The sequence below is a fragment of the Trichomycterus rosablanca genome, chromosome 17, assembly GCF_030014385.1.
Source record: "Trichomycterus rosablanca isolate fTriRos1 chromosome 17, fTriRos1.hap1, whole genome shotgun sequence".
In the NCBI taxonomy this organism is placed as follows: Eukaryota; Metazoa; Chordata; class Actinopteri; order Siluriformes; family Trichomycteridae; genus Trichomycterus; species Trichomycterus rosablanca.
The window spans coordinates 17,797,125-17,929,958 of record NC_086004.1 but is presented as its reverse complement, the minus strand read 5'-3'; the positions used below and the strand labels follow the sequence as shown (position 1 = coordinate 17,929,958).

At 40.5% G+C, this 132,834-nt stretch overlaps 1 protein-coding gene across 1 annotated transcript; it reads right to left on the bottom strand.

Moving 5' to 3' along the window:
- Positions 1–11,597: 11,597 nt before the first annotated feature.
- lmo1 (LIM domain only 1) lies at positions 11,598–78,734 on the bottom strand. The gene is made up of 4 exons (XM_063012640.1): positions 78,194–78,734; positions 34,417–34,630; positions 19,123–19,248; positions 11,598–12,170 (listed from the first exon to the last, which is right to left on the bottom strand). The coding sequence occupies exons 1-4, from the start codon at positions 78,213–78,215 to the stop codon at positions 12,065–12,067; spliced, it is 468 nt and encodes a 155-aa protein (XP_062868710.1). The 5' UTR covers positions 78,216–78,734; the 3' UTR covers positions 11,598–12,064.
- Between the last annotated feature and the right edge of the window lie 54,100 nt (positions 78,735–132,834).

Below are 132,834 nucleotides of genomic sequence, written 5' to 3'. Positions count from 1 at the left end.
AGTTGGGACGGGGGCAATTTGGATCTAGTAATGAGGTGAAAAAACTAAATTATGTGATTCCAAACAGGTGATGTCAACAGGTGATTGTAATCATGGTTTGGTACAAAAAGAGGCATCCAGGAAAGTCGAAGAGGCATCCAGGAGTCGTTGATGAGCAAAGATGATCAGAGGATCTCCAGTTTGTCAACAAATGTGTGAGAAAATGATTGAAATGTTTAAAAACAATGTATCTCAAAGAACGATTGGAAGGGATTTGCATATTTCTCCCTCTACAGTGCATAATATCATTAAAAAATTTAAGGAATCTGGAGGAATTTCAGTGTGTAAAGGCCAAAGGCGCAAGCTTAAGCTGAACACCCGTGATCTTTGATCCCTCAGACGACACTGCATCAAGAACCGCCACTCAACAATAGCTGATATAACCACATGGGTGAGGGATTACTTTGGCAAACCTTTGTCAAGCACTACAATACAGAGTTACATGCACAAATGCCACTTAAAACTTTACTGTGCAAAAAAGAAGCCTTATGTTAACCATGTCCAGAGGCGCTGTCGACTTCTCTGGGCTCGGAGGCATCTAGGATGGACCATCACACAGTGGAAACGTGTATTGTGGTCAAATGAATCAGCATTCCAAAGGACCAAAGATGAAAAGGACCATCCAGACTATTATCAGCAACAAGTCCAAAAGCCAGGGTCTGTCATGGTATGGGGCTGTGTCAGCGCCCTTGGCAAAGGTCATTTACACTTCTGTGATGGCAGCAACTACCTTCAAGACGTCAACAAGACAATGTAAAACCACATGCTGCACACATTACAAAGGCATGGCTGCGGAAGAAGAGGGTACGGGTACTGGACTGGCCTGCCTGCAGTCCTGACCTGTCCACAATAGAGAATGTGTGGAGAATTTTGAAACGAAAAATGTGACAATGACGACCCCGTACTGTTGCACATCTTAAGACGTGTTTGCAGGAAGAATGGGACAAAATAAAACCTAAAACACTAAATCACTTGGTATCCTCGGTGCCAAAACATCTTTTCAGTGTGGTGAAAAGGAATGGCAACATTACAAAGTAGTAAATGCTTTACTGTCCCAACTTTTTTTGGAATGTGTTGCAGGCCTGAAATGCAGGAATGGATGTTTATTAATTAATGAAATGAAGTTGATCAGACAAAACATGAAATATCTCAGGTTCATCCTGTCTGCAATCAAATAAAAGTCAAAGTAAATTTGAGAAACTTTTTATTTTATTTTATTTGCATTTTCATGCCGTCCCAACTTTTTCTGATTTGGGGTGGTATTTTGTAAAGGAAACAAGCTTACATCAAATTCCCAGAAACCATTAGTGACTGTGAAAGCTGAAAAGCTGACATGGCTTATCTATGTACTAAACAAGACAGCTTAATGTTAGAATTTGTATAATTTATTTTTGATTTCAAATCCACTTTATCCTGGTCAGGGTCAAGGGGGGGCCGGTTCCACAGGGAAAACTAGGAGCAAGTCAGGATTGCTGCAGGTGTGGTTCCACAAAGAAAAATGGGCGCAAGTCAGGAACACAGTGGACAGGGCCCCAATTAATTGCAGATACCATTTTCTCCCTTTTTGATGTTTAATTTTAACCTTAATCAAAGCTCCTGACCCATTTTTGAATGTTGTGTTTCTCTGTGCTAGCATTTAATAAATCAGCATAATTATAAGATGCACATGAGGTTCATCAGCATGTATTGCCACTTTAATCATATTTATTGTATCTCTTTTGTGTTGTATATAAAGTGTAATAAACCAGTAATCATATGGCAAAAGGCTTTTTCCTGCACCAGTATGACTGTGCCCGTTTGCACATAATGTCAATAAAGATGATGATTTGACACATTCACTTTACATTTTCGGCATTTAGCAGATGCTCTTATACAGAGCGACCTACAGAAGTTATGTTATAGTAAACCTTACTCTAGTTTAAGTAGACAACAGTTAAGAAATACAAATTACTGAAACCCTGTTAGAACCAAAGGGTTTTTTTTTTCCAGGAAATAAAAATGATCATTAGTAAATACATGTCAGCTTAAGTGCTTAGTAATGAGGCGGGTTTTTAATCGTCTTTTGAAGACAGTGAGAGACTCAGATGTTCGGACAGACAAGGGAAGCTCGTTCCACCACTTGGGTGCAAGTACAGAGAAGAGCCTTGATGCTCGTCTTCCTTGAGTCCTGGGTGGAGGATCAAGGTGAGCAAGGCTAATGGCTCGGAGGTTGTGTGGTACAGAGCGGGGTGTGATGAGTTCTCTAAGGTAGCTTGGGGCCGGTCCATTTTTGACTTTGTAGGCGAGCATCAGTATTTTAAACTGAATGCGTGCAGCTACAGGAAGCCAGTGAAGAGAACGCAGCAGTGGGGTGATGTGGCAGCGTTTAGGTTGGTTAAAAACCAGGCGAGCAGCTGCATTTTGAATGAGCTGCAAGGGTTTAATAGTGGACATGGGAGCACCTGCCTGGAGGGAGTTGCAGTAGTCCAACTGTGAGATTACAAGTGACTGGACAAGAATCTGAGCGGCTTCCATGGAGAGAAATAGATGAATCTTCTTGATGTTGCAGAGGAGGAACTGGCAAGATCTTGTCATGTTGGCCACTTTTAAGATGATTGCTTATCCAGAGCGATCTACAGAAGTTCTTCCATAGTAAACATTACCTTACTCTAGTTTAAGTAGACAACAGTTCAAGAACACAAATCTGCTGAAACCCTGTTAGAACCAAAAAAGATCATTATTAAGTACGTCAGCTTAAGTGTTTAGTAAAAAGGTGGGTTTTTAATCGTGTTTTGAAGACAGTGAGAGACTCGGGTGTTCGGACAGACAAGGGAAGCTCGTTCCACCACTTGGGTGCTAGTACAGAGAAGAGCCTTGATCAGTGGCGGCTCCTGCCAAATCTCTCAGGGGGGGCAATTGTTGCGATGATGGCCAAGGTGACCCGTTCAATGGGTAAATTAAAGCTTAAATAATTAACGTCTTAAGTCATCTGTCAGTTTGCCCTCACAAATAACTTTGAACATGGAGAGAGAGCAGCTTTACCATTAATCGTAAAATTAAGTAAAGCCTTCACACTAACAATTTAATTCAGTCTTCATCAGATAGCATTTTATTTTAGGTGCAGCAGATCCAGAATAAAGATTGGCATCGGGGCTGATGTTCAATGAATAAAGAAGTACAATTAAACAATTGGGGAGATACAATAAGTGCAACCACAATTCACAATTTAAAAATTATATTACTTACTTGTAATTTACTTGATTTCCCCCACTTTGTAGATACTTGCTTGATGTTTAAATTTCGTCTGGGTGGCCCAGTTCTTTAGTTGCTAACTTATCCTGATTACTACAACGACTGAATAGCATTTCCCTTAATGACACGATGGAGTTGCTCCGAACTGAGGTAATTGTTGTCATGTTGACGAGATCGCTAGCTGCTCCAATTATCGCTACACCAGGTAACGTGTGATGCAAGCACGTAAGTGCGAGCCCTCCCGGAACCCATACAGATTGTATTGCAGTGCCTACAGTTAGAAAAAAAAGAGCCTTAACATGAGAGTCTATGAGAGCAATCCGGGGCGATTTTCAATCAGACTGAAATCGCCCAAAAAAGGCGGTACTGTACGGAACACAACTCGACGCTGATTGGACTATGATATTCAGAGGCAAGACAGACTGTCCAGAACAGTCACAGCTAGTTTAACACTGGTTGAATGTGATAGAAAAATTTCTTCCCTTTCGCCCTTTGGTGGTGCGTCGCCCGATCGCTCTAAGGAACGAGCCACCCATGGCCTTGATGCGTGTCTTCCTTGAGTTCTGGGTAGAGGATCAAGTCGAGCGAGACTAGTAGCTCGAAGGCTGCGAGGTACAGAGCGGGGTTTTATCAGGCCTCGAAGGTAACTTGGAGCTGGTCCATTTTTGGCTTTGTAGATGAGCATTATTGTTTTAACCCTCCTGTTATGTTCGTTTCTCGTCAATTTGACCCAGGGCATGTTTAATTATCCAAAAGTGTCAGAAACCAAAAAATCCCAATAATCATTGTTTATATCTCATTATTAACTCATTCTGCTTGGCTTAATAAGTTAAATCAATGAAGTTTCGTACCAAAAAATACTTTTAACTATATATCAATGCAAAACTACATAACTATAACTAGAATGCAGCAGTGGGGTGATGTGGCAGTGTTTAGGTTGGTCAAAAACCAGGTGAGCAGCTGCATTTTCAATGAGCTGCAAGGATTTGATATTGGACAGGGGAGCACCAGCCAGGAGGGAGTTGCAGTAGTCCAACCGTGAGATTACAAGTGACTGGATAAGAATCTGAGCGGCTTCCATTGAGAGAAATGGACGAATCTTCCTGATATTGTAGAGGAGGAACCGGCACGATCTCGACCACTTTTAAGATTAATCCCTTTCCATATTAACACCTTCAGTTTCGGAACAGGGTGTCCAAGAGGCTTGTAGCTGGGTGTCTTTTGGTCGTATAACGTATGTAGTGGAGTGAGTATTAGGCAGGGCTTCAGCTGAGAACATCTGATTGTGTATGCTGCCTGCTGAAGTCTTTTCCTTATTATTTTTCCAGAAAATGAGCAATCAGCAGTCTTGCGTGCAGTCTGATTGTCTCTTTCTGTAAATCAATCCAGGAGATGTAATTAAAATGTACTCTTATGTGGGGTAATTGCTGTCTCGCTAATCCTTTATTTGCACACCTGTCGGTGAGTCAGAATTTTTAATGAATTTCTAATTAATGCACATTGTACACTTGATTTATTTGTTAGAGAACGACGTCGCACGGCCGCTTCCCTTCTGGAAAGCCGTTTGCAGAATGTCACATCTCACCCATGGTGCAGGTACACTCCTGATCGCTTTAGGAAGGAAATTAGAATGAGGTGCATGTGTAGGTCTGTGTGAAACATGCTGAGAAGCGAAAGGCTGGGTTCCATGTGTCGGCCATGTGCGCTTGTAAGGACCTTGATTGTGCAGATGTGGAAGTTTACTGGGATTTGTTGATTGTTCAGCTGCATTTTGCCCACCACATGGGTTAGTCATTTATGTACCCAAAAATATCTGGACACTAAACCATAAGCTTGTTGGATATCTCAGTTCTTTAAGGTCCATTCATTCCATGCTTGTTTTTATTTATTTAATTATTATTATTTTTTTTTTTTAAGAAAGCACGTGCTAGCCCTCACACTGCTGTGTTGGCAACAGTCAAGTGATAAGGGAAAGGTGGATGTCAGACATTGTTACACCATTTATATTATTTATAACCCCAAATCAATTACATTTACTTTGACTTTTATTTGATTGCAGACAGGATATTTCATGTTTTATCTGCTCAACGTTATTTTATTTATTAGTATACCTCCATTCCTGCATTTCAGGCCTGCAACACATTCCAAAAAAAGTTGGGACAGTAAAGCATTTACCTCTTTGTAATTTTGCCATTCCTTTTCACAACACTTAAGAGGTTTTGGCACCGAGGATACCAAGCAATTTAGTGTTTCAGCTTTTATTTTGTCCCATTCTTCCTGCAAACACGTCTTAAGATGTGCAACAGTACGGGGTCGTCGTGTCACATTTTGTGTTTGAAAATTCTCCACACATTCTCTATTGGGGACAGGTCAGGACTGCAGGCAGGCCAGTCCAGTACCCATACCCTCTTCTTCCACAGTCATGCCTTTGTAATGTGTGCAGCATGTGGTTTTGCATTGTCTTGTTGAAAAATGCATGGACGTCCCTGGAAAAGATGATATCGTGAAGGCAGATCTCAATGCACTTTTCTGCATTAATGTTGCCATCACAGAAGTGTGAATGACCTTTGCAAAGGGCACTGACACAGCCCCATACCATGACAGACCCTGGCTTCTTTTCGTCTTTGGTCCAGAGCACACGGCATCCATTTTTTCCAAAAAAGACCTGAAATGCTGATTCATCTGACCACAATACATGTTTCCACTGTGTGATGGTCCATCCTAGATGCTTCCGAGCCCAGAGAAGTCGACGCGGCTTCTGGACATGGTTAACATAAGGCTTCTTTTTTGCACAGTAAAGTTTTAAGTGGCATTTGTGCATGTAACTCTGTATTGTAGAGCTTGACAAAGGTTTGACCAAGTAATCTATTGCCCATGTGGTTATATCAGCTATTGTTGAGTGGCGGTTCTTGATGCAGTGCCGTCTGAGGGATTGAAGATCATGGGCATTCCAGCTTAAGCTTGCACTCTTGGCTTTACGCACTGAAATTCCTCCTGATTCCTTGAATCGTTTAATGATATTATGCACTATAGAGGGAGAAATATGCAAATCCCTTCCAATCTTTCTTTGAGATACATTGTTTTTAACATTTCAATCATTTTCTCACACATTTGTTGACAAACTGGAGATCCTCTGATCATCTTTGCTCATCAAAGACTCCTGGATGCTGCTTTTGTACCAAACCATGATTACAATCACCTGTTGACATCACCTGTTTGGAATCACATCATTATTTATTTTTTTCACTTTATTACTAGCCTGAATGTTTTTTGGAATGTGTTGCAGGTCTGAAATGCAGGAATGGAGGTATATTAATAAATAAAATAACATTGAGCAGACAAAACATGAAATATCTTGGGTTGAAACTGTCTGCAATCAAATAAAAGTCAAAGTAAATGTAAGACTCTCTGTGTTTTTATTTTATTTGCATTTTCCACACTACCCCAACTTTTTCTGATTTGGGGTTGTACATTTTCTGTAAAGGAGTGTGGCTGAAACTGATGAACTTTTTAATTAGGAGGGGTGTCCATATACTTCTGGCCATACAGTGTATATATATATATATATATATATAAAATTATGAAAGCACCCATTGGACCTTCCAATCTAAAACTATGTGCATTTATATAGTGGCCATAACAGCCTCTGCTACTCCACAAAGGCTTTTTGGAACATTTTGAATATTATCAACCAAGTCAAATGATTCTTTCATCTTCTGTTATAACATTTGGACCAGTGTTTTTAAAAAGAATAAATAGAAAATTCAGCATTTGTTCTTTTTTTATTACTCAATATGTCCTTTTAATTTAGAAACAGAAAAGAAAAAAAAAAAAACCAACCATGTTTAAGTAGGAATGTCAAGATTATCAATCATTTAGCTTCAGTAACCACATACAATATACACTATATAAGGAAAAAATACTGTTGGAACACAACCATGAGCTTGCTAAATATCCAGTTTCAAAACCATTGGCATGAATATAGTGTTGGCCCCCACGTTGCAGACGTCACTTTTGTCTGGGAAGGCTCTCCACAACACAATGTGTGCCCATGTGGTAGAAGCATCTGTGAGGTCAGGCATTGATACTGGATCAAAAGGTATGTTCTGATTTTTTCCTAGAATGTTTAGTAGTACTTTATACAAGTCAAGTCAATTTTATTTGTATAGCGCTTTTTACAATGGACGTTGTCTCAAAGCAACTTTACAGACTCAAGGACCAACAGACCAAAAACCCCTGTTGAGCAAGCCGAGGGCAACAATGGCAAAAAAAAAATACAGGAAGAAATCTTGAGAGGAATTAGACTCAGCAGAGACCCCCATCTTCCTACAAGCCACCAAATCTCCTCTACACCAAACTCATTAAACCATGTCTTTCTTTCATTCTTGAAAGGGGACTTCCTTAAACTTATTTTCTGTCAATGAGTGTGGCTGAAACAGATAACCTCTATGATTAGGAGGGGTGTTCACTTACTTCTGGCAATATAGTGTATATCTGAAAGTATGAAACCACCTGTTAGACATTCCAATCCAAAACCATGTGCATTTATACACTGATCAGCCATAACATTAAAACCACCTCGTTTCTACACTGTGTCCATTTTATCAGCTCCACTTACCATGTAGAAGCACTTTGTAGTTCTACAATTACTGACTGTAGTCCATCTGTTACTCTGCATGCTTTGTTAGCCTGCTTTCACCCTGTTCTTCAATGGTCAGGACCTCCACAGGACCACTACAGAGCAGGTATTATTTGGGTGGTGGATCATTCTCAGCACTGCAGTGACACTGACATGGTGGTGGTGTGTTAATGTGTGTTGTGCTAATATGAGTGGATCAGACACAGCAATGCTGATGGAGTTTTTAAACACCTCACTGTCACTGCTGGACTGAGAATAGTCCACCAACCAAAAATATCCAGCAAACAGTGTCCCGTGGGCATTGCCTGTGACCACTGATGAAGGTCTAGAAGATGACCAACTCAAACACCAGCAATAGATGAGCGATCGTCTCTGACTTTACATCTACAAGGTGGACCAACTAGGTAGGAGTGTGTAATAGAGTGGACACAGTATTTGAAAACTCCAGCAGCGCTGCTGTGTCTGATCCACTCATACCAGCACAACACACACTACCACCTAAATAATACCAGTTCTATGGTGGTCCTGGCCATTGAAGAACAGGGTGAAAGCAGGCTAAAAAGGTATGTAGAGAAACAGATGGACTACAGTCAATAATTGTAGAACTACAAAGTGCTTCTAGATGGTAAGTGGAGCTGATAAATGGACAGTGAGTGTAGAAACAAGGAGGTGGTTTTCATGTTATGGCTGATCAGTGTATAGTGGCTATAACAGCCTCAAGAACATTTGTGAAGTAAACCTTACAGTAAAATGATTCTTTTATCTTCTTTTCCCACTTTAAGAACAGACTTTCTGAAAGTAAAAAAGGGAAACTTCAGCTTGAAGTTTGTATTTGTTCTTTTTTGTAATTACTCAATGTCCTTTTAAGTCTGAAACAGCTTTGAAAGCTTTTGGTCAGCTGGCAAAACGTTCCTTATGAATGGCATGAAAGTCTCCATTCAGTGGAACTATGGAGCGGTGTTTAGCGCTATATTGTGTTCCGTTAACTAAGTATTGGACATCTGTAAATGAAATTTCAATACGCTCAAAGACCCCAACTGATTCGCTCCACCATTTCTCCCTGGTAGTGAATGAAGCTAATTGCTTTAAATGGCAGTGCCTCTGCGAAGCAGCTCTCCTGTGGCTCCTGGCAAAGCGAAACAAAAATGACCACCAACGGATGAAAATCAAAGGTAATGTGACAAAAGACTGCGTCACCTCGGCCGCAATCCTTTAATTGCACTTCTGTTCTTAATTCGAACACACAGCTTGAGAGAGACAGGTTGAACTTTTCTTTCAATATTTACTTACAGAAACTTTGAAACGGTGGCATTTATTAAAAAAAACCCACATAAATTTAATCACATTTAATAGAGACGTGTTTTTGTAAGTAAAATCTAAATACAAAACATTTCAGGGTTAAACCACTTTTATGAAGTCATACTGACCTGTTTTTAATACTTCAAGCTATTAACATTCCTATTAACTAAGACGCAGATGGCATTGCGAATTCATCAAGGGTTTAAACAAATTTGAGCACACAGAGTTTCAATTCAAATCAGATTCATAATGCGCAGACATGCTTATTTTTTCTGCCAAATCACGCTCATAATCAGATGGCAATTAGAATGATGCGTGACTCACCAAAAGCAGCAAAAAAGCCCAGACCGCCGTTTTTCTTTCTTTTTTTTTTTGCACGGCACCTGCTACTCTTATTACAACAACAGTTGGAGATTTGAAATCATTACTTCATTCCACATTAAACCCTATTTAATTCATCTTAAATCATGTCTCTAATCAAAATCTGCTTCATTTTGTTTTTAGATCTGTTCTTCTCTCGTTCTCTCACAGCTTTTTGGCATTTTAAGTTCAATGTCCAACCCCAAATCAGAAAAAGTTGGGACAGTATGGAAAATGCAAATAAAATAAAAATGCAGTGTTCTTTACATTTACTTTGACTTTTATTTGATTGCAGACAGTTTAAACTCAAGATATTTCATGTTTTATCTGCTCAACTTCATTTCATTTGTTAATATACCTCCATTCCTGCATTTCAGGCCTGCAACACATTCCAAAAAAAGTTGGGAATGGGGCAATATAGAGCTAGTAATGTTTGTGTTGTTTTATTGGGATTTTAACGTCGTGTTTTACACTTTGGTTACATTCATGACAGGAACGGTAGTTACTCATTACACAAGATTAATCAGTTCACAAGTTTATATCGAACACAGTCATGGACAATTTAGTGTCTCCAATTCACCTCACTTGCATGTCTGGACTGTGGGAGGAAACCGGAGCTCCAGGAGGAAACCCACACAGACACGGGTAGAACATGCAAACTCCACAGAAAGGACCCGGACCGCCCCACCTGGGGATCGAACCCAGGACCTCCTTGCTGTGAGGCGACAGTGCTACCCACTGAGGCACCGTGCCGCCTCGAGCTAGTAATGAGATGAAAAAACTAAATAATGATGTGATTCCACACCGATGATGTCAACAGGTGATTGTAATCATGGTTTGGTACAAAAGCAGCATCCAGGAATCTTTCCTCAAAGAGAGATTAGAAGGGATTTGCATATTTCTCCATTTACAGTGCATAAAATTATTGAACAATTCAAGGAATCAGGAGGAATTTCAGTGCGGAAAGAACAAGGGTGCAAGCTTAAGCTGAACGCCTGTGATCTTCGATCCCTCAGATGACACTGCATCAAGAACCGCCACTCAACAATAGCTGATATAACCACATGGGTGAGGGATTACTTTGGCAAACTTTTGTCAAGCACTACAATACGGAGTTACATGCACAAATGCCACTTAAAACTTTACTGTGCAAAAAAGAAGCCTTATGTTAACCATGTCCAGAAGCGGCGTCGACTTCTCTGGGCTCAGAGGCATCTAGGATGGACCATCATACAGTGGAAATGTTTATTGTGGTCAGATGAATCAGCATTCCAGGTCTTTTTTGGAAAAAAATGTACGCCGTGTGCTTTGGACCAAAGACAAAAAGAACCATCCAGACTGTTATCAGCAACAAGTCCAAAAGCCAGGGTCTGTCATGGTATGGGGCTGTGTCAGTGCCCTTGGCAAAGGTCATTTACACTTCTGTGATGGCAGCATTAATGCAGAAAAGTACATTGAGATCTTAGAGCAACATATGCTGCCTTCAAGATGTCATCTTTTCCAAGGACGTCCATGCATTTTTCAACACGACATGCTGCACACATTACAAAGGCATGGCTGCGGAAGAAGAGGGTACGGGTACTGGACTGGCCTGTCTGCAGTCCTGCGACAGCAATGACCCCGTACTGTTGCACATCTTAAGACGTGTTTGCAGGAAGAATGGAACAAAATAAAAACTGAAACACTAAATCACTTGGTATCCTCTGTGCCAAAACGTCTTAAGTGTGGTGAAAAGGAATGGCAACATTACAAAGTGGTAAATGCTTTACTGTCCCAACTTTTTTAGGAATGTGTTGCAGGCCTGAAATGCAGGAATGGATGTTTATTAATAAATTAAATGAAGTTGAGCAGACAAAACATGAAATACCTCAGGTTCATCCTGTCTGCAATCAAATAAAAGTCAAAGTAGATGTAAGAAACTCTCCCAACTCTTTCTGATTTAGGGTTGTATATTTACAAACAAATACATCGTCCAGCCTCTTGGATAAATTTTGCTCTTAAATGAGAAAACCAAAACAAATCAAGTATGAACATTTAAGAATCTTTTTGCTTTTTAATTCACACTAGTAATAAAATTGCATTACAATTTCATAAAATAAATGTTCCGGTTTATATATACACAGAAAAAAAAAAAACATACTGTACATTACCCTCCATGGTGCAATACCACCCAAATGGGAGGAACGAGGAATAAAAACTGAAACGAACATCACAAAACCATACAGGCAATACAGTGCTCAGCTAAGCGGGCACAACTGTACATTGAAACTTGTAACTGCTCAGTGTTGGGGTGGGAAAGGGAGAAATAAAGGCCAAAAAGTAGTAGTACATTTACAGTCCTACAGGACCATCGGGGCTTTTACTGTAAAAAGTATTGCAGACGAGCAAACGGACGCTCCTCTCTGTGGTCGCAGAAGAACATCCATCACTCGTATGCGTGAGCGTGTAAGTGTGTGTGAGGGGTCGAGGGCCGCTGCTGCCTCCATCTGGCTCGGGCTATTGAACCTGCGTCTCAAAACTCCCGTTGAGCTGGCCCTCCTCATAGTCCATCTGACACAAGATCATGTTGTTCTTTAGGAAAAACTTATCACCCACACAAAACCTGCAAAGCCAGAACAAAACACACAGCAATTAATCCACAGAGCTCTTTAATATGTTTGTGCATTTTTAATTTTCTTAATTTTTTAGGCTTTTAACCTTATAAATCCAAAACCCCACCTGACAAACCATAGACTGTTTGGGCCTTCTAGATATGGTACCGTTTATGTGCAAATTTTGTCATCATTTAGCTTTACTAACAACATACACTATTCATTACATAGAAAAAAAGAATTGGGACATAACCATGAGCTTGCTGAACATTCTACACTGACCAGGCATAACATTATGACCACTGACAGGTGAAGTAAATAACACTGATTATCTCTTCATCACGGCACCTGTTAGTGGGTGGGATATATTAGGCACCAAGTGAACATTTTATCCTCAAAGTTGATGTGTTAGAAGCAGGGGCCAGACTGATGGCTAGACGACTGGGTCAGAGCATCGCCAAAACTGCAGGTCTTGTGGGGTGTTCCCGGTCTGCAGTGGTCAGTATCTATCAAAAGTGGTCCAAGGAAGGAACAGTGGTAAACCGGAGACAGGGTCATGGGCGGCCAAGGCTCATCGATGCACGTGGGAAGCGAAGGCTGGCCCGTGTGTTCCGATCCAACAGACGAGCTACTGTAGCTCAGATTGCTGAAGAAGTTAATGCTGGTTCTGATAGAAAGGTGTTAGAATACACAGTGCATCACAGTTGCGGGGCTGTTTTGGCAGCAAAAGGGGGACCAACACAATATTAGGAAGGTGGTCATAATGTTGTGTGATTGGTGCATTTCAAAACCACTACTCTGCAGATGGCACAGCCTTCTTTAGTGTGGAAAGGCTTTCCACAACATTTAAAAATGTGTCTGTAGGAATTTATGCCCACTGTGGTAAGTGCACTGATGCTGGGCCAAAAGATATGGTCCACAAATGATGTTTGGATTTCTTCCTAAAATGTTCTGCAGCTTTGAGGTTAAGGTTTTATGCAAGCCAGCAACGTTCTTTTACACCAACCTTATTAAACCATGTCTTTATTAACCTCACTCAAACAAGAGCAGGAAGGGGGCAATAATTTAATACACCCGTTAGCAAGGTGTGTGGCTGACAAACATGAACTCAATAATTAGTAGGGGTGTCCACATACTAAAAGTATAAAAGCACCCATTGGAGATCCCAATTCAAAACCATGTACATTTATATGAAGGCTAGCCTCTGCTACTCTGGAAAGCCTATTGGAAATGTTTTGGGAATTATCGACTAGTCAAAAAAAAAAAAAAAAACCACATTAGTGAGGTACTGGACTTGTAATCTAAAGGTCACTGGTTCAAGCCCCACCACTGCTAATTTGTAAGTGTTGGGCCCTTAAACAAGGCCTATAACCCTTAATTGGTTGGATTGTATATAGTCACAATCGTAAGTCACTTTGGATCAAAGCATCTTCTAAGTTTCTTATATTGGCCCTTGTCAAATGTTTTCATTTAAGAGTTGGTTAATTTAGGACAATGGTACCACATTCCACAGATACAGGGTGGCAGGGCATATCCTGCTGAAGGAGGCCACTAATAAAAACTATTGCCATAAGAAAGTGTACTTGGTCTGCAACAATGTTTAGTTAAGTGGTACATTTCAAAGGAACGTCCACATGAATGCCTGGACCCAATGGTGTCCCAGCAGAACCTTGTCCAGAGTATCATACTGCTTCCACTGGCCTTTTTCCTATAGTAGCATTCTGGTACTATCCATTCCCAAGGTAAGAAACACACAAACCGCCATTGCTCCATTTTCAAATTCTGATGCTCGAATTGCCCATTGTGGGCACTTATGGCAGTGGACAGGGGTCAGCACATTTACTCTGACCAGTCTGTAGCTACACAGCCTCATACACAGCAAGCCAGCATTAACTTTTTTCAGTAGTTGTCCTACAGTAGCTCTTTTGTGAGATATCATACAGGCTAGCCTTCTCTCTTCATGCGCATCAATGACCCTTGAGCACCTTCTTTGGACCACTTTTAGGAGGTACTAACCACCGCATGCCAGGAACACTTTACAAGACCCGCTTCGGAGATAATTGGACCCTGTAGTCTAGCTATGACAATGTGGCCCCTGTCAAAGTTGCTTAGATTCTTCAAGAACTGACTGTTCACTTGCTGTGTAATATTAATATGTAATAAAATATCAATGCTTTTTACTTTACCTGTCATTGGTTGTGCCATGTTGTGGCTAACCGGTGTATATATTTATTGCTGTATATCAGGGGTGTCAAACTCACGGCCCGCGGGCCAGATCTGGCCCGCCGCGTCATTTGATCCGGCCCGCGAGAGCTTAAACGACTTTGTGATGGTTCGAGTCGTTACTGAGACGCGCTTATAATTTAATGCGCTCCTGCGCCTTTAAGAGACAACGTGACATCGTAGTCATGGCAACTAACTTTAACCTTCGCTAAGAAGCCATGTGACCTTTACGGCAAAAGAACGCGGGGTAGCGTAGTCAGTAATGTAAACAATAATAAATAAATACAAACAATTATATTGCAATATAATACCCAAGCATTGTCTAAGTAGTGGCGTTTATATTCTCAGTTGTTAGTAAATGTTTAGTGAGTATATCACAGCGCTTTAGTTACAAATTTACCGTAATTAAATACTGTTACGTTACTATAGCTACAGCTGTGTGCTTTTACTGTATTAGGTTCTTTATTGTTTTTATTGTTTGTATTTTTACTTCATTTTGATGCACACAGCTGGGGAGCAAATAAACCGACTGTATTCTGAAGGGAGCTGTCTGTCTGTCTGTCTGTCTAGCTGAGAAAGGGGGATAAACTATTAGTGAGGGCAGAATGATTGACTTAAAAATACACTGTAAAATCCTAAATAAACTGCATCTTTCAAAATGCATGCTGATTTTGTGACCTGCAAAGTGACACATCCCACCAGTAGATGATGTTACAAATATTTACACATGATCCTAAAATGTACAAGAAGATAATTAAGAAAATTAAGCATAAGGAGGAAATTTAATGAAAATGAAAACAAGTTTGTGCTTCAGGAAGAAAAACCGGTGCGTCTCTTGTGTTATGAGGCTGTGTCTGTGGTAAAGTAGGACAATATAAATGCAGAATTCAGCCTCCAAGAAAAACAGCAGACTGCAATCACAGCAGGATACGTTACAATCGGCCCTTTGAGGCCCACCATAATGCTCGGTGATAATGAGTTTGACACCCCTGCTGTATATGAATGGTTCTTTTTAGACCAATAATCAGTAATAATCAAATCAAAACTCTCAGGTGACACTTATTTATTTTCTAGCAAGGACAGAACACAGACAAACATTTATATACAGTTAATTATTGTCCTGATTATCTATTTATTTTTATTGTATTATTATTATTTACATGACTGGTTAAATTTTACATATATTTTAAATTGTAAAGGCATTTGGTGGACTACCAGTGGGAGATGTGTACCATCAGTGGTATTCTATATAGTTTCAGAACTACTGATATAACTACAGTGAATCTACAGTATAAAATATTTATTCACATATTACATGTATATTTTTATTTAATAAATACTCCCAATTATCTCAAAATGGATTGTTTCCAGTGATAAACATCTGACGAATTAATCAAACAAGTACATTTTACAAACATAAATAGTTGAATAAGTAATAAAATTGACAAATAATCAAACAAGTCTTCTTCCTCGGCCTTTGTCCCGTTCGGTTGCGGGGTCGGCTCCCGGCGGATCATGATCCGCATTGATTTGGCACAATTTTTACGCCGGATGCCCTTCCTGACACAACCCTCCCTATTTTATCCGGGCTTGGGACCGGCACTACAATGCACTGGTCTGTGCATCCAGCGGCTAGGTATCTATGGGACAATTCAGTGTTTCCAATTAGCCTGGTGGCATGTTTTTGGACTGTGGGAGGAAACCGGAGCACCCGGAGGAAACCCACGCGGAGAACATGCAAACTCCGCACAGAAAGGACCCGGACCGCCCCACCTGGGGATCGAACCCAGGACCTTCTTGCTGTGAGGCGACAGTGCTACCCACTGAGCCACCATGCCACCCTACAAAATAATCAAACAAGTAAACAGCTATAAGTAATAAAATTGACCAATGGGATTTTAGTGGGAAACATTTACATTAACTGCAATTGGAATATAATTTGAGCAATTGAGCTTTTAGGACCTTGCTCATGTGGTGAGGTTTGAACAGGCAACCTTCCAAATACTAGTCCAGTACCTTAACCACTGAGCTGTCACTGCTCTATAACAACTCACCAAACACATTTTCAATTTTATTCAACACCACTAACCACATTTCATATTTCAAAGCTGTGAACAGTTGGCACAGCATATTATTGTTTGCTTTTGTTGCTGTTGTTTTTACAAGCCTATTCAAAGTCTCCTGTGATGTGGCATGAAGGTGCCACTTCGAATGCACACAGTACCAAAAAGAAACAGCATTTCTAAAAGCCATAGATCTGGCAGCCAATAAAAGTAATGCCACCACAACTGGCAAAAAACCACCTTGCTGGTTTCCTGGGATACCACCCTTTAAAAAACGGTGCTTTCTGCCAACATAATTCTTTTATAGCAATTAAAAAGCTAAATCTTTCTGTGTGTCGATTGCTATTGACATGTTTAAATATGAAAGCATGGGGCAGCTACACAGACAGTGGTGCTGCCTGAGATAAGAGCTGGGCTTGTGGCATCGCTTCTTATCAATCACTACCACACTAATGTGCTTGGTTGGCACAAAAGCCAGGAGTGGGATAGCATGGCAGGCCTGGCATGCCTGCCACCCAGAATATGGGCACTAACGTCAGCAAACTATGGCTTTCTTTATTTTCCCCTTGCTTAAAATGAATTGATGTTTAATTTATTCCAGACACTGTTCGATTCTGCAGTTTTCTTGCACACTGTAAGCACTACTTCACGGCATGGCATGTGCACAATGTACAGCAGGGGCAAAAAGTCTGGGACTATTAAAAAAAAAAGCTTATATTTTTCCTTTTTTTAATTCCTTTTCCTTTGAATTTTTAGAATTTCTTGGTATGTCGTACAACCATATTTACAAACCCCATTTCCAGAAATGGCAGACACAGAGTTTTACATTTACTTTGACCATTATTTCATTACAGACAGGATGAACCTGAGATACTTCATGTTTTGTCTGCTCAACTTCATTTCATTTATTAATAAACATCCATTCCTGCATTTCAGGCCTGCAACACATTCCAAAATAAGTTGGGACAGTAAAGCATTGACCACTTTGTAATGTTGCCATTCTTTTTCACTACACTTAAAAGACGTTTTGGCACCGAGGATACCAAGTGATTTAGTGTTTCAGCTTTTATTTTGTCCCATTCTTCCTGCAAACACGTCTCAAGTACGGGGTCATCACTGTCGCAATTTTCATTTCACAATTCTTCACACATTCTCTATTGGGGACAGGTCAGGACTGCAGGCAGGCCAGTCCAGTACCCGTACCCTCTTCTTTCACAGCCATGCTTTTGTAATGTGTGCAGCATGTGGTTTTGCATTGTCTTGTTGAAAAATGGAAAAGATGACGTCTTGAAGGCAGCACATGTTGCTCTAAGATCTCGATGTACTTTTCTGCATTAATGCTGCATCACAGAAGTGTAAATGACCTTTACCAAGGGCACTCACACAGCCCCATACCATGACAGACCCTGGCTTTTGGACTTGTTGCTGATAACAGTCTGGATGGTTCTTTTCGTCTTTAGTCCAGAGCACACGGTGTCCATTTTTTCCAAAAAAGACCTGGAATGCTGATTCATCTGACCACAATACACGTTTCCACTGTGTGATGGTCCATTCTAGATGCCTCCGAGCCCAGAGAAGTCGACGCGACTTCTGGACATGGTTAACATAAGGCTTCTTTATTGCTCAGTAAAGTTTTAAGTGACATTTGTGTATGTAACTTTGTATTGTAGAGCTTGACAAAGGTTTGCCATAGTAATCCCTCACCCATGTGGTTATATCAGCTATTGTTGAGTGGCGGTTCTTGATGCAGTGCTGTCTAAGGGATCGAAGATCACAGGCGTTCAGCTTAAGCTTGTGCCCTTGGCCTTTATGCACTGAAATTTCACCTTATTCCTTGAATCATTTAATTATATTATGCACTGTAGAGGGATAAATATGCAAATCCCTTCCAATCTTTCTTTGAGGTACATTGTTTTTCAATCATTTTCCCATTCATTTGTTGATAAACTGGAGATCCTCTGATCATCTTTGCTCATCAACGACTCAGCCTTTCCTGGATGCTGCTTTTGTACCAAACCATGATTACAATCACCTGTTTGGAATCACATTATTATTTACTTTTTTCACCTCATTACTAGCCCAACTTTTTTTGGAATGTGTTTCGGAACTGAAATGCAGGAATGTATATTTATTAACAAATGAAATGAAGTTGAGCAGACAAAACATGAAATATCTTGGGTTCAAACTGTCTGCAATTAAATAAAAGTCAAAGTAAATGTAATGTAAATGTAATGTTCATTTTGGCTTGGTTAAAGATGTTTGTCATAGTCTTTGGTATTGCTAGTGATTGTCGTTCCTGTGAGTATTTAGTACATTAAGTCAGTATGTGTTTAATAGAAATAGGTATTCTGCAGGTATCACAGAGTGGGGGATATTAATTACACCAAACAGATGATTTTTACAATATGCAGTGTTACCCTTCCCTAATCTAAACCTAATCACAAACACAGCCAGGGTAAAAAAACAGTTAAAGAGATTAAGCATAAAGCATGGCTAAATAAATACAAACTGCTGTATAAAGACTGAACAAATGATTGGGCATGGTGTACACCGATACATGCGGTGCAAACGCTTTTCTTATTAGTTCTGTTTAAGCTAGTAGCTTCTATTCAGTGTAAGCAGATCTTGTAAGCAAAGTAATATGAAGCACCCAGGAGTCATTTCATTCACGGCTTACCTCTGGTTACAAAGCTGACAGGCAAAACAGTCCAAATGGTAAACATTATCTCTGGCCCTCATCACCATTTCAAACGCGGGGATCAGTTTACTGCAGGCTGCACAGTTCCCTGTCGTACCGAAGAGCCTGAGAAAAGAGAAAGTGTAGAAACATCGAACAGGTTTACACATTTCCATTTCTTTTACGCTGATGCAATACAGCAGTAACTCCAACAATACTGTGAAGAAAACCAAAGAAGGTGGACAAAAGGAGAACCGTCAGGATTCACTGATGTTTTACAAGTAATTTCCCATTTGCAGTTGGTTTGCACCCCCTACCATGTCTATAGCCAAATTCAAATGGGATCAATTCAACAGGAAGACCTGAGAGAATCAGAGCCTGAAAGTTTTCCATTCGACTTGACAAGCAAAGGATCTGATAATTTTTGGACATTCTTGATTTTGTAAGCACATGTACAACATGAAAACCACCTCCTTGTTTCTACACTTACTGTCCATTTTATCAGCTCCACTTACCATATAGGAGCACTGTGTAGTTCTACAATTACTGACTGTAGTCCATCTGTTTCTCTACATACCTTTTTAACCTGCTTTCACCCTGTTCTTCAAATGGTCAGGACCCCCACAGAACAGGTATTACTTAGGTGGTGGATCATTCTCAGCACTGCAGTGACACTGACATGGTGGTGGTGTGTTAGTGTGTGTTGTGCTGGTATGAGTGGATCAGACACAGCAGCGCTGCTGGAGTTCCACCTTGTAGATGTAAAGTCAGAGACGATCGCTCATCTATTGCTGCTGTTCGAGTTGGTCATCTTCTAGACCTTCATCAGTGGTCACAGGATGCTGCCCATGGGGCACTGTTGGCTGGATATTTTTAGTTGGTGGACTATTCTCAGTCCAGCAATGACAGTGAGATGTTTAAAAACTCCATCAGCCCTGCTCTGTCTTATCCACTCACAACCAGCACAACACACACTAACACACCACCATCATGTCAGTGTCACTGCAGTGCTGAGAATGACCCACCATCCAAAAAATACCTGCTCTGAAGTGGTCCTGTGGGGGTCCTGACCACTGAAGAACAGTAATTGTGGAACTACAAAGTGCTCCTATATGGTAAGTGGAGCTGATAAAATGGACAGCGAGTGTAGAAACAAGGAGGTGGTTTTAATGCTATGGCTGATCGGTGTATATCTAATATACCATAGGACAAGGTGGTTCTGACGTAAACCTTTTACCCACCTATGGATGAGGCCTGCAAATTGAAGCCAACAATGCTATTCCTGACAGATATGATGAGAATTTGTCTGCCCTCAATGTCCAGAACTTACTATTAGACTACCACAGACTGGAGTAAAATAAGATGAACTCCAATAAAACTTATTATGATTTTGTTGAAATGTTATTATATGTATGATTGTTATGGTTCCTCTTGTGGTTTGTTAATTTGTAACTGTAAGGGCACTGCCACTGTTGCCCTTGGCTTGCTTAACAGGGGGTTTTTGGTTTTCAATCCTGGATTCTATAAAAAATTGCTTTGAGACCATGTCTATTGTAAAAAGCACTATACAAATACATTTGACTTGACTGATATTTTTGCTTAATGAGGGTCAGAATCGTTATGTTAATTCACGGCTAATGATCTAATTAAAATAATCACATGGTCCTAATCCCTTTCTTCAAAGACTTTATACCTAGAACATTGTAGAAGCAATTAAAACTGGTCTTAGAATAGCTAAAAGCTTGAATTCAAATCCAGTATTAATCCAATCAAAGCAAACAGTTGAAGAATTTTGATTTAAATAATTATTCTTACATAATTCAACATTATTCTATTACTTCAGCTTCTTTGTTCACATGCTCAAAAAAGTTAAGTAAAGCACAGAGTGTAACCTTGAAGTGGTAACTAGATGGTTGTTGGTGCCAAAAAAAACCCCATGCAACTCAAATTTCTCTGCTGTTTATTCAAGCCTATTAGATACCAGGCCGAAACAGTCAAGGTTACACACAGAAGAGAAAGCAGTGGGGCACATCTCTTACTCCAGCTCTCCAGTGCTTCCACTTTTCCAGATTTACATTTTCATTTTCCAATCCCCTGTCTCGGTGTTTAATTTGGAGATTCAAAAGCGCGTATATACTTTTATATTCCGCTGACCCATGATGCAATGCAAAAACAGAGCCGATCAGGCGGGCTGTTCTGACAGAGTGGTAAAACTGCGGAGGGAGAGAAGAACTAAATCTGTTCAAGTTCTTCTATATTAATCTTTCTCTACTGCTCTAACCCCGTGTCAGACAGCATCTATCCAGCAGACCCTGCTTTTAATTAGAGCAACAGGAACACACAGTGAGAGGGGTTAGAAAGAGTGCTGTTAGAAGATATAGGTGATCTGTATGAAGAGGCATTATTAAAGTGGGTTTCATCATTTTAGAAAAACATCTCGATGTTAACCTCTGTGCAGCCTCACCGAGATCTTGTGATTATTGCCGGTTTTTACTTTTGTTTCAAAATGTAAGACACCCTATTTTTTCCTTTTCTTTCGTGCAGCAAAGTGGTGTGAATTTGTGATTGCATTACAATCGACCATACATAACATTATGACCACTGACAGGTGAAGTGAATAACACTGATTATCTCTTCATCACGGCACCTGTTAGTGGATGGGATATATTAGGCAGCAAGTGAACATTTTATCCTCAAAGCTGATGTGTTAGGAGCAGGAAAAATGGGCAAGGCAAGCTTGACGAGGACCAAAATTATGACGGCTAGACGACGGTCAGAGCATCTCCAAAACTGCAGCTCTTGTGGGGTGTTCCCGGTCTGCAGTGGTCAGTATCCATCAAAGGAACAGTGGTAAACCAGTGACAGGGTCATGGGTGGCCATGGCTCATTGGTTCACATGGGGAGCAAAGGCTGGCCCGTGTGGTCCGATCCTTCAGACTTGCTGAAGAAGTTAATGCTGGTTCTGATAGAAAGGTGTCAGAATACACCGTGCATTGCAGTTGCAGGGCTGTTTTGGCAGCAAAAGGGGGGACCAACACAATATTAAAAAAATTGTCATAATGTTATGCCTGGTCGGTGTAATTGTCCCATCATTGATAGGTTGTGAGTTCGACCTTCATGTAGAATGAAATAGAATGCCTTTATGTGTCATATATACACATAATGATGTACACTCACTCACTCACTCTCTTAACTGCTTATCCAGTTAGGGTCGCGGGGGGGTGCTGGAGCCTATCCCAGCTTTTCAATGGGTGCAAGGCACACTAACACCCTGGAGGAAACCCACGCAGACACGGGGAGAACATGCAAACTCCGCACAGAAAGGACCCGGACCGCCCCGGCTGGGGATCAAACCCAGGACCTTCTTGCTGTGAGGAGACAGTGCTATCCACCGAGCCATTGTGCAGCACCCCTGAATCAGAGTGTTAAGGGCCTTGCTCAAGGGCTCAACAGTGGCTGCACGGCAAAGCTGTGATTCAAACTCTAAACCCTTCAGTTGATAGTCCAAAGCTCTACCCACAAGCCCTATGAACTTGCATCTGTTGCAACTGGTGGTAACAGGCGAGCATTGTGTATCTCAAAAAACAAAGCATATTTTATTTGTACTTGTTTTGGATGTAGCCAACCAAACTAGATTCTGATAAGAAAAACTGTGAGGTAATTACTAATTTTAATTATTAATTTTCATCAACCACTTTATCGTGGTCAAAGGCATGGCAGTTGCGGTTTCACTAAGAAATACTGGGCACAAGGCAGGAATACCGTGGCGCCAATCCATCACAGGGCTTCGGCAATTCTCCTATCAGACATAACCAATCCTGTCTGGGATCTAAGTTCGAATCTCAACGGTGCCGTCACCCCGCAGCAAGAAGGTTGTGGGTTAGATTCACAGGTGGGGCGGTCTGGGTCCTTTCTTTGTGGAGTTGGCATGTTCTTCCAGTGTCTGCGTGGGTTTCCTCCGGGAGCTCCGGTTACCTCCCACAATCCAAAGACATTCAGTGAGGTGAACTGGCGATACAAAATTGTCCATGACTGTGTTTGACATTAAAAGACTTGAACTGATGAATCTTGTGTAACCAGTAACTACCTGTCCTGTCATTAATGTAACCAAATTGACTAAATGTGACGTTAAAATCCTAATAAATAAATAAATGAATCCAAAGTGATGGTAACTGAGACCAAATACAACCCAAGCACTATGGCACTGCACAGCCTTTCGAGCACTAGTCCAACTGCCTTAACTGTTAAGCTACCACAATATTGTATAACTGCAGTAATTAAAAATAAACCCAATATACAAGATGCCTAACCAAGTTAGAACAATAGTGTGACTAAAATACACAAAGGAAAAGAGGTGGCCAAAATAATAGAAACAACAATGTAACAAAAAGACACAAAACATCTGCACATCACATCAGAGAATGTGGCTAGAAATGGGATAGAGCAGAGATGAAGTCTGGTTTGTTACAACATGGCATCTGAGACAACAACCATGTTCTTGGAAAAATAAAGAGTATAGAAATGAAACCCAGGCCCATAAATGGCAAGGAGGGACAGTATTCTGTATTCATGCCCAGCAAACAATGTGGGCCAGTTGCACATAGATCCTCATCATGGTAGGAAAAAAATTCAATTATAGCCCTAAATAAAAAAATAATTCTAAAAAGTGCTTACTTTGACTATTTTACTTTATTGCAGACAGTATAAACCCAAGAGATTTCATGTTTTGTCTAGTCAACTTCATTTCATTTGTAAATATACCTCCATTCCTGCATTTCAGGAATGGAACATCTTGGATTTACTGCAGTAAAATAAAAGTAAATGTAAGAAGACTGCATTTCTTTATTTGCATTTCCATACTTTAAACCATACACTAATATTTATTGTATTAGGATTTTAACGTCATGTTTTACACACTTTGGTTACATTCATGACAGAAATGGTAGTTACTCGTTACACAAGATTAATCAGTTCACATCAGTTGTGTATGTATGTGTGTGTGTATATATATATATATATATATATATACACTGTATATACACACACACACACACACACACACACACTGATCAGCCCTAACATTAAAACCACCTCCTTGATTCTACACTCACTGTCCATTTTATCAGCTCCACTTACCATATAGAAGCACTTTGTAGTTCTACAATTACTGACTGTAGTCCATCTGTTTCTCTACATACCTTTTTAGTCTGCTTTCACCCTGTTCTTCAATGATCAGTACCACTACAGAGCAGGTATTATTTAGGTGGTGGATCATTCTCAGCACTGCAGTGACACTGACATGGTGGTGGTGTTAGTGTGAATTGTGCTGGTATGAGTGGATCTGACACAGCAGTGCTGCTGGAGTTTTTAAATACCGTGTCCACTCACTGTCCATTAGACACTCCTACCTAGTTGGTCCACCTTGTAGATATAAAGTCAGAGATGATCGCTCATCTATTGCTGCTTTCTGAGTTGGTCTTTTTCTAGACCTACATCAGCGGTCACTGGACGCTGCCCACAGGGCGCTGATGGCTGGATATATTTTTGGTTAGTGGACTATTCTCAGTCCAGCAGTGAAAGTGAGGTGTTTAAAAACTCCATGAGCATTGCTGTGTCTTATCCACTCATACCAGCACAACACACACTAACAGACCACCACCATGTCAGTGTCACTGCAGTGCTGAGAATGACCCACCACCCAAATAATACCTACTGTGTAGTGGTCCTGGGAGAGTCCTGACCATTAAAGAACAGCATGAAAGAAGACTAACAAAGCATGCAGAGAAACAGAAGGACTACAGTCAGTGATTGTAGAACTACAAAGTGCTTCTATATGGTAAGTAGAGTTGATAAAATGGACAGTGAGTGTAGAAACAAGGAGGTGGTTTTAATGTCACGGCTGATCGGTGTATCTATAGAATGTGACAATTACACGCACAAATAAACACATGAACACTTTTGTATCTCCATTTGACCTGACTGCATGTCTTTGGACTGTGGGAGAAAACCGGAGCTCCTGGAGGAAACCCAAGCAGACACAGGGAGAACATGCAAACTCTATACAGAAAGGACCTGGACCGCTCCACCTGGGAATCAAACCCAGGACCTTCTTGCTTTGAGGTAACAGTGCCGCCCACAACAAGTGATTTCCATGGTATGTATCTAAAACTAATTAAGCCCCAATTTAGTTAGACTGATTACTGCAAACATCATTTTTAAATTTCCCAAATCTTTTTAGAGATCTCAGCCTGTAAATGATATCTTAATTAAGCAATTAATGAGCCGTATTAAGTTTAATTAAGCACATTGTTTGAATGGCCAGATTACAGGTGATTTATTTACATTTATATCTGCACTATTTAAAAGTGAACCGTTTCTAAGAAAATCAAACCCAGGGGAGTTTTGCATTTACCAAATCCTCACAGCAGCATTTAAAAAAATGAATCAGCAAATGAATCAATTATTCCGTTGTTCAGAAAGCTAACGAAGGAGTCAGCCCAATTTGGTCCAATAAATCCGACGTTTCTTAAGGAAAATGAATGTCAAACATAGTGGGGAGAGCCGGGAGCCGAGCTGTGGGAGACCTGAGCGGGCGCTTGTGTGTTTGGCATGGTGGTGAGGTCTGTGTGTGGGCGCTCGTGAAGGTTCATTACGGCACAACGGCGGTCCTCAAGGACGAATGCAGTCAAAGCTGCGCTCATAATTAATGTGTGTGTGTGTGTGTGGCAGCTCTCCAAAATATACAAATACGAAGGAAATGTGTTTGATCCGCACGTGCTTCTTTAATGGACTGCCTCTCTGTACGGCGGGCTAATTTCGCGCGAGCATTCGACTTCATTACATTAAGTGAGAAGACAGATTTGCTCTCTTAGCGCGAGAGCCTCTGTGTGTGTGTGTGTGTGTGTGTGTAAGTGAGGTGTTCTGAATGTAGTTTCCACTGCTGCCTCTCCTTTTTCCAGTGCACAGTGGCAAAGATTTTAATTTGTTCCATAATAGAATTCATCTCCAATATCACCAGCCATTAAGTGGCACACATTTGTCTCATGCTCAGCAGATGAGTGGGCTAGATTTCATTAGACCATCAGGAGCTGCACAGGCGGCCCATTTTGCTCCTTCTTCACCTTTCTCCTCAGTTTCCTCTCTCATCTTTCTGCTTTTTGTTTCTTCAGCCGTGCTGTCAATCCTGTTATCCTCTTTACGCTGGCAATAAAAGAACACCGACGTAATGAGCAGCCCGTGGCCAGCCTAACAAGCTGCGCTAGATTGATTAATTAAGCTGTGATTAGGGTTGGGCGGTATTGCCGATTTTCATACCGTCATAGCGTCTTCAGAAAATACCGCGGTCCACCTCAAACTTTCAAATGTTATATTACAAAAAATTTAACAATCAGAACGTCAAACGTTGGTTATCCGATCTGATCTATAATAAATGTTTCACGCGTAAGTGTAAATGCGTCTCTGGGAGCCGTTATATAATTTTTAATTTCTGTGCAGTTCTTATCGGCTGTAATCCACACATTCAGCTTGGCATCAGTAGAAGGAATCAGTCAGTCATAATAAGAGCTGTTAATTGTCGAAATTTAAATCCGAAAACACTTTTAATATCGTGGAGAGCGAGCGACACACACACACACACACACACACACACACACACACACACACACACACACACACACACACACACAGAGAGAGACAGCCGTAACCGAGCTACAGAGAGAACATGCAGAAAACGAGCACAAATAACTGAGAAATAAACTTGTTTAATTGTGTTAAATCTGATTCTTTCATGGCGCTTATGTTTTCAAGCAGAAACAAACACAGGCAAAACTTAAGGCTATGCAACCACATCATGTCTCTTCCCTGTAGTTTCCTTTTAAAATAAATCTTTTTTTTTCTCATGTAAGTGTTGTTTGAATTAGACCTACCGTACATTTAAGGCAAAGTAGCAAAATGTGCATGATTGTTCATCATTGACATTAATATCGGGGCTGTCTTAATAGTTTACGCAGTAGCGCGTAAGAGCAATTTTTTTGAACGGCTCTTTAAAAGGAACCGAGCCAAAAGATCCGACTCCCTTCAAGGAGCCGTAATTCCCATCACTACAACCAATCAGTGAGCTCCAACCGCCTACCGCTCTCACCCCTCCCTTACTGTGGATGCGCGAATGTCTTAAAGTATCACTTTACAAGGTAGACCTGAAGCAGAAATTTGGCGCTTCACATTTTTTTAAATACCGTCATCATTTTTAAATACGTCAACATTTTTAAATACTGCAGTATACCGTAATACCACCCAACCCTAGCTGTGATCATGTTGATTTTTCAGTGACGGTAGAGACAACTCAGGCTGTAGTCTCAATCTGCAATTCTGCAAAGTTTGTACAAGAAGTTTGCATTGTCAAAATGCTTTACTGCATTGACATCTCAGGACAGAGTTGGGCAATTCAATTTTCCAGGGGCCACATAAGAAACTGGGACTGTTGTAGGGGGCCGGGACCAATAGGGTGAACTTAGTTCTACTCAATATATATATATATATTATTTATGCATTTTCTCCCCTTTTTTTCTCCCTTTTAGCGTGTCCAATTGCCCGATTGAGTCATGCCTCCTCTCCACCAATGCCGATCCCCGCTCTGATTGAGGAGAACAAAGCTAACCCACGCCCCCTCCGACACGTGGGCAGCATACTGTATGCATCTTACATTTACATTTTCGGCATTTAAATTATGACTGAACACAATTTTGAGCAATTGAGGGTTAAGGGCCTTGCTCAGGGGCCCAACAGTGGTGTTGGTGGGGCTTGAACCGGCAACCTCCTGGTTACTAGTCACTCGTCACCTACACTTTGAAGAGTGCAGTGCAGCTCGGCACTGTGTACGGAGAGACACACCCTGAGAGCACTCTTTTCTCATCTCTGCCAGCAGAGGTCGTAATTGCATTAGTTATGAGAGAGAGACCCTATCCGGCTTAGTCCCACTCATATCTGAACAACAGGTCAATCGTTGTTCATGTGGCTGCTCAGCCTAGCCGGCAGGCAGAGCTGGGATTCGATACGATACGATGTATTCGAGATCCCAGCTCTGGTTCCAGCGTGCTTTTTTACCGTTGCGCCACCTGAGCGACTAGTTCTACTCAATATTACGTTCTTCTTCCATTTTCTCCCAATTTAGTGTAGTCGATTTTTTGCAGTCGTGGTGGGTATATTGCTGCTCACGCCTCCTCCGACCCGCGAGCAGCCCTTAACGGAACCTTTTTCCACCCGTGCGCTCTGCACATGCGCCTCTGTCCGCCAATCAGGGTCTTTTCACAGCGTTTGAAGACCCCGCTCACATGCAGGCACTGCCAATTATGCCCTCTAGATGTTTCGAACCAAGGAGTTCAGAATCTCGACGCTGGTGTGCTAGGTGAATATCCCGTTGCGCCACCTGGGCGCTTAACATCATGTTTTAAACGGTAGTTATTCGTTACACAAGATTAATCAGTTTAGTGTCACTGTATCACAGTCATGGACAATTTTGTATTTTCAATTCACCTCACTTGCATGTTTTTGGACTGTGGGAGGAAACCGGAGCTTCCTGAGGAAACCCACGCAGAAAGGATTCGGACTGCCCCATCTGGGAATCAAACCTGGGACCTTCTTGCTGTGAGGCAACAACACGTAAATTGAAACTTATGTAAATTTAACGAAATAGCATCCCATTACAATAAAACCAATCCAGTTATATTACATGTGCAATGTACATTTATTTACGTCTGATTTTTAATGGCCACTGACCTCAAGCAGGCCAGTTTGGGACAGCCAAAGGGCCGGATGTGGCCCGCAGGCCGTACAAAACCCAGATATGTCTTACAATTATAATAACAACAATAATAATAACTATAATAAACAATTCCTATTCACAAATACAGTACCAGTCAAAAGTTTGGACACACCTTCACTTCAGTGGTTTTTCTTGATTATTTTTTATTTTCTACATTGTAGATTAATACTGAAGACATCCAAACTATGAAGGAACACATATGGAATTATGTAGTGAACAAAAAAATGTTAAACAAACCAGAATATGTTTTATATTTTACCAACTCTACCTCTGCACAACACAACTGATGGTCTCAAACACATTAAAAAAGCAAGAAATTCCAGAAATTAACTCTAGACAAGGCACAAACATTAATTGTAAACCATTCCAGGTGGCTACCTCATGAAGCTGATTGAGAAAATGCCAAAGTGTGTGCAAAGCTGTCATCAAAGCAAAAGATGGATTTTTAAAGAATATAAAATATAAAACATATTCTGGTTTGTTTAACACTTTTTTGTTTACTACATAATTCCATATGTGTTCCTTCATAGTTTGGATGTCTTCATTACTAATCTACAATGTTGAGAAAAAAAAAAAAAAAAAAAATCAAGAAAAACCACAGGAATTAGAAAGTGTGTCCAAACTTTTGACTGGTACTGTATGTGCGAATGTGTACTTCATAATAATAATAATAATAATAATAATAATATAAACTATGTTCGGAAGAAAACAACATTCAAACATATCTAAGCATGTCAGGGGAAAAAAGTATAGAAATACACGTAGCTAAAATGCTAAATCATGGCTAAATGTGTCACTGCACTACAATAACCTTTCTAACATGACCCCCACTGTCACAGGGAAACGGCAAATTTTAGTACGACCGTGGTTTTACCCACCACAAGCGAATCATACCAGGCATCACAGGCTTAATCATTCTGCTTTTCACCAGTCATTACTTCATGTGGTCCAGCTGGATGTACTTAGATCTCTGCTCACTGCAACTTAACAACATTAAAAGGGAGTGGAGTGTGATGGATGGTATTAGGGCAGCAGGCCTCTAACCATACCACCCTAGCGCAGGCCCCTCTGTTGAGGCAGTTGGCTCCCCCGGGAGCAGCAGCTTGCAGATAAATGGCTGGATCTTATTGTGAGACCCCGGGGACTAGGACATAACGCCCAGGAAATCATCATGTTTAATTTAGCAAGCAGATGGCTGGGAAGCAGGAGGCAAGAGCGGAGCCTAGGAGCCAGAGGTCTGACAGCTTACTGTCTACGATGAGCTTAAAGTCTGAACACAGACATGGTCAAATTCTCTGTGTTTCACATTTTAAACTGGATTTGAAGGTCATTACATTAATGACAGAAATGCTAGTTGCTCATTACACAAGGTTCATCAGTTCACAAGTTTTTAAACATCAATTAGTGTCTCCTCACTTGCGTGTCTTTGGACTGTGGGAAGAAACCGGAGCACCCGGAGGAAGCCCACGCAGACACGGAGAGAACATGCAAACTTAACAAAGAAAGGACCTGGACCACACCAGTGCTACCCACCGAGTCACTGTATCGCCACACAGGAATTACATAAGAAAAAAATATATAAAAAACCCTTACAGACAGTGACAGTGGAAGCCTAGTGGGTAGAGCTGTCAGTTACCAACTAGAAAGTTGTGTGTTTAAATCCCAGTTCTACCATCCAGTCAGTGTTGGGCCCCTAAGTTATATTATAAATAAATAAATAGATATATACACTGATCAGGCATAACATTATGACCACCTTCCTTATATTGGTCCCCCTATCGTTGTGTATCCTGACACCTTTCAATCAGAACCAGCATTACCTTCTTCAGCAGTTTGAGCTACAGTAGCTCGTCTGTTGGATCGGACAACACGGGCCAGCCTTCGCTCCCCACGTGCAACAACAAGTTTACCGCTGTTCCTTCCTTGGACCACTTTTGATAGATAATGACCCAGTCGTCTAGCCATCACAATTTGGCCCTTGTCAAACTCGCTCAAATCCTTACACTTGCCCGTTTTTTCTGCTTCTAACACACCGACTTTGAGGATAAAATGTTCACTTGCTGCCTAATATATCCCACCCACTAACATGTGCTGTGATGAGACAATCAGTGTTATTTACTTGTTATGCCTGGTGTGTGTGTGTGTGTGTGTGTGTGTGTGTGTGTGTGTATATCAAGCAATGTGCATGGTGGTGCATCGGTCTATTACGTTATTAACTTCAAAATAACTGATCAAATCTACAAATCTACTGATCTAAACACAGTTTGGCAACATAAGCCAGTTGTAGCCTAGCAATTACAGTACTGGACTAGTAATCAAATAGTCACTGGTTCAAGCCTCACCACTGCCAGGTTGTCACTGTTGGGCCCTTGAGCAAGGTCCTGTGCCCTCAGTTGCTAAGATTGTATACTGTCTCAGTTCTAAGTGCCGAAAATGTAAACAAAGTTTATTAATCACCAACAACATGGCCACTAACTGTACCTGAAAATTTGTACAGTTTATTAAGGACCTTACTGTATTAGGGGTTTTTGTTCTCAGAGGACAAAGCCCCTAGGCTTGTATCCAATAGGTTACATCACACTGCACTTAGAATGATGGGAAACCCTTGATTCTCAACCAGTAGGAACACTGCTCTCTGGCTGAGTTTCGAAAGTAGAAATGAGCAAGAGCACACAGATATGAAGCCGGAGGGTCTGTAGTGTATCACGTGAGTTACACTGTTTATTTATTGATTTGATTTTTCTACGCCACCTTATACACTTGTGTTATTTATGGCATGATCGGTGTTTTGTTTAAGTCATTTTTTCTTGTTTCTATTTGTCCATTTATAGTTTTGTTTCTGCTAGGGAGTTAAGGATTTTTCTTGGTTAAGGATTTCTTTAACAGTTCCAGGTATGTGTAGCTGTTGTCTCTCTCTGGTGTAATTGGGGCATTCGATTAAAATATGTTTTATTGTGAGCTGTTTTGGGCATATTTCATGTGTTGGGGGGTTGTCTCCTTTTATTAAGTATTGGTGAGTGATTTTTGGATGACCTATTCTACATCTTGTGTATATAACTTGGTCCACTTGTCTTTCTTGGTGCATTCTTGGCTTACCGCTTATATTTGGATGATCTCATGTGATTTGAGAGTCCCACTCTGTTTGCCTTTTTTACTTAATGTATTTATTTATTGATGGCTTGATATCTGTTGCAGGGATTTTTGTGTTTGTTCTATTTCGCATTATATTTCTGGCTAATTTATCCACCTTTTCATTTCCACTTATTCCACTGTGTCCCGGAACCCAGCACAGTTTTACGTTGTAATTCATTTCAGTTAGTCTATGGATGGTTCTTTGTATACTGTTAATAACCGGATGGTCTGCTTTACATGCTAATTGCTTTAAGGCACGATTTCGAGTCAGTACATTATTTTTTTTTTCTTACGGCGTCTTCTGCAAATTTGAAAGACATTATTATAACGTGGGCTTCCGCAGCGAATACGGAGCTTGGTTAAGGTAATTTTTCTGTTGTTGAATATTGTTTTTTGGTTCCTGCTGCTGTTACTTCCGATGGCGTATTAGGGCCACTTTAAAGAAAAATATTTTTTTTAAGTTTCGATTTTAAGAATAAAGTCGTATAAGTTTCGATTTTGAGATTAAAGTCAAAATATTACGAGATTTAAGTCGAAATAACTTACGAAATCAAAGTCAAAATATTATGCCCATAGCAACCTCCTTGTGTTAAAATGAGGGATGTTCATGATTTGTTATACTTTCATATCGGTTTCACAAATAAAGAAATCCCCAATCTCCTGCACATCAGCTCCAGTTTGTTATTAGCGTAAGGACATTGAAACGGCTTTGCAATAAACTGTTTATTTAAAAAAACGTGCGCCACCGGTGCACTCGGCGTCTGCGTCGTCAGCAGTACTTCAACCGAGCATTATGGACTCGTACGATAAACTAAAGCCGTATGGCCGTAGACCTGTGCTTCTCTGAACATTTCAACTTTATTCTCATAACCATTTAGACTTTAATCTCAAAATAATTTCAACTTTATTCTCATAATACACTGCCTGGCCAAAAAAAAGGTCACACACTAACATTTTGTTGGACCGCCTTTAGCTTTGATTATGACACGCATTCGCTGTGGCATCGTTTCCACAAGCTTCTGCAATGTCACAACATTTATTTCTGTCCAGAGTTGCATTAATTTTTCCCCAAGATCTTGTATTGATGATGGGAGATTTGGACCACTGCGCAAATTCTTCTCCAGCACGTCCCAAAGATTCTCAGTGGGGTTCAGGTCTGGACTCTGTGATGGCCAATCCATGTGTGAAAATGATGTCTCATGCTCCCTGAACCACTCTTTCACAATTTGAGCCCGATGAATCCTGGCATTGTCATCTTGGAATATGCCCGTGCCATCAGGGAAATAAAAAGCCATTGATGGAAAAACCTGGTCGTTCAGTATATTCAGGTCGTCAGCTGACCTCATTCTTTGAGCACATAACGTTGCTGAACCTAGACCTGACCGACTGCAGCAACCCCAGATCATAGCACTGCCCCCACTGACTTGTACTGTAGGCACTAGGCATGATGGGTGCATCACTTCAGCTGCCTCTCTTCTTACCCTGATGCGCCCATCGCTCTGGAACAGGGTAAATCTGGACTCATCAGACCACATGACCACCTTCCATTGCTCCAGAGTCCAATCTTTATGCTCCCTAGCAAATTGAAGCCGTTTTTGCCGGTTAGCCTCACTGACAAGTGGTTTTCCTAAGGCTACACAGCTGTTTAGTCCCAATCCCTTGAGTTCCCTTTGCATTGTGTGTGTGGAAATGCTCTTACTTTCACTATTAAACATATCCCTGAGTTCTACTGGAGTTTTTCTACCATTTGATTTCACCAAACGTTTAAGTGATCGCCGATCACGATCATTCAAGATTTTTTTCTGACCACATTCCTTCCTCGAAGATGATGTTTCCCCACTGTCCTTCCACTTTTTAATAATGCGTTGGACAGTTCTTAACCCGATTTTAGTAGTTTCAGCATTCTCCTTAGATGTTTTCTCTGCTTGATGCATGCTTCTGAAACAGATTAACATCTTTTCTACGACCACAGGATGTGTCTTTCGACATGGTTGTTTTCAAATGAGAGCTACTCACTGCATCAGTTAGGGTTAAATAACTTGTTGCCAGCTGAAACATAATCACCCATGCAGTAATTATCTAATGGGAGGCTCTTACCTATTTGCTTAGTTAAATCCAGGTGGTGACCTTTTTCTTTTGGCAAGGCAGTGTATTTTGACTTTAATCTTGAAATCGAAACTTATACGACTATTCTCAAAATCAAAACTTAAAAATATTTTACAGTGGCCCTAATACTCCCTCGTAGTTACTTGCTCTGTGGTTGTGAGTTACACACATTTAATGTCATGCAGCCCGAGGTTTAACAAGGCCTTTCTGCTGTAATTCTAGCTTATATCTCTTACCTAAGGTAGTCTCTGCGACAGAGGATGAGATTGGCTTTGGTATAGAGGGTGGAGCCCACCTCACCCAGGCGGCAGTCGCAGCACGCGCACTTTAGGCAGTCCTCGTGCCAGTATTTGTCCAGCGCCTTGAGCAGGTAGCGGTCTTTAATCTTGCGGTTGCAGCCAGCGCACCCCTTCTGTTTGCCTTTGGGCTGGACGGAAAGCATCGGCACACCTGAAAACGATAAGGTGAGAGACAGTGTGATTTACTGCCCGAGGATTGCTGCTGACTTAATGTTGCGTTACTTTATTTATTTATTTATTTTTTTTCGTTTTGATAAGGAGGCACAGGTAAGACCAGCACCGTGACTGTTCAATATTCATTAGGGTCACACTGGATTACATTTCACCCTTCACTGTCCCCTCATGCAAAAAGAACAGATGTTACCTTCAACACAAATAACATGCACATTTAAAATGCAGCCATGTGTCAGGACACTTAAGAACAATCTTCTTTTCAATGGCTCACTGATGCGTTTCTGTGGTGTGTCCGGGCTGTTTTAATACGCTGTGCAGTGAGGGAGCTCCAGGCTATGCTAAAAGCACCTCACAGGTTGTATTTGGGATGGATTAACATTAACCTTTTGAAGCGCTGTCGTCCGCAAGGAGCGGTGTCGCGGTGTAAGTGCTTCACTGAACACTTCCACACAGACGTACACTTTCTTTTACACTTTCTCTGTGTAGAAAGTGTAGAAGATGCCATAACACTAAAACCACCTCCTTGTTTCTACACACACTGTCCATTTTATCAGCTCCACTTACCATATAGGAGCACTTTGTAGTTCTACAATTACTGACTGTAGTCCATCTGTTTCTCTACAAACTTTTTTTTAGCCTGTTTCACCCTGTTCATCAATGGTCAGGACCCCACAGGACCACCACAGAGCAGGTATTATTTAGGTGGTGGATCATTCTCAGCACTGCAGTGACGATGACATGGTGGTGTTGTGTTAGTGTGTGTTGTGCTGGTATGAATGGATCAGACACAGCAGCGCTGCTGGAGTTTTTAAATACCGTGTCCACTCACTGTCCACTCAATTAGACACTACTACCTAGTTGGTCCGCCTTGTAGATGTAAAGTCAGAGACGATCGCTCATCTATTGCTGCTGTTTGAGTTGGTCATCTTCTAGACCTTCATCAGTGGTCACAGGACACTGCCCACAGGGCGCTGTTGGCTAGATATTTTTGGTTGGTGGACTATTCTCAGTCCAGCAGTGACAGTGAGGTGTTTAAAAAAATCCATGTGCTGAGAGTGATCCATCACCTAAATAATACCTGCTCTGTGGTGGTCCTGTAGAGTACTGACCATTGAAGAACAGCATGAAAGGGGGATAACAAAGTATGCAGAGAAATAGATGGACTACAGTCAGTAATTGTAGAACTACAAAGTGCTTCTATATGGTAAGTGGAGCTGATAAAAAGACAATGTGTGTAGAAACAAGGAGGTGGTTTTAATGTTATGGCTGATCGGTGTATACAGACACATCCCATCCCACGTCATAGTTGTGACGTCCGTGATTGTTCGCTTTCTCTGCAATTACGTTACACATTGGTCGCCAAAGCCAGGCAAACGGTGTCGCCGCATGAAGTATGTAGCGGCCTTTAAAGTGGATCTGACTGTTATTCCACACAAATGCAGATTCGTCTCATATGCACACTTTGATGACGTATTACTGCACCGCTCAAGCCGAGCGCTGTACAAAGCGACTGTTCATTGTTAATTTGAAATTAAATACATACATTTTTTAAAAACAAACTAAACACGTTGAGTTTAAGGGAAGCGATGAGCTTAAGGGTAAAGATTTCTCAACAAAGGGCGTCGAGTTTGAAAGATTTAGGGTGTGTTCGAAAAGCTAGGGAGCTCTCTACATAGGCAGCATTTTACGTCATCCTGTGCGCGCTCCCGAGAAGGAGGCTGTTCGAAATCCCAGATGCCTTAAAATCCTCACTTCTGAGGCATCTTAATATTTCAATGTTCTTTTGGCTCAAGAACGAGTGCGCATCGGACGCTGCCTTAGTGATCAAGACAATCTCAGCATTCATGGCTGACGGGGCGGAGAAACGAGTTATTTTCAAACGTAAATAAAATATTACTGATTTTTAACTTGTATAAACTTGTACCGAGTGTTTTTATTTGCAAGTTTGGGCTTGTCAGGAAATTTAACCGTTATCGGTACATGAAGGGAGGTGTTATTGACGTTAGCGTGCTGTGCTACCTCAGTTTATTGGTTTTAATGGCGAGATGCTAAATGCTAAACGCGAAATGCTAAACCCGATGGAATCGCTATCTAAGTAGTGCGTTCGAATAACCTGCCTTTTAAGTCACTAACTTATTAGAATCCTCTCTACTAAGTCAGCTGCCTATGTAGACAGTAAGACAGCAAGGCAGCTCCCTAGGTTTTCGAACACACCCTTAGAGTTTAGAGGATGTTTAGTTTCACGGTACCACGGCATATGAAAATTAACTTAAATGTATTTTTTAATGGAGCAAAGTATCACATTGAAATAATTGCAACTTCAGTATATATATTTCAAAACTTCCTATAACACTAAAAAACTAATATATTTCATGTATTTCTTTATACTTTACAATAAAATATCGCAATATGAGTCAAATCTATGCTTTTAATATTTATTTTTCATAAGAAATATATTAATGTGGTTAAAAATACACACTTTAGTCATGTCCCCAGGTTTTCACTCAGTCCTGTTACCCTAACATATTCATTCTTTTGGAAGAATTACATTATGTGTACCTACTGAAGATCATGGGAAGACCAAAAGTAAGTTCTCTCCCCTCCTGTTTGTTTGATAATATTGTAACTGACTTGAAAAGATTCCTTGTAAAAATTAAACAAAGTTGCCTGATATTGACCAAATACACATTCTGCGTAGTTAGGTATGCTTGTTACTAGATTCAGTGTTGAACAAAGATAAAAGCTAAAGTTTAATTTCATTCAGTTACTACACACAGGTAGCATTTATATAGAATGTCCCATATAAAGAACAAAGTCCATTTAATAACTGCACTAAACGTTAGTCTATCCGCTGCCTGACATTTGAGCGGTGGCTAAAAGCTGCCCTTCAGCTGACGCCAGGAGCGCTGGGTACCCAGGCACCCCTCGGCCAGTGCTAACAGGTTGGGGCCGAGTGAGCGCGCAGTGGCTCTTAAGACACTTTCACTCACACTGGGCTATTGATCCATTTAATAGAATGCGCTGGCCACTTACTCTCACGGCTTTCGATATCCAATTTCTCTCAAAAAGCCCCACTCATAGCGCTTACTATCGAAACCGCACCCTGAGCCTGCTGCCCAAAGGCCTTGCCAGACACTGGCTTCCTGTGAACTCTTTGTCATTCCTGGTTTGAATTAAACCAAGAAGTCATTGGTCGATCAATGCTGTCGGTTAGAAACATACATTCATTTCCAACAGCTGATGCTCGAGAGTGAAGCTACAGAGTGAGGTTTAAACACAAGTGGTACAGATTTGTGCCTCACCCTCAGGCTCACCTCACTTGCATGTCTTTGGACTGTGGGAGGAAACCGGAGCTCCCGGAGAAAACCCACACAGACCCGGACCTCCCCACCTGGGGATCGGACTCGGGACCTTCTTGCTGTGAGGCGACAGTGCTGCCCACTGAGCCACAGTGCCACCCTGGTGGCTCCAGTAGGGCTCAACTGGAGGGAGTTAAAGGCCAGATAGGGACACCATTGTGATGCAATGGAGGGTCTGACTGTATAGTTGAGCCACTGGCTCTAGCCAAAGAACACAGAAAGCATAGAGTGTTCCTCCATGCGTGTTAAGGCTCTCTACGAATCTACTACCAACACCGATGTTGTGCGTGTGTGGTTACAAAGGTCTGATCAAATCATAAAGCAAAGGTGGATGCCATCATTCTTAATGGCTAGAATGTCTAGTATTCACATCTCTCAAAAAGCCCCACTCATACCGCTTACTATCGAAACCACACCCTGTGCCTGCTGCCCAAAAGCCTTGCCAGACACTGGCTTCCTGTGAACTCTGTCATCCACCCTCAGGCTGCATTGACATGATGTGCAACAAAACCGCTTTCCACTGACTGTGCCATTGTTTCCTATGGAGTGAAGAGGTGCCACTTCACCTTGTTGCTGTGCTACCTGGAACGTCATGCACCATGAAGATTTCCCACCTTGGTGCTTGGCTTTTTCTGATTAAACTTTGACACTGTCTGACGCTGACCTTTTCAAAGCTTCCTTAATGAGACAAATTGTTTATACGATGAGGTCTGAAGCTAAGCACGTGGCAGAGTGGAACTGATTCTCAGTGTTTTACAAATCCTGACCTGTTGTATTTAACAGAATATTGTACAAAAAAACCTGTAGCTCTTTGATTGTAGCTCTTTAATAGGATTTAATTCTAGGATAGGGATGTAACAATACACTCTACCGACCATACGATACGATTCACGATACTGAGTTCACGATACGATTTTTTACCGATTTTTTTAAACAAAATGAAATTAAAGACAAATGACAGTTTCCTTTTATTATTTCTCTTTAAAAATAAAATAGAATACTGTATGTGTGCTTATCTTTTATTTATCTAAATAAAAAACAAAACCAAAAACAATGCTGCACATTTCCCCTCACATTTCACATTTTGTGTAAAAAACTAATGAAATTTTAAAACAAATCCCACATTATATAATAAATAAATAATACATACAAAGAAAGTAACATCAAATAAATAAACTAAGGTTTTGCCTGTGCTCCTTCCAAGCTTGGTAAAGTGCTGTAAAGTAAAGTGCTGGCATTACTGATGAAATGCAGTATTTAGGCTCCAGTGTGTTAACCAGCAATCGAAATGTTTTATCATGATATCGATATCTTTTGCCATGAAAATACCAATGCACCTCATGTAAACGCGCTTGTCAGCGTGGTTTGCCCTTTTATGAATGATTTTCGCTCACGCAGGGTGACCGGAGCTTCTCACTGTGGTGCCGGTTTATATGTTTATCATGTTCGTTGCGCTATGTGTAGTTCAGTACCCTGTTTTTGTTTTGTCTGTTATCTTTTTTCATTTTCGGTCTTGAGGAAACCACACTTTTGATTTGAAAGAGGAGGGGGCATCCTCAAGTTCCACATCTTCACCTGCGGTCGCCTTTTTTCTAGAACTGTGTGGTCCTAGGGTTGCCAAGTCAGGCATAAATCACCACCGCATCCTTTGAATTTTCACCCATTTTGGATAAAGCTCGATTTGGCAACCAGGCGAGGTGGCTGGCGCAAGTGCCCTTCGCTGTTTAACGTGAATATCGATTCATTTTACTTGAATTATCGATTGAAATCGTGGCAAAAATGCATCGATTTTTAACTGTGTATTGGTGCATCGTTACATCCCTATTCTAGGATGTAACGATGTACCACAATACAGTTATTAACCGATTCAAAAATCGATTTGACATGTAAAATGAATCGATATTCACTTTAAACAGCAGAGGGCACTGGCGCCATACACCTCGCATGGTTGACGTCACTGGCACTATACGCCTGGTTGCCAAATTCGGGGTTTTTCAGCCAAATTGGGCTTAATTCAAAATTGCTTTTTGCATAGTTTGGACCTACCTCAGAAATAAAAGAGCATTTATTATTTAGAGAAATAAAAGATAATCACAAATACAGGATTTTTTTATTTTTTTTTTTATTTTTTTTTTTAAGAGATAGAACTAAAGGAAACTTTGTTATAATGTGTCTTCAATTTCAGTTTTAAAAAAAATCTGAAAGAAATCATGTTTGTATGTTTGTTTATTAGGATTTTAACGTCATGTTTTACACTTTGGTTACATTCATGACAGGAACGGTAGTTACTCATTACACAAGATTCATCAGTTCACACAAGGTTATATCGAACACAGTCATGTACAATTTTGCATCTCTAATTTAATTCACTTACATGTCTTTGGACTGTGGGAGGAAACTGGAGTTCCCCGAGGAAACCCACACAGACACAGGGAGAACATGCACACTGCACACAGAAAGGACCCGGACCGCCCCACCTGGGGATCGGACCCAGGACCTTCTTGCTGTGAGGCGACAGTGCTGCCCACTGAGCCACAGTGCCGCCCTGGTGGCTCCACTAATGCTCAACTGGAAGGAGTTAAAGACCAGATAGGGACACATAGTGTCATAGTAGCAAAGTGTGTTCCTCCATGCATGTTGAAGCTCTGTATGAATCCGCTACTGTCATCTAAAAAGGCAATGATGTTGAGAAAAAGAATGAACATAGTTGCCTTTAAAAGAACCTATCAGCTGTAATCCAATTTTCTAATTCTAGCTGGGAATTCTAGCAAGCACTGGCTATGATTATAATTCTCAATTATTTAGTTGCATTTTGCTTATATCAAAGAATTAGCATTTACAGATGTGATTATTTCTTATATCAACACTAAAGCACAGTTAGAACTTTATTATTGTAGAAGAGATTCTGTGATATTACCATAGAGAAATCTCACTGAATTAAAATGAACTGAATTTTATTGAAGTAAATTTCATTAAGACATAAAAGGGTTGGTTTGGACCAGTGTTGCTCAGCAAAGTGTATTCAACTGAATATAAAATGATTTAACCTCTAAAACTAGATTTAAGGGTTATTAGGGCAGTACTTAGTAGAGATGTCCCGATCCGATCACAAAGATCGGAATCGGGGCCGATCAAGGCATTTTTTAACTGATCGGTATCGGCTTTACTAAGGCAGATCCTTAGCCCGATCCTTCGTTTTACGTCAGCATGTCCCGCTGTGTGGAAATACTTTAAAATTGGAAAGTGAAACAGTCCAACAGTGAAGTGTAATGTCTGCAATGCGAGCGTTTCACGAGGCGGTATGAGCAGAGCTGCGTTCATTACTGTAGAATTTTACTATTTACATGGTGTGTGAGACAAGGATCACTCCGGTTTACAAAACAACGTAGTGATGCACTTGCTTAATAAAGAAATAAATACACGGTATATTCACAAATTGTCGGGAGCAGAACACTTTATTAACTTCTTCTGTTACGGTACCGAATAGCGGACAGCTAGAGTCATCGCGTTAGCCAAGCACGCTATTCCATGCACTATGGAAGCCCCAAAGGGTCAAAACACACTCACTTCGCGTAGAAACGTCCATCAAACCATTGTCACAATACAACCACAGAAAAGTTTGTTACAGTTACAACACGCATACAAGTACGGTGGCTCATAAGAAACAAACCAGATATCATTTAACCAAACGATCTACAATTACTACCAATTTGATACGGCACCTAAAAAATAAACACTCAGCCGAATACAGCGAGTTTATTATTATATGATGAGAAGAGGAACCGGCTGTCCGCTAACATGGCAGAGATGCTGATTTTCCTCAAAAAGAACCTTCACTTCATTTTGAGTGTTCTAGTTTTACTACTACAGTGCTGCACTAAGTTTGTTTACATTAAGCAATAGCTTGGATGCAGGCAGTTTTTTTCCTACAGCACTGCAGAGCTATTCAGTTGTTAAACGTATACATTGGATTAATTTGAATAACTGTAATGTACTTGAAGTGTGCACTGTGTGAACAGTATTATCCAGTTCTTATCTAGACAATATCTAGAAAATACAAGTATCGGTTTGAGACTCGGTATCGGATCGGGATCAAAATTAATGATCGGGAATAAAAAAACGTGATCGGGACATCCCTAGTACTTAGTGTTCCTAGTGTTACAAGATAGACTTACAGAATAACCTACAGAAGACATATGTGTTAAGAGGCAACCATAAGATCAACACCTAACCAATGACTTCATGGTCGGTCTCCATAATGCATGCCACTCTTGACCTAGAGGCACAGAGAGCACATGTTCCATTAAGTACTGATGGAACTGGTGGCTGGGGGTTGGATAACAATGAACATAGATATTTGTCACCTTATCTTCACCTAAATGTAATAATTAGGATGGGGTTCCACATGTTTTTTGGCAATCTGTTTCTATTCTTGTTTCTTGATCATTCAATGATGCTACATCAGAAGCAGTAATGGTGCAAATGGATTCTTAACAGTGTGCTCACACAATCAACAGAAGTGTGCCAGTAAATGTGCATTCCATTACCCAACTGTTTCCGTACTGTTGGCATTTTTTTTTTACTTTTACCAGAAGATGTAATGCAACCCTACATGCAATACTAAGCATCCAAACACACTCAGATTCATTTTTTCTCAGTATCAGTTACTGGATCCAGATTTATTCCAATCCCCCCTGAAGGAAGAAGGAACAATACAGGTAAAGGTAGAGGGAAGGTAACAGGAAAAGGGCTTGTTAGTTAAATTTATGGCTTGGAAGTGAATAAGACATGCTATTCAGCCATCCTGTTCCTTTATCAGACATGGGGAAAGGAGAAGCTAATTGGTCCGGCGCTGCTGATGGGAGCCATCAATTAGTTCTGTGCGTTCCCTCCAGCTCCCCTCAACCCCCCCGAGTGAAAATGGGCCTCTTGAAGCGTCTGCGTTAGGATCACAAGACCTGCTATAAATACTAGCATTCAGCATAAGTGAAGCTAAAAGCGCTTCGTACTGAAGCTAGGTGAGGGCGGTTGCTTTTTACCTGCATTTCATGGCTTGTTAGAGGAGCGCGCTGCAGGTACGCCAACAGTGCTCTCCTGTCAGCCTTCTACAAAACTAAAAACAATCTTAATGAGGGGAGAGAGCACCAGCCTGTGTGGGGAAAAAAAAAAAAAAAGAAGAAGTGCGCGCACGTGTGTGAGCGAGCCAGCCAGAGAATCGGGCTTCTTTCAGTTCCCTCAGGAACGACACAAAATCTTTAATTTGCCTTTTATGACAGCTAATTAGTTATTCTATTCAAAATCTTTGCTTTAAATAAGCGAACTAATTATACACAAAGGTCGACCCCCTCCTCAAATCAGGAGAAGCATGCATAATTGGTTTAGACCCCCACTGCCCACACACACACTCTCCACTCGCTCTTTAATAATGCGTTTGTGTTTTACGAAGTTAGCCGTTGGAGAATTCGGGACTCTTTCACAACCTGTCACCTCCGAGTGCTCCAGCACTTTAATTACCTGGACAACTTCAAGTTTGTGGGAGACGAGAAGAAGTTAGCGAGAGACGTCGACGCGTCTCTCGCTAACCCAGATTCCGGTTTGTTCCATTTCTTTCTAGCGCTCGCTCGTTTCTCTCCCGTCTCTCCAGACTCGCGAGTGGAGCTTTCAGAAGCTGCGAAGTCGACGCGAGGCGAGCTAGATCCTCGCGGAGCTAATCATCTCGCTGCTACCACTCTTTGAAAGCTGACGTTTGTTTTCCGAAGGAACTCTTTTCGAATACAAAAACATATATTTCCAGCATGTTCAAAACCTAAACAAGTGACAAACTGAAATGAAAGTGCAATGTAACGTTTCTCTGATACCAAGCTGCAGACTTTTGTTTTGTTTTTCGGAGCCTATTCCGCTAAAGCGCACCTGTCACACGCGGTACTTTGTAGCACTTGAAAACCCGGCTTTGCCCAACGGTGCCTCGGCTACCCGGTAATCTCCATCTCGCGAGAATAAAAAGCAACATTAGAAAAAGAGACGCTAGGCGAGGAGGCAGCTCCCACTTAATCCGTTCCATTTAACAGATACAAGTGCTGCTGACCTTCCTGTGTCATTCCATGTAGCGAAGAAAAGCACATCCTGCTATCAGCACCGTGATTCATATTCAACCATATAAATGCAATTTTGCAAAACATCTCCAAGATAAAAAGAGGATGAAGAATAAGCTAAAATGCACTACTTGCTGTGCTTTCTGCCATCCTCATTGTATGGCCTTTAAAGACCTTATCTCTTTCAAATAAATGTTATTTTTCTCCCAAATCAGAAACTGTCAGACCATGCACTTTCCATTACAGAAGAAGGATCCGATTTCGGTGTAGGCCCTTACTTCTGAACAATCAAAAAAATCAAATCAGTAACCTTGTAACCTTGTGATATATTTCACGTTTTAAAAAAGAGAGCAGTTCCTAGGCACTCAAGCACAGCAATCTTTTAAATGCATCAGAGCAATTACCACATCTGTATGGCAGACTGATGTACATTCAGGGGGAAAAAATAAGTGCAAGAAAGAGGATGATCTGCTTTTTTGTTGTTGTTCTACCATATATCCACTTTTAAGCTTTATGTTAACACTTTTTTAGAAAATAGTATATCTTCATACTGATCAGCCATAACATTAAAACCACCTCCTTGTTTCCACACTCACTGTCCATTTTATCAGCTCCACTTACCATAAAGGAGCACTTTGTTCTTTCAACCTGTTCTTCAATAGTCAGGACCCCCACAGGACCACCACAGAGCAGGTATTATTTAGGTGGTGGATCATTCTCAGCCCTGCAGTGACACTGACATGGTGGTGGTGTGTTAGTGTGTGTTGTGCTGGTATGAGTGGATCAGACACAGCAGCCGTGCTGGAGTTTTTAAAATAGTGTCCACTCACTGTCCACTCTATTAGACACTCCTACCTAGTTGGTCCACCTTGTAGATGGAAAGTCAGAGACGATCGCTCATCTATTGCTGCTGTTTGAGTTGGTCATCTTCTAGACCTTCATCAGTGGTCACGGGACGCTGCCCATGGGGCGCTGTTGGCTGGTTATTTTTCTCAGTCCTTTCATGACTATTCTCAGTCCAGCAATGAGGTGACAGTGAGGTGTTTAAAAACTCCAGCAGCGCTGCTGTGTCTGATCCACTCATACCAGCACAACACACACTAACACACCACCACCTTGTCAGTGTCACTGCAGTGCTGAGAATGATCCACCACCTAAATAATACCTGCTCTGTAGTGGTCCTGTGGGGGTCCTGACCATTGAAGAACAGCATGAAAGGAGGCTAACAAAGCATGCAGAGAAATTATGGACTACAGTCAGTAATTGTAGAACTACAAAGTGCTTCTATATGGTAAGTGGCTGATAAAATGGACAGTGCGTGTAGAAACAAGGAGGTGGTTGTTTGTTTCACAGTCTGAGCATTGTTATTTAGATAGCTAGTTTAACCATGGTGCATTGAGACATGTATTATTACTGCTTAGTTGTTTGAGAGGAGAAATGACCGTATCGGATTGGTATCGGTATCGGCAGATACTCAATTTGCAGTATCGGTATCAGACATAAAAAAGTGGTATCGAGCCAGCCCTACCCTTAACCCTTATTTGCTTAGATTGTATACTGTAAGTCGCTTTGGGTAAAAGCACCTGCTAAATGCTGAAAATGTAAATGTACAAGGTCTGGTGTGGGCACTTGGCAATCAGTTGAATTGGCCAGGTTAAAAAAAAAATCATTGACTACAATGTCATAGTACTAGGCAAAGTAGGGATCACCAAAATACATAAAACTACTTAAAAACTATTTTAAAGTGGATTAAATTGATACTGACAGTAAAGCAATGCATCCGTTACCTATTAAGACAACAAACTTTACACAAATTTACCAGGCTCTGTACTGTGTGTGTGTGTGTGTGTGTGTGTGTGTATATATATATATATATATATAAAAAATCATAATATTTTAAGTATGTGCCAGTAATTCTAAAGTGTCTGATAGAAAGATCAGTTTGCAGGGAATAGATTGCTACAGGCAAGCGGTACATGTGTTTCAGGGATTATAAGCAGTCATCTGGCACAAAGCTCTTGGCAAGAATCCTCATGTATGACCAGCAATGTTTAAATATAACAGCAATATATGAATTATGCTGAAGTGCCTTTACAAATATCAGTGAAGCAGCAGGTTGTAAAAAAGACCAACCCAAGACTGCATATCAATATCAGCAATTTAAATAAAGATACATTTAAAATTAAAAAATGTAAACATTAAAACACCAAAGTCAAAAATATGAGGATGGCACTGCTAATACTAGGTTTAACTATTTTACATTAACAGCATTCAGCAGATGCTTTTATCCAAAGTGACCTACAATTGTGACCAATCAAGCAGTAACAGGCCATGCTCAAGATAACTGCACCATAACTGCTGAGCTACAATGACCAATAAGCAAACACTGGCTCAATAAATTCAATGTGGCAGTGTTATATAAATGCAGATGATGCTTGACTGGCCTGCCTGCTGTCTAGATCTTTTATTGAAAATGTGTGCTGTATCCTGAAGAGGAGAATCAGACAATCGCAATCCCAGATCGCTGAGCAGCTAATATATACTGTATTACAAGCAAAAATAGGCAAACATCCCACTGGAAAAACTGCAGCAATTAAGATCTTCAATTCCCAAACTATCAAAAGTGTCATTAATAGGAAATATAATCTAACAGTGGTAAACATGCCTCTGTACCAACTTTGTGTACCAGACATCAAATTAAAAATGTGTTTATATTTACATTACAATTCAGTTAGTAAAAAAGTAATTTATTTAAACTTTTGTCAGTTAAGAAGGTTTAAAAGAACTAACAAATGACAAATTCTTGTTGTTTTATTGTATTTTACCAAACGTCCCCGCTTTTCCAGAAAACTGGTTTCTAAATCCAACAGTATTGTATTATCTAGGCTAGGGCAGTTGTAGCCTAGAAGTTAAGATGCTGAAGTTATAACTGCTTAGACAATATACTGTCACAGTACTGTAAGTTATTTTGGATAATTTATTTATTTATTAGGATTTTAACATCATGTTTTACACTTTGGTTACATTCATGACAGGAACGGTAGTTACTCATAACACAAGATTCATCAGTTCACAAGTTCAATGTCAAACAAAGTCATGGACAATTTTGTATCTCCAATTCACCTCACTTGCATGTTTTTTGACTGTGGGACGAAACCGGAGCTCCCAAAGGAACCCAAACAGACACGGGGGGAACATGCAAACTCCACACAGAAAGGACCTAGACCGCCCCATCTGGGGATCAAACACAGGGCCCGCTTTGGATAAAAGTGTCTGCTAAATGCTATAAAGCTAAATGCAAATCTATTATTATTAGTTTATTTATAAGCACAACATGGAACAACTTTTTTTGGAATGTGTTGCAGACCTGAAGTGAAGGAATGGATTTATATTAACAAATGAAATGAAATTGAGCAGGTGCACTGAAAGAAGCCAGTTTTGGAGCAGGAGTTTCTGTCTCGTCAGCAGCCTCTAAGTGCATTGCACTTCTTGGATTACTTTTGACCATGTCATCTTAACACAGGTTGACAGTTTGGGCTGTCTTTATCAACCTTGGCAAAAAGATCAATGTTCCATGTGCTTCTGTCCTATAAATAAATGTTTGAACGGACAATCCTAAAACCTGACGTTGATAAGACTGGTTCAAAAGGACATTCCTAAGTTGTAAAAGTTTATGATCAGCTTGCTGAGCTCTGTATAGAGCTTTGTAAACACAACCATTAAGCTGCTAATGGTTCATTTTGAAACGCTTTTAGAAAGACTTTTTTAGACAGGATTTTAGTGTGTGTCTGTGAAAACTTCTGTCCATTTAGTCAAATTTGTAAAACCAGGCAATGGTGTAAAACAAGAACGGTGCTTTGGGCACCATGGCATACTCATGCTAAAACAGGAAAGAGCCTTACTCAAACTGTTGGATGTTTCAATTTTATAACTGATATTAAACACCTGTTAGCAACTAGTGTGGCTGAAACACTTAAACTCAGTCATTAATAAAGGTGTCCACATACGTTTGGCCATAAAGTTTTCAACAAGTGTATATACATTTTGATTCATCTGTAGTTAAATAATCTGAGATTTTTTTCTGAAATACTCACATACACTGATCAACCATAATGTTAAAACCTCCTCCTTGTTTTTACACTCACTGTCCATTTTATTAGCTCCACTTACCATATTGAAGCACTTTGTTTTACTGACTGTAAAACATGGGCTCAATATCTTGGGTTCAAACTGTTTGTAATCAAATAAAAGTCAAACTAAATGTAAGGAACACTAATTTTTTTCGAACTGTCCCAACTTTTTCTAATATATACAGTGTATCACAAAAGTGAGTACACCCCTCACATTTCTGCAAATATTTCATTATATCTTTTCATGGGACAACACTATAGACATGAAACTTGGATATAACTTAGAGTAGTCAGTGTACAGCTTGTATAGCAGTGTAGATTTACTGTCTTCTGAAAATAACTCAACACACAGCCATTAATGTCTAAATAGCTGGCAACATAAGTGAGTACACCCCACAGTGAACATGTCCAAATTGTGCCCAAATGTGTCGTTGTCCCTCCCTGGTGTCATGTGTCAAGGTCCCAGGTGTAAATGGGGAGCAGGGCTGGTAAATTTGGTGTTTTGGGTACAATTCTCTCATACTGGCCACTGGATATTCAACATGGCACCTCATGGCAAAGAACTCTCTGAGGATGTGAGAAATAGAATTGTTGCTCTCCACAAAGATGGCCTGGGCTATAAGAAGATTGCTAACACCCTGAAACTGAGCTACAGCATGGTGGCCAAGGTCATACAGCGGTTTTCCAGGACAGGTTCCACTCGGAACAGGCTTCGCCAGGGTCGACCAAAGAAGTTGAGTCCACGTGTTCGGCGTCATATCCAGAGGTTGGCTTTAAAAAAATACACGAGTGCTGCCAGCATTGCTGCAGAGGTTGAAGACGTGGGAGGTCAGCCTGTCAGTGCTCAGACCATACGCCGCACACTGCATCAACTCGGTCTGCATGGTCGTCATCCCAGAAGGAAGCTGACGCACAAGAAAGCCCGCAAACAGTTTGCTGAAGACAAGCAGTCCAAGAACATGGATTACTGGAATGTCCTGTGGTCTGACGAGACCAAGATAAACTCGTTTGGCTCAGATGGTGTCCAGCATGTGTGGCGGCGCCCTGGTGAGAAGTACCAAGACAACTGTATCTTGCCTACAGTCAAGCATGGTGGTGGTAGCATCATGGTCTTGGGCTGCATGAGTGTTGCTGGCACTGGGGAGCTGCGGTTCATTGAGGGAAACATGAATTCCAACATGTACTGTGACATTCTGAAACAGAGCATGATCCCCTCCCTTCGAAAACTGGGCCTCATGGCAGTTTTCCAACAGGATAACGACCCCAAACACAACCTCCAAGATGACAACTGCCTTGCTGAGGAAGCTGAAGGTAAAGGTGATGGACTAAACCCAATTGAGCACCTGTGGCGCATCCTCAAGTGGAAGGTGGAGGAGTTCAAGGTGTCTAACATCCACCAGCTCCATGATGTCATCATGGAGGAGTGGAAGAGGATTCCAGTAGCAACCTGTGCAGCTCTGGTGAATTCCATGCCCAGGAGGGTTAAGGCAGTGCTGGATAATAATGGTGGTCACACAAAATATTGACACTTTGGGCACAATTTGGACATGTTCACTGTGGGGTGTACTCACTTATGTTGCAGCTATTTAGACATTAATGGCTGTGTGTTGAGTTATTTTCAGAAGACAGTAAATCTACACTGCTATACAAGATGTACACTGACTACTCTAAGTTATATCCAAGTTTCACGTCTATAGTGTTGTCCCATGAAAAGATATAATGAAATATTTGCAGAAATGTGAGGGGTGTACTCACTTTTGTGATACACTGTATACACACACACACACACACACACACACACACACACACATCAGCCATAACATTAAAACCACCTCCTTGTTTCCACACTCACTGTCCATTTTATCAGCCCCACTTACCATATAGAAGCACTTTGTAGTTCTACAATTACTGACTGTAGTCCATCTGTTTCTCTACATACTTTAACCTTCTTTCACCCTGTTCCCCACAGGACCACCAGAGCAGGTATCATTTAGGGTGGTGGATCATTCTCAGCACTGCACTGACATGGTGGTGGTGTGTTAGTGTGTGTTGTGCTGGTATGAGTGGATCTGACACAGCAGTGCTGCTGGAGTTTTTAAATACCGTGTCCACTCACTGTCCACTCTATTAGACACTCCTACCTAGTTGGTCCACCTTCCACCTTATAGATGTAAAGTCAGAGACGATCGCTCATCTATTGCTGCTGTTTGAGTTGGACATCTTCTAGGCCATCAGCGGTCGCAGGACGCTGCCCACGGGGCGCTGTTGGCTTGACATTTTTTTGGTTGGTGGACTAATTTCAGTCCAGCAGTGACAGTGAGGTGTGTAAAAATTCCCAGTACTGAGAATGATCCACCACCTAAATAATACCTGCTCTGTAGTGGTCCTGTGTGGGCCCTGACCAGAAGAACAAGGTAAAAGCAGGCTGAAAAAGTATGTAGAGAAACAGATAGACTACAGTCAGTAATTGTAGAACTACAAAGTGCTTCTATATGGTAAGTGGCGCTGATAAAATGGACAGTGAGTGTAGAAACAAGGAGTTGGGTTTAATGTTATGGCTGATTGGTGTCTATATATTCTTCAGGTTTACCCTCTGTTTCTTATAAGTCTACATTACTGCATCATTCAACATTAAACAAAGCATAAAGGCTTGATATAACACTGGGATATGTAATTTTCATTAATTATGGGTGGCTGGTCTACTTAACCAATATTTGCATCCCTAGTTTTGACATTAGGCAAGAAAAACTGTATTGCAATATCAAAAATCAACACAAATTTTTTGAATATATTGAGCAGCCCTGGCTGGCATGATCTAAAAAGAATTTACTGCATGATTAAAACATCAACATAGTTTTTAAGAAAGTATTTCCTGCATATAATGATATGACCCTTGAGTAGCAACCCAAGCACTTGAACAAACAATTCATATAATATATTATTATTGGGCCTATTGTACATATTTTAGTCTTTTAAACAAAATTTTACCAGGTTTTACACTGTCACACTCCTAATTATAACACATTAGCACTTGTAAAAAGGGAGCAAAAGAGAAAGCAGCCTGGTCAGGGGGAAGAGGGGCAGGGTGTTCATTAACGTGGTGCAGAATTTTAGCAGGCCTGCTCTCGCTAATAAGCCCCAGTGAAACGGAGCTGCTTCGCTCCCTTGCAGTGACCCTGCCACTGCCCAGAATAAGTGAGGGTTTTGTCTCCTGGAATAATTGCTCTTTTCACATATTACAAGTGTTCTGACCCCTGTGGTCAGCAGTCACTTTTCCTCCCCCCTAGCATAATTACTCGTGATCCGGCCCAAATGACGCAGCCGTGTTAGTCTGCAATAACACTGGCTTGGCTTCGGGAGCTGCGGTGTGGGGAGTCTGGAAACAGGAGGCTGCTTTTCTCCCGGCTCGGCCACTCATTTCCATCGCGTCAGAGATGCATTTCTTACATTTGAAGTCAGCACTAAGAACCTCAGGCGTTTTCTGTCTCCTTTTTTCTCAGTCTAAACGGGGTTTTAAGCACATTGTTAGCTCCTGGTGGTCCGTTTTTTGCTTGCAAAGACTTTGGCTTACAGACACAATCCCAATTACCAAGAAAACTTCATTAGTGTGTGTGTGTGTGTGTGTGTGTGTGTGTGTGTGTGTGTGTGTGTGTGTGTGTGTGTCTGTGTGTGTGTGCATGCTCCTACCCACACCGCCCCCCATCACACACTTTTACAACCTATTATTTGTAATTTATTCATACGGGGTTAATTAAAAGAACTATCACTGGCGTACACAACAGCTTTCTACAGACCAGGAAAAGTTGGGACAGAATGGAAAATGCTAATTAAAAAGACGCAGTGTTTCTTATATTCACTTTGACTTACTTTATTGCAGACCGAATGAACCCAAGATATTTCATGTTTTGTCTGGACAACTTTATTTTATTTGTTAACCCTTTGATGCACAACCTGGGTCAAAAGTGACCCAACTGAGTTTTTATTTTCTATATCTTTGCAATAAATTAATTTTGTTATTCAAGCTTCCATGAATTTTTCAATTAACTGGTTTTTGATCATCACAAATCCTTACTTCAGTTTTATATTTCTTGCTTTTTTAATAAAAATCATTTTTGTATCACTACCCTCCTAATGCACAACATGGGTCAAAAATGACCCTTATGTATTTACTATGGAATTTGACAGAAACTACTGACATTTGTAAGTGTTTGTAGTCAAAAACATATCTACTGATCTTTTGAAAGACAACCAAAGATTAGACACTTGAATCTTGAATATGTCCAATACTATTTGCTTGCTAGCTGTTTACATATTCTAGTATAGATAGCTTTTATTAGCTAAGACAGCAAATACATGAATAACTGACAAATGTGCATATGAAAATATTCTTGAATGGATGAATATGGGTCATTTTTGACCCATGTTGTGCATTAGAAGGGGTTTGCTTAGCTTGTGCATCAAAGGGTTAATTTATTAGTTAATTTATTTTATTTGTTAATTTGTTTATGTTATTTGTTAATATCTCCAAATATACCACAAGCCATAGCCTAGTGGTTAGGGTACTGGACTAGTAATCAGAAGGTTGCTGGTTCAAGGCCCACCACTGCCAGGTTGCTGCTGTTAGGTAATTAGTGGGAGTGTAATTACAATACTTCAATGTTTTATTATAAAAAGATTTATTTGAATATGATGTTAATTTAAATGTTCTTTTAGTAGAGGTTACATTATCATTCAAATCAAATAAATAAATCACTGCAGTTTATAATGTAAACCCTTTTAGGTTTTCAGAGACGGGGGATAATCTGAGCTGCCACTTTGATTTCTGACATTTATTAGCACTGCTGCTTCACTTTCTTCTTCATTTGACAAGCAATCACGCCCCAAACCCTGTCAACGTTAAAAATGCATTCAGGCCAGCAGAAATGTAGGCCTTTAGAAAGTTTGTGTCACTCCTCAGGTTAGAAAAGTGATGTGTGAAATGCCCCTCTTGCTGGCAATTACCGCTTACTTATTATTTCTAAAGGATATGCCAGGAGACAGGTGTGCCATTCAAGGCTGAGCTGCAAGCTCAAAAATTGTGGAAACTCAGGGTTCCAGAACCCCATTTGGTCCCATTTAAAGTTTAATAATAAAAATTCACCACAGGAGCCATTTGTGGAGGGAGGGAGGGAATGAGGGGGCCCTATGTCATTTAAGCAATCATTCAGAAGCCTGTCTCTGTACAGCGCCCAAACTGCTACTCATGCTGGCTTAAATACCTTAAATACTATTTAAAAAGAAAAACACAAACATGAAAGAACAAAGGTCACAGAATTCAAACTTTTTAATTAAATTTTTTTAATTATTAAAACCTCTTTGATGGCTTTGAAATCAAATTAGTCATCAGTGCTAAAGAAAAAAATTTTTTTTCAATTTAATATTAAAACCAGGTGCTATTAAAAATAAATACAAATCATAAAAATCATAAAAATCATAAAAAATAAATGAAAATCAGGTTACCTTTTAAAAGCAGACATTACTAACTAGGGGTGCACCGATCCAATACTCTGTATCGGTCCAATATTCTGTATCGGTCCAATATTGGCCCATATCACTGGATCGGAAATCGGAAGGAAAAAAACGTGTAGTCCGATCCGATACTGTTGCTTAATGTAAATAACACAATGTAAATAAGGCCGTTCAGAAATTAAAACACACTGATCTACTTGAACTTTTAGCAAAGTGTCTATAATTGGAAGATATGGATGTCAATCAAACACAATAGACAATTAGAATTGATGCAGTGTTTGGTTGAGATTTTCCGTTAACGTTCTGTCACGTTTTTAGATTATTAAACCCTGCTGGATATTGACGAGGACATCTGTGGCTACACGGGAAACGGTGTAGTTTGTTTTATTTCATAACACTAATGGATTAATCGTTGAGGATGTAAGAGTTCTCCAAGCCGGGACAAGATAGATACATTTGTTTATTTTTTATTATTTAAGATTTTATTGTTTATAAATAATATTTTTTATTATATATTTTTTTCACTGCCTCTTCAAGGTGTAAACTTGAGAGTTAACAGACCTAGAATTTTATATTGAAATAAAGTTGCCGCTCAGGTGGCGCAGCAGTAAAAACACACGCTGGAACCAAAGCTGGGATCTCGAATACATCGTATCGAATCTCAGCTCTGCCTGCCGGCTAAAACTGAACGGCCACATGAACAACGATTGGCCTGTTGTTCAGATATGGGCGGGACTAAGCCGGATGGGGTCATTCTCCCATGACTGGTGCAATTACGACCTCTGCTGGCTGATTGATGGCGCCTGCACAGAGATGAGAAAAGAGTGCTCTCAGGGTGTGTCTCTCCGTACACAGTGCTGAGCTGCACTGCACTCGTCAAAGTGGAGGACTGTGGAGGAAACTGGAGCACCCGGAGTAAACCCACACAGACACGGGGAAAACATGCAAACTCCACACAGAAAGGACCCAGATCGACCTACCTGGGTATCGAAGTCAGGACCTTCTTGCTGTAAGTCGACAGTCTACCCACTTAGCCACCGTGTCGCCTGAAGCGCATTTTGAAAAATGATGAGGCCAACCTTTTTAAAAAGTAGATTGCAATGACCCGCCGACTGCAAATAGTAGATCTCAAGCTACGAAAGTGTGGGCACCCCTGGTGTAGAATACAGCAGGATTTTATTTGGGACATGCAATTCCAGTCATTTACCAGCAGATGCCACAATACATTTGTATGGCTCATAATTGGTCTGAGGCCATGCAAAAAAATTAAATAAAATAAAATAATAAAATAATAATAACAAATAAATAAATAATAATAATAATTAAATAATAAATAATAATAAAAATATTAAAATAAATAAATACAATTTGTTACAGACAACATGGACATATTTTATATTCCTCTATTTAAAAAAAAAAAAAATAAAAAAAAAGGCATTACAGTTTTTTAAAATGTTAAGGTGCTCATTGTTGTTCTTACCTGAGCCAGTATTGTACAATTCAAGTAATACTAATTTGTGCTTATTAAGCTCTACCTCCTGTCTTTGTTAATTAGCTGCTATCTGTGACAAGAAGGTCCTGGGTTCGATCCCCAGACGGGGTGGTCCCGGTCCTTTCTGTGTGGAGTTTGCATGTTCTCCCCGTGTCCGCGTGGGTTTACTCCGGGTGCTCCGGTTTCCTACCAGTCTAAAAACATGCAGTCAAGTTAATTGGAGACACTGAATTGCCCTATAGGTGAATGGGTGTGTGTGTGTGTGTCTGCCCTGCCATGGACTGGCGCCCCGTCCAGAGTGTTACTGTGTGCCTTGCGCCCATTGAAAAGCTGGGATAGGCTCCAGCACCCCCCTACGACCCCGGTTTCCTCCCACAGTCCAAAGACACGCATGTGAGGTGAATTGGAGACACTAAATTGTCCATGACTGTGTTCGATATAACCTTGGGAACTGATGAATCTTGTGTAATGAGTAACTACCGTTCCTGTCATGAATGTAACCAAAGTGTAAAATATGATGTTAAAATCCTAATAAACAAACAAACAGCTGCTGTGTTCTGTGTGAATCCGTTTCAGTTTCGCTGTTCTCAACTTCGACCCCCATTATTTGTTTCAGAAGAGCATGTGTGCTGTGCAGTGGGGTGTGTGTGTCTATCCCTCTCTCTACAGTGGTGCAAAGATCTCTCCGAGCGAATGGACACACCATCAGAGGTTATTGATGTAGCAGAAGAACTCAAGAGTTAAATGGAATGGCCACTCCATTATCGGCTCCAACAGTGCACGGGAGACCGTTACGTTTTAAGTGTGACAAGAAAGGGGGGGGAAGAGCAGCGGCTCGCGAAAAAGGGGGTTGGATGGAGTGTTATTGCAGCCCGCGCTCGGGTTCCAGTTTCAATTAAAACGAGGCCAAGTGGCCGGTGTGCGTGGATCGCAGCTGCCACTCACTAATGGATCGCGCCGAAAGGGTGCAGAAAACACCCTTCGCCTTTAAGGAAACACACAACCCTGCAGTCACCGCTTTTAATGAGTAATTCAAGATTTGATTTCTTGAAGGTCGACCAGTGATAGATTGGCAAGCTGGTACAGTAGACCCTTGACTTACAACTTTAATTAGTTCTTAAAACAAAATGTTCGTTAGTTAAACCTATTTTACCTGTAAGAAATCATGTAAATAAAATTAATCTGTGCCAGACCTCCCAAACCACCCCTTACCTAACCTTTCTAATGTCTTAAATGGTCTTTTTTGTTATAAATACAATTATATTTTCCCTTAATCTTAGATTATTGAATAGACATTACTGTAATAAACAATAATAAACAACAATACACAGTAGTACTGTACTGTACATAAACACATCACATCAGTGCAGTACGTGTGCTGTACCATACACCATAATATATTTCCTTCTTCTTTTTTTTTTTATAAAATGTATCTACCAGAAACAATAACTCTCATATTTCTCTATTATTTCCTTCTTTATTTCAATAATGTTGTATTTTGTAGGTGTAATTGCACGAAAGAAAGAATACTTTACTTTACGGTTTCCTTCTTCTCTCTCACTCACTGTCCCCTCTGTCTGATACAGTGACAGCTACTGGCAAGAGTAATTATACAACAACGAATAGTAATAGATTTGTTCATTTTCTCACCACTGCGCTTCCTCTGCACCTTCTTTGAGGCCATTTTAATATTGAATTTTACAAAATATAAAGAAAACACATTTTTTTTAAAAACATCCGCTGTCCGAATGTTCGCTCTCTATATATACACTGCCTGGCCAAAAAAAAAGATTTAACTAAGCAAATAGGTAAGAGCCTCCCATTAGATAATTACTGCATGGGTGATTATGTTTCAGCTGGCAACAAGTTATTTAACCCTAACTGATGCAGTGAGTAGCTTCTCATTTGTTAAACAACCATGTCGAAAGACACATCCTGTGGTCGTAGAAAAGATGTTAATCTGTTTCAGAAGCATGCATCAAGCAGAGAAAACATCTAAGGAGAATGCTGAAACTACTAAAATCGAGTTAAGAACTGTCCAACGCATTATTAAAAAGTGGAAGGACAGAGGAGAAACATCATCTTCGAGGAAGGAATGTGGTCGGAAAAAAATCTTGAATGATCGTGATCGGCGATCACTTAAACGTTTGGTGAAATCAAATGGTAGAAAAACTACAGTAGAAGTCAGGGATATGTTTAATAGTGAAAGTAAGAGCATTTCCACACACACAATGTGAAGGGAACTCAAGGGATTGAGACTAAACAGCTGTGTAGCCTTAAAAAAACCACTTGTCAGTGAGGCTAACTGGCAAAAACGGCTTCAATTTGCTAGGGAGCATAAAGATTGGACTCTGGAGCAATGGAAGAAGGTCATGTGGTCTGATGAGTCCTGATTTACCCTGTTCCAGAGCGATGGGCGCATCAGGGTAAGAAGAGAGGCAGCTGAAGTGATGCACCCATCATGCCTAGTGCCTACAGTACAAGTCAGTGGGGGCAGTGCTATGATCTGGGGTTGCTGCAGTTGGTCAGGTCTAGGTTCAGCAACGTTATGTGCTCAAAGAATGAGGTCAGCTGACGACCTGAATATACTGAACCACCAGGTTATTCCATCAATGGATTTTTTCTTCCCTGATGGCACGGGCATATTCCAAGATGACAATGCCAGGATTCATCGAGCTCAAATTGTGAAAGAGTGGTTCAGGGAGCACGAGACATCATTTTCACCCATGGATTGGCCATCACAGAGTCCAGACCTGAACCCCACTGAGAATCTTTGGGATGTGCTGGAGAAGACTTTGCGCAGTGGTCCAAATCTCCCATCATCAATACAAGATCTTGGGGAAAAATTAATGCAACTCTGGACAGAAATAAATGTTGTGACATTGCAGAAGCTTGTGGAAACGATGCCACAGCGAATGCGTGTCGTAATCAAAGCTAAAGGCGGTCCAACCAAATATTAGTGTGTGACCTTTTTTTTGGCCAGGCAGTGTATATATAGAGAGAGACGGTCTGAGTTAACTTGTTCGTGACGTCACGTGTTTCGCGAATTTCGGTTCGTAATCCGAAATTTGTTCGTACGTCAAGTTGAAAAAGATCGTTCGTAACCCGAAATGTCCATATGGTAAATCGTTCGTAACCCAGGGGTCCACTGTATCTCATTAAATGGACTACTAATTTCCAAGCTGTTTTTGCTTGCAAATTTTGTTTTTCTCCTTTTGTTTCCCCTTTTTTCTCTCAGTGTGTGTACCTGTGTGTTCTCCAAAATACAACTGAAAGATTTTAATATTCTTTAGATAAAAATGGTCATACAGGAATTTTTCTCAGCCTCTTTCCACTATGTTCATTACATGGAGGTGAGTTATTAGATGGTTATTGCATACATTTTCAGGTTTATTGAGTTGGGACAAGTTTTTATTAAGCTGTCCAAGTGAGAGAAAAAATACTTACATTGGCATTATGCGGACTAAAGTTGCCTACATAAACACGGCCCATATTAGTTTTTAGTCTCATGTAAGTAATATCACTGACATTATTATATACTGTAGTGTTATGTTTGAATGCAATGCAAAAAAGTACGGTAACACGAGGATATAGGAAAGGTACGGCATGGTGGCTCAGTGGGTAGCACTGTCAAACAAACACAAACACATGCAAGTGAAGTGAATCGTTTGTTTGTTTGTTTATTAGGATTTTAACGTCATGTTTTTACACTTTGGTTACATTCATGACGGGAACGGTAGTTACTCATTACACAAGGTTCATTAGTTCGGCCGCTCAGGTGGCGCAGCGTTAAAAACACACGCTGGAACCAGAGCTGGGATCTTGAATACATCGTATCGAATATCGTCTCTGCTTGCCGGCTAAGGCTGAGCGGCCACATGAACAACGATTGGCCTGTTGTTCAGATATGGGCAAGACTAAGCCGGAGAGGGTCTCTCTCATAACTAATGCAATTACGCCCTCTGCTGGCTGATTGATGGCGCCTGCACAGAGATGAGAAAAGAGTGCTCTCAGGGTGTGTCTCTCCGTACACAGTGCTGAGCTGCACTGCACTCGTCAAAGTGTAGGTGATAAGATGCATACGGCATGCTGCCCACGTGTTTGAGGAGAACGAAGCTAACCCATGCCCCCTCAATCAGAGCAGGGATCAGCATTGGTGGAGAGGAAGCATTATGCAATCGGGCAATAGGATGCGCTAAAAAAAGTGAGAAAAGGGGGAGAAAATGCATAAAAATTTTTAAAAAATAAATAAATATATATATATATATATATACAGTATATATATATATATATATATATATATATATATATATATATATATATATAAAGGTTCATTAGTTATGTCAAACACAGTCGTGGACAATTTAGTGTCTCCAATTCACCTCACTTGCACGTCTTTGGACTGTGGGAGGAAACCGGAGCTCCTAGAGGAAACCCACGCAAACACGGGGAGAACATGCAAACTACACACAGAAAGGACCCGGACCGCCACACCTGGGGATCGAACCCAGGACCTTCCTTGCTGTGAGGTGACAATGTTACCCACTTAGCCCCCGTGCCGCCCTGAAATTATGTGAATTAGACACAAAATTGTCCATGACTGTTTGACATTAATGACTTGAACTGATGAATCTTGTGTAACCAGTAATTGCAAGTCCTGTCATGAATGTAACCAAAGTGTGTAAAACATGACGTTGGCACCCAGGTGGCGCAGTGGGATATTCCACTAGCACACCAGCGCCGAGATTCTGAACTCATCGCTTCGAAACCCGGCGTTGCCATGGGTCGGCTGGGTGCCATCCGGCAGGCATAATTGGCAGTGCCTGCAACAGATACAAATCGGCCAGCGTACGGCTAGGACGGGACGACCGGACTATGTGTGGGTGGGATCTTCATACGCTGTGTAAGGACCCTGATTGGCAGAAGAGACGCCTGTGCAGAATGCAGAAGCGAGAAGAGGTGGGCTGTGCATGTGTCGGAAGAGGCGTGTACAGCGACGTGCTCTCCTTGGATGCAATCGGGTATCCCTCAGCAGCGGAAGACAAATTGCCTGCGCTAAAGACGTTAAAATGCTAATAAATAAACGCACCAGCACAAATACACACATTTACACATACACCCCAAGACAGACTTTCTGAAGGTCTGGCATACATACATAAACACAATTTTTGAAATACAGAGGCGAGGTCATATATTTACAGTGGCGTGTTTTCAGGGTCACTGCATATGAAGGCTACAATCTGCAGGAACATTAAAGCACTTTCAGAAATGTTTGACTAGTTTCCTGCCTCCTGCAATGCTAATTTGAAATCGCATCTTGAGCAGAAAAGCATTACCTGTTTCATAATTCAGTCGCACTACCCTGGCTCCACTAATCCCTAACAGCCCTTCTGGAAAACACAAATCAGCACACAAGAGTACATACACTGGATCAGCCGTAACATTAAAACCACGTCCTTGTTTCTACACTCACGGTCCATTTTATCAGCTCCACTTACCATATAGAAGCACTTTCTGATTGTAGTCCATCTGTTTCTCTCATACATTAACCTCCTTTTACCGTGTTCTTCAATGGTCAGGACCACCACAGAGCAGGTATTATTTGGGTGGTGGATCATTCTCAGCACTGCAGTGACACTGACATGGTGGTGGTGTGTTAGTGTGTGTTGTGCTGGTATGAGTGGATCAGACACAGCAGCGCTGCTGGCGTTTTTAAACACCGTGTCCACTCACTGTCCACTCTATTAGCCACTCCTACCTAGTTGGTTCACCTTGTAGATGTAAAGTCAGAGACGATCGCTCATCTATTACTGCTGTTTGAGTTGGTCATCTTCTAGACCTTCATCAGTGGTCACAGGACGCTGCCCACAGGGCGCTGTTGGCTGGATATTTTTGGTTGGTGGACTATTCAGTCCAGCAGTGACAGTGAGGTGTTTAAAAACTTCATCAGCGTGGCTGTGTCTGATCCACTCATACCAGCACAACACACACTAACACACCACCACCATGTCAGTGTCACTGCAGTGCTGAGAATGATCCACCACCTTAATAATACCAGCTCTGTGGTGACCATTGAAGAACAGGGTGAAAGCAGGCTAAAAAGGTATGTAGAGGAATAGATGGACTACAGTCAGTAATTGTAGAACTAAAGTGCTTCTATATGGTAAGTGGAGCTGATAAAATGGACAGTGAGTGTAGGAACTAGGAGGTGGTTTGGCTGATCGGTGTATATAAACAAACAACCTCAGGTGACATTGAATAATTACTATTTTAGGGGCAGTAGTAGCCTAGTGGTTAAGGAACTGGACTAGTAATCAAAAGGTCACCGGTTCAAGCCCCACCACTGCCAGATTGCCACAGTTGGGCCCTTAAGCAAGGTCCTTAGCCTACAATTGGTTTATGAGCAGTGAGAATATACTGCCACAGTACTGTATGTCTGTGGAACTGGACTAGTAATCGAAAGGTCACCAGTTAAACCCCCACCACTGCCATATTGCCACTGCTGGGCCCTTTAGCAAGGCCCTTAGCCTACAATTGATTAAGGACCTTGACAATATACTGCCACAGTACTGTAAGTCACTTCATAAGCATCTGCTAAATGCCGAAAATGTAAATGTAAAAAATGTAAAATGTAAACAAGTACACATTTGCATACACAGCCTTCAACAGTACAAAGCTATCTTGAGCCAGAAAGCAACACAAGTCAATACGTACCAGGGGAGCATTTCAGGTGAGATTATATACAGTCGTTTAGCTAACCGGCATAATAGCTGATGAGTCTAAGAACATGGAAACTCAAACATAAACAGACACGGCCATGACTATAGTGGTATTCAATTTCCACATTAATGATTTATAAGAGCAATCACTCACTAATAAACACTGAGCAGGAAACAGCCCTTCTTTTATGTATCCAACTACCTTTAAAGGCCACTTTATACCATATTTTCACTGCAACTGGTCAGAGCTCTTTGATATTTATTGGCATGTGTCAAAACAGCAGCTAATGTTTGCTTTTTAAAGGCAACTGTACTGGTAAATGAACTGTGATCATACCCCGAGCTGCACTTTTCAACTTCATTAGAGCCAAAAGCCGGTATCAGTGTAGGTATCATTAGGACGTCTTTTATCAAGTTACAGAATGTGATAAGGTTAATGAGGACTGAGGAAAGTTGTACTTTCATGCTCAGAGGATGCTGTGGACAAGGACAAACCCTGCATGCAAACTGAAAGGCGCGTTTATTTCATTAACATAGCCATCTGTACATCTCTGCTCTGTCATTTAGAAAAACGACAACAAAATAGAACCCCAAATTTGACTTTTTAACCCTCCTGTTATGTTTACGGGTCAAATTGACTCATCTTAATGTTTCAAAATCTTAAAAGATATAGTTAAAAGTATTTTTTGCTATGAAACCTCATTAATTTCACTTAATAAGCCAAGCAGAAGGAGTTAATAATGAGATATAAACAATGATTATTGGGATTTTTTGGTTTCTGACACTTTTGGATAATTAAACATTCCCCGGGTCAAACTGACGAGAAACGAACATCATGTTTTCCACTTTGGTTAAATTAATGACAGGACAGGTAGGGTCCGTATGATAACCTAGCAAGCTCTCAACATAGACAGCATTTTACGTCATCCTATACACACTCTAGAAAAGTAAACTGTCTAAATTCTTAGAGGGCGGCACGGTGGCTCGGTGGGTAGCACTGTCGCCTCACAGCAGGAAGGTCCTGGGTTCGATCCCCAGATGGGGCAGTCTGTGTCCTTTCTGTGTGGAGTTTGCATGTTCTCCCAATATACTGCCACAGTACTGTAAGTCTGTGAAACTGGACTAGTAATCGAAAGGTTACCGGTTCAAGCCCCACCACTGCCAGCTGCCACTGTTGGATCCTTAAGCAAGACCCTTAGCCTAGAATTGGTTAGGAGCATTGACAATATACTGCCACAGTACTGTATGTCTGTGGAAGCATGGTGGCTCAGTGGGTAGCACTGTCGCCTCACAGCAAAAAGGTCCTGGGTGCGATCCCCAGGTGGGGGCGGTCCGGGTCCTTTCTGTGTGGAGTTTGCATTCTCCTCGTGTCTGCGTGGGTTTCCTCCAGGAGCTTCGGTGTGTGTTTGTGTGTGTATGCCCTGCGATGGACTAGCGCCCCACCCAGGGTGTTACTGTGTGCCTTGCGCCCATTGAAAAGCTGGGATAGGCTCCGGCAACCCCCCCCGGGGACCGTTATTGGATAATGCCAAGATCACACTACACGACTTTCCAAGTCGTCGGGTCGCTGTACAGTTCACACTACACGACTGGATCTCTGGTAAACGGGAGTCTTTCAAGTCGGTGTGTATTTCACACTACACGACTGATCGGCAATAGGGGGTTTCACAATACATGATCTATCACCAACTGGAAACGCAGGCGAGCTTCTCTGGTCTCCCAAACTACGTTTAGTCACGAAAACAAATGCGAGAAGTGACGAGAGGTTTAATGAAACCATGTCCAAAAATGCACGTCAACAAGAAGCGAGCGATCGAAGTTTGTGCGGTATTATGCAGCGTAAAATCAAGGAGAAAAAATAAATGAATCTGAGTGGATTTGGCAACACAAACAGCATGGATTGTTCTATAGTGAGTTGGAGGTTAATAAGTATTTTTTGCAATGCAGCATTGGTGTTATGTTTTGTAGAGGACGATAATGTCAGAAATACTGTAAAACTTGTGTGTGTGCTGATGTATTCTGATATAAACTATATTATGCCCCTGTCCCACCTTTTTAAACTCCTCCCCTGCGTTTCCCCTGACCCCGTATCTTGCGTTCTCATTGGCTGTTCGACATAGCACTCATTGCCAGTCGGGCAACTCCGATTCAGATATCTGACATGATAGAAATCTCGCTTTGGTCGGCGAGCGCTCGGGTAGTTCACACATAGCGACTGAGCCGAGTTTCAATCAGGGCAGAAATCGTGTAGGTTAAGACGGTGAGGGAGAGTGAGTAAATTCTTAGATACCTTAAAATGCTGCCTACTAAGGTGCCTTATTTTAAAGCTATAAACTGACTGAATAATGAGGGAGCATCCGATGCTTCGTTAGCGGTGAAGGCAATCCCAGCATTCAGTGTGGCACAATTTTTTTTCCACAAAGAAATACAAATATGGCGGGCGAATGCGGTTCTTTTATGTACATAAATTCTCATTGATTTTTAATTTGTATAAAAGTGCACAAGCGTCATTTATTTGCAAATTCGGGCTTGTCAGTGACAATTTAACCATTTTTGGTACAAGGGGGGCGTTAGCTGGCATACTAGTGGGATGTGCCGCCTCAGCACATTTGAATTAATTGTGTTAGCCTCATAAGCAAAAACTGCAGTGACAAAATTGCAGTAATCGCTGTCTAAGTAATGGGTCTAAATAATCTACTTTATTATAAGTTTGATGTGTTATTAGAATCCAATCTACTTAGGCCAGTAGACAGCAAGGCAGCTCACTAGGTTTTCAGACAGACCCGTAATTACAGGTTACACGACTCATCAGTTCAAGTTCGATGTCAGACACTGTAACAGGCAATTTTGTATTTCCAATTCACCCAACATACATATCTTTGGGAGGAAACCCACAGTCTAGGAATGGTCCACCAATCTAACAATTGGTCAGTCTTAGCTTGTTGTAATGGTACGCTGGTCAAGCCACAGTTGGCCCCTGTGCAAGACCCTCAATAGCTTGGATTGTGTTTGGCCACAATTGCAAGTCGCTTGGGATAAAAGTATCTGCTAAATGGCGTATATGTGAATGGGTCCTACGAGGGTCTCTTTCACTGGGGGCTACACTCAGTATACAGTATGTATAACCATAATCTGTTTGGTAGTTACAGATTTTAAAAGATCAACAAATGTACATACAAGACTGGTGTAACTAAAGTGCTTGGTGCATGTACATATACAGTAGACCCTTGACTTTCGAATTTAATTGGTTCCAAAGGGCTGTTCTTAAGTCAAAATGTTCGTTAGTTAAACCTATTTTTCCCATAAGAAATAATATAAATATAATTAACCCATGCCAGACCTCCCAAACCACCCCCTTACCTAACCTTTCTGTCTTAAATGGTCTTTTTTGTTAGAAATACAAGTATATTTCCCTTAAGTCTTAAATTATAGAAAAGATAATACTGTAGTAAACAATACACAGTAGTACTGTACATAAAACACACACCACATTTCAGTACAGTATGTGTGCTTTACTATACACCATAATACATTTCCTTCTTTTTATATAAAATGTATCTACCAGAAACAACAATAACTCTTATTTCTCTATTATTTCCTTCTTTATTTCAGTAATGTTGTATTTTGTAGGTGTAATTGCACGAAAGAAAGAATACTTTACTCAGCGATTTCCTTCTTCTCTCTCACTCACTGTCCCCTCTGTCTGATACACAGTGACAGCTACTGGCAGGAGTAATGATACAACACAACAAATAGTAACAGATTTGTTCATTTTCTCAGCACTGAGCTTCCTCTGCACCTTCTTTAGGGACATTTTAATACTGAATTTTACAAAATATAAAGAAAACACCGGAAAAACACCATCCGCTGTCCGAATGTTCGCTCACTGTATAAATGTAGAGAGAGACGGTTGGAGTCAACTTGTTTGATTTTGTCCTCTTGTGACTGGGGGGTGGATGGAGGTCTTAAGATCTGCTTCTAACAATATAGACTACAATTCCCATGCTTCCACAGACTGTCATGTGATTATCACATGTCCCCGGTCAGCCAATCCTGATCGCGCTCATCGGTTCCGGAGTTTTGATTCATTTCAGCTGTGTTCGATTCAGTGAATTAATTAAACTGTTCTGTTCGTGTGTCTCGTTTTGCCGATCGTGTTTGCGGTTCTTATTACTGAATCTAACCGTTACCGTTTATGACACTTGTTGTTTTCCGTTTCCTTGATATTCCACGAGCATCTGCTCAGTTTCTGCCTCTTGACATGTTGATATTTTAATTAAAATATAAAGTATGTAAACAATTGTGATTGTCACATTTCTAACATCGGGTGAAAACGTTCATTCGAATGAACCGAATTAATCGTGAAAATCGCCCAGCCCTACCACTTAGCCACTGTGCCACCCATTTGAAAAAGGTACAAACATTCAAGAGCTTGAGAGAAGTGGGAAAAGTGGAAGAAGCAGACAGGTGCAAGGAACTGAGGTCAGAGCTTTGTGCAGGCCACTGGATTTTCTTTAAACCGAGCTTTTCTTCATGTCTTTATAGACTTTGTTTTGTGCACAGGGGCACAGCCATACGGTCATGCTAGAACAGGAAAGAGGCTTCCCTTAACTGTTCCAGCAAAGTTGTATATTTTATACTTGTTGGCAATTGTTGTGGCTGTGTGTGTGTGTGTGTGTATACAGTGAAGCCCGAAATTATTCATACCCCTGGCAAATTTTGACTTAGTTACTTTTATTCAACCAGCAATTTTTTTTTTTGACCAGAAATGACACAGGTGTCTTCCAGAAGATAATAAGACGATGTACAAGAGGCATCATTATGGAAAAAAATATTTCCCAGCTTTTATTTACATTTGAACAAAAAGTGGCATGTCAAATTATTCATACCCTTTGCAAACTGTCACAGTCTATGGGAAAATCCAAAGTTCTATACCATTCCAAATAGTCCAAGCTGTTCTAAAGCATCCTAATTACCCTGATTCATTGGGAACAGCTGTTTTAATCAACTCAACAGGTGAAAAACAGCAACTCTCTGCAGTTGGTTTGTGGACAGTCATGGCTAAGACAAAGGAGCTCACTAAGGACCTGTGGCTGTGCATTGTGGCAGCTCACAAGTCAGGAAAGGGCTATAAGGCCATATCTAAATGTTTTCAAGTTCCAGTGGCTACAGTGCAAAGTATTATTAAAAAATACAAGACATTCCGCACTGTGGAAAATCTCAGAGGACGTGGTCGGAAGCCAAAAGTGACACCTGTGCTGGCCAGGAGGATAGTGAGAGAGGTGAAAAAGAATCCAAGGATCACCACCAAGGCCATCCTGGTGAATCTGGGCTCTGCTGGTGGCAACGTCTCAAGGCAGACAGTCCAACGGACACTGCACACTGCTGGGTTCCACGGACGCAGACCAAGGAGGACGCCACTTCTCCAGAAAAGGCACACAAAAGCTCGCTTGGCCTTTGCAAATGCTCATCTGGACAAAGAAGAAGACTTCTGGTCTTCTGTTTTATGGTCAGATGAAACAAAAATTGAATTGTTTGGCCACAATGATGTATCCTTCATTTGGTGTAAAAAAGGAGAAGCCTTCAACCCTAAGAACACCATCCCCACTGTCAAACATGGTGGTGGGAACCTAATGATTTGGGGGTGTTTTTCAGCCAATGGACCAGGGAACCTAATCACAGTAAACGGCATCATGAAAAAAGAGCAATACATCAAGATTCTCAACAACAACATCAGGCAGTCTGCAGAGAAACTTGGCCTTGGGCACCAGTGGACATTTCAGCACGACAACGACCCAAAACACACAGCAAAAGTGGTGAAGAAATGGTTAGCGGACAAAAACATTAACATTTTGCAGTGGCCCAGCCAGAGTCCTGACTTGAATTCAATTGAGAATCTGTGGAGGGAGCTAAAGATCAGGGTGATGGCAAGGAGACCCTCCAACCTGAAAGAGTTGGAGCTCATCGCTAAAGATGAATGGGCAAAAATACCAGTGGAGACATGCAAAAAGCTGGTCAGCAATTATAGGAAGCGTTTGATTGCTGTAATAGCCAATAAAGGCTTTTCTATTAATTATTGAGAAGGGTATGAATAATTTTGGACATGCCACTTTTTGTTCAAATGTAAATAAAAGCTGAGAAATATTTTTTTCCATAATGATGCCTCTTGTACATCGTCTTATTATCTTCTGGGAGACGCCTGTGTCATTTCCGGTCCAAAAAAAAAATTGCTGGTTGAATAAAAGTAACTTTAAGTCAAAATTTGCCAGGGGTATGAATAATTTCGGGCTTCACTGTATATATATATATATATATATATATATATATATATATATATATATATATATATATTACACTTTAATCCACAACCCCTATATGATATGGCTTTGTTTCATGGTGTAGCATTTATATATATATATACATATATATATATATACACACACACACACACACACACGCTACACTATTATGAAACAAAGCTATGTCATCATGAAAGTGTTGTGGGTTGAAGGCAGCTGGCAGCTGGCTCAAAATACAGAATAAAAAGCTGTATGCAAAGTACAGTGGGAAGGAAAGTGTGTTACTCAATACTATATTATCACTTATAATAGGGCTGGCTCGATACCACTTTATGTCTGATACCGATACCAATACTGCAAATTGAGTATCTGCCGATACCGATACCAATCTGATACCGTCATTTCTCCTCTCAAACAACTAAGCAGTAATAATACATGTCTCAATGCACCATGGTTAAACTAGCTATCTAAATAACAATGCTCAGACTGTGAAACAAGCATTCTAATAGAATAAATACAGAACCTACAACATCACACTTATGCACAACTGCTGTTTTTATTTTCACTTTTACACACAGAAGATTTAGCAGCATTTTTGGCTTGTTTAACAAAAGTGTCTACAATTGGAAGATGTGGATGTCAATCAAACACAATGGACCAATTAGAATTGACGCAGAGTTGAGATTTTTCGTTAAAATTGTCACGTTTTTAGATTATTAAAAACCAAAAAGTACTTATTACAAAACCCTGCTGGATTTTAAAGAGGTCATCTGTGGCTAAACGGGAAACGGTGTAGTTTGTTTTATTTCATAACACTAATGGATTAATGGTTGAGGATGTGAGAGATCTCCAAGCCGGGACAAGATAGGTTCTTTATCTCAGGTGAGCAATTGATCATTTATAAAGTGATTTTTATTGTGTTTAAACAGTGTTTTTAGATGTGGCAGTAGAAGATGATTTTTTAAAATGCTAAAAGTTTAAGTAGATCAGTGTGTTTTAATTTGTGAATGGCTATTGCAGATGAGTTGTAGATCAGTGGCACATGTTAATGATGTCATCAAGCGTGAGTGGCAATAAACGGCGCTCTGTTGGAACGTATCTTCGTGTGTTATTTGTTTTACACACAAACAATGGCCTTATTTACATTAAGTGTAATTTACATTAACCAACAGTATCGGATTACACGTTGTTTTCCTTCCGATATCCGATCCAGTGATTTGAACCAATAACAGACCCAATTTCACAGACCATGTGCCACATTCCACGACAGTCATTAAATTGGACTCATAAATTAAATGATAGAATAAATGAAACCTACAATACACAGCACAGCCTACCGTAGTGGCTGAATGTAAAACTATAAACCTAAAACATCCGGTACGAAGCTCTGTCTCGAATATGGAAATACTTGACCGTGTTATGACCCCCCCCCTTCCTGCATCCACAAAATTGGGTGGGAGTTACTAACTGACTGCAAACTAAATTGCCGTAGGATTGCTAGGACCTCCTCATAGTGCAAATTAACCAGTAAACGTTACACACTTAAACGCTATGCGAATCACTAAACACAAACCTTAAAGTTAGAATTTCACAGCACATTGCATATTACTCAGGAAAAGGCTCATTTCACGGTCCGTGAGGTGATTTTCAAGGCCGTGAGTTAGGAAGGGCCTTAGCTATAATACTTATAATAGGACAGAATTGGGGACTGGTTTGCCTCTTAAAACAGAAGCTTGTAAAAGAACACAGTGATGGACTGGAGGACATAGAAATCACATATTTTAGGGGCAGGTAATAAATATATATACTGAACAAACAAATATAAAAGTGGAAGTGGGAACTGTGATGAAATTGAGCCAAGTGTGATGACCTGCTACACGAGCAGCGGAGTGACACATTCACTCACACACACACAATAGACGGAGTTCACGAGGCGACTCAACCTTGCAGTGAGAAGTGCCAGCGAGAGCCGCCGCAACAAGGCGGCTCAGGGGAATAACATGCGATCTAAAGCACAAAGGAAAGTAAATTAAAAACCAGCTACTGTAAAATCATCAATATGTAGCTGTACACCCCTCATGTAGCACAGCGTATGTACTATTACTTGGAGCAAATCCGCTGGGAAGGGTCATCCTCAGTATTCCCTGCTTTTACAGCTGCATATCTTAAACACATATAATCCAAATGCTACGCTGTGTCTGTTACTTTGTGCCATTTTCTGTTTAACATAGGGCTGGGCGGTATATCGCAAACATCGATATATCCGATATATTTTACACGATGTTGAAAATGACCATATTCGATATATCGAGTATCCCTAGGATATACAGGTTACCATTTAAGAACATTTAAAACTACACAAAAGCACTGTTCAGCACGCTTTCTTTCGCGCATGAGCGGGTGGGCGTGTGCACACACACACATGCAAACTGAATCACTGTCCGAAACGACTCTTTTCAAACGAATTATTCATTGGAATCGAATCAGACTGCTGTGCTCTTATTTATGGTAAAGATTCATTCGTGATGCTCACTCTATATTAACTCCATGAATCGGTTCATTTGTTGAGATTCAGTCGTGGTCCAGGCCTTGATAAACAGCTGTATAAACCAATCAGAGCTTCCGAATTCAGATTTTGGGCGGAATTTCAATCTCTCTCTTTGGCTGTAGATAGTTAACGAATGACCAGTTTCAGCTTTTAACCGGGAAAGCGAGAGCTAAAATGGTTAGGTTGACAAACACAGTTGGATATAGGTTTATATATTCTGGAAATATTCTGGAAACATACAAGATGGCCTCCAAGAAGAAAAACAAGTAGATTATATCACTAACGGAACAACACACGGATATAGATTTGGCCTTAATTTGAAGAAGAGAAGCTCAGGTAAGCAGCGGCAATGATTGTTTGTTTGTTTGTTTGTTGTTTAACGCCATGTTTACACATTGGTCATTCTCATGGCAAGATAGGTACCTAGATTTTGTACAGGTTATTTATTCATGTTCTTTGTCTAGTGTCCTTTCTGTGTTTAGTTCTAGATGTGCTAGAATAGTTCTAGACAATTTTTAAATAATTGAGTCTTTGTTTTGGTTTTGTTAAAAATTTCAACCATTGTATTTGGTATTGCGAGTCTTTGTCGTTCTGTTATATTTTGTGCACTTTGTCAATAAATGTTCAATGGTTATTTGTGAATTACAGTGGTCACATATCGGTGGGCGTTCTCCCTTCACCAGGTGTGTATGTGTTAGGCGAGAGTGCCCAATACGACCAGAGGCAATGACTTTATGCTGCTGTGTGGTTGATCTGGGTTGCGGTGCTGTTTTTTACCGTGCACTTTCAATGATAGCAAATTATTTTTGCAATGATAGCAAAGCATTATCATATATTAAGCTTTTGCTCATTTATTTGAAGTAAAATGGACAGCATAAATGTAATTGTGAAATTCTGCTGGTTTGTTTGATATAATACAATAATACAAATACAGCCTTGATAATACAAAATACTGTAACACTAATTAGTCAGAATCTATCAGAACTACAATGTGTTGTGTTTTTAATATAACTTGTAAACAAAATAAGCTAAAATACTGGCAGTGGCCTGCCATTGTACTTTAAGTTTACAATACAGTAGACCCTTAAGTTACGAACGGTTTACCATACGAACATTTTGGGTTACGAGCGATCTTTTTCAACTTAACGTACAAACAAATTTCGGATTACGGAACGTCACGAACAAGTTGACTCAGAGCGTCTCTCTCTCTCTCTCTATACATTAACATATACACACATTAACATATATATATATATATATATATATATATATATATATATATATATATATATATATGTATGTATATATACATAACATTTGGACAGCGGACGGTGTTTTTTCAGTGTTTTCTTTATATTTTGTAAAATTCAATATTAAAATGTCCCCAAAAAATGTGCAGAGAAAGCGCAGTGTTGAAAAATTAAAAATTCTATTACATTTGTTGTTGTACAGTATAATTACTCCTGCCAGTAGCTGTCACTGTGTATCAGACAGAGGGGGCAGTGAGTGAGAGAGAAGAAGGATTTCGGCTCAGTAAAGTATTCTTTCTTTAGTGCAATTACACCTACAAAATACAACACTATTGAAATAAAGGAAATAATAGAGAAATATGAGAGTTATTGTTGTTTTTGGTAGATAGATTTTATAAAAAAAGAAGGAAATTTATTATGGTGTATGGTACAGCACACGTACTGTACTGAAATGTGATGTGTTTATGTACAGTACAGTACTACTGTGTATTGTTTATTATTGTTTATTACAGTATTATCTATTCTATCATTTAAGATTAAGGGAAAATATAATTGTATTCACAACAAAAAGACCATTTAAGACATTAGAAAGGTTAGGTAAGGGGGGGGGGGTTGGGAGGTCTGGCACAGATTAATTCTATTTACATTTTTTCTTATGGGAAAAATAGGTTTAACTAATGAACATTTTGACTTGAGAACAGCCCTTTGGAACCAATTAAATTCATAAGTCAAGGGTCTAAAATATATCGTATCGTATATCGCCACTTCTCAAAAGCATATGGAGATAGGAGTTTTTTAGTAATATCGCCCAGCCCTAGTTTAACACAGCACCTGTGTGCATCCATCCTAAGGGCCTCAAGGTAAAAGATAACGCTTTGAGACATTTTAAAAAGAGAGCCTGAAAATGACAATTTATCTCACTGGCAGCATGGTCAAGGATGATACAAAAGGTTTCAAAACATTGCTGATGGGGTGTGTGTCCCTGGAACTTTCCCTATTGCATGCTTGATTTTGGGATTGTGAAGCATTGCACGTCATACCCATATGGACAGAAGTGTGTGCTTTGATGTGTAATCCTCTTGGTTTTAATATTTATTTATTTTATTAAGATTTTTTTTTTTTTCGTTATGCATTTTCTCCCCCTTTTTTTCTCCCTTTTTTTTGCACGTCTAATTGCCCGATTGCGTCATGCTTCCTCTCCACCAATGCCGATCCCTGCTCTGATTGAAAAGAACGAAGCTAACCCACGCCCCCTCCGACACGTGGGCAGCATGCAGAATGCATGTTATCACCTACACTTTGACGAGTGCAGTGCAGCTCAGCATTGTGTACGGAGAGGACACACCCTGAGAGCACTCTTTTCTCATCTCTGTGCAGGCGCCATCAATCAGCCAGCAGAGGTCGTAATTGCACCAGTCATGAGAGAGAGAGACCCCATTCGGCGTAGTCCCGCCCATCTGAACAACAGGCCAATCGTTGTTCATGTGGCCGCTCAGCCTTAGCCGACAGGCAGAGCCGAGATTCGATACGATGTATTCGAGATCCCAGCTCGGGTTCCAGCGTGTTTTTTTTTTTATCGCTGCGCCACCTGAGCGGCATTTTATTAGGATTTTAACGTCATGTTTTACACACTTTGGTTACATTCATGACAGGACAGGTAATTACACAAGATTCATCAGTTCAAGTCATTAATGTCAAACAGTCATTAAAGACTCCAATTCACCTCTATTGCCTGTCTTTGGACTGGGGGAGAAAATCGGAGCTCCCGAAAGAAACCCACGCAGACACAGGGAGAACATGCAAACTCCACACAGAAAGGACCCAAAACTTAGGACCTTCTTGCTGTGAGGCGACAGTGCTACCCACTGAGCCACCGTGCCACCCTCTTGATTTTAATGATGAAGATTTGAAACATGGGATTATATAAAGACTCACTTATTAGAACTAATTTCTCTTCAATGCTTTTTTTTTTATTTCCCTCTATTTTACTCTTTCACTTGCAGTAAAATGACGAGCCGATCTACATCTGAAGTCACCGATGTCAGACAGCACAAGTACGACAGAAATCTGGTGTTCTGAGATAAAGACAGAACCGGTCATGATTTGTCCCCTACACACACATGCACACCCGCAGACACGTTATGCACATCGTTGGAACTCTTTTTTTACGATCATGGAATTGTTACACAGGTATTAAACCTTAAATCCAGGTATAATATTGCACAAGCTTAGGGCGAGGAAAAGCACTGATGTAATTTCAATATCTGAAATTGGCAAGTTTAATTTAGAGGAAAAAAAAACAAGCCAATAATCTCAGAAAATAGAAAATACGGGGAAGGAAATTAGATCACTGAGAAGGAAGGGGGGGACTGAAGGAATGTATAAAAGTCTCCGAGTGGAAATTAGAAATCAACTCGAAGAAAGGGAAAATAACAGAAAAGAAATATTACTGACCACTTCCTAAATCAATATAACACTGCTACAAGACAGAATTACCATGGTAACAAGTAAAGAATGAAGCAATTCTTATTATTTCACAAACAAAATTTGCAGCCTGAAGCCCCAGGTTTTATTACAACTTGCCGACAGATCACAGGCCGATGTATTCATCGAAAACATTGCATTCTGATAATATGCTTTGCGACTGGACGGATCTCCCTAGACAGCCAGCACACGGGGTCATAAATTAAAGGTTTTTTTTTTTTTTTTACTTAATGCCAGGTTCTTAGACAGCCCAGTGGTGCGAGTGATCAGTCCGGGAAATGCCTACAATGAGAAGCCAATTATTCTTACAGATGGAGATAATACCTTAAAGGAAAGAAAATGGCTGAATCTGTGTTTCTTCTGAGAATTAAAACAGTCAATTTAAACCTTTTTGTTCATGAAAAATACAATTAACAAGACTGCAAAGTCCAGGGTTTCTCAGCTGTGGTCCCTGTGGCCCATGTCATGCACAGTTTTAGACTATACTTGCTTCATTCACACCTCATCCAGTTTATCGAAAGCTTAACTGACAAATCCACTGTTTCAGATGTTGTTTGTTTGTTTATTTGTTTATTAGGATTTTAACGTCATGTTTTACACTTTGGTTACATTCATGACAGGAACGGTAGTTACTCATTACACAAGATTCATCAGTTCACAAGGTTATATCGAACACAGTCTTGGACAATTTTGTATCTCCAATTCACCTCACTTGCATGTCTGTGGACTGTGGGAGGAAACCGGAGCACCCGGAGGAAACCCACGCGGACACAGAAAGGACCCGGACCGCCCCACCTGGGGATCAAACCCGGGACCTTCTTGCTGTGAGGCGACAGTGCTACCCACTGAGCCACCGTGCCGCCCCTGTTTCAGATGTAACGGGAACTGGAAAAACTTAACACTTTTTAGGATAATGACCTTCCAGGACTGAAGTTGAGCTACACTGGACTGTCCATTTAGTCATCCCAAAAATTGTAAGAAGCCATACAATTTTCTGTACATTCAAAAAGTACACATCGATAGGAATAATCAAGTGTTAAACACTTTTAATGGAATCAGAAGGAGGCATAAAAGGCTCAAAATGTTATCTGATTTAAATAAAGACTGAATAAATAATACTTCTTAATAAGCAAGTAAGCAAGATGATCATGGCCGAGCAAAGTGTAGAAAACCGTATTCAGCGATTCAGCTCTCCTAATAGAGCGCATTACAAATTCATTGACTTCTGTTTGGGGAAGAAAACCCAGTTTGAGCGTTATCATCTAAATCTGATATCCGTGCTGACAATACACAGAGCGTTAGTGCATCGATCTTGCTTGTGTTTGCTTATACGGAAACATAATGCTGTTTATATGAGTAAACACGGGCATCGTGCTGGTGGAAATGCTGATTATTTCATGCTGACATTCATTCACTCTCTTACGCATACACACAAAAAGCAATACAGACTTATTATGCTGGATTATTGTGTTTGGCCGTGAGTGAGCTGATATTTTAGTATCCAGGTAAACTGAACAGCGGAGGGGAGCGTGTGTGTGTGTGCGTCTATGTGTGCACACACACGTGTGTGTGATACCAGCATGAGCTGCACAAAATGCCAGCGCAGTTGGTCGGCCCCAGCAAGCAAAGGGTGAAGCTTTTAGGCAATGAGCAGCAGGTGATCTAAGCTTTTTTTTTTTCCCTGCAAGTCCTAATGCTCCTAAAAGCCACTCTCTGTGCTCCTGTAATTGGGCATCAGTAGTTAATGTAGTATTGACTGCATTACATGCTCCTGTGCATCCTCTCTCGCTAATGCCATTTGCATCACCTTGTACATTTCCCCGTATTGGTTCGTGGACGGCAGTTAAAAGCAATCCTGAGCCATGAATCATATGGGAAACTTTTAGCAAGACAGCCATCCAGACGAGACAATTTACAGTTGAGTTAATCCGGGTACATTAGCACAACATGTATTCACCAAGACAGGCCAATTTATGCCTCGGTGCCATATCCCTTTATTGGTTTTCAGATGGCCGAGTGAAAAGATGCTCAGCTCAAAGAGATATGAAATATCCATTTTCAAACATAAATAATGGGTCTGAAATGAAGGCCATTACTTTGAGAAAAAAAGGGCCTCTAGCTAGAATGAGAATACGGCATAAGATGACAAGAATAGCCCATTTAGGTCAAAGTGGGCTTATTATAGCCGTTTTGAAAATATATTAACTTACTTTTGATTTTCAAGAGGTTTGTAGGTGTATTACATCTTGTCATTGTCTTAACGTTATGCATTATGATGAACAAAACAATTGTCTGTTTTTGTTTTCACTAGTGGTTTACACTTACTGAACAAAAGTTTCATACATTCTTGATCTGAAATATACCTGGAAGAGGACTGCTGTGATTGTGAAGTGTGTATTGATGCTAAAACAGGGGGTGGTAGCAGCCCCGGTTCTGGACTGCTTTGCTTGGGGGGGCAAAGACACAATTTGGGGGGGCAATGCCCCCCTCAGCCCCGGTTCTGGACTGCTTTGCTTGGGGGGGGCAAAGACACAATTTGGGGGGGCAATGCCCCCCTCAGCCCCCCCCTAGCGCCGGCCCTGGGTGGTAGTGGAATGAGCTCTAATATAATTTATATACAAACCTCTAATTTGATGAATGTGTTGTATATGATTAACGGCATCACTGAGTTTGAACTCAAAAATGAACAGACTAATTAATGTGTGATAGAAAGAATGATAGAAAATGTACCTCTCAATATATATTGCTCTCAATATACCTGGTGAACTCAAGTATAGCTTGAGCATTGTAAACATTGCAAGGCATATTGTTAATAAGACAAGAAGTAAAAGAACTTTGACATACTTATATACTTAGTGTTGAATTCTGAGTGCTTTAGAGGAACAGAAGGTAAAAATTGTACACAATAACAGTGATACAAAGTGTGTTATGTCCTTATTTATTATATACAGTACAACATAAAGTCTAAATGATGAATAAATAATACTTCTGAGCATACTCAGAGTCAGAGTCAGAATCAGAATCAGAAAATGAATCTTTAGGACTGATTTGACTCTGAGGACAGTTTAAACATTTACATATGATATTTACATATGAGATTTTCAGTTCCTATCTGAGCCACTTTAAGCAGTTTTAAGACCCAAATAGTAAATCATGCAACTTTTACATTGAATTAATGTAAAATAAGAGTAAAAAGGTTGTTTTTTGACTACTTTGAACTGCAGTGTGGATGAACAACGATGCTTAGGTTGTTGAAACCAGAACGAATTTGATTAGATAATCGTTTAAACAGTTAGAAAACCGATTCCTGTGTTCGTTTTGACTTGTATGTCATTGTTTATTGTTTATTATAGTATATTTTATGCAATTTAGCTCTTGTGTGGCTCTTTTTGGTAAACGAGTTTTCTAAGGACGTTAGAACAGTTGTCAAACTCGACCGCGTGTTCGTTCCCATCTCACAGGTACAGACTTAACGGGCTACCAATGCGATGAAGTAAGTAGTCGAAATGTCAGACTCGAATTAGTACATTAAAATATGTATTACCCCGAGACTCAAACGGTTAAGTAGGTTACGAGCATCGAGGCTTGTCATAGCGGAGTATTACCAAAGTGTCCGTGAAGGAGAAAATGAAATGAAACGTCAAGCGTTACACACTCACCCTCTTCCTTGTCTAACACCATGGTCCTGAGGAATGAGGAGTCCGGCTCCGGGCGATCCTTTCTCGGCTCCAGCAGGCTTCTCTGCTCGCTCGTGTTGCCTCGGAAAAAAAAACGCTTTTCAACAATGAAAAATGTCCTTGCGCGTTTAACGCGGACTTGTCTGCTGTTTGCGGTGCCGTTTCAGTCACGGAAACCCATGTACAATTGGGCGAAAGCGTTAATGTCAATGTGTCAGTGTGTGTCAGATTCGAACGGTTCGGTTAGGTCGCGTCAGGGTGAACGCATATCCGTGCGGTAAACTGTAAGCGCAGTTAGGGAATCAAATCTCAATCAATTCTGAATCAAACTGAGCCGGGCGGCCGCCTCGACGCTAACGTTCCAACCGAACATACCCGAAGCGACAATAAAACCACCGAACTTTAAACCACCGCCCTTTATTAAAGCACCCGGTTCGTCTCGTAAAGATATTTCGGTGTTAAAGTGGCTCCCTCGCGGCTGTGGAAGTGTAGCAGTGTTGAGGAGAAATCCAGTAGCGGAGCTGACAGCTGCTGTAAGCATGCTGTTCCTGCCGCCGCCGCTCGCTCCCAATTTATGCTCTCGGCTCGCTCGCGCTGCCGAATCAAATGCGCGCGCGCGCTTCCCAGAGAGCCGCGGATTCCCCTGTTAATTAAATCAATTCATTATGCTCAGATCTGATTAGCAGCCCTTCCCCACCTCTTTGAATCAATTATTCAATACACAAACATAATTGCTTGTGCCAGAGGTGTCTAAGTATTAGCTTATTTAACTCCAAGGACACTAATTACCCCTAGGGCAAGGGAACTTTTCTCATTAATTCTGACAAAACACAAAAGCACAGCTAAGGGAAAGTGTGTGCGGTGTGCGCGTGCGTGCCCTGGCCTGACTTGAGTGTTCGACTGAGTGTGGCCACTATTTGTTAGGAGCGTGTGTGTGTGTGTGTGTGTGTGTGTGTGTGTGTGTGTGTGTGTGTGTGTGTGTGTGTGTGTGTGTGTGTGTGTGTGTGTGTGTGTGTGTGTGTGTGTGTGTGTGGAAGGTGAAAATTCTTTCATGAATGAAGGCCATTCAGTACCTCTTTGTATGTACTATTAATTAAAATATCCCACTGCTCCTTGGGCATAGGGCTATATTATAATGGATAAATCCTCATATTTAATTGTCATCATGGCAGTTCTAGTAGATTTGTAAAGTGATCGAGTGAGTAGACAGGCCCACTTTTGCATAGCCAGATAAATAGCAATTTCAGGACCGACAGCACAACAGATGGGCTTTGTTTATGATTAGGTCTGAGATGGGAAACTGCACTCCGGTTCTGTTCATATAATTGCTAGCTGTTATTTATCTTATGAAAGTGTTGCTGCTTTGTGGTGGGTCTTTAAATAATAGTGCTTTCGCTTGCCCCGAGGACACTTTTAACCAATTAAGGCAGAGATCCAACTAAGATTAAGCATTAGAGAAGATTCAGAGGTTACAGAAGTGCTGTTTGACAGCAGAATGCGATCTGCCATATATAATCTGCTATTTACTTTGGATAATCTTAATTGCTGTGTGTATTAGGCCTAGACATAAATATAGTTCAATTAGTCTGCTTTAGTGCGTCTGGTGTGCTTTTCTGTTAGAGACAGGGATGTTGGGTTGCTGTCGTTCTGCCTCTCTTGTCCGATCACTCAGGTTTGATGATGGTGGGCAGGTGGGCGCATTTTAAATTTTTAACTACAGTTTCTGTTGTTTTACCCCGAGGTCCTACTGATGGAAACCTGTTTACCTGCCCGAGGTTAAGGAATGAAGTCGAGACTGCGGTGCCAACAATGCTGCTCCTGCCGGATGTCACGGGACCTGGCGTGTTTGCACCAAGAATGTCAAGAACTCACTACAGACTTTATTACAGACTGCACTGAATAATAACTCTATTATTATTTATTTATTTATTATTGCTAGTTATAACTTTTAGTTCATTTTAATTCTGTTTGTATGATTTGTGTAAATACTATTTATTTGAAGTATCCTCCAGACCACCCAAGAAGGATGGGCCCTGATGAGTCTGGTTCCTCTCAAGGTTTCTTCCTGTAATTTTAAAGGAATTTTTCCTTGCCACTGTCACCCTCGGCTTGCTCAACAGGGGTTTTTGTATCTGTTGGTCCTGGATTTTGTAAAGTTGCTTTGAGACAATGTCTATTGTAAAAATCGCTATATAAATATAGTTGTAAATAAAGTTGACTTGACTTGACTATTACATCTTTCTGTTGTAAATAAACATATAACACAATCTTGTTCTTTTCAGATACATTATACAATTATGATGTCTTTTCATTGTACAATACTTTTAAAATGTGCTCTGTTTTACAATTACCCTGCATCATATCTAAGGATGTAATAGTTTTAGCACAGAAGGACAGACCACTGGTCTTAAAATCAATTGTTAAGTTCTCACCTTGTCACCTGACACATCTGACTTTTCATTTCTGGAGACTGATGGCTTTTGACTGAGGATGTATGTTTGCTGACCTATAAGCTAAAATTAACAACACAATTATTTCAGGTCACATCAAACTGCAAGACAACAAGAAGTGATAAATATACAGTACTGAAATCACATACAGCAATTTAACTATTCATATCAAGATCATTTAAAGACAGTGCAATCATTCCAAAAATAACGTACACTGATCAGCCACTGTCCATTTTATCAGCTCCACTTACCATATAGAAGCACTTTGTAGTTCTACAATTACTGACTGTAGTCCATCTGTTTCTCTGCATGCTTTGTTAGCCCACTTTCATGCTGTTCTTCAATGGTCAGGACTCTCCCAGGACCACTACAGAGTAGGAAAAATATTTAGTCATTTTGGCACACGAGAAAACCATCACAAAAATCTGGACGTGAATCAGTTCGTTTCAAAATTTGCCAACGCTAAACCACAGACTGGACCTGTTATTAATTTTTGTACACTGGAAACTACCATCCTAGCTCTCCACAGAAATTACTGCATTAAGCTATACACTGATCAACCATAACATTAAAACCACCTCCTTGTTTCAACACTCACTGTCCATTTTATCAGCTCCACTTACCATATAGGAACCTGCTTTCACCCTGTTCTTCAATGGTCAGGACCCCCACAGGACCACTACAGAGTAGGTATTATTTGGGTGGTGGATCATTCTTAGCACTGCAGTGACACTGACATGGTGGTGGTGTGTTAGTGTGTGTTGTGCTGGTATGAGTGGATCAGACACAGCAGCGCTGCTGGAGTTTTTACATACTGTGTCCACTCACTGTCCACTCTATTAGACACTCCTACCTAGTTGGTCCACCTTCTAGATGGAAAGTCAGAGACGATCGCTCATCTATTGCTGCTGTTTGAGTTGGTCATCTTCGAGACCTTCAACAGTGGTCACAGGACGCTGCCCACGGGGCGCTGTTGGCTGGATATATTTTTGGTTGGTGGACTATTATCAGTCCAGCAGTGACAGTGAGGTGTTTAAAAACTTCAGCAGTGCTGCTGTGTCTTATCCACTCATACCAGAACAAAACACACACTAACACACCACCACCATGTCAGTGTCACTGCAGTGCTGAGAATTATCCACCATCTAAATAATACCTGCTCTGTAGTGGTCCTGTGGGGATCCTGACCATTGAAGAACAGCCTAAAAAGGGGCTAACAAAGCATGCAGAGAAACAGATGGACTACAGTCAGTAATTGTAGAACTACAAAGTGCTTCTATATGGTAAGTGGAGCTGATAAGATGGACAATGTGTGTAGAAACAAGGAGGTGGTTTAATGTTATAGCTGATTGGTGTATTTTTTTTTACTGTTGCAGTCCCTCATTGTCATCACGTGTTATGTCATGATCCACTTATTTACTTAACATTAGCTTTCTTTATATTGTCTCATTTAGGGTCACATTTTACACGTTGGTTACATTCATGACAGGACAGGTAGCTAGTTTACTCATGATTCATCAGTTCAAGCTCAATGTCAAACACCATCACAGGGTGTATCGCCAATTCACCTAACTTATGTGTTTGGACTTTGGGGGGGAAACCAGATGACCCAAAGGAAACCCACACAGACTAGATTCGGACCACTCCACCTGGTAATCAAGCCCACAACCTTCTTGCTGTGTGGTGACATTGCTGCCCACCAAGCCACCGTGCCACCCTATGCCTCAGGCTTAATTAAAATTCATTTTTGATTGGGCATTAAGCGGGTCCATCTATTTACTGGTGTGGCTCACATGCAGCTAACACAAAACCGTGGCACAGTAATTAACCCTGGCTAATCAGATCTCAGAGCAGTGTTGTGTTTCCATTCATCCTCAGGCAAACAATCAGTGGGATGGAGGACTTAGAGAGAGGATGAACCCAGGCCTCTCCTACATTTCATAATGGTTAAGCTGATTATAAACCAATATCAAACATGCTCTTTTTTCCTGACGTGTTCAATTGAAAGTGCTCCTTAAAAGGTAAAAGGCTTGTGGGAGATGATTTGAAGAGGGCCATAAACTGTCTCGATGGCTAAATGAGATAAATGATGCACAAAATAGACTTTTCAAACACCAGTTAAAAGTTGATCTCATTTTTATAGCTTTTTCTTTTCTTTATTATAGAAGAATTAATGTTTTTATATGTGAGCTTAGGAGCACAATTATGCCATTGTGTCTGTGTCTTATACTGTGTCTTGTATTATTATTATTAGTAGTAGTAGTACTAGTAGGAGTTTTATAGCTTTTAAAGCTGTATACTATTATGAATAATTAGCGCTCAGGTGGCGCAGCAGTTGCTGGGATCATGGGTTCAATCACCAGCTGTGCTATCCGCCGGTTGGGCGTCTACATACTGACATAATTGGCTATGCCTGGGTTAGCACAGGCCCTGTGATCGTTTTGTCATTGATTGCATTTTGCCCAGTGATTCTGAGAAAACTGGCCAGACCACAGTGGTAAAACATTTACAACATTACAGTCACAGTATACAGTCTAAGCAATTGAGGAGTTAAGGGCCTTGCTCAAGGGCCCAAAAGCAGCAACCTGTCAGTGGTGGGGCTTGAACCAGTGACCCTCTGATTACTGGTCCGTAAGTAGTAAAACACTATAATATAACTATACACTGATCAGCCATAACATCAAACCACCTCCTTGTTTCTACACTCACTGTCCATTTTATCAGCTCCACTTACCATATAGAAGCACTTTGTAGTTCCACAATTACTGACTGTAGTCCATCTGTTTCTCTGCATGCTTTGTTAACAACACAGACTAACACACCACCACCATGTCAGTGTCACTGCAGTGCAGAGAATGATCCACCACCTAAATAATACCTGCTCTGTAATGGTCCTGGGAGAGTCTTGACCATTAAAGAACAACACGAAAGGGTGCTAACAAAGCATGCAGAGAAACACATAGACTACAGTCAGTAATTGTAGAACTACAAAGTGCTTCTATATGGTAAAAGGGGCAGATAAAATGGACAGTGAGTGTAGAAACAAGGAGGTGATATTAATGTTATGGCTGATCGGTGTAATATTAAACACTATAATTACAAATTATATTGTATAAAATGATATCAATTTGTAACTGCTCTATTCTTATTTGGAATTGTGTATGACAAACCCTCAGAGAGTGCATTGCAGATTTTTTTGATTCATGTGATTCATTTATTCAGTATCAGTGTGATAGAAGAGTTTGCCTGCAAGAATTCAGTAAGGCGCCTTCTACTGGTCAGCCTGTGTAAGATCACTGTGCTGTAAACTGGGCCGGTAATATCCGAGTGAATTTACCTCTTACTACAGAAGAATTCTCATGACCTAAGGGGCAAACGATACTGCCTAAACACCCCACACTTTAGCAGATCTTTACCTTCCACACTTTAAACAGAGACCAGTCATAAATGAACTAGTGAACATTTATGGAGAAAATGATCCCCATCCTGAGCATTTAATCCAAATTTAATCCCAGTCATTAAGAATTAGACATGCAGAGCTGTCCAGCCATGCCTCTAAATTACAATGAAATGCTTACCAATTACACAAATAATTGGCGGTATATTATCTTTTCAACTGTAAATTAAGCCTATTAAGAAAGGCTGCTTTTTTAATGCAAAAGTGAATAATTATCCAACGACTGGGAAATCTGCAGCCCAGATATCAAGAAAGTGCTCGCCGCACATTGCAGGAACACAAGGGAACCAATTAGTTTAATTATCAAAACAGCTAATTAAAATTGCACAGTTCCTAATTAGTTCTTTGCTTTTGCCTCTAATTGACAGCATGGAGATAAATGGGCTACCAGTGGAAAAAAAGAGTTGGAGAGAGAGAAAAAGAGAGCGAGAGAAAAACAGAAGAAACTTCGGCGGAATATTTATGCTGACTTTATCTCCATATGTGTGGCAGCCTTTGAAAGTGGAAAATTAATGACCTTAATTCCCAAACTGTTTTCTCTTGAATAGCGCTCCCCTCCATGCTCCCGGTACACTTTGTATGGGGCCTGCCACCCTGCCAACTCCTGGAATGGGAAGAAAAGGGGGACTTAGGGGTGGGAAGGAGCCACTGATTCTCCTCCTAATGTGACAGCTTCAGCATAACAATACCCAAAGATAAAAGACTGGAGCAGATGTAACCACTGGGAGCGTTGCATCCTGGGACCACAACTCTGTTGCCCTTTTTTTCTGTCATCTTTTCTGAGCACTAATTTGTCCATAAAAAAAGAGGTTCTGTCAGGATGCAGATGAAAGAGTGAATGTATAATGCTTTTAAGATTCCGCTTCGGATGCCAGGTTACTTATCCAAATTCTGGATCGATGATTTGTAATTGTTGCACTTTATTTTAAACAGATTAATAGAGTTTGTTTGTTTATTGGGATTTTAACGTCATGTTTTACACTTTGGTTACATTCATGACAGGAACGGTAGTTACTCATTACACAAAGTTCATCAGTTCACACAAGGTTATATCGAACACAGTCATGGACAATTTAGTATCTCCAATTCACCTCACTTGCATGTATTTGGACTGAGCACCCGGGGTAAACCCGTGCAGACACGGGGAGAACATGCAAACTCCACACAGAAAGGACCCGGCCCGTCCCACCTGGGGATCGAACCCAGGACTTTCTTGCTGTGAGGCGACAGTGCTACCCACTTAGCCACCGTGCCATTCCTGTTAAATTTGAAAGACATCCCTTTGCGTGCCAACATAAATAAATGGAAATTGTATTAAGCTTCTCCTAGTGTGCTTTCTGACACAAAGAAGTTATGTTGTGGATCACGACAAAAGCTAAAAATTATTTTTATAGTTTTATAGTATTTTTATAGTTTTTAATTTTTTATGTATCATTGGCTAATTAGGTCTACAAGATGACCAACTCAAACAGCAGCAATAGATTAGCGATCATCTCTGACTTTACATCTACAAGGTGGACCAAGTAGGCAGGAGTATCTAATAGAGTGGACAGGGAGTGGACACGGTATTTAAAAACTCCAGCAGCGCTGCTGTGTCTGATCCACTCATCCCAGCACAACACACACTAACACACCACCACCATGTCATTGTCACTGCAGTGCTGAGAATGATCCACCGCCCAAATAATACCTGCTCTGTGGTGGTCCTGTGGGGGTCCTGAACAACAAAGTGCTTCTATATGGTAAGTGGAGCTGATAAAATGGACAGTGAGTGTAGAAACAAGGAGGTGGTCATAATGTTATGCCTGATCGGTGTATTTAGTAAGTTATATAATATAAGCAAAACAAAAACAGCAACAAGTGTGGTTGTAGTACTAATAGTAGCGTTGTTATTCTAACACACCTTGTAGCTTTTGTTTATGTCTTAAAGTTAGCAGACTGGTTAACTATTTGCTAGTAAACAAATGACCTTACATTCATTACAATTATACATAGTTATCTGACAGAGATATACTGTAGTATACTGTTTTCTTTATAATGGCAATCATTCAGGTCCTAAAGCAGTAAACCCCCCAGAACTATTTCAGAACCACTGTCATGTTTGAAAGGTGATATAATTCTTATACAATTTAGTTTAAAAATAGTTGGGACTATTATTAATATTAATAATTATTAATATTAACTATTATGAATATTATTACTTATTAATCTTTAAACTATATATTACTGCCTATTATACTTTTTTAAAAATAAAAAAATATACAAAGTAGAGATTTATTAGCTTAGATGTATTTCCTTATCAGTTTGTCTTGTTTTGTAAATATACTTTAATTCCTAATTCAATGTCTGCAGTAAAAACAAGTTGAAACGGACACTTTTAGACCAGGAATGCTGTGAAATGTAAAAAAAAAATCTAAATCAGCAAATTATAAAACAACATTTCTAGGCCACTCAGGTGGCACTGTGGTAAAATACGCTAGCACACCAGAGCTGGGATTTCTAATACATTGTATCGAGTCTCAGTTCTGCCATCCGGATTGGCTTGGCGGCCACATGAACAACGATTGGCTGTCGTTCAGGGTGGGATGAGCCGGACCAGGGTTCCTCATAACTGATGCAATTATGACTTCTGCTGGCTGATTGATGTCGCCTGTGCAGAATTGGGGAATAATGCTGATCAGGGTGTATCTCTCTGATCAGCATTATTGCACAATGCTTATCTACACATGAACATATGAAGGCTTATCTACATATGAAGGCTTATCTACATTAGTGCACAAGGCTTATCTACATATGAACTCGCCTCGTGCAGGTGAAAAGAGGCAGTCAGTACTGCACACGTGTCGGAGGCATGTGTCAGTTGCGAAGCTTCTCAGTCAGCAGTGGAGGGTAGTAACGGTAGAGGTGAAGCGTAATGCAACCAGGGTAATTGGATACGTCTAGATTAGGGGAGAAAATTTGGGGAAAAATTGGAGAACAAAAAAAACTAAATTTCTCAACATACAATTACAAGAAATATAGGGATTTTACCATCTACAGCCCATAACATTACTAAAAGATTTAGAGAACCCGGAGGAATCAATTTGCACACTGCAAAAGGCAAGGGCAAAAACCAAAACTGAATGTCTGTGACCATTAATGTCTAAGATGGCACTGCATTAATAACCAATATACTTTTGTGCTTCTGTAATAAATATTATCATATGGGATGGGAATGAACGTTTTGTTGCTGCATGTTTTATTATTATTTTTTATAATTCCCTTGAAACTTGATATGAATGACAAAAATACAGAAAAAGATTATCCTAGGTTTTTACTGACTATTTTAATTGTATTTTGTAAATTTCCATAACAGATGCATCATATCGTGACAGATTTATGACAGCTTTACATCTTGTACTAATAACAGTTAGTAACAGGATAGTCCTTTTAATCTTGGCATGGCATTGAGAAGTCCATGTCTTCTTGAAACATGAACTCATCTTACCACAGCACACATTTATAGTCTTTTGGTCCATCTGTAATCAATGTCTAGTTGCATTTCTTTTTTTCTATTTTATTTGATACATTTTATCCCATTTTCTACCAGTTTGTCTTCTGCTGCTGGGGGATCCCTGATTGCAGTCGAGGTGGGTATATTGCTGCTCACGCCTCCTCCAACCCCCAAGCAGCACTTAGCGGAACCCTTTTTCACCTATGCACTCTGCACCTCTCTATCTGCCAGTTAGGGTTCTACTCAGCGTTTAAAGACCCCATCCACATAGTTCGGTCATTCCGCCCTAGCAGAACCGTGTCTGCGGCTAGATGGCACCCAGCCGACCGGTGGCAATGCCAAGTTTCGAACCGAGGAGTTTAGAATCCCGACGCTGGCGTACTAGCGGAATTTCCCGCGGTGCCACCTGGGCGCCCTGGTTGCATTTCTTGATGCAGTGTTAGACTCTGAGCACATCTCACGTGGCTGCATTTATCAATGTAGTTTGACAGTTTTTAATGGAAATGCATGTTGAAGGTTCTAAGGTCATACATATTCAAATCTGGTTTCCTTGCCTTTTTAACGGAGTCTTTGAATTTTCTTTACAATATTATTTATAGTAGATGGCAAAATTTAAACTGATTGACTATTCTCAATGTACTAGACTTGACTAGACTCAATGTAGTTTGATGAGTCAAAACCCATCTCTGCTTGCAAAGATTGAGCCTTAAGTAAATCCTAATTTTGTGTATATATATATATACACAGTGTATCACAGTACCCTCACATTTCTGCAAATATTTCATTATATCTTTTCATGGGACAACACTATAGACATGAAACTTGGATATAACTTAGTCAGTGTACAGTGAGTCAGTGTACAGCTTGTATAGCAGTGTAGATTTACTGTCTTCTGAAAATAACTCAACACACAGCCATTAATGACTAAATAGCTGGCAACATAAGTGAGTACACCCCACAGTGAACATGTCCAAATTGTGCCCAAATGTGTCGTTGTCCCTCCCTGGTGTCATGTGTCAAGGTCCCAGGTGTAAATGGGGAGCAGGGCTGTTAAATTTGGTGTTTTGGGTACAATTCTCTCATACTGGCCACTGGATATTCAACATGGCACCTCATGGCAAAGAACTCTCTGAGGATGTGAGAAATAGAATTGTTGCTCTCCACAAAGATGGCCTGGGCTATAAGAAGATTGCTAACACCCTGAAAATGAGCTACAGCATGGTGGCCAAGGTCAAACAGCGGTTTTCCAGGACAGGTTCCACTCGGAACAAGCTTCGCCAGGGTCGACCAAAGAAGTTGAGTCCACGTGTTCGGCGTCATATCCAGAGGTTGGCTTTAAAAAATAGACACATGAGTGCTGCCAGCATTGCTGCAGAGGTTGAAGATGTGGGAGGTCAGCCTGTCAGTGCTCAGACCATACGCCGCACACTGCATCAACTCCGTCTGCATGGTCGTCATCCCAGAAGGAAGCTGACGCACAAGAAAGCCCGCAAACAGTTTGCTGAAGACAAGCAGTCCAAGAACATGGATTACTGGAATGCCCTGTGGTCTGACGAGACCAAGATAAACTTGTTTGGCTCAGATGGTGTCCAGCATGTGTGGCGGCGCCCTGGTGAGAAGTACCAAGACAACTGAATCTTGCCTACAGTCAAGCATGGTGGTGGTAGCATCATGGTCTTGGGCTGCATGAGTGTTGCTGGCACTGGGGAGCTGCAGTTCATTGAGGGAAACTTGAATTCCAACATGTACTGTGACATTCTGAAACAGAGCATGATCCCCTCCCTTCGAAAACTGGGCCTCATGGCAGTTTTCCAACAGGATAACGACCCCAAACACAACCTCCAAGATGACAACTGCCTTGCTGAGGAAGCTGAAGGTAAAGGTGATGGACTAAACCCAATTGAGCACCTGTGGCGCATCCTCAAGTGGAAGGTGGAGGAGTTCAAGGTGTCTAACATCCACCAGCTCCGTGATGTCATCATGGAGGAGTGGAAGAGGATTCCAGTAGCAACCTGTGCAGCTCTGGTGAATTCCATGCCCAGGAGGGTTAAGGCAGTGCTGGATAATAATGGTGGTCACACAAAATATTGACACTTTGGGCACAATTTGGACATGTTCACTGTGGGGTGTACTCACTTATGTTGCCAGCCATTTAGACATTAATGGCTGTGTGTTGAGTTATTTTCAGAAGACGGTAAATCTACACTGCTATACAAGTTGTACGGTGACCAATTAGTGTCTGCTGCAGGCACTACCAGTTATGCCCACCAGATGGCACCCAGCCGACCTGTGGCAATGCCGAGTTTCGAACCGAGGCGTTCAGAAACTCAGCGCTGGTGTGCTGGCGGAATATCCTGTGCCACCTAGGCGCCTCTGATTTTCTACTATTAATTTACTTGCATATTGTGGCATGCTTTAAAAAGGTGTAACTTACATTTTTTTTAACGTTTACTCTTATTGTGCCAGTCCCAGTTTGTTTTTTCTTTATATATTTTTCTTTATGCGTTTTCTCCCCTTTTTCTCCCTTTTAGCGTGTCCAATTGCCCGATTGTGTCATGCTTCCTCTCCACCAATGCCAATCCCTGCTCTGATTGAGGAGAACGAAGCTAACCCACGCCCCCTCCGACACGTGGGCAGCATGCCGTATGCATCTTATCACCTGCACTTTGACGAGTGCAGTGCAGCTCAGCACTGCGTACGGAGAGACACACCCTGAGAGCATTCTTTTCTCATCTCTGTGCAGGTGCCATCAATCAGCCAGCAGAGGTCGTAATTGCACCAGTCTTGGGAGAGAGACCCCATCCGGCTTAGTTCCGCCCATATCTGAACAACAGGCCAATCGTTGTTCATGTGGCCGCTCAGCCTTAGCCGGCAGGCAGAGCCGAGATTCTATATGAAGTATTCAAGATCCCAGCTCTGGTTCCAGCGTGTGATTTTACCCCTGCGCCACCTGAGTGGCCCCAGTACCCAGCAGGTATTACATTCTAACTCGTTCATATTTACAAAATACAATCAAGTGGGTCAGTTAAAATATAAATCAGTTCTTTGTACTTTCAATAAGGGTTCAGGAAAATCCAGCAATCATGTATTTCTGTTTTTATTGCATTTTACAAAATGTCCCAACTTTTCCAGAAAAGGGGTTTGTACATTTTTACCAGGCATACAGTCAAGACAAATATTAGGAGAAGGTACGCTTCTGGTGCTGTTATACAGCAGTGGTTTCTCTTCAGCTTAGTGCTGACTAAATGTAATCCCGTGTAGCCTCCTGTCACAGTCATGACACTACCATTTGCATTAGTAGATAACCATCTACTAATCAGTTTATGCAGGGGCCTGCGTTAAAATGTAAATTGCATTAATGTCAAAATTATGCATCAAACTAGGCTGTGCAGCCTGGTCCGTAATGTTTTGTCGTTCATTTAGAATCTCTTAGGTTTAGTGTAAATGCACTCTGATTCATCCTGGCCTGGGCATCATCAAGTGTGATCCATCAGTCAGGAACATCACAAGAGACTAGCCAGTTCTGATTTAAAAGGACAAGAGGCTTTTTAGCAGAGCCCCTCTAAAAGGTTGCGATAATGACACGTTGATTTTTCCCTTTGTCTCATACTTGTTTGTGCGAAAAGAGGTTTCAGCCGTCCACATTAATATTTTGGTCAAAAATTGCATAGGTATTAATTTACTTGTAATCCCAGTGCGTCAAAGGGGATTGCCTGAAGAGCTTTTAGTAAGAACATTCGAAATGTTATTTATCTGAACTCCTCCTGCCCATTTCGAAATTGCACCCTGAAGAGTCCCTTGTGCTGCAGAGCTCTAGTTCTGCCTGCAGGAACCCACTGCCCATGACAAAACAAAGACAAGTTTCACAGCTAATTGATTGTCCTTTGTTTTATTAATGGAATGAAGCTAATTAGTGGCCAGCATAATGCTCGCCATTCATTACTACCTGGGTACCACTATGGATTTCATTGCTTTGTTTTAGACACACATACCATTAGTACCTAACAAAAGGCAGGAATTTATTAGCGTGGGCCTGTATAAATATTCAAGAAATGCTGGTGTGCCTTGAAGGGGGAACGCTGCCCCGTAAAACTGCTTGCTGTTTGCTCAGTGAGTTCATCTGCCAGGCAAAATAAGTAAAGAAAGAAGCAGTATAAATTTAATTTTAATTGTTTTGTACACACGCCAGTGAAAGGGAACTGATTGGATACAGTTCACAGACAATATATTAATATGTTATTTTCATATGTTAATTGCTTTGCATAATCTTTCCCCACGTCTGGTTTCAGAGTACCTGGCACTAAGAACGGCACTAAAGAGAGACTCTGATTTACATAAAACTGGCATCTCCAAGCATTAGGTGTGTTCTATTAGCAGAAAGCAAATTTTTTTATCATTTATACGCCAGATGTTTCACTGCTTTCAAGTCCATTTGCCTCCTTGCCTGCGTTTAATGAAATCTTGTTGCTAGAGAATTGACTGAGTTTGAATTGAGATTTTAATTCCATTGACATTCCAGCACGGAAATGCACACTGGTGGGAACTTTTAATGGAGGGACAGTGTAATCAGAAGACACTTGTATTCAGCTGCCCTACAATAATGAATCTCATCAAAAGCTCCGGGCCGAGCCGCATGCGACTGGCTCAAATTTCAAGGTTTTTGACCATCCCCATTTAAGACATTCCTTGGGGAGAGTGTGATTACTCAAGTTTAGCAGTTTATTGCCTCATTTTTCAATAGCCATTGAAGCACAAAATTCTCATATAGGCTGCTCCCCTTTTTCTTCCCACTTGAATAGCAGGCCAATATAGAGCAGAACAGCTGGTGATATCCCAGAGAAGCATTGAGAGGAGCAATAATGTGATCTTCATTTATGAGCTCACCGCATCGTCACTATTATTAGAAAGGCTACTGTAGCGACTACCTTCACTGTAGTGGTAGTTGACTTTAATTGTAAAATAGTGCAGTTCAAATATTAATGTCTGTTATAAATATTACTGACCTTGCCCCAGTGTTTTAATATTTATTGATTATTAATTTATAAATCTAAAGAAACTGCTTAATCACAGTCACAGTTGTAGTTGGTCCAGAGCCAACTGCGAAAATATTGGGCAGAAGGTGGACATACACGCTGGACCGTGCATCAATTCATTGCATGACATTACACACTTACCCAGCCAACTTACTTTACCACTTAATCACATCTAGGAGAAGTTTAGAGTACCAAGTCGACCAACTGGAATGTTTTTGAGAGATGTCTACTCTCTCCAACATTGAAGTAACTGGTTTTGCATAGCAATGGATGGTCTCCTACCTGGAAGGGTGCTCCTACCAGGTGTCATGGAGGGGATCTACAGTGGGGCCAAAAAGTATTTAGTCAGCCACTGATTGTGCAAGTTCTCCTACTTAGAAAGATGAGAGAGGTCTGTAATTTTCATCATAGGTACACTTCAACTATGAGAGACAAAATGAGAAAAAAAATCCAGGAAATCACATTGTAGGATTTTTAAAGAATTTATTAGTAAATTATGGTGGAAAATAAGTATTTGGTCAATAACAAAAGTTCAACTCAATACTTTGTAACATAACCTTTGTTGGCAATGACAGAAGTCAAACGTTTCCTGTAAGTCTTCACCAGGTTTGCACACACTGTAGCTGGTATTTTGGCCCATTCCTCCATGCAGATCTCCTCTAGAGCAGTGATGTTTTGGGGCTGTCGCTGGGCAACACGGACTCCACAAATGTTCTATGGGGTTGAGGTCTGGAGACTGGCTAGGCCACTCCAGGACCTTAAAATGCTTTTTACGGAGCCACTCCTTTGTTGCCCGAGCGGTGTGTTTGGGATCATTGTCATGCTGGAAGACCCAGCCACATTCCATCTTCAATGCTCTCACTGATGGAAGGAGATTTTGGCTTAAAATCTCACGATACATGGCCCCGTTCATTCTTCCCTTAACACGGATCAGTCGCCCTGTCCCCTTTGCAGATAAACAGCCCCAAAGCATGATGTTTCCACCCCCATGCTTCACAGTAGGTATGGTGTTCTTGGGTTCTTCTTCTTCCTCCAAACACGACGAGTTGAGTTTTTACCAAAAAGTTCCATTTTGGTTTCATCTGACCACATGATATTCTCCCAATCCTCTTCTGGATCATCCATATGCTCTCTGGCAAACATCAGACGGGCCTGGACATGTACTGGCTTAAGCAGGGGGACACGCCTGGCACTGCAGGATTTGAGTCCCTCTCGGTGTAGTGTGTTTACTGATGGTAGCCTTTGTTACTTTGGTCCCAGCTCTCTGCAGGTCATTCATCAGGTCCCTCCGTGTAGTTCTGGGATTTTTGCTCACTGTTCTCATGATTATTTTGACCCCACGGGATGAGATCTTGACCCCAAGGGAGATTATCAATGGTCTTGTATGTCTTCCATTTTCTTACAATTGCTCCCACAGTTGATTTATTCACACCAACCTGCTTGCCTACTGTAGATACACTCTTCCCAGCCTGGTGCAGGTCTACAGTTTTCTTCCTGGTGTCCTTCGACAGCTCTTTGGTCTTGGCCATGGTTGAGTTTGGAGTCTGACTGTTTGAGGCTGTGGACAGGTGTCTTTTATACAGATAACGAGGTCAAACAGGTGCCATTAATACAGGTAACGAGTGGAGGACAGAAGAGCTTCTTAAAGAAGAAGTTACAGGTCTGTGAGAGCCAGAAATCTTGCTTGTTTGTGAGTGACCAAATACTTATTTTCCACCATAATTTACAAATAAATTCTTTAAAAATCCTACAATGTGATTTCCTGGATTTTTTTTTCTCATTTTGTCTCTCATAGTTGAAGTGTACCTATGATGAAAATTACAGACCTCTCTCATCTTTCTAAGTAGGAGAATCTGCACAATCAGTGGCTGACTAAATACTTTTTGGCCCCACTGTATATATATATACAGTATATACTGTATATATTTATATATATTTACAGTATATATATATATATATATATATATATACAGTGTATCACAAAAGTGAGTACACCCCTCACATTTCTGCAAATATTTTATTATATCTTTTCATGGGACAACACTATAGAAATAAAACTTGGATATAACTTAGAGTAGTCAGTGTACAACTTGTATAGCAGTGTAGATTTACTGTCTTCTGAAAATAACTCAACACACAGCCATTAATGTCTAAATGGCTGGCAACATAAGTGAGTACACCCCACAGTGAACATGTCCAAATTGTGCCCAAAGTGTCAATATTTTGTGTGACCACCCTTATTATCCAGCACTGCCTTAACCCTCCTGGGCATGGAATTCACCAGAGCTGCACAGGTTGCTACTGGAATCCTCTTCCACTCCTCCATGATGACATCACGGAGCTGGTGGATGTTAGACACCTTGAACTCCTCCACCTTCCACTTGAGGATGCGCCACAGGTGCTCAATTGGGTTTAGTCCATCACCTTTACCTTCAGCTTCCTCAGCAAGGCAGTTGTCATCTTGGAGGTTGTGTTTGGGGTCGTTATCCTGTTGGAAAACTGCCATGAGGCCCAGTTTTCGAAGAGAGGGGATCATGCTCTGTTTCAGAATGTCACAGTACATGTTGGAATTCATGTTTCCCTCAATGAACTGCAGCTCCCCAGTGCCAGCAACACTCATGCAGCCCAAGACCATGATGCTACCACCACCATGCTTGACTGTAGGCAAGATACAGTTGTCTTGGTACTTCTCACCAGGGCGCCGCCACACATGCTGGACACCATCTGAGCCAAACAAGTTAATCTTGGTCTCGTCAGACCACAGGGCATTCCAGTAATCCATGTTCTTGGACTGCTTGTTTTCAGCAAACTGTTTGCGGGCTTTCTTGTGCGTCAGCTTCCTTGCGGGATGACGACCATGCAGACCGAGTTGATGCAGTGTGCGGCGTATGGTCTGAGCACTGACAGGCTGACCTCCCACGTCTTCAACCTCTGCAGCAATGCTGGCAGCACTCATGTGTCTATTTTTTAAAGCCAACCTCTGGATATGACGCCGAACACGTGGACTCAACTTCTTTGGTCGACCCTGGCGAAGCCTGTTCCGAGTGGAACCTGTCCTGGAAAACCGCTGTATGACCTTGGCCACCATGCTGTAGCTCAGTTTCAGGGTGTTAGCAATCTTCTTATAGCCCAGGCCATCTTTGTGGAGAGCAACAATTCTATTTCTCACATCCTCAGAGAGTTCTTTGCCATGAGGTGCCATGTTGAATATCCAGTGGCCAGTATGAGAGAATTGTACCCAAAACACCAAATTTAACAGCCCTGCTCCCCATTCACACCTGGGACCTTGACACATGACACCAGGGAGGGACAACGACACATTTGGGCACAATTTGGACATGTTCACTGTGGGGTGTACTCACTTATGTTGCCAGCTATTTAGACATTAATGGCTGTGTGTTGAGTTATTTTCAGAAGACAGTAAATCTACACTGCTATACAAGTTGTACACTGACTACTCTAAGATATATCCAAGTTTTATTTCTATAGTGTTGTCCCATGAAAAGATATAATGAAATATTTGCAGAAATGTGAGGGGTGTACTCACTTTTGTGATACACTGTATATATATATATATATATATATATATATATATATATATATATATATATATATATATACTGTATATATATATATATATATATATATTTAATCTGTATTTTTAATTGTTAGTTAGGAGCCAGGCATTGCTACAGCTCTTAGAAATAGGCTTCCTAGTACAATTTAAAGTAAAAGCAAGGATATTTAACCTTCCATCTCTCTTCTATTTCAGGGCTTGTTAATCCATCTGAGTGATAGTGTGGTAGTCTTGTGTACAGAGTGTGAGCACTGGCTTTGTGGCTCCCTGACCACAATTTCACCCCCATATTCTTTGTCATATCTACACAAGTAGGAGCTGAGGAGATGAGACAAGAAGGAAAAAACAGCTGATATGGAATGTTGTGCCACTTATTCATCCAGCTGAAATGGGTTTTATGAGTCAGAGATGTAAGTGTATAGATTTGTTTTATTCTGTCCAGAATAAAGGGATTCACAAGGATCCATACTGCTGATTCTTCTATGAACACAGGTAGCTAAATTGACCCGGTTCAGTACACTAAACAGACAATCTGACCTTTGAAATTTTAATGGGGCATCTTGTTTCAAGAGTCTGGTGTTATGAAGCCCGTATCATCCTCTATTGGCATGATTGGCCAGTAATAAAGCTACCACCATGTCCTGGATAATAAGGACCTAATTGGTTGGTAGAACAATGGTGATCTTGCAAACAGTGAGTGTGACGAGGAGGACTTGTCTTTTAGATTGGCAGGTATCCACATGTCTCCCCACATCAGTTTAAATGAGCACAGTTTGGAGGGAGAATTAAATAGCTGAAAAATGTTGTGTATTTACAGTGGTGTGAAAAATTATAGCCCAATTTTTACAAATTTGTCACTATATGGCAAAAAGTATGTGGACACCTGACTGCTAGCTTGTTGAAATCACTTACTCACTCATATTTTATTCATGCATTTTCTTCCATTTTTCTCCCAATTTAGCGTAGTCAATTTGTCTTCCGCTGCTGGGGGATCCCTGATTGCAGTCGAGGTGGGTATATTGCTGCTCACGCCTCCTCCGACCCGCACACAGCCGTTTGCGGAACCCTTTTTCACCTAGGTGCCTCTCTAACTGCCAATCAGGGTCCTTACACAGAGTTTGAAGACCCCACCCACATAGTCCGGTCATCCCGCCCTAGCAGAACCCTGTTTGCTGCAGGCACTGCCAATTATGCCCAGCTGACCGGTGGCAACGCCGAGTTTCGAGCCGAGGAGTTCAGAATCTCTGCACTGGTGTGCTAGCGGAATATCCCGCTGCGCCACCTGGGCACCATACTCACTCACTGGAGCCTATCCCAGCTTTTCAATGGGCGCAAGGCACACAGTAACACCCTGGACGGGGCGCCAGTCCATCACAGGGCAGACACACATACACACACATACACAGATCAGCCATAACATTAAAACCACCTTCTTGTTTCTACACACACTGTCCATTTTATCGACTTCACTTACGATATAGAAGCACTTTGTAGTTCTACAATTACTGACTGTAGTCCATCTGTTTCTCTGCTCCGGTTTCCTCCCATGGTCGAAAAACATGCAGTCAGGTTAATTGAAGACACTGAATTGCCCGATAGGTGAATGGGTGTGTGTATGTGTGTGTGTTTGCCCTGTGATGGACTGGCGCCCCATCCAGGGTGTTACTGTGTGCCTTGTGCCCATTGAAAAGTCCCCCCCCCCACCCCCGTGACCCTTACTGGATAAGCGGTAAGGAAAGTATGTGAGTGAGTGAGTAAAAGTGACATTTATCCAACACTTGTATAAACCATGTGAAAAACTAATTGTCCCTTTAATATAACATCTGGTCATACCACCTTAAGCAGCAAAGCATCTAAATGCACTAATTTTGTAAAGAATCTGTCATTTTGTGGTTGTTGTTTTGCAGAAATGCATTAAATCAGACACACTGCCAGGTATTTGGACAAATACTTTAGGTCTTGCCACAACATTTCTATTGGGTAAAGATATACTCCAAAACCTTCATTCAGTTGTTTGCTACAATTTAGAAGTGAATTGCTTTTGAGAAGATTGCTTTTGTGTTTTGAATTAATCTAATAACTTAAATATTATAAATGTTGGGGCCTTGAGCAAACCCTATGAGCTGCATAGTTTTGGACGCACACATGCTTCCATGCTTCCAGAATCATATCTGGGTTGTCGTTGGGCAGCTTCTCCATTGCTGGAACACACAGGAACTCTGGACATGTGGATCAAGTTTGACTCATCCGCTGTCCTCGTCCTGAAGATCTCTACTGAAGATCAATCAGGCTTCCCACGGGACACTCAGTAACAGGCACTGATTGCTTTCTGCAGTGGCGCCTCTTAAGTCAGACCCTTGCAATGGCCTCCAGGACAACACTTAATGATCAATCAGCTAAAAGTCATGCCCATTTCCCCCACTGCATACAGAACCCTTCCCACACAAACAGTAATTTACATCTATTCGAAGGTAAGTATGCACTGAGAGGTATTTCAGTACTGGATGACTCTAACATAATTATGTTATTCACACGGTCATCATTATGATGGGGAGTTCTGAAAGTTGATATTTGGTTTTGAATGTTTTTTAAGAGCATGACCTTCAAATGATAGCATATGATAAAGACACCTCGACTTTTAGATTGGCAGGTATCACTGATATCTCCCTGTCAGTCTAAATAAGCATTGCAAACAAAATCCTACCATCAAAATAAAATCCAGCAGACAGGTTTATCTGATGCTTGCTTGTTACTTAAGGCATAATTTTGAATTAGTTCTGTTAGTAAGCCCCATTTTAAAAGTTTATTTAACATGCTCAGCTACTAGTGGTGAGCGATACTGCAAAATTTGGTATCGATCCGATACCAAGTAAATACAGGGCCAGTATTGTCGATACCAATACCAATACTGATACTTTTTAATAATTAAGGTAGATGCATCATCAAATTACTAAATCTGAATGAATTTTCATGACCTTTATGTGTATTATTGTTATACATACATTTTTTTGTAAGTAGCTGCTCTCAGTAGGGTTGTAAATAAACTCAGTTGTTTCTCACAACGTTACCATCATGGTGTATCACCACAAAGCGGTTAACTCATACCATATAGTTGGTTTTGCTGGGTTAATACATTTGTAAATTTTTAATAGTGATTGAATAACTGTGTCCTGTGTCCATTTAAAATGAAAAATCGGTGCTGTGATCCGTTCTGTGTTACATTTCTAAGCACAAAGTCAAAAGAAAAGAGCTCTCATTCACCAAAACACAAACACAAGGAAAAAGAGCCTCACTGCATGCTCCGATTCATTTGCGTAGGGTGCGCAAAGTGCGTAAGGTGCGTCCGTACTTTACGTACGTATAGTTTACACTATCATTTCCATAAAATTGACCCTATTTCTGTATCTGCAAAGCAAAGTATTCAAAAACTTACAATCTTCTAATGCCTACCAATGTACTGATGTCTGTTAGGATTGTAACAACATAACAACGTGACAGTACCACAACAAAACCCAGCAGAGCAGGAGGGGAGGAGCAAGGTGTGCATGTAAGATGTAAGAGGAGCGGAGTCTGTCTTTACTTTCTCACGAAATAGGAATGTAGCGGAGAAAAGAAATGTAGTGGAGAAAAATTTAAAACTAAAGTATCGATCCCATCACACTAGTATCAATTCGATACCAAAACCAACGTTGTTATCGATAATATCGATATTTAGATCGATCCACACACCACTATCAGCTACATGTACAAGCTATTTTGTTATTGAGCTTTTTAACAGCGAAGAACAGTCCTCCAAACGTATCTGGTACATCATCGTTAATGTCAGCACTTAGCTGCATGCTTTGTTTAAAAGATACTATGTTTAGCTAGCCGGATGGAATGGGCAGACCCATAATAGCATCATTGCTAGCTCAGAGAAGGCTACTTGGTGTTTGCTCATTGATTAAGCATTCCATTGACTTAATGAACCCTTTGCCTTCCATCAGACAAGCAGCCGATATATGTTCTAATCTCTCAAACGGATGTCTGGCCTCAGACTCAGTTTAAATGAATTGATCTACTCATCTCCCCACAAATGGTAAAATGGGCGAGTATTGATATGACTCTTAGCTTGGTGATGGATTGAGAGTGGTGTTAAAACATGATCCATTGAAAAAGAAGGTATCACAGCAAAGTGCCTTACAAGAGCATGTCTAACAATTGCCTTCCTCTCAATTTGATCCAATCCCTTTTTGTACTGAGATGGATGAATAGCAATGATTATTATATGATAAATGAACATTTCATTGTGTATGGACTCCATGCAGAGCTGTTAGTGTTTTTTTTAACAGTGTATCCTATACTTAACATCATTATATTTTGTAATACATAATTCCACACCCAACTAGCATCTTATTCAGGTTGTATTTCAGCCTTGCACCCATTGGGTTGTATTCAGAGTGGCATTAAATATGAATAGTAAGGACTGAATACCAGATTTAAATGCATAGATTTTCATACGTCAGATGTACCAGATTCAGCATTGTTCAGAATGTCATGTGGTGAGACCCATCTTTCACAGTTCATAATTTAGACTTATTTTGCACAATATATACTCTAGTGATGAGCTGTAAGTCGAGTGCAACTGTCTGACAATGTCTCTGACAAAGACTGCACTATGAAAGTCATTAATTAATGTAACTTTGGTAACATCTACTGCTTAATTCATTGAGAATGGTGTGGCAGTATTATATTGTGGGGATGCTTTGCAGCAGGAGGGCTGGTTTCATAAAATAGATGGCATTATGAGGATGAAAAATCTTATGGAGATATTGAAGCAACATCTAAAGACATCAGCCAGGAAGGTAATGTTTGGGTGCAAATGGGTGTTCCAAATAGACAATGACCCCAGGCATAACTCCAAAGTTGTAAGCCACAGCATTACAGAACGTTCTGTGCCACCAATCTATTAATTAAATGTATGCTTCTAATTTAGCAAATTGTGTTATATTTTTAGAAAATTGCTAACACATGACTAGCTAATATTGGATAATTACAGGAATACTGGATACTGTATAATTACATAAATAATCTGGTGTGTAAGTATTACTAATTAATTAATACAAATGTCCATAAAGACTGAATCTTTATGATGTTTTGCAAATGTTTTGTTAAAATTTTAAAATATATTACAATTTTAAATACACTTACTATTTTATGTTTAAAACACTGTACACTTTACTTAATTATTCTATCTATCTATCTATCTATCTATCTATCTATCTATCTATCTATCTATCTATCTCTCTCCTTGTCTGTCTTCCTACCTATTACCTTACCTATCATGTGGCATGGTTGTTGGTGCCAAACAGATTTTTTTGTTAAATGTCAGAAGCCACTTATCTTTTCTCTTGTTGAAATCACCTAGTGGATCAAAGAAGAAAGGCCAAACATTTATCAAATGGGAAGACTAAGACTGAACTCAACCACACTTTACAACCACACAAAACAAAACAAATCCTACAATGCACAGCACTTAAAACTTTGATGCTGTCTTAAACAACAGAAGACCGTATATGAAGATCCACTCCTGTTGGCAAAGAACAGCAGATGGTGTAAATGTGTGGTAAATGTGTTCTTGGGCTTATTCAGCACCTAATGCATAATTTCAATGCCACAACCTACATTACTGCTGCTTTCAGCATGATGATGTACAATGTCACAAAACACAAGTCATCTCAAACTTGTTTAATCAATACGACAGAAGTTTAGTGTACTTTAATGGTCTACCCAGTTACCAGATCTGACCCTAAGAAAGTGGCCAATGACAGTATATGGCTACCATACAAACCTCACTAAAAATCTAAAACAACTTTTACAGCTTTGCATCGTTCACTGTGTTCTCAGACCACTGTACATAGATTATATTATTTTCTTTTTTTATTATTCAAATCTTTTATTCAACTGTCAGAAATGTTAATGTTTTCTGTGTCCTGCAGTAATTAGCCAGCTCTTTGGTCAAAGACCATAACCATTTGAGCTCTTATTTTATAAACTAATTTCAGCTGACTGACACAGGGATGGAGGCACGAATAATAAATCACAAACGCATCCTCCTAGCAGATTGCATTGTAAATGTCAAAGCAGACAGGAAATTGTAATTAAAGAAATGAAATTGCCTCAAAAAGCCCTTGAATGAGCTAAGCAAAGAACTTTGCATGCATTAGCAATTATGTCCTAATTTACTGAAAATGTTTTTTCTCCCCTTTCACTTTTATTCTCTTTCATACAGATGTATTCTAATTTTCTGCTTTCACTCCATAGCTATTCAGTCTGAGCTGATGAAAGGCAGAGAAGATCAGGTCAGAGCTTAATTCCCTCTGCTCTTGTTCACTACCAGAGCTATTATATTCATAATATAGTTTGTGTGGAGTCTCACTGTATTCGAATCCTCAAGGTCTTAGCTTTACATGACAGAAAATATGTGTCCTTATTTTGTAGCTCTTAACACTTTTTTTCTTTCTTACACAATACACACTCAAAAAGGTCTGCTCAGAAGAGGCCTACTTGAATTTAAATTATGCATACTTAAAAGCAAATTGGCCAAAAATGAGATACAGATTATTCATAACATAAAAACAACATTAAAGCATATATGAGTACTTCATTGAGTTACTTATAAAATAGATTTCCAATACTTACAGCCTCCCATTGCTTGGCAGAGCTGGCGTTTTCTATGTTTGCATGTACCTCCAAAAAAATAAATAAAATAAAGATAAAAACATGAAAATAAAGCGACTTAATGCATTACATGCAAAGAATAAGTTTGCAAATGTATATAATTTGTCATCTTTGGTCACTGGTTACAGCTCTACTGCTGTCAGGTTGCCATTGTTGGGCCCTTGAGTATGGTCGCTAACCCTAAATTGCATGGATTGTATTCTGTCACAATTGTAATTTGCTTTGAAGAAAAGTGTCCATTAAATGCCCCTAACGCCAATGTAATGTATATGTTGTGTGGCCAGGTTTCCTTCCAAGTGAATTCTCACTCTATCCCCAAAACTATGTTAAGAAGGGGATTATATATATATATATATATATATATATATATATATATATATATATATATATATATATATACAGTATATATACTCAACACTGCACTGACAATGACACGGTGGTGGTGTGTTAGTGTGTGTTGTGCTGGTATGAGTGGATCAGACACAGCAGATCAGCACTGCGTATGGAGAGACACACTCTGATCAGTGCACTCCTTCCCCGCCCCTGTGCAGGCACCATCAATCAGCCAGCAGAGGTCATAGTTGCATCAGTTACGAGGAGACCCTATCCGGCTTACTACTACCCCACCCCTATATGAACAACAGGCCAATTGTTGTTCATGTGGCCGCTCAGCCCAGCCGGATGGCACAGCTGAGATTCGATACAATGTATTCGAGATCCCAGCTCCAGTGTGCTAGCATGTGTTTTACCGCTGCGCCACTTGAGCGGCCATTCTAATGTATTTTGATAATTGTGGGCACTATAAGATAAATGCAAAATGAAAAAGTAAGTTGATAAGTTGATTTGGTACATCTGTTAGCAATGTGTGTCACAATGTTGTGCAATTAGTGCCAAAACACATGAATTTAATAATTATAGGGAGTGTTGTTTATTCACTTTTGTACTATAACATGTAGTGTATGTTGTAATAACAACAACATCTTAAATTGTCTCATAGAGGATATCCCTAACCATACTTTTATAGAAGCCCACTACCTAATTGATTAGCAATCATAAAAATTCAGGTAGCAACACACTGTGATGGACAAGTGTGCTAAGTGCAAGGTCACAATTTTTTTTCTGGGTAGTGTGGGTCTTTACACACTACTTGGCCTTGTGTGGCACAATCGCAAAGCCCCTCTGTGGACCAGCCTTAGAGGGACAACAGAAATCCCAATTGAGGAGATCAATTATAGATAGTTGGAAATGAATGGGAAAAAGTAATTTAATAAATTATGGAGTTGATGTCTTATATCACATCCAAAAAGCAAGTGAAAAATTAGATTATGTGTTTGGATGAAGTCAGATTTTTAAAAGGCTTCGGAATTATATTTAATTAGAAAATTAAAAAGAGAGAGAAAGTGGCATGGCCTGTTACATGGGGGAGGCTGATTAAATGGGTTGGAGGGGGAGATAGCAGGCGAATATGCCAGATATAGAACGGTCAGCATTAAATTGTAAAAACTGTGGTGAAAGAACTGTCAAACTGATTTAAATGAACGTTGTATGTCCTCTAATATGACCAGTATATGACCAACATATTTATTTATTTGACTTATTTTAGGCAACCGCTTACACCAATCTAACATGTATTTCACAACTCATCCGTGCACTTACCTAGGGGCAATTAAGAGCAACCAATCAACATACTGGCATGTTTATAAGGTTGTTTCCTATTACTTTGTAATAGGACATCCAACATGCTTATGGTCAGGTGTTTCAACTGACAGAATGACAGAATTGTTTAAAAATATCATTTCTCAACACAGGATTGCAAATAATTCAGATGCTTCACCATCTAATGTACATATTATTAAGAAAAGATTAAAGGACTCTAGAGAAAACTCAGTCAATGTAGGACTGTTGTTAGAAAAAGGTTCAAAAGCCAACATCCGTCATGGTTTGGAGAGCCATCAGTACCCACGGCTTGGGTGACTTGCACACGTGTGAAGATAACACTGACATAGAGACTTATATTGAGATGTCAGAGAGCTATACGCTACTATAAATGTAAAATTTTTCTCTGTAAGTCCATGGTTATTTTAGCAAAGCAATGCACTGCCTCATTTTGCATGGACTACAACAGGATAGCTTCATAGACACAGAGTGTGTGTGCTTTACTGGCCAGGCTGCAGTCCAGATTTGTCTCAATGTATCAAGAAAAATTATCAAAGATTCTACTTGCAAACCTCTCATAAGCCATAATTTTAGTGCATTTCACAAAATGAGAAATTGGGTTTGTACATTGTCTTAATCCTTTCTTACTTTACTGAACCTTTACTTCACTTGGATTGTTCAACCAAGGGATGTTTCAGCCAACATTGTTTAACATCCTAAACAACCAAACACCCCTTAGTTCAACAATTCAAGTGAAGTACAAGAAGAAAGAAGAAGATATACTTTATTTGTCATGTATACATATACAGATGTACAGTACAATGAAATTCCTTCTTCGCATATCCCAGCTTGTTTGGAAGCTGGGGTCAGAGCACAGGGTCAGCCATTGTACAGCGCCCCTGGAGCAGAGAGGGTTAAGGGCCTTGCTCAAGAACCCAACAGTGGCTGCGTAGCAAAGTAATGGTCCAATGAAGTAAGAAAGGATTAATACCATATTACTTTTTGCCAGGTGTTCAGATTTTTTCTCTAAACATCTCTGCTTATTAGTCTTTTATAGAAAATGGCAGCCCTACCATAAATTTCAGCTTTAATACATTTAAGATGTACACTTTTTGCTGATATTAGATAATTACATTGTAATTACCTTCATAGTAGTACCTTATTTATTTACATTTTCAGCATTTAGCAGACATTTTTATCCAAAGCGACTTATAGTACTGTGACAGTGTACTGTCTTAACAAATGAGGGTTAAGGGCAGGCACGTGCACAGACATTTTTGGGGGCAGGTGCTCAAGCCAAAAGAAAGAGCACCCATTGCCAAAATTATTAATAAAATAAAAAAAAACACAGTAGGATATTTAACTTACATATTTATTTTTGTTAACACAATCAATACACATCTAATCAAATAACTCAAATGATCAAATTGCATAAATAAATGAAAAACAGGCAAAAACAAGGCCATATTGTGCATGCTTTTTAATAACCAAACAATATATTAAATAATAATTGTAAATGAGATAAATCAATGTTGTGCATAATAATCAAGAGTGACTTACTAAATCTCTATAAAGGGGAGAACACAGTATACATCATTTTACTGTTCTCTGACAGAGTTGAAGCATTACACTAATAATATACCATTACTAGTATCAATTTACCTCACCAGACTGTCATGTAGCTCAGCTTAAGACCTACCTTTGATTTCAAATCAGAAAATTATTCATCATTTTTTGTATGCTGTTCTATATCATAGAGCATTATATTTAGCCTTCTACATATATTAGTTTGTAATGTTAATTACCTAGCAAAATTATTCCTCATTTGTAAACCTCATTTTAAATATTGATGAATGTTGAAAAAAATTGTGCTCCAGCAGAAAGGGCACTTTTCTCATCCAGGGCAAAAGGGCAGGTGCTTGAGCACCACTAGGGGTCTATCTGTGCATGTGCCTGGTTAAGGGCCTTACCCAAGAGCCCAACAGTGACAACCTGGCAGTGGTGGTGCTTGAACTATCGACCCTTTAATTACTAGTCTAGTACCTTAACCACTAGGCTACAACTGCCATATACTTTCTTATAGCTGATACATGCTGTTCATTGACAATAAAGCTAAAATAATTCAACTGTGCACTTGTGCTTGTAATTGTCATGTACATTTGTATTATTAAAATATTTTAATAGCATGTCCGAATACAATCAACAAAAAAAAGTTGACCTGTCAACATGCATGCAGTCATTTCAAAACAGAAATATAAAACATAGTACATGGCATGAACAGGATTAAAGGTACCCTTCCCTTGTAATGGGTTGCACAACATTTGGCAACAATGACAGCCTCCAAACATTTTCGTAGCCACCTATAAGCTCCTTGCACCTGACTGCTGGTAGTTTTCTTCCACTTTTCCACTGCAAATCTCTTAAGCTCTTGTTTGCAGGTTCTCTTTTTTCTCTATCCAAAGTTTTTCAATTGGATTTCTGGCCAATTAAAAACAGTCCATTTCATTTTCCTGGAGTAGAAGCCATTTTGTTCAACTCAGACAGTTTTCCTACACGTGGGAGCACATTTTGATTTAATTTTTCATGTAACAGATTTAAGGCCTCCAGTCCCAAAGGCAGCAAAGCACCCCCATAACATTATGGATCCTCTACCATGTTTTACTTTAGGTAGGGTGCACATTACTTTTTATTATATCATGTGTGTCTTCAGCTTTTCTGTATCAAACATCTTACTTTTACTAAACAATATACAGTATTTCAGAGGATACTTCACGTGGTGTACTTAACATTCTGTGTGTTAATTATTTTGACCAAATTTCCCACCCTCTCTATGTCTGTTCTGCAAATTAACCAGTGAAATCTGTAGAGATAAGGAGTGATTTAGACAGTATAAGCCTTACTCACAATTGTTTCTACATGCACCTTACATTGTGAACAGAGGCACGTTTAAATCAACTAATTACATAAACCCTTTGTTAGTGTGTAGAAGAGTTTACCAGGTTTAAATGTAAATGAGCTACAGCTATAGCTAATATGTTGTATTGTTGCTTGTCCCTTTATATGAAAGAAGAGTAACATATTTAAATGATTTTATTTATTACCAACAAAGAATGGAAATGGTAATTATCTTCTGGACTCATTGTTTCCTTCATAATGATAATGTGTTTGCTATGAACATTTAGCATTTAACTGTAGCACAAGCATATGATAACTCTGCCTTTTTACTCATTAAAAGTGATTGGCTCTTTTCACTTAACAATGTAAATTATTATAGTTATGAACTATTACGTGGTTGAACCATTTAACCAATGTCTGGCTAGATAGCCTTTTTTTTCCTCTCTAATGGGAATCATTAATTTTATGTGATATATCTGACCCATGACACAGAATCATATAATCAGAGGCAGTGTGATGCTTTGGGCAATGTTCTGCTGGGAAACCTTGGGTCCTGCCATCCATGTGGATGTTACTCTGACACGTACCACCTACCTAAGCATTGTTGCAAACCATGTACACCCTTTCATGGAAACGGTATTCCCTGATGGCTGTGGCCTCTTTCAGCAGGATAATGCGCCCTGCCACAAAGCAAAATGGTTCAGGAATAGTTTGCACAACAACAAGTTTGAGGTGTTGACCTGGCCTCCGAATTTCCGAGATGTCAATCCAATCGAGCATCTGTGGGATGTGATGGACAAACAAGTCCGGCCACACCTCACAACTTAAAAAAAGGATCTGCTGCTAACATCTTGGTGCCAGATACCACATCACACCTTCAGGGGTCCAGTGAAGTCCATGCCTCAACAAGTCAGGGATGTTTTAGCAGCAAAAGGGGGACCAACACAATTTATTTTATTTTTTTTAATTTTCCCACTTTTTTCTCCCCTAATCTAGCCGTGTCCAATTACCCTGATTGGGTCCTCTATACATTTACATTTTCAGCATTTAGCAGACGCTTTTATCCAAAGTGACTTGCACAATGAGTGGAACACGATGAGAAATTGAGGGTTAAGGGCCTTGCTCAGGGACCCAACAGTGGCAACTTGGTGGTGGCAGGGCTTGAACCGGCAACCTTCTGTTTACTAGTCCAGTACCTTAACCACTGAGCTATCACTGGCCATTCTATACTGATTCGACCCTTCACTGCTGACTGAGGAAGCCTCTCAACTGACATACAGGCACGTACAGTCAGTACAGACTGCATTTGGAGGGCCAAACCCCCATCAGCATGATTCCTCAGCCCTGTGCAGGCGCCATCAGTCAGCCAGCAGGGGCCGCAGTCGCACCAGTTATGAGGACCTATGATCCGACTTTTTTACCTTCTAACCCTGAACAACAGCCAATCGTTGTTCATGCTGCCGCCCAGCCCAGTCGGAAAGGCAGAGCTGAGATTCGATATGATGTTTTCTAAACCCCAACTCTGGTGCGCAAGAGTACTTTACCGCTGCGCCACCTGAGCGGCTCTGTGGTCATAATGTTATGCCTGATCGGTGTATACATTGGTATTAGTGATTGGAATATGGTTTTCCAAGAGCCCACAATGCTTCTTCTTGTTCCTCAGCCTTTGTCCCGTTTTCCGTTATGGGGTCGGCATTTCCGGCTTTTTCCCGTTAGGGGTTGCCGGCGGGATTTGGCACAGTTTTACGCCGGATGCCCTTCCTGACACAACCCTCCCTATTTATCCGGGCTTGGGACCGGCACTACAATGCACTGGTCTGTGCATCCCAGCGGCTAGGTTACTATGGGACAATTCAGTGTCTCCAATTAGCCTAGCGACATGTCTGACAGTAGCCTAGCGACAACCGGAGCACCCAGAGGAAACCCACGCAGACACGGGGAGAGCATGCAAACTCCGCACAGAAAGGACCTGGACCGCGCCATCCGGGGATCGAACCCAGGACCTTCTCGCTGTGAGGCGACAGTGCTTCCTACTTAGCCACCGTGCCGCCCCCAAGAGCCCACAATGCAATGGGAGAAAAGTAACTGATTGGCTTTGGGAGAGAGGAAAGAACCTAGCTCAGTGGTTAAGGTACTAGACTAGTAAACAGAAGGTTGCCGGTTCAAGCCCTGCCACCACCAAGTTGCCACTGTTGGGTCCCTGAGCAAGGCCCTTAATTGCTCATCGTGTTCCGCTCATTGTGTAAGTCGCTTTGGATAAAAGCGTCTGCTAAATGCTGAAAATGTAAATGAAAATGATACTTGACATTAAGCATGGGAACAACTTGGTGTGATTAATTAGGTAAATCAAGAGAAGAAAAAATAATCCTTAAACCCTTAAATTAAATGTGCAGCTTCATTTGGGTATAGATTTGTGCCAGTCTGCATTATTGAATTGTTTTCTTATACTTTTCTTCTTTTACTTCTTCTTACAGCTTGTTAATTAGTATGCACAGTGCAATATGGAAGAATTGCATTACCTAATTCGTCTTACATACTTCAGATTGGAGCCAGATATCTTTGTCTTTTAAAAGGCGTCCATGAAGGAAGCAGAAATGCTGTGTTAATTTAACGCGTTAGTCCTCTTTATTATTCTGCAGTTATAAGCATTAAATTATCATAAAAATTGTCAATTCAGTCAGTTCCAATACACATTCTAATCAGCAGGCACTAAACTGTTCCTTGCTCAATTAATGAGTTCATGAAGGCTCATGATTACTTCCAGACATCGCCGTCAACATTTAGAGGACTCTTACTTGTCCGTTGATGGCATATGAATAGAAAGCTGCTCCTTCTGCTTCATATAGAGCGGTGTTCTTTCCAGTACTGTAAATGGTGTTCTGTTCGCTGACTTGTGCCAACATGCTGATTGCATCCCTGATTGGGCTAATTCACTCACTTTGTAAAAACGGTTGGAAATCGGAAGCCTTTACAGATGCACCCTGCGTCTGTGTGTGCTAGGTTCGGTTCCAGCTGGCTTTGTTCTGACATCTGTCAATGAAATGTGATGAGTGGGTTTAATTTGACTTTGTTAGCCATTTTCAACAAAGACTTCAGAAGTGGTTTCTTGAATATCAGGATCAGTCCCCCTATCATGTTTGTTCATTTATGGCTTGAAGTGTGCGAGTCCTGAATTGTGTCATTTAAATCCAGCTTCAACTTTTCTGGGAAGGCTTTCCACAAGGTTTAGGAGTGTGTTTATGGGAATTTTTGACCATTCTTCCAGAAGCGCGATTGTGAGGTCAGACACTGATGTTGGACGAGAAGGCCCGGCTCACAGTCTCCGCTCTAATTCATTCCAAAGGTGTTCTATCGGGTTGAGGTCAAACTTGCTCATCCATGTCTTTATGGACCTTGCTTTGTGCACTGGTGCGCAGTCATGTTGGAACAGGAAGGGGCCATCCCCAAACTGTTCCCACAAAGTTGGGAGCATGAAATTGTCCAAAATCTCTTGGTATGCTGAAGCATTAAGAGTTCCTTTCACTGGAACTAAGGGGCCGAGCCCAACTCCTGAAAAACGACCCCACACCATAATCCCCCCTCCACCAAACTTTACACCTGGCACAATGCAGCCAGACAAGTACCGTTCTCCTGACAACCGCCAAACCCAGACCCGTCCATCGGATTGCCAGATGGAAAAGCATAATTCGTCACTCTAGAGAACACGTCTCCACTGCTCTAGAGTCCAGTGGCGGCGTGCTTTACACCACTGCATCCGACACTGTGCATTTCGCTTGGTGATGTAAGGCTTGGATGCAGCTGCTCGGCTGCGGAAACCCATTCCATGAAGCTCTCTACACACTGTTCTTGAGATAATCTGAAGGCCACATGAAGTTTGACTCTGCAGAAAGTTGGCGACGTCTGCGCATTATGTGCCTCAGCATCCGCTGACCACGCTCTGTCATTTTACGTGGCCTACCACTTGGTGGCTGAGTTTCTGTCATTCCCAATCACTTCCACTCTGTTATAATACCACTGACAGTCGACTGTGGAATATTTAGTAGCGAGGAACTTTCACGATTGGACTTGTTGAACAGGTGGCATCCTATCACGGTACCATGCTGGAATTCACTGAGCTCCTGAGAGCGACCCATTCTTTCACTAATGTTTGTAGAAGCAGTCTGCATGCCAAGGTGCTTGGTTTTATACACCTGTGGCCATGGAAGTGATTGGAACACCTGAATTCAATAATGTGGATGGGTGAGTGAATACTTTTGGCAATATAGTGTATGTGGACACCTGACCATGAGCTTTTTGGACAATTTAAAACCATGAGCATTAATATGGAGTTGCTTGCTATTGCATTTATTACAGTTAAATGCCGAAAACACTTTACAAAACATGCCCCAGTAATCTAGCGGTCACGATTTAGCTCTTGTAAAAGTCATTCAGATCTTTATGCTTGCCCATATTTTTGCTTCAAACACAGCAACTTCATGAACTTACTGTGTACCTGCTACCTAATATATCCCACCTATAGACAGGTGTGATGAGATAATGTGATTTACTTTACCTGTCAGTGGTTTTAATGTTCTGGCTTATTGGTGTGTATATGTTCAACTATGGGAAAAAATAACAGACCACTGCAATTTTTTAAACATGTTTTATTTTTATATTAAACCTGTTTACATTTTATATTAATGTTTATATTACGGTAGTTGACAGACACTATTATTCAAATCTAAATATAATCTAAATCTGTTATCCAAATACAATCCACACAACTGGTAGTTAAAAGACATGTGCAAGATTTATTATTTATTGGCAGAAAATGACAACAGGTCTAAATAAAAGAGGATTTCTGTTTTCAGACCTGAAATAATGCATTTTAAAGAACACAATATTAGTGTTTAAACTGGAAGAGTTTAGAAATTAATATTTGCTGGATTAACCCTGATTTTCGACTTGACTTTAGGCGACTTGACAACATGCAAACCCCACACAGATAAGACCCCGACCACTCAACCTGGGAATCAAACCCAGGACCTTCTTGCTGTGAGGCAACAACACTACTCACCCAGCCCTACATTATAATCATCATCATCATCAAAGTAAAAATTATAATTGAATTTTAATTAGTACCTGGTTTGGAAAAGTAACCAGCCTCTTAGAGTAATTATTTATAACTTGTTTAGGTATAGACTTCCAAATCACACACCAGACTGGTCCACACCTCACATCAGTTGAGGTTGAGGTGGTTTTGATTACTTCAGAATAAAACCATCTATTTCTTAAGGAATCCACTACTAGTAGTGCATGGTAACACAATGGTTGGAAATGGTGGAAAGGGCTCTGTAATAAAGCAGTTAGGACAAGGATTCAAAGAGATTGCAGTGGCTTTAACTATCCATCTGAGTACTGTTCAGAGGGTATATATACATGGAGTTAAAATATAAAGGTATATGAATATACAACAACAACAAAAAGAAAATATTATAAGGTGAACAGAAATGGCAATGATCCTTGTATGCTGTTGATTTGTTCTTGTTTTCTCGTCTCTGACCCAAGCCTTGTATAGCTGCTCTGTCACCTAATTGTTTTATTATTATTATTATTATTATTATTATTAATCTAAAATATATATGCATTATTACTTGCTTTACCTCTTCCCTGCCATTAGTGTGATTTTGTTTCTTTAAATCCTGTTGAGAACTGACTTGAGATTTAAAAAAAATATTGTATCATTTGTTCTGTTCACGGTGTTCATGTTTCTGAATTATCTGATGGTTATTTCTGTGATATTGGACATTTTTATGATTGGTTATTTTGTATATTGTATTTTAAGGCATAATGCATTTTAAGTCTAAACACGTGTCTGGCAACCACACATTAAAGGTTTTTTTTTTTTTACCTAAATTATGATGCCAGTAGCTTCAAATGTGCACATTTTTACCATGTATGTTCTACTTATTAAGAGTAATAAAATAATTATGTTTTACCCAACATGCATTTGCATATTGTACAAATGACCTATGTGTATATGTGATTAATCAGACGTTGGCTTTTTGCTTGCTGAAAAATAGTGCCACTAACCTGAACCACCCTTGCTTATTGCACCCACATAATTAAATAACCTACAGAAAAAAGTGTGCTCATTTCTTACTTTTCTCTACTGCAGCATGGAGGGAAAAATTCTGCTCTGTAACAACCTGGGAAAGCAACCCATCAACAGATGTTAGAGCTGACTTGAAGGTTAAATATTAGGAAGGAATTCAATTTCTCTTGTCTATTCAGCTCAGCGGTGTGTTAGATTGCAGCTGGAGTGTGCTTAGCGAGTGTGGGGATATGAAGTGGGCTAATCAATCCCCTCCGCCTCATTCTCAAATTCCTCTCATATCAGGTCCCTGGCCCCTGGGCAGGCCTTCTGCCTTCCGAAAGCCAATTCCACACGAAATAAGAACTGTGACCTGCAGCTAGAGGGTGAAGTTGAGTTTTCCCTTCATGATTAATCTCTTCTTGGGTGGCTTTTGGGACAAAAAAAAGAGAGTGAGAAAGTGAGAGTGGGGGTGGAGGATGGAAGAGAAAATACGAAAACATGCAAGTTGCTGCCTTGTGACAGGCAATGAGCTCGGTGCGGTGAAGCCTGCTTATCTAGACAGAATAAGAGGAGATTTTTTTAGCAGGACATGTTTACATTGAGTAAACAGACCAGCTCTTGGCACGATTACACCAATGGCTTCTGTAATTGCCACCTTGCAGTGACAGTGATGAAACCTGCTAGAGAATGAGATTTTTAACCTTAAATGGATTAAAGCAACATTATTCAATATTATTACATACAACTCATATACCCATACCCTCTTCTTCCACAGCCAAGAACATCCCTGGAAAAGATGACGTCTTGAAAGCAGCATATGTTGCTCTAAGATCTCAATGTACTTTTCTGCATTAATGCTGCCATCACAGAAGTGTAAATGACCTTTGCCAAGGGCACTGACACAGCTTTTGGACACACCCGACTTTTGAACTTGTTGCTGATAACAGTCTGGATGGTCCTTTTCGTCTTTGGTCCAGAGCACACGGCCATTTTTTTCATCATCATTATATTTTTATGTTTTACAACCATTTTATCCTTGCCAGGGTTGTGCTCGATCCACTTTCCCCAGAACTGCCAAACATGCAGCAAAACATCCCAGATAGAATAACAATTCATCACAGGGCCTTGGCGATCCCCAAGAATGCCTGTATGTAGACTCCTGATGGGCTCCTGATGAGCACAGAGGAATCGGGTACACGGACATTAACTGAGTCAAACAAAGCCTGCAGTATTTAAGTATGTTTGTCTGGGTATCTCTTTGACCTCCTGCATTATTTATCTGTGTTTTTGGTTTACACTGTGGTTTGCCTGAGTACCAGAGCCTTGATAATTGCTTTGTAACATTCCAGACTGGTGGACTGGGTTCCCAACTGCACATGTGGTTATTTCAGCTATTGTTGAGTGGCGGTTCTTGATGCAGTGCCGTCTGAGGAAACAAAGGTCAAGGGCATTCAGCTTAAGCTTGCGTCCTTGGCCTTTACACACTGAAATTCCTCTCGATTCCTTGAATCGTTTAATGATATTATGCACTGTAGAGGGAGAAATATGCAAATCCCTTCCAATCTTTCTTTGAGGTTCATCGTTTTCAAACATTTCAATCATTTTCTCACACATTTGTTGACAAACTGGAGATCCTCTGATCATCTTTGCTGATCAAAGACTCAGCCTTTCCTGGATGCTGCTTTTGTACCAAACCATGATTACAATCACCTGTTCACATCACCTGTTTTGAATCACATTATTATTTAGTTTTTTCACTTCATTACTAGCCCTTAATTGCTCCGTCCCAACTTTTTTTGGAATGTGTTGCAGGCCTGAAATGAAGGAATGGAGGTATATAAACAAATGCAATGAAGTTAAAAAGACAAAACATGACATACCTTGGGTTCAAACTGTCTGCAATCAAGTAAAAGTCAAAGTAAATGTAAGGAACACTGCATTTTTATTTAATTAGCATTTTCCATACTGTCCCAACTTTTTCAAATTTTGGGTTGTAGATTACACAAGTTAAATATAAACTATATGCAAATAGTTTAAAGATTCGCCATTTATAGTCACTGCTAAATGTTCTGAATTATATGCGATAGCCGGAAGTGCTTGTTGGACAAGCCTGCCTCTCAATTAATGCATTAATGAATCACAAATGTGTTGGGGTTTAAGTGGTGCAGTGGTGTATTATGTTAGCCCATGGCTGGAAATTTGCACCTGGATCTTAGCAGTGCAAATACATGATTGGCTATGTCTGAGGGTGGGATGTACTGCACAGCAGAGGTCCCCAACCTTTTTTGCACCACGGACCAGTTTCATATAAGATAACATTTCATGGACCGGCGGGGCGGGAAGATTTAAAATAATATTATACTACAAGCATAATAAATAACACAAAGTGAATAACAATACTACTCACTAATGATGGACAATCAGTGGGAACCCTGAGATTTTTCACTGCAATGAAATGCTCCCACCTAGAGGTGATACGAGACAATAACACCCGAAGTGTGTTCCTTATGTCCAGTCTACTCTGTAACTTTGTTTTGGTTGTCATCACTGCAAAAAATACAGCTAATAATATTAAAATTACCTCCTTGTTTCTACACTCACTGTCCATTTTATCAGCTCCACTTACCATATAGAAGCACTTTGTAGTTCTACAATTACTGACTGTAGTCCATCTGTTTCTCTGCATGCTTTGTTGGCCCCCTTTCATGCTGTTCTTTAATGGTCAGGGCCCCCACAGGACCACTACAGAGCAGGTATTATTTGGGTGGTGGATCATTCTCAGCACTGCAGTGACACTGACATGGTGGTGTGTTAGTGTGTGTTGTGCTGGTATGAGTGAATAAGACACAGCAGCGCTGCTGGAGTTTTTAAACACCTCACTGTCACTGCTGGATTTAGAACAGTCCACCAACCAAAAATAACCAGCCAACAGCACCCCTTGGGCAGCGTCCTGTGACCACTGATGAAGGTCTAGAAGATGACCAACTCAAACAGCAGCAATAGATGAGCGATCGTCTCTGACTTTACATCTACAAGGTGGACCAACTAGGTAGGAGTGTCTAATAGAGTGGACATTGAGTGGACAAGGTATTTAAAAACTCCAGCAGCGCTGCTCTACGGTGAAAGAGCGTTTAGTGTTGTTGGCCCAAAGTTATGGAACACCATCCCCCTTTATCTCCACTCATGTTCCTCCTTGCCAATTTTTAAGAAGCAATTAAAAACTTCTCTTTAGAACTGCTTTCCATAATTCTTAGTTTTATTGAATACTTGTTTTTAATTTGTTTTATTCTCAGTTATATATATATATTTGCAGTAGTACTATTTACCTTCTTATGTTTTATTACTCGTTTTATACCTTTTCTGTTGTTCTCTTTTAATTTCTTTGATGTGTAAAGTGTCCTTGTGTATCCTGAAAGGCGCTTATAAATAAAATTATATTATATTATTACTATTATATCCACTCGTACCAGCACAACACACACTACCACACCACCACCATGTCATTGTCACTGCAGTGCTGAGAATGACTCACCACCTAAATAATACCTACTCTGTAGTGGTCCTCTGGGGGACTTGACCATTGAAGAACAGGGTGAAAGTAGGCTAAAAAAAGATATGTAGAGAAACAGATGGACTACAGTCAGTAATTGTAGAACTGCAAAGTGCTTCTATATGGTAAGTAGAGCTGATCAAATGGACAGTGTGTGTAGAAACAAGGAGGTGGTTTTAATGTTATGGCTGATCAGTGTATTTACACTAGATAATTAAAGCACACTGTAGAAATTTACTTTTTTAAGCTATTATGAGCCCACCTCATTCCTATTAAGTTCAAGAGTTTAAATACATACACTACATGGCCAAAAGGATGTAGAACTTCCAGTCATGCAGTCGTAATAAAAAAAAAACAGACACACACACACTTGCAGAATTTGTAGTAGCTGAGTGGTGCTCAGTGTTGTTTACATGGCCTTATTACAGTTCAGTATAGTAATTTTATAAAATCTCTTCCCTACTCAAGCGGCCTTGGTAAATTGAATGTGCTGCTACCATGAAGTGAAAATTTTTAGAGGTAATAGCATCTCAGATGCAAACTTTAAATATGTGGAGCATGAAATAGTCTGTCTTTCGTAGCGGAGTTTCAGACCGCTTCTGTAAGAGCATCTGCATTAAGAGCTTTTAAGCTTCACGAATTGGATTTGTGGCCAAGCAGCTGCACATTAATTTTAGATTACCATGCTTAATACCAAGTGTTGGCAAAAATGGTGGTTTAAAGCATTCTTCCACAGCACTCTGGAGCAGTGGAAACATGTTTCCTGGAGTGATGAATCACTGGTGGATGGTTGGTGGATGCTAGGAAAACTATACTTCAAAAATGACAAACTGTGAAGTTTAGTGTAGGAGAAACATACAATAACAGTAAAATCACCTCCCTCCACACTCACTGTTCATTTGATCAGCTCCACTTACCATATAGAAGCACTTTGTAGTTCTACAATTACTGACTGTAGTCCATCTGTTCCTCTGCATGCTTTTTTAGCCTGCTTTCACCCTGTGCTTCAATGGTCAGGACCCCCACAGGACCACTACAGAGCAGGTATTATTTAGGTGGTGGATCATTCTCAGCACTGCAGTGACAATGACATGGTGGTGGTGTGTTAGTGTGTGTTGTGCTGGTATGAGTGTTCACTCACTGTCCACTCTATTAGACACTCCTACCTACCACCTTGTAGATGTAAAGTCAGAGACGATCGCTCATCTATTGCTGCTGTTTGAGTTGGTCATCTTCTAGACCTTCATCAGTGGTCACAGGACGTTGCCCATGGGGCGCTGTTGGCTGGATATTTTTGGTTGGTGGACTATTCTCAGTCCAGCAGTGACAGTGAGGTGTTTAGGAAATCCAGCAGCGCTGCTGTGTCTTATCCACTTGTACCAGCACAACGCATACTGACACACCACCACCATGTCAGTGTCACTGCAGTGCTGAGAATGACCCACCACCCAAATAATACCTGCTCTGTGGTGGTCCTGGGAGAGTCCTGACCATTGAGGAACAGGGTAAAAGCAGGCTAACAAAGTATGTAGAGAAACTACATGGGCTGATGGACTACAGTCAGTAATTGTAGAAAAGTGCTTCTATATGGTAAGTGGAGCTGATAAAATGGACAGTGAGTGTAAAAGCAAGGAGGTGGTTTTGATGTTATGGCTGATCTATGTATGTATATATGACAAAATAAAGGCTTTCCATCTGCCCTATCCTTATATCCTCATAACAGAAAAGACCTAAACCCAAAATGGCAATACTTATAAGCTTGTAATGGTCCTAATAACAAAACATTAGCAGGAAATGAGCAATTAGCAAGTAATTTATGCTTATGTGATAGATTTAAAGTACAGCAGCTCACCAAGACTGCTCTTCCTCCAGGCATGGTAGAGATGCAGTTACTTTTGTGTTTTACTCCAGGTCTTCGAACCCCCATTTCCCTCCCTCTTTGCAGCATCACATTAATGATTTTCTCAGACAGAAATGGCTTTTATACACATCTTCTAGACAGAAAAAAGGCATACGTAAAGCTTTTAGGAAATGTTGGTGACCTCAAAAAGGTTTGGGTATTTTTGAGGTCATTTGACAGTTTTAGTAGGCTTTTACTTTGTCTTTGAGAATGGTACATTTCAGATGGTGGTCATACCAGAGGTGTTCACAAGTCACACAAAAAATACGAGTCCGAGTCAAGTCACGAGTCAATATAATCTACACAAAACACATATTGGAAATGTAGCGTAGAAACAAATAATATGTAAGTTCAGATAAAAAACAACAACAGATTAGCAACTGTATTTAGCCGTTTTACTTAGTGCCTTTACTTTCCTAGGTACCAGTTAAAAGCTTAAACTGACGTTTTGTTTTCATTGCAAATTACAGCACAGCGGCCAAAATCCCAAACACAGCAAAAAAATCCATAATACTGCTTGCTTACCTTAGCTTATGTTTTTCCAAATGCTATTAAATTCATAACTGTGTGTTGTCCCATTAGGAGTATAATCCGTTATTTTGTAAATGTGCTTGTAATTAAAAACCTCCAAACATTTCCCGGTTGTAAAGTAAAACATGAACTCGTTAGAAAGCCAATCAAGTGTTTAATTAACAATCATCTGTGTGACGCTGCAAACTAAACATGCAAATAACAGCATTTCTTACTAACAATTTAAATCAAAAGGTCTGATTGGTTCAGAAAGCAGGTCTTACAATCATTAGCGCCAATTCTGTAGGAGCATTCCATTTACATTATCTGTTACTGTGAAGTGCACTACGTAGGGTATTCCACCATTGTAAGTAGGGAGCGACGCTTCATCACTATGCCGGAAGCTGGCTGGAACATTTACCCATTGCGTGTGTTGCGGGTTTAGACGGCCGGAGCGTTATTAGAGAGCAGAAAATGACACGATCAGACTTATGTGCGACTCGGACTCGAGTTGCAGATTCAAGTCCCCATCTCTGGGTCATCCTGCATGGGACATCAAAACATCAAACTCTAAGCTTAGTAATTCATTATTTTGGGCCTGGGCCATTTTTGAACATAATTAAGATAAGATAATCCTTTATTAGTCCCACAGTGGGGAAATTCACATTGTTGCAGCAGCAAAGGGATAGTATAGCACTCAGTACAAAAAATAGACAATAAAAATAAAAAATAGTACAATGCATAACAATAATAATAAAAATAATAATAATAATAAGTCAGAAAAACTGAAAAATATTTACAAATATTTACAAATAACTGCACATGTGAGAATATTGCACATTGTAATAATTACACATGGAGAAAAAAATTGCACATTATTAATGAATAATAATTTAAAGTGTGTGTGTGATCTATCTGGAGCAGTGCTGGTTGTATAATCTAACAGCAGCAGGAAGGAAGGACCTGCGTTTTTTGTACATATACCTTACAGGTAGACGACTGCCAAAAGTTTAAGCAGAGTTTAAGTTCATGCAATAGAAGCGATGCAGTGAGGCAAAAAAAAGGATGTTAACCAATGTGTATTAGATAAAAAATTATTTTCTTTAATTTGATTTCCTTTAGATATTATTCCCTATTTAGGAAAAAAATAATGTAAAAAAAGTCCAAAGTTAAAGTCCAAAGTGAACATAAACTTGTATACAGTATATAACTTGTATCAACGTTCAGCAACTTTTTTCAGAAAATCTGCTGGGTTTACAATAAACATACATCAACACAGATTAACAGTGTACTCATCCACAAAGTTCTACAACCCCAAATCAGAAAAAGTTGGGACAGCATAAAAGTTCAAATGATGAAAAAAACACAGAGTTTCTTACATTTACTTTGACTTTTACTTCATTGTAGACAGTCTGAACCTGATATGTTTCATGTTTTGTCTGCTTAGGAATGTCATCTATTCCGGCATTTCAGGCCTGCAACACATTCCAAAAAAGTTAGGACAGTAAAGCATTTACCACTTTGTAATGTTGCCATTCCTTTTCACCACACTTAAAAGATGTTTTGGCACCGAGGATACCAAGTGATTTAGTGTTTCAGCTTTTATTTTGTCCCATTCTTCCTGCAAACACGTCTTAAGATGTGCAACAGTACGGGGTCGTCGTAGTCGCATTTTTTGTTTAAAAATTCTCCTCACATTCTCTACTGGGGACAGGTCAGGACTGCAGGCTGGCCAGTCCAGTACCTGTGCCCTCTTCTGCCGCACTTCCACTGTGTGATGGTCCATCCTAGATGCCTCCAAGCCCAGATAAGTCGACGCCGCTTGTGGACATGGTTAACATAAGGCTTATTTTTTGCACAGTAAAGTTTTAAGTGGCATTTGTGCACGTAACTCTGTATTGTAGTGCTTGACAAAGGTTTGCCAAAGTAATCCCTCACCCATGTGGTTATATCAGCTATTGTTGAGTGGCGGTTCATGATGCAGTGGCGTCTAAAAGATCAAAGATCATGGGCATTAAGCTTAAGCTTGCGCCTTTGGTCTTTATGCTTTGAAATTCCTCCTGATTTCATATATGGGTTAATGATATTATGCACTGTAGAGGGAGAAATATGCAAATCCCTTTCAAACTTTCTTTGAGGTACATTGTTTTTAAACATTTCAAACATTTTCTCACACATTTGATGACAAACTGGAGATCTTCTGATCATCTTTGATGATCAATGACTCAGCCTTTCCTGGATGCTGCTTTTGTACCAAACCATGATTACAATCACCTGTTGACATCACCTGTTTGGAATCACATAATTATTTAGTTTTTTTCACCTAATTACTAGCCCTAAATTGCCCCCACCCCAACTTTTTTTTTAAATGTGTTGCAGGCCTGAAATGCAGGAATGGAGGTATATTAACAAATGAAATAAAGTTGAGCAGATAAAACATGAAATATCTTGGGTTCAAACTGTCTGTAATCAAATAAAAGTCAAAGTAAATTTAAGGAACATTGCCTTTTTATTTTTATTTATATTATTATTTGCATTTTCCAAACTGTCCCAACTTTTTCTGATATGGGGTTGTATGAAGGGCGAAGGTAGTTTAAGCAGAATTTATGTTATGCATGAGAAGCAAAGCAGTATGGCAAAAACAAAGGGATGTTGCCTTTAGATACTACTCCCTAATTAGAAAAAAAAAATGTACATATTTAAATACACAGTTAAAGTCCAAACTGTCCATGACACTTGCATGGCAACTTCACAAAGTTCTACAATGTCAATTAACTTTGTGGCCTCATGATTCCTTGCTAGAAAATCTGATTGACTACAGCTGGTTACTTCTTTGTGCTCAAATAAAGTGAACTAGTTTCACTAAACATTAAAAAATACATCATTATCCATAATACGTCGTTATAAAAATACATACATATAATGGTTTCTTTGCATTGGTGGAGCAGAACACTTCTGAATTACACATCCATTTATAGTGCCCTCATCTCATCTCTGCTTAAACCCTGTTTCACTTACACCTTATCTCTGACTGCTAGGCCCTGTAGCTGCAGTGCATTGATGAATAAAATAGCACCATTTTCCAATTAGGTAGAGAGAGAGAGAGAGAGAGAGAGAGAGAGAGAGATGGCTCATATATTTGATTGTCTGCAAAGACAGCATAAAAGTTGCCCTGACTCTTAATGATGATGTGAAAGACTGACACTTTTCTCAGAGGCTTTTATGAGCATGGTGCAAAAGTACACATGTAAGGCTTCTAAACCAAAGTCGTTGCCTGATTGTCCTCTTCAGATAGTGTTCATAAAAAGAGGAGTGTGTGAATGGAGGATGAAGATGCCATTGCTCACTGTCATATTCCCAGCACTTAAACTGTGCTGCACTTAGACCCATTTGCTTTTAAGGATGTCAGACAGGACTGCAGCACTGTATGATCAAACTTAGCTTTTCCATCATCACACACTTGTGACAGTAGCAGAGAATCTTAAAGCACTGTCACCACTCCACAGATGCATTTATTTGCCTACAACATCTGCTTTAGTTCATTACCACATTACCATGACAAATACAACCCCAAATTAGACAGTATGGAAAATGCAAATAAAATAAATATGCAGTGTTCCTTACATCAATCCAAGATATTTCATGTTTTATCTGCTCAACTTCATTTCATTTATTAATATACCACATTTCAGGTCTGCAACACATTTAAAAAAATGGGATGGGGCAATTTAGGGCTAGTAATGAGGTGAAAAACTAAATAATGATGTGATTCCAAACAGGTGATGTCAACAGGTGATTGTAATCATGGTTTGGTACAAAAGCAGCATCCAGGAAAGGCTGAGTCTTTGAAGAGCAAAGATTAAATTATTGAAATGTTTAAAAACAATGTACCTCAAAGAAAGATTGGAAGGGATTTGCATATTTCTCCCTCTACAGTGCATAATATCATTAAACCATTCAAGGAATCAGGAGGAATTTCAGTGCGTAAAGGCCAAGTGCGCAAGCTTAAGCTGAACGCCCGTGATCTTCGATCCCTCAGACCGCACTGCATCAAGAACCGCCACTCAACAATAGCTGATATAACCACATGGGCGAGGGATTACTTTGGCAAACCTTTGCCTAGAAGCGGCGTCAACTTCTCTGGGCTCGGAGGCATCTAGGATGGACCATCACACAGTGGAAACATGTATTGTGGACAGATGAATCAGCATTCCAGGTCTTTTTTGGAAAAAAAATGGACGCCATGTGCTCTGGACCAAAAACGAAAAAGACCATCCAGACTGTTATTAGCGACAAGTCCAAAAGCCAGGGTCTGTCATGGTATGGGGTCGTGTCAGTGCCCTTGGCAAAGGTCATTTACACTTCTGTGATGGCAGCATTAATGCAGAAGAGTACATTAAGATCTTAGAGCAACATATGCTGCCTTCAAGACGTCATCTTTTCCAGGGACGTTCATGCGTTTTTCAACAAGACAATGCAAAACCACATGCTGCACACATTATAAAAGCATGGCTGCGAAAGAAGAGGGTACAATGAAAATCGTGACAACGATGACCCTGTACTGTTACACATCTTAAGCTGTGTTTGCAGGAAGAATGGAACAAAATAAAAGCTAAAACACTAAATCACTTGGTCTCCTCTGTGCCAAAACGTCTTTTAAGTGTGGTGAAAAGGAGCAGCAACATTACAAAGTAGTAAATGCTTTACTGTGTTGCAGGCCTGAAATGCAGGAATGGATGTTTATTAACAAATGAAATGAAGCTGACTAGAAAACATGAAATATTTCAGGTTCATCCTGTCTGCAATGAAATAAAAGTCAAAGTAAATGTAAGTTATTTTTTATTATTTGCATTTTACATGCTGTCCCAACTTTCTGATTTGGGTTTGTAAAAATCCCTGTTTTGCTGTTTTGTGGATCTAAGATCTCCATTATGTTGTTTTCTCGATACTTTTCATCTATGGTACGTAGTACACGCTTTTTAGGGTCCTTAATAAATATGAAATTATAAGTTATGTGTTTTGCTCCCTATTTTTCCTCTCTGTGCTTTGATCCTAGACTCCCATGACAGATGCATCAGTACTCTCTTCATCTCTTGCAGAAATGGGCTGTGCTTAATTGGTGCTTCTAGGAATATATCAAAGCAGGAAACCAAGAACTCTCCAAATGACATGCACACAACAAATCCCCAGTCATCATCTGCTGGCCGATTAAAAGCAGTACATATTTCGGTGTAAACAATTTTGGAATGTAACGCTAACAGGTGGATGAAGCTAATACAAGTTTAGTTTGATCGCAGTAATTTGTTCATCGAGGGTTGCTGCAATAGCGCCTTATTCTAATCTTATTTAACAGTCTGTGCCTGACATTCAATTCATTGCAAGGCTTCTCAGATTGGAGACTTTTCAAACAATCCTGAGTTCACCCATGCTTGGAATTGGTTTTCTGTGGAACATCTCCCTCCTCCCTTTGGGCACTTTACCAATTTGACCAAATTTGTTCTATCACTGGTTCTGAGCACCAGAAGTGTTTTTGGCCCTCTGCTTTATGCTACATCTTATTATTTGTGCATTATTTGGGGCACATTAACAGCTTTGTTAAAAGTAGAGGTTTCACTTGGTAAAATGTATTTAATAAAGAACTGACTATGAATAAAATATCTCATGGTAGAAATGCTTGGGGTCATTCTTATCTATAATGTTTAAATGAATGTGGCTTGACCACATTATAAATTATATGGACACCCTTTCTAACTAGTACTTTTATGTGTTTAGCCACATTTGTTGCTAACATGTGTATACAATCAAGCCACTCCAACTCCATTGACAAACATTTGCAGTATAATTCCTAAAAGTCTCACTCACTTTCTTTACTGCTTATCCAACAGGGTCGTGGGGGGTACTGTACTCTATCCTAGCTTTTCAATGGGCGCAAGGCACACAGTAGGGGCGCCAGTCCATCGCAGGGCAGACACACACACACATTAAAATTTTAAACATTTAAACATACAGTAATAGGTACATAAGTATTCACACCCATGGCTTAATATTTTGTTGAAACACCTTTGGTAGCAATCACAGCCTCAAGTCGTCTTGGGTATGTCTGTACAAGATTGGCACACCTGTTTTTGGGCATTTTCTCCCATTCTTCTCTGCAGATCCTCTCAAGCTCAGTCAGGTTGGATGGGCAGCGTCTGTAGACAGCCATTTTTAGGTCTTTCCAGAGATGTTCAATTGGATTCAAGTACGGGCTCTGGCTGGGCCACTCAAGGACATTCACAGACTGCTTTTGAAGCCACTCCTTTGTTATCTTGGCTGTGTGCTTTGGGTCATTGTCGTGTTGGAAGATGAATCGTCACCCTAGTCTGAGTTCCAGAGCCCTCTGGAGCAGGTTTTCTTGAAGAATCTCTCTATATTCGGCTGCTGTCACCTTACCCTCTATGCGGACTAGTCGCCCAGTTCCTGCCGCAGAAAAACATACCCACAGCATGATGCTGCCACCACCATGCTTGACAGTAGGGATGGTGTAAGCCAGGCTTTCTCCAGACATGACGCTTGTAGTTCAGGCCAAAAAGTTCTATTTTGATTCCTCTGGTCTGAGAATCCTTAAGCGCTCTGCCATGTGCCTTTTAGTGAGGAGTGGCTTCCATCTGGCGACTCTACCATAAAGGCCTGATTGGTGGAGCATGTTAGCAATGGTTGACCTACTGGATGGTTGTCCTGTCTCCACAAGGGAACACTGGAGCTCTGCCTTAGTGACCATTGGGTTCTTGGTCACCTCTCTGACCAAGGCCCTTCTTCCCCGATTACTCAGTTTGGTCGGGCGGCCAGATCTAGGGAGGGTTTTGGTGGTTCCAAACTTCTTCCATTTCCGAATAATGTAGACCACAGTGCTTTTCGGGACCTTCAATGCTGCCGAAATTTTTTTGTATCCTTCCCCAGATTTGTGCCTTGACACAATCCAGTCTCGGAGGTCCTTTTGGACTGTGGGAGGAAAACGGAGCTCTTGAGAAACCCATGTAGACACAGGGAGAAATGCAAAATCCACACAAAAAGGATGCGGACTGTCTGGGAATTGAACCCAGGACCTTCTTGCTGTGAGGCGACAGTGCTACAAACCAAGCCACCATGCCACCCTCCTAAGAGTCTAGTGAGTTAAAACATAATGCTTTAAAACTGCCACATTTGCCAAGGGATCTGAATACTTCTTAAATCCACTGTAATCGTGATGGTCCTGTGTCCACATACTTATATAAATATATTGTATTAATCCCTAAGGTTTGGTCATTTAATTGCTTTGTGCAAAAGTGTATTTCTCTAATTGTGTTCTCTTCTACTGTTTTCTGTTGATGATTATTGATTACTCTTGTTTGTATTAATGTATAATGTTGGTTTAAATTTAGGGGACAGTGGTAGCCTAGTGGGTAGGGCTTTGGGCCATCAACCGGAAGATTGGCGGTTCAAATCCAGGCTCTGCTCTGCAGCCACTGTTGGGTCCTTGAGCAAGGCCCTTAACCCTGTGTGCTCCAGGAGCGCAGTACGATGGCTGACCCAGTGCTCTGACCCCAGCTTCCAAACAAGCTGGGATATGCGAAGAAAGAATTTCATTGTACTGTACATCTGTATATGTATACATGACAAATAAAGTATATCTTATAAATTAAAGTTCACCCTGGTCAGGGTCGTACATTTCTGGTTAAACAAGAAAACACTGGGCGCAAGACAATAATACCCTTGATGCCAATCAATCACATGGCTTCAGCCTTAGCCCTCAGACATAACTAATCATGTAATCATAATCATGTAGACACTTGGCCGGACGCTAACCCTGCTAAGATTCAAATTCAAAATTTGTGGGCTAGTATAATACACAACTGTGCCACCCAAATGCCAAAACGAGCATATGTTTTCCTTGTGTTATGTAGTACAGGTGTCTGTATGTAACGACTTGGGCTAGATGAGACAAGAGGGGTGGACACACACAGAGATGTTAAACAAACTGTTTAATAATAAAACACAAGACAGTTTAGAACAGGACAAGACACACCAACACAGGATCTAAGCTAAATGCTAATCTAAACAAAGAAGAATAAAGCTAAAGCTAAACCTAAGCCCTGAGCTAATGCTAAACATGTATCAGAACATCAGAATCAAACATCTAACACAAGACAAGGATTTCTAAACATGGACAATGGCAAACGAACAAGAGCAAACAAACAAGAGCTAACAGGCAGGAGCATACAGACACTAAGCATAAACTAACAAGAGCATGAACTAGACAAAAGCAGGAACTAGGGAAATCAAAATCAAACCAAAATAACATGAGCTTGGAAGCAAACCAACATGACAAAGGCAAAAGCAAAGCAGTGTCCGATCGACTGATCCACAGGGCTCCTTAAATGCCCTGAGCATTTTCCTTCAACAAGGTGCACCTGTGGATCACTAACGGGAGACCAATCATGTGACCAATCTACATGAGGCTGGATTCGTGACACTGTAGATGAAGTTACACCGATCAGCCATAACATTAAAACCACCTCCTTGTTAGAAGCACTTTGTAGTTCTACAATTACTGACTGTAGTCCATCTGTTTTTCTGCAGGTTTTGTTAACTCCCTTTCATGCTGTTTTTCAATGGTCATGACCCCCACAGGACCACTACAGAGTAGGTATTATTTGTGTGGTGGATCATTCTCAGCACTGCAGTGACACTGACATGGTGGTGGTGTGTTAGTGTGTGTTGTGCTGGTATGAGTGGATCAGACACAGCAGTGCTGCTGGAGTTTTTAAATACCGTGTCCACTCACTGTCCACTCTATTAGACCTAGACCTAGTTCGTCCACCTTGTAGATGTAAAGTCAGAGACGATCGCTCATCTATTGCTGCTGTTTGAGTTGGTCATCTTCTAGACCTTCATCAGTGGTCACAGAACTTTGCCCATGGGGTGCTGTTGGCTGGATATTTTTGGTTGGTGGACTATTCTCAGTCCAGCAGTGACAGTGAGGTGTTTAAAAACTCCATCAGCGCTGCTGTGTCTGATCCACTCATACCAGCACAACACACACACTAACACACCACCACCATGTCAGTGTCACTGCAGTGCTGAGAATGATCCACCACCCAAATAATACCTACTCTGTAGTGGTCCTGGGAGAGTCCTGAGCATTAAAGAACAGCATAAAAGGGTGCTAACAAAGCATGTAGAGAAACAGATGGACTACTGTCAGTAATTGTAGAACTTCAAAGTGCTTCTTTATGGTAAGTGAAGCTGATAAAAAGGACAGTGAGTGTAGGTAGGTCTAAAAAAGGAGGTGGTTTTGATGTTATGGCCGATCGGTGTATATTGTCTGTTATAAAGTAAGAGTGTCTCTTTTTAAAACTTTTAAATGTGTAGTAATACTTTTTATTTTTTTTAAAACAGCAAACAGCAAGTAAAAAGTAGTAAAAAGTAAAATTGCAAGCAAATAGTGAATAGACTAGTGGCTATTCTTTATTAATTTAGTATAACATAGAATAACTATCACAGTACTTTTGGGCAAAACATTTTAGTTTCAGGGATTTAATTCACACTAATACATTTATGGTTTACACATTTCAGCACAATCCAAAATGTACGAAATAACTTACTAATACTAATTACATGCAATGCAATAAAACAAGAATCAAGTATTTAAATGTTATTCAACCTACATAAGTACAAAAAAAAGCTTTTCAAAGTGTTGACTGTCCAACTAAATTGTATTTAGTTTAAACTAATTTGATGCCTGGAACACACTCAAAATGATACAGAGGCATGTTTACAACAGTGTTACATCACCTTTTCTATTAATTACACTTGTAATGGCTTGGTAACTGAAGACTAATACTAATTGCTGACATTTTTCAGGTTGAATTTTAGCCCATTATTTTTTGATACAACACTTCAGCTGCTCAGTAGTCCATGGTTGCCGTTGTCTGATTCTCCTTATCACTGTCAAAGGAGACAGTCAAGTACACTCACTCAGACATATGCTGCCTTCAAGATGTCATCTTTTCCAGGAACGTCCATGCATTTTTCAACAAGACAATGCAAAACCACATGCTGCATACATTACAAAGGCATAGCTGTGGAAGAAGAGGGTACAGGTACTGGACTGGCCTGCCTGCAGTCCTGATCTGTCCCCAATAGAGAATGTGTGGAGAATTTTGAAATGAAAAATGTCACAACGACGACCCCGTACTGTTGCACATCTTAAGACGTGTTTGCAGGAAGAAGAATGGGACAAAATAAAACCTGAAACGCTAAATCACTTGGTCTCCTCGGTGCCAAAATGTATTTTAAGTGTGATGAAAAGGAATGGCAACATTACAAAGTGGTAAATGCATTACTGTCCCAACTTTTTTTTGGAATGTGTTGCAGGCCTGAAATGCAAAAATGGTTGTTGTTGTTTTTTTCCCTCTTTTTTCCCCCAATTTGTATCCCCCAGTCTAGTCGTGTCCAATTACCCTGAATGCATCTTCTATACTGATTCGACCCTTCATCGCTGACTGAGGACGCCTCTCAACTGACATGCGCCCCCTCCGGCACGTACAGTCATTACAGATAGTGCATTTTTCACCTGCACGAGTCGAGTTCATACATTTGATGGGGTCTGTGTACGGAGGGTCAAACCCCCATCAGCATTATTCCTCAGCCCTATGCAGGCGCCATCAGTCAGCCAGCAGGGGCCGCTGTTGCACCAGTTATGAGGACCTATGATCAGACTTTCTTACCCTCTAACCCTGAACAACAGCCAATCATTGTTCATGCAGCCGCCCAGCCTAGTCGGAAAGGCAGAGCTGAGATTCGATGCAATGTATTCGAAACCCCAACTTTAGTGAGCTAGCGTACCTTACCTGCTGCACCACCTGAGCAGCCTAGGAATGGATGTTTATTAATAAATGAAATGAAGTTGAGCAGACAAAACATGAAACATCTCAGGTTCATCCTGTCTGCAATCAAATAAAAGTCTGATTTGGGGTTGTACCTCATAGTTATGTTTACAATAAGTGACATCTTAAAAAAACTTGAGCTATGCCCTTGTAAAAATGCTAGAGGGAAAAATTCTGTTTAATTACCAAAATGTAAACCTCCACTGGTCATAAAATTGTCCTTACAGGTCAACTCTTGTCTCAGCGAACTGTTGTTTTTTTGACTTCCAATCCAGCACAACCAGCAGAGGCAGCTGTCTACATGATGTATTATCAGTGCACAATGGGCTACTAAAAGTTGATATACTGTAATTGTGTGCAATAATTAGAGTTATAAAACTGGCCATAAATACCCCATTGGGATTGGGAATATTAGCTTGTTCAGTGAAATGCACATCCACTGCTCTTCGTTTTTATTTAAAGGATAAGTGTTGGTATAAATATAATTCAGAACTTGCAATCATGTCAAATGTTTACATACAGATAAAGGCCTGGACACTTCGTAAAGCATTACTTTAGAGTTGTAAAATAAGTGCATGAATAACACGGACGCCACTGTAAAAGTGAAAACTCAGCATTGGGTTTCATCGCACGTAGAACAGCTGCAGGCAGCAAAAGCGATTAAGAGAATTTTAAAATAAATTTTTTCTTGCTATCTGCTAAAAATAAAGCATTATATGTTGATTATGAGTGGAGAACCATTTTATCTGTAGTGAGAATACCTCATGCTGAGACGGCTGCTTTTAAAAGCTGCTTAAGGGAAAAGAAACAGAACTGGAATTAGATCTTTCATTTTCTCAATATACTCAAGTTCTGTTTCTTTATTTCTCTTTCAGAGTGCAAACATACACCGATCAGCCATAACATTAAAACCACCTCCTTGTTTCTACACTCTGTCCATTTTATCAGCTCCACTTACCATATAGGAACACTTTGTAGTTCTAAAATAACTCACTGTAGTCCATCTGTTTCTCTGCATGCTTTGTTAGCCCCCTTTCATGCTGTTCTTCAATGGTCAGGACTCTCCCAGGACCACTACAGAGCAGGTATTATTTAGGTGGTGGATCACTCTCAGCACTGCAGTGACACCGTCATGGTGGTGGTGTGTTAGTGTGTGTTGTGCTGTAGCTCAGTGGTTAAGGTACTGGACTAGTAGACAGAAGGTTGCCGGTTCAAGCCCCACCACCACCAAGTTGCCACTGTTGGGTCCCTGAGCAAGGCCCTTAACCCTCAATTGCTCATTGTGTTCAGCTCATTGTGTAAGTCGCTTTGGATAAAAGCGTCTGCTAAATGCTGAAAATGTAAATGTAAATGTAAACACCTCACTGTCACCACTGGACTGGGAATAGTCCAGTAACCAAAAATATATCCAGCCAACAGCGTCCCTTGGGCAGCGTCCTGTGACCACTGATGAAGGTCTAGAAGATGACCAACTCAAATAGCAGCAATAGATGAGCGATCGTCTCTGACTTTACATCTACAAGGTGGACCAACTAGGTAGGAGTGTCTAATAGAGTGGACAGTGAATGAACACAATATTTAAAAACTCCAGCAGTGCTGCTGTGTCTGATCCACTCATACCAGCACAACACACACTAACACACCACCACGTCAGTGTCACTGCAGTGCTGAGAATGATCCACCACCTAAATAATACCTGCTCTGTGGTTGTCCTGACCATTGAAGAACAGGGTGAAAGCAGGCTAAAAAGGTATGTGGAGAAATAGATGGACTACAGTCAGTAATTGTTGAACTACAAAGTGCTTCTATATGGTAAGTGGAGCTGATGAAATGGACAGTGAGGATAGAAACAAGGAGGTAGTTTTAATGTTATGGCTGATCAGTGAATTAAACATGGTGTCATTACACATTATTTTTCACCTGTCTGAAGCAGCTGCTTCTGTTCTCTCACTTTGCTTTTAGGAACAATTTGCTGGTGTACAGAAGTTAATCAGCAGAAAGAAATACAGTCTCAAAAAAGTGTTAAAACACTGCTGCACTAATTGTATGCATACTTTTATTGTCCAGGTTGCACATAAAGCTTTTTTTATTTAGTTCATCTATAAATATTGTGTCTAGTCACATAAAAACGTAATAATGTTAACAGTAATTTATCATCATTATTCATTTTACTTAATCTTACTTAAATAAGTAAAAATAGTGACTGTTAATTAATCATGTTCAGGTGGGTACGTTTAGCAACACTAAGCACAAGCCAAGATGAATTATTCTTATAAGTCAACAATTAGTAATTTACAACCCCAAATCAGAAAAAAGTTGGGACAGCATGGAAAATGCAAATAAAATAAAAATGCAGTGTTCCTTAAATTTACTTTGACTTTTATTTGAATGCAGACAGT

Coding starts and splice junctions, on each gene's coding strand:
- lmo1 (XM_063012640.1), bottom strand. CDS start 78,215: ATGGTGTTAGACAAGGAAGAGG. Junction 19,249..34,416: donor TGTCGCAGAGACTACCTTAG/GTAAGAGATATA, acceptor CTCTTTTCTCAG/GCTCTTCGGTACGACAGGGA. Junction 12,171..19,122: donor TGTCAGCTTTGTAACCAGAG/GTAAGCCGTGAA, acceptor CTGGCTTTGCAG/GTTTTGTGTGGGTGATAAGT.